General features: G+C 43.7%; 1 protein-coding gene, 1 long non-coding RNA gene and 1 pseudogene across 2 annotated transcripts; all 3 read left to right on the top strand.

The window, feature by feature from the left end:
- Window positions 1–51119: 51119 nt before the first annotated feature.
- On the top strand, window positions 51120–56565 carry LOC116660911. The gene is made up of 3 exons (XR_004316556.1): window positions 51120–51144; window positions 51356–51357; window positions 56481–56565. It is a non-coding gene; the product is annotated as an uncharacterized LOC116660911 (long non-coding RNA).
- A 4821-nt stretch (window positions 56566–61386) lies between these two features.
- Window positions 61387–136826, top strand: LOC116660861. Its single transcript, XM_032471205.1, has 5 exons — window positions 61387–61438; window positions 61691–62090; window positions 71022–71194; window positions 72507–72578; window positions 132537–136826. Exons 1-5 carry the CDS (start codon window positions 61387–61389, stop codon window positions 132587–132589), a joined length of 750 nt encoding a protein of 249 aa, XP_032327096.1. The 3' UTR covers window positions 132590–136826.
- LOC116660908 lies at window positions 121572–126817 on the top strand (annotated as a pseudogene).
- Window positions 136827–144179: the final 7353 nt, after the last annotated feature.

Genomic DNA, 144179 nt, shown 5'->3' with positions numbered 1-144179 from the left:
CCAGATCTTTCAGGGATCACAGTTTAGATCGTGTCCCTTGGAGCCAGGCCTCCTTTATATTTGCCCGGTTACCCATGTTGGGGGAAAATTAATCAGGTGTCGTAAACAGGCTCAGAGGTATGTTAACGGGGAAACACTTTTTAACAGGCTATACATTTTATTGCTTATGTTCAATTGTTACACAAGAATCATACATGTGCTTTTAGACCTAAATCAAGCATTGTTACACACCATGTGTCATTATATTTGGTGACAACTCCATTACAGAATTACCTTTCTTTCTTAAACACTGGGGGCAATATTGATAGGGAGACAAACATTTGGTAAACATTTCAATTAGGAAACATAGATTAAAAGTCACCAATACTTCAGACAGCCAAAAATTATAACCAAATTCTTCACTTCACTCAATCTTAGGCAATCAATCCTCTTTACCAGCAGTTTCATGAAATCGGCTTTCACTAGACTTCTTAAATATCCTACCCAGCTCAGCAGTGTGATTTAAAGGAAACCTATGCTTGTCAAACAGTTCTTTTTACGAATATCCTTAAAGATAAAGCAATTCCACAAAGCATCGGCTTAACTGCCTATGACTGACAAAGGACCCAAAAGGCAAGGTAAAAGATGTGATTGAAATGTCCTTGAAAAGAAGCTTCATCAAGTTGCTGGGACCTACAACACTGTAAGGTAACAACCACGGTTATGACTAATGGCCTCACAGCAGGACATATCCAAATTTCAGAGACCTTACATAAGCTCCAGAATGTCCATTTTAACAACGTCTATCTATACCATGTAATCCAAGGAGGCTTCTCACTCATTTGACAATGCTTCTGTGCAATTCAACATACCAACCAGTCCGAGTTAGTTTAATAATTTTCCCTGAGATGCTTTACATATATATAACTGAATCACATTGCTGTGCACCTGAAATTAATGCAACATTGTAAATGAACTATATTTCAATTAAAAAAAAAAAGAAACTAAACCAAACCTCAAATTATTTATAGGTTAGGTTTGAGCTGTTGTTATCTTGAAGTTTACTTGTTTGTGAAATGAAATTCTGTTGACTGTGTGTTTTCAAAACAGCAACATCCCTAAATAAAGCTTAGACCAGTGCATCTCAAGCCGTCTGGGATGAAGGGCCAGCTTTGTTTTTTTTTCCCCCAGTACATGCATCATGAACTGACTGTAGTCATACGTGGAGCTGCTGCTAGTCACGTGATCCTACTGTGCATGAGTAATTCCAGCTCACACCACAGGCAGCTCACCACTGAATTCCAACAGCACTCAAACTGGTCTAGGCTCGGTTCAACAAGGCAAGTACGCTTGGCCGCTGTGCAGGGATGAATCGCTATAAAAGTTTCCACATGCCAGTTCTCAAGTGTCTGATTGATCTTGTCCTGGACTGTTGGCAAAGCTCACAGACACGCAGGCTACACTTTGAGTGGCACTGGCTTGGAGCCAAGGGGGACCCTGACCCCTCCTAGTCCCAGTTCTAGGTGGAGCTCAAACTTGACATTGACATGCCGAATGCCCCTAAATCAGCCACATCATGGTTCTTTCCATTCTCAGATCCCTGAAATGCCAACTGATGCAGGGAAAGGCCTTTGACTGCTGGAGATTTAGCATCCAAGACAGGATCCCACAGGAGCCTGGGGACCAGAGTGGACTGACCGTGACGTTCGTGAAGTATAAGCTTCAGGACCCTTATCTGAATACACCTGCCAAATAAATATGTATGCGCATACCTACGTTTTATTACTAATTTTCTTAAGAGGATCATTCACATTGTATCAGCTTCAGTCCCTCAAATCCGATCTGACCCTATTGGAGACTTAGGCCAAAGTTCACGGAGCCACTAGGTCCCCCAGGTGAAGCTGCACATGTCCTGCAACTCGGCAGGCAGTGATGGCTTACCTGCTCTCTACCTGCCTTCCCAAGGGGGGAGTTTTAGGTGTGTGGCCAGAGAACCCTGGAGTGGAATTTCAGCAATGCCTCCTACTTGCTGGACTTGGATGAGCGGTTGTATATGTCTCAGAGCCTGTTTCTTCATCTGTACAATGGGACAAGAACAGCATGAATAAAAGTTTAGCAAGGGTACAAGCTAATGGGCTCAGTGCAGAGCTGGATGTTTAACAGAGGCAGTGAGTAGGGATGTAGCACTTGGTCTCTGGAGGCAGAACACCCAAGTTCAAATCCTGGCTCTGCCACTGACCAGTTGGGTGACTTTCCATGTTTCGCCACACCTCTGAGCCTCAGTTTCCTCAGCTGTGTAATAGGGCTCACGTTATAATGCCATCCTGGGGTTACTCTGAAGAGCAGCATGAAAAGGATTAGCAGAGTGAGTGCTTATAAATGGCAATTATTATTATTTTGCAAATGCAGGTAATGGCTTTGGTCTGAAGCATATAGGTAAAATATCAGAAGGCTGAGATTAGGGTTGAAGGATCCCGTGACCCTGGAGCTGAGTTATGCCAACAGGCCACTCAGGGCTCAAACCCACAGCCTCGAGCTGTGGTGCAGATGGAGCCCGCCCCCTACAAAGCCAGCCTGCCCTAGGCCACCACGCCTGTCACCCTGTGTAGGGAGCTGGCAGCCACACGCACCTGTTCTCAATTCATTCCCATATCATTCCCCCGATACCTCCCTGGGGGCTGACTGATGGTGACAGGTGACAATCTATAGCTATGTGACAGAATGTTTACTACCAGCCCTCTAGGAAATGATTACTTCGAGGTAATTTTGAACCTCCAGACTATGATGCAGTGTCTCATATATTAAACTGCAGTGAGCAGTGTATAAAAGTGTTACAGGGAGACCTTGTATTTCACACTTTACTGGGGAAGGAGCACGCAGGGGCAAATTGGTTCCAGAGGAAAGTGTGCACAGAGGTTTCAAATTCTTTGCATCCAGCCTTACAGAAAGGACAGAGAATTAACTCTACAAGATCAAGTGCAATGCCCATTTCATACCCCCAGACTACTCCAGAGGAAATCCTACAGCCAGTGCCACTGAGGGATCACACATCATAATCCATACCACCAAGGATCAAGGACCCTGCCACAGTTGCTTCCAGAAGCTGGACAGATTTCTTCCTGCCTCTCACACAACCATTACCAAACGTGGATTCCTTGGGGGTACCTCCTTCTTCACAAACCTGTCTTCCATATTGGAGCTTTCCTAAAGGTTTGACATATAGACCAATGGAACAAAACAGAGTCCAGAAATAGACTCACTCATAAATAGTCACCTGACTTGTAACAATATTCACTAGAAACAGAGAGGAAAGGATGTGGTTTTCAAATACTGGTGCTGGGTCACTCCATGTTGGAAAAAAAAAAAATTCAGCTTGAATCCTACCTCACACCATACACAGAAATCAATGCCAGATGTCTTGTACAGCTAAAACGTGAAAGGAAAAAGAATAGAACGTTTAGGCAAAAACATGGGAGAGTGTCTTCATGACCTTGGGGTAGGCAAAGATTTCTTAAACAGGTCGCAAAAGTGCTACCTGAAGGGAAATACTGATAAACTAGGCTACAACCGCTGATAGTAATCAAGAGATATCACGGAGAAAATGAACACACACCCAAGTGGAGTGGGAATGGATATTTGCAAATTCAAAAAGGTCTTTTATCCAAAGCATTAAAAAGAACCCCTACAAATTAGTAAGAAAAAGACAGACAACCCAAGGGGAAAACCTGGGCAAAAGACATGGACAGGAAGTTCACAAAGGATGATATTCAACTGGCCAATGAGTACTTAGGCATTAGAGAAACGCAAATTAAAACTACAATGTAATAGCTCTCTTACCAGAATAGGCTAACATATTAAAAGACATAGATACCAAACGTTGGAGCAATTGCAAACTCTCAGACATTTTCAGTGGCAGTGTAAATTGGTGCAAGCAGTTTATAAAATGATTCTACATTATCTGCTAAAGCCAACTATGCATATCATGTATAACTCGGCAGCTCTACTCAAGGGAAATGCATGCATGTGTTCACCAATCCACGTGTACATGAATATTCGTAACAGCCCTACTTGCATTAGCTGAAAACTAGAGACAACCCAAATGTCCATCAGCAGCTGAATTAATCAATTAACTATGGTATGATCCCACAGTGGAATACTGCCCTGAAATGAGAATGAAGCACAGCCACATGCACAATGTAATTTACATTTCCATGTATGTATATAAATTCCATTCACACCATTGTCTCTCCTGTCCCAAAGTGGCTTTGCACTCCAGATGCTCTTCTTGGCCAAGAACAGCAATGGTGACACCTGCTTTGAAACAAAAGTGCGGGGGAGGTTCTAGCTCTGTGCCGGGACAGAGACCGGCACCTCACCTCACCCGGGACCTCCATTCAAATCGCTCCAGCCCGAGCTTCTGGGATGGCATTGTGAGATCAAAACACAGGTCACATCTGGAAGAGATTGCCGTGGAAAAGGAGGGACTTAAAAGTCAGACACAGTTTGGGACCCAACCTTGCCTTGGCCAAGTACCAAAGCTTGCTAGCTGTGTGACCTTGGGTAACTCAGGTAATTTCTCTGCACTGAAGTTAAGGTCTTTACAACACCTGGGTCAGTTTCCCAGAGCCGAACCCGGGACAGCGAGCCGCGAGCAGAGTCCTGATAACCGACAGCAGTCACTGAGCACTTGCTATGTGCCCAGGACTGTGCCAAATGAGATGTGTGTATCTCTATGTATATGCACATGTGAATGTGGACATATATATCCTAATTTAATAATCCCAAAAGCCTCGTTAGCTGGGCAGATTGACCGTATGTTATGGCTGCAGGGTCTGAGTAACTCATCACTGTTGGCAAGTGGTGGAGCTGGGAATTGAACCAGGGCAGCTTACCTGCCCACCCCACTGTCCCCTTCGCTGCTTCAGTGTCCTCCCTTTGCTAAGCTTTTAGCACCTCGCGTGCAGACTTCAAACCCTTCTGAGATAGCGAAGGCCTTTGGAAATCATGACTAGAAAGCAGAAGTCATCTTTATTAAAATTCCACGTGGTAGCCAGTTGGGTGTAGAAACGGCGCACGTCCATTGGTTTGAACGTCTTCTTCATCCCAGTTGGTGCCTACCCTAAATTAAAACCCCCTGAAGGTACCGCTGTCTTAATTAACAGTTTGCCTTGTTAACACTGTAAACGTTTCTCTCTCGCTGCAAAGCAAGTCATGCCAGTCAAAGGCAGAGACGCGGCTGAGCAGGAGGGCTGGGCGTGCAAGCCTGCTGTGAAGCCCAGACTCCTCTCACCTGCCTGGTACCCACGTTCCTCCTGGGAGGCCCCGGAGACGCAGGGCCCTGGGGTGACAGCTGCTCCCACACACCCACCCATCTGCAGGCTACCCTGGGAGGTTGAGAGCTTGGGGTCGGAGCCGTTGAGACCTGGGTGTGTGTTCTGGCCCCTGTCTGTGCCTCAGTTTCCTCAGCAGGACTTAGCTCATGAGATGAGGCAGTAGTACCTCCTGAGCGGAGGTGAGGCTTGAATGAAAAAGTGTTCACAGAGGGACTCAGCACAGCACTTGGCACTTAAGAATGGAGGCTCTTCTCCCCTCCCCCTCCACCTGCTGTAGGGGACATTTTTCATATCTTTTGGCCAGTGGGCATCAGTATAATGTTCTTCCTGGGTGGGGGTACTTTCCCTTGTCAAGAGTCTCTCCTCCCCAGTGAAAAAGCCAAAAACTCACTTTCCCATCTCCCTTGTAAGCTGGTGATCCAAACTTCGGGTCCAATCCTAGAAGACTTGGATCTTTTTTGTGGGGGAGGGAGGTAAACTTTTTATGAAAGGGTACCACAAATTACACAGATCATAATTATGTTGCTTGTTCAATATTTATAAACTGAACATAGTCCTGAACCCAGTGCCTACAACACTGAAACAGAGCGCCACCATTCTGTCCCCTGTCCCAAAGGTGCTTTCTGTCCTGGCTGCTGTTCTTGGCCAAGGAGGAGACAGGTTGTGGATTTCACGGCATCTGGAGGATCCACGAAGGGCTGAGGCATAGGAAGAGGTGGGAGGAGGTCAGAATTGTCAGACCCCCTACAAACAGCGGCAAGGGCTCCCCGTGGTGCAATCATCCCCTTCCCACGCTCCCAACGAGGGGACCAGAAGAGGCTGGGTCCAAGTGTTCTGAAGCTGGGTTCCAAAATAAACGAGCCTGGACCCCTCTCATGTCTCGATGTCAGCTGCCTTGAGATACACCCCCTGCCCAGCCCAGCCCAGCCCTGGCTTCTATACGTGATTTGATTCCAGCCATGTGCTTGGGGACTCCGATATGGGTTCAAGTTCAACTATATCCCCCAGGGAGTCAAAAAGACATCAGCTTTTGTCCTAATCCCCTGCAACAGTGATGTATTTGCTGCTAAATTACAGACATAGTCCTATTCTAACACACCATGTGTGATGTGGTGATGTGTCTATTCCAAAACATGGAGGAAATACACAAAATGTGAAAGGATGAAATGGAAAATATAGACAGTCTAGTACTCCCTTCCCACACCCCTGTATATGTAGTTGACACGCTTGGTGCCTGCTCTCCTTCCCACGCAGTATATTCATTCATAAAAGAGCTGCCCTCTCATCTGAGCAACTGCCCTTGGCCAAAAGGAGATGCTTCACTTGGAAGTTGACACCCCACCACCCTAGGGTCAGCTGGCTGACAGAGGTACTCAAAAGGTCAACCCCCTATGGTGCAATTCACCTTCCAGAGCCCCCAGATGGATCAGGCTGAAGCTAGACCCCAGCTGAGGTCACAGCCTTGCTTAGCTTTTTCCCTCCCTTCCATCCTGCTTCCCTTAGTCTCCCATAGGTTTCTCCTGAAATCACCCCCTTAGTAAGTCACATGGATCTGAATCCCTGCCTCAGGCTCTGCTTCCAGGGATCTTGAGCTAAGACAGGGCATCCTAAAACATAACCAGAAATAGGACTTCCAAAATGGAGACAATAGAAAATACACAGACACAGAAGTTCTGATACCTTCTTCCCACACCTGGGAGGATCACCCTACACCGCCCCCGGTTTGTGGATGTCCCACTTCAGAGACCACTGCTGTGCGTATGCTGAGCCTTGGCACAGGTTTGAAGGAGAGGAGAGGCTGGGCCAGATCACTGGTTTGAAAAGAGGTTCTGGTTGGCCGGTAGAGAATGGAATGGGGTGGAGGCCACGTTGGAAGCAGGCAGAGCAGCAAAGAGGTGGGTTAGTGGCATCCAAGCAGGAGATGATGGCAGCCTGGACGAGGGTGGTGGGAGGATGCAGAGAAATGGCTGATGGAGAAAAAAGAACTTAGGAGGTGGGCTCTCCTGTACATGGAGGGTGAGGGGTTGTCAGGGGCCAGGGAAGGAGGAGAGGGAAAGGGGTCCACGGGTGTCTTGTATGAGCCGTCGTTGGACTGTGCTAGGTTCACTGAAATAGGAGCCTTGAGGAGGAACAGGTGCATGGGGGAGAAAGAAGAGTCTTATTCTGCACTCACCTCTACCGCCCCAGCCAGCTTCTCTATCCTTGAAGGAAACTTAGGAGTCCCGAGAAGAACCACATTCATCCTCCATCATGGGAGTAAATACCAGGGCACACACCACAAAGCATGCGCGAGAACACTGCCAGACCAGATGCAGTTTATTTTGGCCATTTGTTGAGCACCTACTGTATACAAAGCTTCTTGCTACGCCTGAGGCAGACACGAGGGTGAAGACACCATGGGTTCTGCCCACTGGAAGCTCGTCATCAGATGCACTCAGGAAAGTCTCCCATAGCTTTCACTGAGAACCCTGCAGACTTGGGAGCCACAGCTACAGGCGCCTTATCCTACCTTCTCAATTTAGTTGTTGGCGTACCTTGGGTGTGTTACTTAACCCCTCTAAGCCTCAGTTTCCTCACCTGTGAAATGAAGATGAAAATAGTGGTACCTACCTTGTGGGATGCTGTGAGGACTGAAGAATAGTAATAGAATTTTTTTGAGCCCCCGAATCTCCAGCACTATGTACCTGGCACACAGTAGATGCTTCACAACTATTAACTGAATGAATTAATTGAGCACCTACTGTGCACTAAATGCTGGGGAAACTGGTGCTCAGTGAATATTATCTTTACTATTCTTGTTTTTTTCTTATTGGATTTTCTCAGGAACCCTATGAGACCAGCATGACTGTCCCCTGCCCTCTTCCAGGGGAGAAAACTCAGACCCTCAGACTTCAAGGGCTTCATTCAATATCACACCGCTAGTAAATGATGAAACAAGATCCAAACCCAGGACCCAGTCTTAAGTCCGGAGGCTGTGCCCTTAGCGCAAAGATTATTCATCGTTTGATGTATGTAAACCACAGCTCGGCTCAAGGCATGCTGTCTGTGCCCCCTCGATTCTGGAAGCCCCTCTGAACCAAGCTTGGGCATCTGGGCTCTTCTCTGTAGGTAATAGGGAGCCCCCGGAGGGATTTAGTCAGGGGCGTGACATGATCGCATGTGTGATTTAGGGAGAGAAATCTGGCTCCCACGAGGGGGCACGAATGAGGGTGAGATGAGTGAGGCATCCACTTCAGGCACAAAATTTAAGTAGAAGCCGAAAAGACTCATTCACAAGATGAATAAAGACAGAATCAGTATTACAGCTATTGCCTTTTGCCTGAGACTTCAATAGGGCTCAGCAAAGCACTGATATTAATCCTGTCTTAATTTAAACTGTTGATATTTTGTTCATCACAGATTTTTTGCAATAATTAAAAATAAGGCATTTGAATATCATTGTTCTTGATGACTGAGTTTTTGGGTGCCCCCTTAACTTTGTGCCTGAGTCTTTGTGCCTCCTCCCATGACTCGTTTATTCATGTTTCCTCAAAGCAAAATTTTCCAAGCCTCAGTTTCTACATCTGTGAAATGGGTATCTTAATACCTACTTCTCAGAGTTGCCATGAGTATTAGATGAGATTGTACAGGTTCAAGCCTGGCTTCATGAATGATGGATTGTGTGGATCAGGGAGGTCACTCTCTGTCCTCATGAAACAAGGTGACCCCGGCAATGCCTCTGGCAGAGCTGGGAGTCCTTCAGGCTTTTCCTTTGAAATCTCAATCTTGGTCACACTGTTCCCCATCCTGGTCCCGCTGTTCCCCATCCTGGTCCCTCCTCTTCACCTTCCAACCCCACCGCCTACCCTCCCCAACAAAGACAATCACACAGAATGGCTTTTTCTCAAAGAGGTTCTAGGACCAGAAAAAAATCCTCCAAGATTTCACTGCAAAATGCAGTCTTGTTCTTCAGTAAAATCCGTTCTGAAGCAGGCAGCTGAAAACAAACATTGCTTCTTCCCCTGATGTCAGAAAACCATCCATTGTGTTTTCAGGCCTCCTGGAGAGGGTTGAAATATTCTTTTTCTCAAGGGAAATGAGACTCAGCCTCGTGCACTGCGGCTGGGACTGTTTCCAAGCCCACGTTCGGGACATTTGCTGTTCTGATTGTATAAAGCCCAAGTCAGGTACACACACTGGGGTTTCTGAATATATTTACAGGGAAATCAGCATAATGCCCAGTTAATATTCAGAATATGATTAATCCAAGAGCCCCGCTCCGTGTTCCAATTACAGCCACCGCTCCCCTACGTGGGCCGGGCTTTGCTTAAATGCATATGGAGTCAATTGGAGCGCCAGATTTATGGAGGCTGCCGAAAGGCTGGCACCCCGATGGTAATAAGTTATATTCCTATTATGTGGTGGGCAATAAAGAATCTGATATTTATTCTGCTGAATTTTTGAGAAACTCTTGGAAAGAATCTAGGCTGCTGGAACACAGCGACATATTTCACAAACAAATGTCCCCACTGCGGCTTGACTGTTTAGAGGAACTGGGGCCGCCTTAGAATCCCGGTACCCAAGTACCTGAGAAGGTCAACCGGCACCTCCATCACGGCCGGGAGTCTCTCACTGCTCTGTAATGGACACCTGGTTCTGTCTTCCTGGAAATCACAGGCTGTGTGGCCTTGGGCAAGACTCTCGGGCCTCTCTGAGCCTCTTTTTCTCCACCTGTAAAATGGGAATAGTAAATGCACCCTCAGAGTTTTGCTGCCGGGATTAAATGAAACACTGAGGGTGCACCTGCCCCCCGCCAGTGTCTGGTATGTAATAAGCATCCAGTGTATGGTTTTAAAAGAAGAACTGGAATTTACAAACGAATAAATGCATCACAGTTCATTTCTTCAACTCACAAAGGCACTTACTAGAACAATGTGTCCTCAAATTGCGGTAAATGTACCGCGGGGGCGTAGGGAGTGATCCTGATGGAACATGGATGGTGAGCTGTATTTTTAAAGCTGTGCACTTATTTTATTGGGTCTTGAGGGGAAATCAAAAACACCACAGCCCTATGATTTCATGAATTTGTTTGGGCCAAGGCTATTGAGGGCTGACTACTAGAACAAATCTTTTTTAAAAATAATAATGATGTATAACTTAAGATAGGGTAAAAAATTCTTCAGGGAGATATTAAAATAACTGGGGTTTGGGAAGCATTGTTCTAGAAGGCGAACAATGGTGACATAAAAAGTCTTGGGGTTAGCAAAGCAAATCTTGTGCTTAGCATAAACATAGGTTTATGTTTTAAACGTTAAAAAAAATCAGGAACCATGAAGGTAAGACTGAGTCATGCGGGGATCCCAGGGTTGTTCAGAATTCCCCAGATGGTACCCACTGCCCTTTCCCACCCATCCCCCACCTGCAGGGAAGCACATTTGAAAGCAAAGCCCTGAAAACAGCATCATTAGAGAGAGAAACATGAATGTTCTCAAATTCATTTTTTAAGCAAATAATTTGCCAATTTGGGGTATCTCACCAACGGATTCAGATTATTTTCCGACATCCCTGATAAGTGATGGCCACCCAGCAGGGATGCCTGCCGTGCAGTGGTTGAGAAAGCCTGGTCTACGGGACCATGACTTGTGGTTGAATTAAAACCACCTTGGGTATCAAGAACCTGAACTCAGGCTGGAAAATGAGAGAATTGGCCCCACTCCTCCTGCCGGGGTGCCAACAGCTAGAAAGCTGCTAAGGCCTTTGTCGTCTGTCCTGCCAACGACTGAGCTCCCCGCTCCCTGGAAGAGAAAGCCATTTCAGGCTGCAAACTGCAGAACGACAAGCTGCTGAAGCAGCAAGCCTGGGGTTTGGTTGGTTGGAGTTGTACCTATTCTGACATAAATTTCTGAAGTTCTCTCACACGCATGTTAAGAGGAGAAGCTCTTTTCCTTTGGCAAATGCTAAGGAGCTGAAGGGTTTTTGGATTACCAATGGCAGGAGTTCTCACTCAGAAACTGTGGGTAGGATTCAGGACTTCCTGTAGACTCCCTGAAATGGCTGGCAAACCAGTGAAACCAGTGTGTGTGTGTGTGTGTGTGTGTGTGTGTGTGTGTGTGTGTGTCTGCTTGCACACACATGCATTTGAGTATTTCCTTCGGAGAAAGTCCATGGCTTTTTATCGAGTTGTCAAAGGGGCTGGCTTGGGTGTCATCAGCTGTGTGGAGCTTCAGTGACGTGGAATCTTAACACAAAAGACAAGAAGAGGGAGCAGACGCATCAGCTAAGAGTGGAGAAGGTGGTGGTGTGGCTGGGATAGAAAAAGAGATTTAAGAAATGCTCCGTCAATGTTCAGCACCCTCCCCACCCCCCATAGTGTTGCAGAATTACAGTAAGTGCACGTGAGTTCTTTCGAAATTACTCCTGAGGTCATTAGACTGTGTTCCGTTGACCTCAACAGCTCTGGGGACCGGGCCATGTGAATCCCTGCTCTGTAAGCATTATATGGACACTTCTCTCCAGCCATCATCTCTTCTTCCAGGGCCTTATCGCCTGGAAGGCAGGAACTCTGGCTAATTACACAACCCATCCTCTTCCACCTCCAAAGCTGATACTGGCTAAATCCTTCTGAATTTAGGACTGATTGTGCCGATCATTGGGAGTCACTGGTCAAAAGAGCATGAGCTTTGCATCCAGACGAATGTGGACTCAAATTGCGATCTCCATGATGTGGGCATAAGGTGTTCATGGGCAAGTTACGGAACCACCTTCATCCGCAGTTTCCCATCCAAAAGGTGGAGGTAAAATTTCCTAATTTGCTTGGCTATTGAGATGATTAAAGAAGGGAGTGGATTTCATGAGCTTAACACTGTTCCTGGTACAGCCAAGGCATGCAGCCAGTCATGGTTCTTGCTCTAAAAACACATTTGTTGGAAAGACTGACCGTACTTAATTGTTTAAAAGTCATTTAGGGTCAGCGGCATAAATCTCAGACTGCCACTAACTGCAACAGCGTTTTATTTCACCAGAGAGAGACTTCCCGAGAGCCTTCCATGTGCTTTCTGTGTGGGGGCTGCAGTGATGCTGTTCTTGCACTGACAGGAGGGAAGCGAGGGGTAGGTGGATGTGGCAAGCTCAGCGAGTGCTCGTAAGACGAAGAGCTAGATGCTGCGAACACCCACCTGGACTTGGGTTCAATAAAGGATTCCTGATGAAAAGACATGAGAGCAGAAGGTCTACGAAAAGAGCTGGAGAGATCGCTAGAGAAAGACGCTGAAAGAGGATTGCAGGCGAGGGACCTCCATGTGAGGAAACCTGAGCCAAGAAAGGGCTTGGTGAGTTAGAGGGTCTGTCAAGAATCCCAGTGAGGTGAAACAAGCAGCGCCTGAGAATGCTGGGGGCTAGGACCACTACAAGTCTCCTGCCTGTCCTTATTACTGTTCTTGGGGCTGCCTTTTCCTTTCTCCCCACGGCAGCAAGAAAGATCATTGGAAAATATACCAGCTGCTCCTTTTCCACGGCTCCCTGCTTTCGGCAGGATCAAGTCCAAGTTCCTTTTCTTGCCCTCACTGACCCCTGCTGACCTCACCTCTGGCCTCACGCCACACCAGGCTCGCCTGTGTTTCACCACACGCACTGTGCTTCAGTCTCCTGACTGCATCCTTCCTCCTCCTTGTCTGGGACACATTCACTCCCGCCCCAGGGCCTTTGCACCTGCTCTGCCTGGAAGGCTCTTCTTCCTCCAGTCCTAGCTTTGCTCCCTCCCTCTCTCCATTCATGTCCCAGCTCTGCTGTCATCTCAGACAGGCCCTCTGTTTTCTCCAAGGAGATCCCTCTCCTGTTCTCTGCCACGTCACCTGTGCCCCCTCCACATTCCTTACCATCGTCTAAAATCGTATTTGTTGGTTCTCATGCTTATTTCTTACATCTTCATAGTAGAACCCAAGCTCTGGGAAAGCAGGGACTTTGTCTAATTCACAACTCAGTGCTTGAAGCAATGTTGGTCAATAAATCTCAAATGAATGGATGGATTGAATGAGAAGTATGCAGATAGGTGGGTATCGACCAGATCTGAGCTGTGCTAAAGCCAAGGTTTGCCCACCTCACACTGAGTCTGTCGCCTGTGGCAGAGGCTCAGGGGAGTGGCTCCCCCAGTGGCTTTTCCCTGCATTGCTTCTCCCAACAAACAGCTCACTTCTCTTTTCACCCGGGCTGCCCTGGGGGCTCACCCTGGATATAGCGCCCCCACCCAACAATAATGAATGTGCACCTATGAAATGCTGCATTCTGCTTTTGAACATCCAGCATAATGAATAAGACCTGAGCCTTCAGTGACTGTCTGGGCTTGGGCAAATCTGTTGGCCTCGCTAAGCCTCGGTTTCTTCACCAAGAACATAGGGCCCATGATGGCACCTGCGTCACAAAGAGACGAGGGGGAAAAGATGAGATGATTTAATCAAAGCCGTCAGCAGGGACTGAGCAGGTTAAGGGGGCAGCGGGTCAGGCAGCGGGGCACTCCAGCACCCCCGGACTAGGGTGGGAATGTGGGCTCAGTTAACTCAGGTTTACAGTCACTCGGAGCTGGCAAAATGCAAACCCGTCCCCTTACTCTGAGCAGACAAGACACACACACACATGAAAATGTTTAGAACCCTGGTCACCCGCGTCAGCTCCCGGTCTGGCTGAGGATTTCTGCGCGGCACTGGCGCAGGGCACGGGGCTCGTTCCTGGGGATGAGATTTATTTCTTGACCCAAAGGCTGATCCCTTTACTTGTCTCCTAAGAAGCCGCAGATAAAAGTGAAGTGAAGAAAGGGAGCAGGGGAGGGGTGGCGGGATATTTTGCCCAATCTTTTCAGATCATTGGTTCCATGCTGGCCCCAGGGTGTGAATGAATAAACGAGACTCCTTCTCCACTCCTGGTGTGTTTGGGTGAAGTATCTAGTCCACGTTCTGAGCTTGAAAACAAAGGATGCCGTGCTATTCATGAAGCCTTGGTTTTCCTGGCCCCCCAGTAAAAAGACGGTAAATAAACACTAAGGCTCGGCAATATAAAGCGCCCCAGGCACGAGCCGAGCCAGGTCTCGGGCGGCCTCTGGGTCGGGCTCAGGGAAGGGCTGGGTGATCGTGAGCGGCTCCTGCCATTTTGATAGTGGTGATGGCCATGTGATTGGCAGACCACCCCCTCCCCCAAGGAGCCGTTCTCTGTCTTGAAAAGGAAGAAGTCTTCTAGCCAGAGATAGAACTCTTTTCAGCCCTTGGGGTCCAATGGGGAAAAACAGCAGAGGGATAATAAAGTCACGTGGCTATTACTCAAGAAGCAACCCCTGTCACATTTTCAAAATGGAAACACTTCGCTGCTCTGAATCAGACCTTTGCATGAAAAGAAGAACCTTCTTCTCGCAACTCTGCAGTGGCTGCATTTCTCCAGCATCATCAGGGCATCTATGGTATTTGCCCCAACTGCCGTGGAAAATTGATGTCAAATCCAGGAAATTCCTGACTAACCATAAGGTCCAGGAATTCGAGGTTCCGATTCATTGAATTTTCTAGTCGACTGAAGAGTAAGCAGAACACCCCTTGCACTTTAACCTCTCTGGCTGGTTACCTTCCAGGAAGTGTGTGGTGCTTCGCTCTTGCTCTGCATCCTGCCCCTATCACTGAGGAGCTATGTAGCCTTGGGCAAGTTACTGAATGTCTTAGTTATCTGTTGCCACGTTGCAAGTTACCTTAAGCTTAGCAGCTTAAAACCACGCACATTCAATATCTCACGGTTTCCATGAGCCGGTAGGTCAGACATGGTTTAGCTGGGTCTTCTTAGGATCCCGCGATGCTTCAATCCAGGTGTCAGTGGGCTCCTTTCCAGAGCTTGGGGTCCCCTTCCAAGCTCACAAGGTTGTTGGCAGAATTCAGTTCCTTGTGGTTGTAGGACTGAGGTTCCCATTGTCTTCCTAGTTGTCAGCTGGGTTTGCTCTCAGCTCCCAGAGGATGTCTGCAACTCTTTGCTATGTGACCGTCTGCCAATGTGTTAACTTCCTTATCATTAAGTTGTTTAGTGTTTATCAGCATCCTCTGAGGTAGATGCACTTATCATTCTTACTCAGTAGATGAGGGAACTGGGGTTTACTAAAGTGCTTTGATTGGTACAAGGATATTCATCTAGTAAGTGGCAAAGCACAAAACCAAGACAGGTTGGTCTGGCTGCAAAGCGTGTGCATAACGACTACAAGATGCTGCCGCCTGTGTGCTGCATTTTATTTTGTCTTTTTTTATGTTAGAATATAGCTCTTGGACACAGAATAGAGAGGCTCTTGGGAGAAGGAGCCAGGTCTTAAGTTATATGTGTCCTAAGTCCATAACACAAGTTGTGGCACATACTGAATAATTAATAAATATTTGCTAAATGGCTGGATAGTGTGGGTGAATGGTGGACATCTGGATGGATACATGGATAGATGGATGGATGGGATGGGTTCTGGGTGAAGGAAAGCCTATATATGGTGAATAGATGGATGAGGGCTAGGGTGAGTGGTTAGTGGATGGATGGATGGACGGATGGATACATGAATGGGATGGATGGGTGGGTTTGAAGGGAGATGGGGTGGGTAGAGGAATGGATGGATGAAGAATGGGGAGGTAGGTATTTGGTTGGATATGGAGTGGGTGGTCGGTGGAGGGATGAGTGTGTGGCTGAGTTGGTCTTGGATGGGGGTGGCTATAAGATAAGTGGGTGGAAACAGACAGTCGCTTCTCTCCTATCTGAATAGCTTCCTAGACATTCTACACTCCCCCCCCTGCAATTATCTTATACTGTACCTATCATTTATCTACAAGATTCAGGCTGCCCTACGTTCATCATTGACCTGATACCCATAAATGTATATTCAGATTTAAGAACTCACAAATCCTAGGATGTTCCAAGGGCTGGCAGATCCCTATTTCTCTAGGATGGACTGAGCTGAATGGCTGCTTAATGAATGGATGACACCAGGCCACCGACCGGCTCATCCAAGGAGAAGTCCCCTGCCCAGTTCCAGAGCCCTGGAGGACAAAGGGATGCCTCAGCTCTTACCTGCCTGGAAAGGAGAGGAATTTTGCTTTTCCAAGAGGTGATGGGATCTCACTGACAGAAGAACTGTGCATAGCCCTCCCTGTACCAGGGGTGGGGTACCAAATGCTATAACATCAGATAGAGCATTCTGTGGCTCTCCAGCCCCATTCCAGACACACAGCCTTTACAATAACCTCTTTTAAGACATGCGTAGCAATAGCAGTTCAACAAACGTTAACACAGTACCGTGCCAAGGGCACCAATGTGTAAATCCCACCAAGTCCTCAAAGGGGCCCTAGAGCGTGCTGCTAAAATTCTCCCCACTGTTTCAGGAATCAGGTGAGGCCACCTGCCCAAGGCCACCCAGCTGCTAAGAGGGCAGGTCGAGCTTCACAACCACTTCGATCTGACGTCAAAGCTCTTGCTCTGCGCTGTGTTCCCAACTGCTCCTGCCCAAGAAAAGGAGCGCCTGGTCTCCTGACTAGCAAGAAACTTGGAGGGGACAGGACAGAGCTGGGACTCTTGTGAACAATATCTTGGAACACATGGTTTTGATAAAGATGTTGGGAGGCAACAGATTCCAAAAAATATTCTCTAAATCTCCATCTCAACCATACTAATCCCGGGAACGCCTCTTGCTTGGCTGATGGCCTGGGGAAGGGGGAAAATTCCTGAAATCATCGTAGGATTTTTCAGGGAGGCCCTGCTAACTGAGTCCATGGAGAGATCCCAAGGAACCTTCCCGATCGTGGGCAGAGTGAGAGAAGAGCAGGGAGGCGGAGGAGGGAGTTGGGAAGGTGCCCAAAGAGCTGTATGCAGACGGGGCTCCTCGTGCAAAGCCCTCAGCACAGTGTTTTGAGAATTCAAGAGCCACACGCACCCTCATTCCTTCTTAATCGTGTTGGGCCATTCCTATCCGCCCGCCCACACCCACGCCCCACCCTCTACCGTGCACTGAGCCCCAGGGGCCTGACCTTCCGTGTCTCCCTTTCTGTCTGTTTCTGGTTGAGTTCAGCCGGTTCGGTTCAGTTGAGGCACCAGCAGGGGACAGGAGGGAGGGAAGAAAGTGTAGGTAACCAATCCACTCTCCTCTACGGAGGTCACAGCTCCTTCCGGGCAGCCCAGTGCAGTGACCGCACCTCCCCGTGCCCCCTCCTAGTCTAGACGTGGGCATTAGTCAGTTCTTACCACATGACAGACAACCTCAAAATCTCTGTGGCTGCAGAAGCACATGCTTGGTTTTCTGCTCGTGGGTCTGGGGGTCAGCCTCGGTGCTTCTGGGCTCAGCTGACCTTGGTCCAGGCTGCCAGCTGGGCTCAGATCTGCTCCAAAGGTGGCTGTCCTCCTTCCGAGGCCCACAGCTACCTGGAGCGTGTATCTTCTCATGGCAGATGAGAGAAGCACAGGTGGGCGAGCCAAGGTGTGCAGGCACACCTCCAGCCTCCGCTCACACCACTGCCTAGTTCCTAGTCTGCCGACCCTGAGCAAGTCACGTGGCCAAGCCCGAACCAGATGGACCGGGGATGTTCATTCTTATTCTGCAGGGAGGTACTACAGGATCACATGGCTCAGGAAGAGAAGTGCTGGAACCTTCATCCTGGCTACTCCAGGATGGTAACGGCTCCCCACCAGCTTAACCCTGGCTTACAGCACTATCCCACATTGGTTTTCCAGTGCCCCCTCCACACATTTGGAAATGGTGTGTGTATGTGTCATTTTCATGGCTATTTATTATTTAAATAATGTTTTTAGTGTCATTAATTTTTTTTATTAAATCCCTCACATTATCCAGTTTCCTGAAGAACACATTTATCCATTGTGCAAGGAAGCCAGTGTTTGCTGAGAGCCCCCTCTGTGCCCAGTGTGGGGTGGTGAAGAATCAGATGGACAAAAGTAATGCCACCTTCTTGCTGAGCTCACTCTGTGATCTGTGCACGGTGCTAATTTATCTTTCTGTGCATTATCTCATTTAATGATCACAGCTGCCCTGGGCAGGGGCTCCTATTATCTCTACATATGAAACCCGAGGCTCAGAGTGGTGGAGTGACTTCCCAAGGTTGCTCAGCTTGGAGGTGAAAGACGCAGGATTCCACCCCAGGTCTGCCTGACCCCACAGCCACTTAGGGACTGCACTTGACAGTTTGCACTGTACTAAAACAAAAACACTAGTGCTTTGCAAACACAGACTCATTTCATCGTGATCTGTGAAAGAGATTCGGTTAACTGCCCATTTTACTGATGAGAATACCAAGTATCAGGGAACGGAGCCCAGATACCCCAGGAGTATCGCAGGCAGAAAATCACACGGCTGAAATACAAATCCAGTTCCATCCAACTCCAAAATTTGTTCTCTTTCTGCCACGCCTCGCTGCCAATCAAATCTACTCTCTCAGTAAGACTATGTCCTGCACAGGTCCCGTTGGGAACTCTGGCCACAGCCTCCTGGACAGAGGTCAGCCTCTGTCCGCTGCCTTCCACCGCCCACCTCGTCTCTCCTCTGATAGCCTGGCCCCTCTCCAGGCCCCACAAGCTCCTCACTCCCATGTCAGCTGCTTTTCAGGGCTGCCTTTCACCCGTGTTTTACAGCCCACTCGATGAAGAGCAAATTCGTATTGATCTCAGAACAACTCAAGCTGTAAATAACTGGTCACGATGGGCTTGGTTACCCCGAGATGAGGATCCCGCCACTGCACCAGGGGTCTAAATCTCATTATCATTCCAGAAAACCCATTGGCAGTGTGACCCAACGTCTACCTGAATAGAGCTATGAAGATGACCGAGAGCTACCTGCAAAAATATATGCCACGTGATTCGGAGCTGGCCGTGGTCCTGACGGATCAAAGGCGTAGCAGTTAATTTTGGCCACTGAATTAAGTGTGAGAACTGACCGTGAGACATGTCTGTTAGCCATAATAGTGCTCATCGCGACCGTGGCACTCACTGACTATTTTCACTTCTTTCTCTTTGGAGGAGGTACTCGGGACTGAATCTGGGGCCTCGTGAAAGTTAAGCATCTGCTCCACCACTTGAGCTATGCCCTCCCCGCCACTGACCATGTTCCATGCATTATATTATTCTAAGCCTCACCATAACCTGTCCCCTTACTAACTGTGGGGTTCTGGGCAAGCTACTCAGCTTCTCTGTGCCTGTTTCCTCGTCTATGACATGAGGGATATTAGCTAACAGAGCCCTCATCACACGGAGGGAAAGCTTAAGTGAAGCGGGCTATTTAACTGCTAAGATCAGGTGCTAGGTGTGTTCTTACCCTTGTTGTTGATAAAGAAACAGAAGCCCCGGGATATTAAGAGACTTGCCCAAGGGCTGTGGGCTAACACAGGGTTTTGATACAGACCACAGTGCATTGCTTTTTAAATGTTGTTCAATTGCCAGCACTGAAAAATGGAGATGATTTCCTGTGAATGCTGGGGGGAAAAAAAACTGTCAGCACTGGGCTCTCATTTCTTTCTGTCATACTTTACTGCAACCAAATCTGTTCTCTCCGTTCTGCTAAGCCCGGCAGTGCCAGAGTCCACCCACAGATGCTTGAGAAGAAAAAAAAATTCTGGGATTTTGAGGTTTTCTAGAATCCCTGGAACAAATGCCTGAGTGCCCTGGATGAGATGACGCTGACCAGCAGCTGCCACCATTGCACAGGGTTAGAGCTCCTGGTTTGCCCCAGTCCCCACTACTCCCTGCTGCCCTGCACCTGGCCCACTTGTCTCATCCACGATGCCCGCCTGGCCTCTGTGGGCACCTGAGGCTGTGGGATACGTTCGCACACGCAGATCCCTGAGGGATGTGCTGTAATCATCCCCAGTTTACAGATGAGAAACAAGGTGGAGGAGACAGTGCCTTGCCCAAGATCATGCGGTCAGGAAGTATCAGAACCGTGATTCCAAGGCAAGCCTGCCTTCTCCCAGAGCCAGCTTCCTTCCCAGGCTCACCGGCTATGTGGAAGTCTGCAGGCAGAGACAGGAAAGAAAAATCAGTATTAATCTCCCACACTGGGGAAGGAATGGAAAAAAGAGAGCGTGCTCCAGTCTCCTTTCAGATCCCACAGCATCTCCTGCAGCTACTCTTCTGGGGACAAAGGGCTGTTTCCAATGGTTAACGGCTCTGTCTATGTAAGAACCTTATCGGGGAGAACACAGGGCTTACCCGTGTCCCTGTTTTGTGACAGTCACAAAAGGTTCCCACGTTCAGTCTGCTGTCCCCTTTACCCATCTTCAGACCTGGCAGGAACGCACAAGGTAAGGAGGTGGGACTGACAGTGACCCCACACCCGGCCCCAGCCCCAGCCCCGGCCCCAGTAGGTGACAGCACCAAGGCCCCATTGCCCTGTCAGCCACCGTGAAGAGACAGCCCCCCACCCCTAAATAAAGCAGAATCCGCCCCCCCAATAAAGCAGACCTCCCCCGACCCTGGAGAGGGGGGAGGCCAGGAAGAGAGATTTCATTTTCTCTCCTCTTCTAGAGCTGATGGCTTGGACAGTCGCCTCGGAGGAACAAACTGTATTCGGACGGCCAGGCCTGAGCTTTACATGATGCCATGAATATTTATTGACGGCTTTCCTGTCTGGTCCTGGGCCATTGCCCGAGGCCCCCTCTCCCCGCCTGCGGTCGCCTCACTGTCGCCCCGCAGAAGCGGCTCGTCTGTCCCCGGCATGAAGGACCACCAGGTGGCGCTGTTGCCCCGTGAGCATCGGAGGCGGTAACTCTACATCAGCCGCCGCGGTTGATGGAGCGTAGTCAGGGCTTTCCGTAGGTTAAATCATTTAATCCTGACAACGACCCCAAGAAGGAAGCAGTGAGGCGCAGAGAGGCGAAGCTGCTTACGCAAGGTCACACAGCTAGGAAGTGCTGGAGACAAGATTCAAATCTATAAGCCAGCGGCCCCAGATTTCTCTAGCAAAACTGTCAGTGTGCAAACCCCAGCTGTCCCTGCCTCGGAAAGGCTATGGTTAGTTTTTTGTTTCTTTGTTTGTTTGTTTGTTTGTTTTTTGTTTTATTTTGTTTTGTTTCTGAACTTACGTCCTTCTTACCCTTTTCTTTTATGAAATCATGGAGACAGTGAATGGGTGGTGGGGTTTCACGTCCTTAATAGCCCCAATTTTAAAATGTCCTATCCCAAACCTCCGTCCTCCCAATTTTCAAGCCCCGAATATTCAAGATCAGGGACCATGTCCCTTAGTGAACACGCTATGGGGTTCAGTTTGGAGGAAGTTCATGCTGGTACAACAGAACTCTGTTGGCAATGCAGTCCTACTGGAAAACAATCAGCAATGCACCATCTTCTATGTGGGAACATAGACAGGGGACACATCCTCTCTGAGCCTCAGTCTCCCTGTTAGCAAAATGGGATCATTACAGCAACTCACAGTCTTGGGAATGAGGACTGAATGAGATGATGTGTGTAACTTGCTTATCACAATAGCTGGCAAACAGGAGGTACCCTTTGGGGTCCGATTCCCTTCCTCTGTGAGATTGGTCTACACTGTTACATGTGGTGGTGGTTTCATTATTCTGTGTGTGTGGAGTGTCCCCCTGTGTGACTACGCCATGCTTTCATTGTTCTGCCGTTGATGGGCACCTGAACACTTTGTCTGGGGCTCTTAGGGCTCGTGGTGCTGTGAACATTCCGGCACATGTGTATTTTTGAACATAAGTACGCGTCGGTGTTGGGACTACACAGAGGGGAGTCTGCGGGGTCTGAGGTATGGATGTACTCAGCTTCAGGAGATGCTGACACCCAGTTTCCCAGAGTGTTGTGTCAGTGTATCCAACTGTCAGCCCTGAATGGGGTTCCAGTTCCTCCAGATCCTCGGCAACTCTAGATATTGACAACTTTTACTACAGACCTTCTGGCCAAAATGCGCAAGTGTCACATTGGTGTGTCAAATTGCATCTCACTGCAGACAAATGAGGTTGAGCACATTTTCATGTGAATTTTAGCAAGGGATAGCCTCTTTTGGGAAATTACTTGCATCCTTTGCCGATTTTCTCTTGTTTTTGCCACATCCTTTGTTGGAAATGTGTACTGCAGAAAGCCTTTTCCAACTCCATTTTTACCGTTTCCTTCTCTGCATGGTGTTAATTGTGTTATTAATGGTGTTATTGATGAGTGAGAGTTCTTCAGTTTAAAATAGTTTTTACCCCTTTGTGGTTGGCACCATTGTATTCTAGTTACGTAAGCTTTGCCTACCCTCAACCTCATGAAAACAGTCTCCTTTGTTTTATTCCAAAAGTTTATTGCTCTACCTTGCATAATCAGATCCACAATAAATCTGGGACTGATTTCTGGAAATGACTTTTGAGGTCAGGTTAAAGAGTTCCCTATGGAAAATTGACCCGGCATCATTTGTGGAAAAAGGATGGTCAAATAGAATTTTGTTTTCACTCCCAGGAGCAGGATCTCTTAGCTGCAATCGTCTTTAAGTGCTTGTTGTATAAGCTGCAAGAGTTTATTCATTTATTCACCCAAAATTAACAAGCTCGTACTTTGTGCCAAACTCCGTGCTGGGCGCTGTGGACACGAGGGCACTGCCCTCAGGGCGCCCTGGGGAGACGACATGGGACAAGCTGTCCATAGAATGCATCTGTCTTCTTCATCTGTATTTCCCAAGCCCCACACAGTGCCCAGCACATAGCAGGAGCCTAATAGATAGTGACTGACTTGGGCAACAGGACAGCACTATGTCTCTGGCATCTGGACTGTGAGAAAAACTTTGTCAAATCCCAGCCTGTCCGCTTCTATGCTGTGTGATTCTGGGCAGGTCACATCATCTCTCTGAGACTCAATTTCCTGGGATGTAGGGCGGGAAATTACATCGCAGAGTCTCGTGGGGGGGTTAAGGAACTAATTCGAGAAGAGAGCCTGGCACACAGTGAGTGTGTGACCAGTTACAGCTATTGCATAGCTACGTCCAGTAGCCATGCTAAACACTCTGGTGCCCACTCCCTGTCTGGAAAATGAGGAAGATGGACCCCATCAACTCTCTGTCCCCTCCGCACCAGGACCCTAAGGGGTTAGAAATGGTTGTCTTCGGTGGGTGTACACCACCATCTAGTGGAGGAGAAGAAACAGTGACAGAGTATCACGAGGACATTCTGAAGACAGTTTTCAAGGCTGGCAGAGAACCCACGAAGGTAACCGGCACGTGCTGGTGTCCCCAGCAGAGGAGGGCACACAAGGCCCCCTTGTCGGCGCCCGGGACGCCCTCCCCTGTGCCTGAGCCCCACGTGCTGACGGAGGCCCCTCCTCCCTCTGCCCGGGCGGCCCTGGGTACCGGGTCTCTGGATCCTGTGCGCTCAGAGATTCCTGTCTGATGTTCTCCGTCAGCCCTCGGTCCAGCTCAGGGCACTGGCTCCGCTGCCCCCAACTGCACAGCACTCAAAAATTAAGACTGTGAATTAGCAGTGCGAAACCACGTTTTTTTCTGGTTCCGCATTTTGCTACTCCAAGTGCAGAGGTTATGTGGGGCGTGACTCCAGGCGTTTGTTTTCCACGTTTGCAAACAAATCAAACAATTCCCTTTGCAGTCCTGACAACTCATGCATGAAATCATGCACTTTGAGGCAGAACATATGTCTACACTGTAGACACACTGGTTTTCCGATAGAGTCCCGACGGATGGACGTCTGCTGGTGTCGTCCATGCCGTCAGCCCCGTTCACGGCCGGGGGGAGGTGCACATGGAAAGTGAGAGTGATTCTGCAAGATTTCAATGACTAGTCCTTCTGACAAGTGACAACCTTGACATGCACAGAGTGACAGTGTCCCGACTGCTGTCACCCCCAGAACACGGCCATGAGAGGCCAGATACGAAAGCACAGATTCCCCGTCTTTGGGGACTTGAAGTTGGAAAGGGAGTCGCAAATCCTCATGGAGCCTTGAGCGGAGGTTCAAGAAGGGTCCGTGCTTACAGGGAGCTTCCCGCCTGCATGTGTTACGTGGCCGCGTCTGTGTTAAAATCGGTGGACAAGCTGTCTGTTCACCATTTCCTGGAGTAACCCAAGCAAAAGTTGAATCTATGGAAATAGGAAGTACACCCTCTCTGCAGCCTTGGGACTGAGTACCCTTCCCAGAGTTAGGGGGGGGTGTTCACTCAGAATGATTCTTACACATTGAGTCAACACTCAGACAACATTTGTGTAATGCACTAATTACTAAGTTCCTCTTACCCTCCTATGTCACAACTGCTGTTTCTAGACAGCTGACAAGTCAAATCAAAATAAAGAAAGTGGACTCACCTCTTCTGCCTTTGACTCCTCTGTCCTCCATTGGCCTCCACCAGTGGCTCGGGTCTGGTGGGAAATGGACACAGAAAAGACCTTGTATTGGCCCGGCCCCCTCCCCTCCCTAGTCCCACCTCTCTAACTTAATCAGACTTCGATTTAATTAAAACAGAGGAAGTAATCTATAAAGGAGTCATCGGGTGGGTTACCTTCTGCTGCATTCTTTGGTCATTGTAAAGACAGAGCCCAGCCCTCACGAATGATCGAATTAAGAAAAATTGAAAACCACACATCTCTAACTAAAAATTGTGGCCGATGCCCTGCGAGGTGGGTGTTCAGTTTCTCACGGAAAAGCAAATGATGGTGGAAATAATTTATAGCCCTATCAGGACACGTTTATATAGGAGGCAACCATTGAGCTGGGCTTTGAGTTTTCGTGGAGTTTTGAAAGCCAAACAGGCTCCTCTCCGGGCTCAAAGGAGGGCATGTGGTTTTCAATGAACGAGTGAAAACAACATAGGCTGTTCATTAATCGTGTGCCTTTAATTTGCAGGGAAGACGGGAACCCTCGACGACGTGAATGGGCGCGTGCACAGGACCTCCACTAGGGGGCGCAAGGACAACGTTCTGTATCTGCGGAAGGAGGGACGCGTTTGTTTGCAGCGCTCCCAGCAACGGTGCTGCTGAGCGTCTTGCGGGGCGGCGGGGATGGCTGGACGCTGAGCCCAGGAAGAAGACAGCCATGGTTTGGGGGGAAATAACAAGAGGGCAAGGAGCTGACGTCTTGGAGCAACGATGGGGTAGGCCCGGCAGTTGTGTCCCTGCAGTAAATCCAAGTATGGCCCCAGGCAGACACTGGGAGGGCCCAGTCCCCAGCGGAGGGGTGCAGCCAGGCAGCCGCGTAACCACAGGGAGGCGGACTCCGGTGATGGAAGTGGAGGGTGGAACCTTCAGAGAATCGGGTCCAGGACTCGTGGGGTCTGTGGGGGACTGTCCACGATTCTGTGGCACCTGGCGGCAGGCTGATGGGAGGCTGGGGCTGAGGCGCTGACAGATCTCAGCTGCACGGAGCCAGGGAGGACGACCCAGGCAGTGGGTGGGCTGTGAGGTCGGCACCGGGGACAGGAGCATCGGACAGCAGGGGCGCCAAGCTTTCAGATTTTGCTTGCTATTTTATCTAGTTAACTTTGTGAATGTTGAAACTATTGATGGCGTCATCACGTAAAATTCACTGTGGATAACGTCTAGATTGTTTCACCAATAGCCCAAACTGACTTGTTTTCAGTCTTTTAAATTATGTACATATTATTTTGATAATGTTATTTAAGAATAAAACTTCCAAATTGTTACATTATTAAACATTATTGAATATTTTAAAATTACATTTTTAGAAGTTTCTTTTTAAGAAAGTTTTTTGGGGGGGTAATTAGATGGGTTTTTTTCCCCCTTCATTTAATGGAGGTACTGGGGACTGAACCCAGGATCTTGTGCACGCTAGGCACACACTCTACCACTGAGCTACACCCTAACCCCTAGCAGTTTTTTCATTAAGTATATGCCAATCTTACAATGTATTGCTTTTGGCCAGTGCTCATTGTTTACTGATGTCCCTTAGACTTGAAGGAAGAGCTTTATAACATAAAACTTAAATCTAGAGATTCTACTTCATTGTTTCATGTATATATATATATATATATATATTTATACATACATATATATATTTAGTACATTATATGTAAATATAGACATACAATATAAATATAATGTTAGATACGTATCTTTGTGTGTCAATATTTCATGCTCATTTTTTTTCTCTTGAAGTTCAGTTGATTTACAATGTGTTAATTTCTGGTGTACAGCAGGTAATTCAGTTACACATATATTCTTTTTCATGCCCTTTTTCCATTATAGTTTGTTAAAAGCTATTGAATGTAGTTCCCTGTGCTATACAGTAGGACCTTGTGTATTTTATATATAGTAGTTTGTATCTGCTAGTCCCAAATTCCGAATTTGTCTGTACCCCCCTGTCTCCTTTGGTAACGATAAGTTTGTTTTCTATGTATGGGAGTCTGTTTTGTAATGAATTTCATTTGTCTATTTTTATTAGATTTCATGTATGTGATATTATATGATATTTCTCTTTCTCTGTCTGACTTACTTCACTTAGTCTGATCATCTCTGGGTCCATCTCTGTTGCTGCCAATGGCATTATTTCATCCTTTTCTGTGGCTGCGTAGTATTCCATTGTGCATATATACCACTTCTTCTCCAAGGGGCTTTTTACATTGAAGGATCTCTTCTCACTCTGTTCGCATCAGGCCTCACCTCTTGAATCCAATTATATGTTGATTTAATGTTAGCAAACATGAGATTTTTTACAAAAGACAAGGAAGTACCACAGACATGTTTTTATTGAAGTAAAGTACCACAAACATTTTTATTTAACATTGAACCACAATTTCACAATGAATGGCACTTGCATTCCTTAATTTGTTGCAATTTAGTTAATATTACTTCACATATATTTGTAAATATCCCGTGCTTCATCCATACACCACATGATGGTAGGTAAATTCTCACTTATATAGACTCATACTTTTTTAAGATGAAAACCTTCAGCCTTGCTAATTAATATTTACCCTTCACTGATACGTGATATTAATTCCCACTTCCACTAAACTCTTTAGAATATGTGGGTCCAGTCTGAAGGACACACAACACATTCCCTAAGGAAGGAGGTCGGACCCGTGGGAGGTGAGATGAGATTTGGCCATGTGTCATTCCCGTCCTGTGAAACATTCTTCACCTTGATTTTATTGACACTCAATGACTAGAGAGTAGAAATCTCAAATAGCCATCTTGTGTCACTGTGCCTTAAAATGTAAAAATGAAGATGTCTTAAAAATCATGAAGCTCCTTTTAAATACTTTTAAGATTCAACATAGGAGGCCAAAACGGTACTGCATAAATTGTACGTGTTTTAAAGACCCATGTTACTGAATTCCTGGAGAAATATGAGGGTTTGTTCTTGTTAAACACTTCCCACACATATTTTTGGCCTTTTGTCTTTAATATGAGAAACCCAGCCAGCCTTCAGTTCTTGAGCGACTATTGCAATTTAACAATGGTTGATTAGTGCAATAATTAAAACAGTGCTTCACGGCCATCTCCCAGCTACCCCGCAAGCTGGGCTAAGCTGAAGCACGTGAAAGGGCTTCTCGCTTCCCCGCTCTGACCCGAGCTCCCTGCCCCTGTTTTAACGTCTGAAATCTCCACCAGGAGACAAAGGCTCATCTGATCCAATGACTGCTCAGTTTAGTAAACATCTCTGTCTCTTGATCACGAAGATATCTGGGCTGCCCTCTCCTCACAAGACCATGTAAAATTACAGCACTTTAAATTCTGTTATGAGAATTGTGTCTCCCCACCAAATTCAAAGGTTGACCTCTTAACCCCCTTACTCTAAGGAGGAGACTGTACTTGGAGATAAGACCTTAAAGAGGTGATTCGACTCAAACAGGGCCATCAGGTGAGCCCTAAATTCAATGTGACCGATGTCCTTAGGAGAAGAGGAGGTTAGAACATACAAAGAGCCCAGAGGAAAAGGTCATGTGAAGACACAGAGGGAAGGCGGCCATCCGCAAGCCAAGGAGGGAGGCCTCAAATCTTTATTTTTTTAACTTTTCTCAGGTTCTAAAAAGGGTGGCTAGAATTTAGACACTGATAACTAAACCATTACTGAGACCCAACCCTCTGCCCGGCAATCGCATGCAGCTTTGCCCCCTGTCCAATATGGTAGCCACCAGCTCTGTGTGACCCTTGAGCCCTACAAATGTGGCCATAGGCCATGGGCCACGTGTAGACGTTCCAGCATTTTGGATATATTGTTGAAAAATTTGTGATTTAAGTTGATTTCACCATTTTTGTTTTCTTTTTTTTCTGATGTGTATTTTGTTTTGTTTTGTTTTTTTAGGAAATTCAAACTGCGTGTAACTTTCGGACCTCGAAGATGGGGGACTGTGTCCACCAGCACCACCGCCGCCACCCCCTCCCCACCTCCGCCACCCCAGCTCCTTACAATTCTCAGCCCTGCTCCTGGTTAATGGCCCAGCGAAGGGGGCTTGTTGGGGTAGCTGGAGACAAGGCTGGTCATTTCTTCCACCTCAGCCCAGTGATGGACAAACCCACGAATGGAAAAAAATATATATTCCAAATCATAGGTCTGAAAAGGGGTTGATATCCAGAATATATAAACTTTTACAACTCAACTGCAGTCTGACTGAAAAATGGGCAAAGGCTTGACTAGACATCGCTCCAAAGAAGATACACAAGTGGCCAATAAGTGCATTAAAAAAATGAGCTCAACATCGCTGATCCTGAGGGAGGTACCATCCTCACATATATTAGGATGGCTTCTATTCAAAAACATAAAACAGAATAACAAGTGTTGGCCAGGTAGTGGAGAAATTAGAACCCTTATGCACTGTCGCAGGGGAGGATGTAAAATGGTACAGCCATTAGCAGAAAACAGTATGGCCAGCCTCTCAAAAAACTAAAAATAGAATTAATGTATGACCCAACAATTCCACTTCCGGGTATCTACCCTAAAGTAGGGTCTTGAAGACATATTTGTATGCCCATGTTCACAGCAGCACAATTTTCAAAACCTAGAAGGCGGAAACCACCCAAGTGTCCATTGACAGATGAATGCATAAGCAAAATTTGGTTTACTTATACCATGAGATATTATTCAGCCTTAAAAAGGAAGGGGATTCTGATACAGGGTACAACACGGATGAACCTTGAGGACATTGTGTTCAGTGAAATTAGCCAGTCTCCAAAGGACGTGTGCCGTGTGGTTCCACTTCCATGGCACCTACTGTAGTCAGACTCAGAGACAAAGGAGAATGGTGCTGTTCAGGACAGCCCAGGATCTCCCTCCAGGCAGCCACCAGGGCTGAATACTTCAAACAAGCAAGCAGATGTCCTGTGCGCTGGCCTTCCCTGAGAAAGAAAGCCGTGTGCTGGAAACGTGGAGACACCCCCACCGCAGGAGGACCCCTGCGCGAAGGCTGCTGTGTCCTCTAAGCTCTGTGACCTCTCAGAAAGATTAACATCAGACCCAACTGGCTGTGGGAGAAGTTGATTTTCAAATAAAGGAGCTGAACAGCTGAGGGCTATTCCCCAGAGGAGCCCAAGGATGCTGCCCTTCCAAAGAGAGACCCTGACACCCCGCCTCCTTGCCACACTGAGGGACCAGAGGTGATTGACGTCTCCTTGTGCCATGGATAGACTGAGCTCGACCTGAGTTTTCTGCCATCCAGGGCAGCCCCGAAAGCAGTGAAAACAGCACATATTCTGGAAGCACTCAACTGCTAAGAAGGAAAAAAGCTAGAGGATGAGGAAGGCGAAGCTATTCTGCTGGCTTCTGTTGGTCTGGAGAGCCATCCTGAGGACAGCTCCCTGGTGGGATAGAAGGGCGGGGGTGCGGTGAAATCAACCTTCATTCCGGGCGGGCGAAGGCCTCTGGCTGTGTCATGCAGTGTCCTGCGGCGTCCTGCGGTCCCTGGCAACAGCTGAATTCCCTTTTGGAGGCGGTGGGGACAGGAGCATGAGTATGAGTGGGGGGCTGTCTGTGTGTCAGTTTAAATGGGATAATTGTGAACCCGTGTGCAGTGTATGAGCTTCCCCAGTAGGCACGACCCGCTCACACAGCACAAGGGCCAGGGCTGACTTTCTCCCGCAGGATGGAGTGGGCACGGCCATGCCCACCGCACTCTTCACCCACATTGATTCACTCAGCCCCGTACGCCCACACCTGCAGGTTGGCCCGACATACCCTCTCCTCAGGTGGAGAAATCGAGGTGCAGATATGCATGTGTCCCAGTCTCAAGCTGCTGAGTGAAAGAGACAAAGTGGGAACACTGGGGCGTGTGGCCCCACTGCTGTGTTTCAGACCATCAGGCACCTGTCACTCATCAGTGGAGCGACCACAGTCACCAGGGTCGCTGCAGGTGCTCAGAAGTGCCCAAGGCCACAGGGATCCCAGACACTGTCATCACTAGAAGGCGGCCTGAGGGTCACATGGACCAAAGGAGCCATGGGGCAGGGAGGCCCAGGACCAGTGCCCAGAGAGGGCTTCCGGCACGGGCAGGACCGCAAAGACCCTCATGATACCAACCGCAAAAGAAGCAGCCCGCAGACGTCAGCCCCACGTCAGCTGCCCCTGGGCTTGGCGCCTCCACGGACGACCCACACACACATCATGGGTTGGAGCGAGCTTCACGCACAGAAAGGAGAGGCGACGGGGCGTGACCAGCGTTGGCAGTGTGTGCTGGTCCCCGGTGGCCGGTGGGTCGCTCCCGGAGCAGCGGACCGCACGTTACCCTAGAGGGACAGGCCAGGTGCCATGGGACCACACATGTGGGCAGGAGGAGGAGCTTCAGTGCAGATGCAGGACGGGAGAGAGGACTGACCGATGAGGAAGAGGGATCTGGGGCCAAGCGACAGAGGACGGATGCTCCTGTCCCTGTGCAGCGAGCGTGCCATCCCAGAGGCCGCGGTTCTCGGGATGGCGGCCTCCCTAGCAGCCACGATGGGTGCATTTTACACAGACCTGGGCCACTGACATTAGCGTGAAAAACACACATAGAGTCCACATGCTCCTGTTCAGCCCTCAGGTTCTGAGCATCGAAGGCAACAAGCACCAGGACAACGGGGTCCCCTTCTGCCGGTTCAGGGGCACCGCTCCTGGGCAGCTGGCCCCGCGCAGGTTAAGGTCAGTGTATTTGGCAGCAACACCACCGGGAGCCCCAGGAGTCCTGACATCCTTGAGCTGCTCACCCTGAGGACTGTGACAACTAAGAACTAAATGTGTCTGGTGCCCGCCCCCTGGCTCCAACTCTCTTGTGCGGCTGCAAGGGGACAGCACTGATCCTCAGCCCCGTGTCCTCTCCATCGCGGGCTGTCCCACCCAGGGACTGCCACCTGAGCAAGGACGGCCACCGCTCTCAGGGAGTGCACACACGTGACAGAGAGAGGGAAGGCTGGAGGTGAGAGGAACATAGAGCCAATCATCGTCATTTTTCTAAATGACACCTGTTTGGTGACCTCGTATCTGCTGGGCTGGAATATCCCCACGACGCAGGATGCTCGAGCGTGCACAGGAGACCGCGCTGCCTGCAGTCACATCGCTTCTATCGAGAAAACTCTTGTTTCCCATCCAGCGTGACTTCCCACGCCGCCGCGGCACCACTGTGTCCTGGAGACTGAAATGGCCTTGGAAGAGGGCAGGGAGGCGGCGGCAGCCAGGTAAGCTTCAGGACGGGCGGGAGGAGCGGTGGGGACCGCGCCACTGGGTCACGGCCTGCGGGTGACAGCGTGTGAAGGCTGACCCGTTCACAGTGCCTTAGGTCGCCTTTAGGGACCAGGCAAGGGCTCTGTTTCTCATGGCCGTTTCTGCATTTCTCTCCTTCCCCTTCCTGCACGTCCCCAAGGAGGACGAGGAGGACGGCCCCGCAGCACCTCGGGCCCTGCTTGCTCAGCAGCCCCGCCCGCGCCCTCCCGCCCCCGCGTCCGCACCAGGCACCACTCCCTGAGCAATTCCTGAGGCTTCTCGGAGACACCCACCTCGAGATCCCCCAGGGACATGTTGGAAAACGTGGTCAGACCTGAGCAGAGGAAGAGGTCCCATCCAGTACCAAGGTGAGCTCGCCTCTCCTTCTGGGGTAGAAACGCTGCTTTCTTGGCTTCTTTTCCTTTTCAGTCAAATGCGTGGGTGAAAAGCTGGCCGAGTCCCCGGGGATGACCGTACACCATTGCCGTGGTCGGGGTGGGGGACTGTCGCGGGAGTCTCTGCCGACTGAGCCCTGACCCAAGAGGGCGTTTGCAAAGGCCAGCGTCCCCCACAGCCTGCGCATTGGAGGGCCTTTTGCAGGGCAGCAGGAATCCTCCTTGAGTGAAGGACTTGAGCATCGCCCACCAAGCTGAGCTCGGGGGCCCTCGGCCTGACCACAGCTTCCCGTCTGGTTTGCTGAAGTCAGCAAGAGACCTGAAGACCTGTGCAAAGGGGACCCATCGGGGTCTGGTCCTCACTGCGATTTCTTTGTAACCGCAGGTGGCATCAGAAAGAAGGGAAAAGTGGGGCGTATTCTGGATCCACTCACTTGCTGAGGGAAAAAGAAGTGGCTGGCTTTCGTGGGCAGAGCGGGCCCGATCCAAGATCCAGCTGGGATGGGCCAGGAGGTGAGTCCACAGGGACAGTTCAGAATACCCAGCGGGGCCGGAGACATCAGGGGTGAGGAGGGTGGGCTCCCAAAGTGCCCCTCCCTCCCCGGCCCCGACCCCGCTGCTCTGAGCACGTCCAGCACAGGTGTGCAGGGCCGTGCTCATCGCCTCTGCTTACAGGTGGGCCTCCTGCCAGGAAGCCGCTAGGACCTGCGTGCTGGCCTAACTGTCGCAACGTCCCCGGGGCCCCAGCAGAGGGGCCGAGCCCAGAAAGAACATGCAAACGCATCGTCAGATCGTGCCATCGAACTGCTCGCAGCGCGGGGCAACCAGAGGAGGGGCCCTTATGTCTTCCTCATCTTCTCATCTCTAGTCTCGCACTGGCCAGTGGGAGCCACGAGTCAGAGGTGCCTGCTCCTATTTAAATTCACTAAAGGAGATCCAATGACACATGCAGGCCCGCATCACACCGGCCCGCATTTCAGGGGCCCAGTCAACAGAGCACATTCCCGTCCTCCCAGAACATTCTCTTGGGCAGCAGCGCTGTGTCTGCTCCAGGATCTGATCCTCAGAGCTGCTTAAGCTGAAGCACGTGCATCTCAGTTGCAAGTACAGGCCAAGACGATCAGAGGCTCGAGCTCGGATGCCCCGGCGGAAACGGGCAGGTGAGGGCTTGAGCGGGTCCCTCTCTCTCACGTGAAGGTCTGCGACTGTGGTCAATGTCACGGTGAAGGGCTCTGGTTCCACGGAGCCCGGGGATGGCTGGGATCCCAGAGCAAAGAGCCGGGTGACACCGCGTGAGCCCCTCCCTCTCCTAATGTGATGGCTCGTGTTCGTGTTTCTAAAGAACAGCTTGTGGAGAGCACATGTGACCATCGAGGATGAAGACTCTCCAGGTGGGGAACGCCCCCCGGGTAGGGTCCTAGGGGAGAGGGGCCCGGGGGCAGCAGGCTTACACAGGCTGCTTTGGAGACCAGGGAACAGGGATATGAAATTTCAAAAAAGAAGAAGAAGAAGAAGGCGACGAAATGTGTACGCAGGCTTGCTCTGTGCCCTGCGTATATTACTGCCGTCACAGAGGGACCGTCTGTGCGTGGGCTGCCAGTGTGTTTTTGCTGTTTTAGGCCCCCTTTCCTTAACAACTGCCCTCTCCTGCCGGTGCCACTGCCAGAGGCAAGGCTTTGCTTCTGCGTGGTTGGCATCTCTTGGGAAGGAAGCACCAGCGTTACTGGGCCGGGTGTGGGGGTTGACCTGTGGATGCATCACTTGAACCTGGAGACACAGGTCTCTGTGTGGGATCCAGGTGCCGGGTGACAAGTAGCCCCTCCCCCGCTGCCCCTGCGGGTCTAGGGACAGCACCTCGGCGTCCTGTCCTCATGGCTACTTCTGAATAAGGGCGCTCCCAGGGTTGGGCGAGTTAGAGACAACGACCTCCCAACTTTGTGCACGTGCTCCGAGGTCCTTCTGGAGGGGGGATGGGGTAGGGGCACATCCGGAGGCACAGTTCTCGCCTCCGATCCTTCCTCAAATCCCAAATCCTCGGACCAGCAATACAGCCTGCACGTGCTTCCATCTGAGAGAGGCCACGTCCAGCTGCCCCGTGAGCCCCGCATGGCCGGCAGGGATCCTAGGGGACAGGCTGGCCTCACACGCTTGCCCTCAGCAGACAGAGCAGCCCCAGGACAGAGCCTCCCGGCGGCAGGGCCAGGGCGTCACTGCTCGTGTCAGAACACACGGCTCCAGCCAGACGGTGCTGCCTCTGCTCCCCCGCACCCCAGTCACACCCGAGCTGTCACTTTATCGCAGGGAAGCCCAAGTCCCCTCCCCGGTCCTTCCAAGGCTCAGAAGACACCCTGGCATGTACTGGGTGTGCATGTGGCCACGCCTGCTGGGGAGTCCCTGCTGCACCATTTGCAGACTAGGGACATTGGGACAAGTTACTGTCCCTCTAAGCTTGGGTTCATCCTCAGAAAAATCTGTGTTCTTCCTGTAAAGCTGGCAATGCCTAAAGAACATAAGATCGATCACCCCCAGGGACAGGACGGTCACTCACTACATGCAGTTGGTTGTCACTCTCTCCCCCAGAGCCCAGAGCGACCACAGGTGGGACTTCCCGGGGTGGGACGGGGCGGTGGAGTGATGCCCTGGAGGAGGCGGCGGCACACCCATCGTTACTCCTTCCGCGGCCCATGTTGGAGAACAGGGACGGATGGGAGTTGACAGGGAGGTAGAAAGGGGGCTTTTACTCAAGAGAGAAAACAGACAGGGAAGTAAGTAGTGAAGGGAGGCGGAGAGACAGAAAGGAATTCACGCACAGTGACTCATGGGGACCGTGGCTGCCCTCTTGGAGGCACGAGATGGCCATTCCTGGCCCCAGTTATAGAATTGAAGGGCTGAAAAGTGATGTTGGAGATCCGAGACCCACCCCCTCATTGCAGAGGTGATGCAGGCGAGGCCCTAGGGGGTGACTGCGGAGGTGGGGGCTGAGAAGGTCCAAAGCCCAGGCTTTATCCTGCCAGGAGCAGCGGGACCCTGAGTTCTCACCTCGACCCTGAGCTTCCCGTTTCCTTTTCCAAGGCCATCCCAACCCCATTTCTGTCACAGTCCGTGCGGAGGGCCACTTGGTGGGTTTTGAAAACTCCGAGAGCGAGAGCAACAATCTGCGTGTGATTTACTTCTCTGTCTTCTTTCTCTGATTCATAAGCTCCTTTTTAAAAGCACTTCCCCATCTCCCCTCGTCCCTCCTTTTATGATTGTCATCCTAAAGTACCTGGTCTCACCCAGGCACTTGAAGTCCTGGTACCCTTCCCTCAAATCTGTATGATCTCTCCGCAGGCCCCCTCCCTCACTCTCTTAGCATCGCCCTGGTTCCTGACCCACTCCCACCCCCACCCCATCGGCAGCACTGAATCGTGTTGAGCAACCCCGCGTGGTCCCCAGGCAGGAGGCGGCGCTGGGAGTTAGAAAGGTGTGCCCACCCTGCCGGAGGGGCCCCCCAGCTCCCCATGAAGTGTGACTCAGCCCTGTACCCCCACCCCCATCAGTGGGTGCCGTCCTGCCCTGGGCAGCTCGGGACATGCACAGAGTCTTCTTTTCCCTCCAGTTGTCAGGAAATTCTCTTGTCCTGGATTCATGAGAAGGGATGAAGGAAAAGGGGATGAGGAAGAACCAGAACAGGAAATGTGAGTGTGGGGAGGGCAGGAAGAAGAGCAGAAGGTGCGTAAGTGGGTCCATTCCCACTCGCAGCCCTAAGTTTTTTTTTTTTTTTTTTTTTTTTTTTTTTTGGTGCTTCAGGGAAACCAAACCACCAGAGCAGAGCATGGAAGTACCCACCGTTGCATGTCCAAAAAAGAAAACAAGACATGGAGACAAGAGGATGGTAATAACGCATGCAGGCAAGTGGAGGATGGCCTGAGTGCCTCTCGCCAGGGAAGGGGTCCCCGAGCCACAGAAGCCCCTGAGGTTGCCAGGCTGCATGGTCTGGCAGCTCCTGCATATGGGGGGGTGGGGGCATCTGCAGGGCCTCCACGTGCAGCGTGGCTCCTGCACGTGCCGTTCACACTGTGCTCTCTGTGCAGAGCACCGCTGGGGCGGTTCAGCCTCTCCCTCTGCAGGACCCAGCCGGGACCTCCCAACCCACCAGGGCCAGCAGGCAACCTCCCCAATCAATTACTAGTTGGGGTGAGACGCTGGGAGTGGCCCCGGTACCCCCCCAGCTCAGGCCCCCTGGGAAGAGGGTGAGGAGGACAGAGGCCCCAGTGGGAGGCGGGGTGGGGGGCTCCCTCTCCTGCAAGCAGGACGGCTCCCCTGGCCCCGAGCGGCCGCCTCCCTGTGGGCATGTGGCCGCCCGGGCGTTAAGTAGGGGACACTGCCGGATCCAAACTCAGCTGGGAGTCCCCAGTCCCCGGGGGCCCCTCAGCATCTGTGGAGCCCCGTGGAGGTCCTGGGTGACCTCATGGCAGCATTTCTCAACCTGAGTTTCTATAGGTTTCTCACACCTGTGTAAACATTGAATACAGCACGTGCAAAAAACCCATGAAGGCAGTTCAGAGCAGTGCTTATTGGGGATGAGTTAAAAGGCCATGATTCCAAGTTATGTTTGTGCTTCTTTGTGTTCTGATATTAGAATTAAATAACATACAAAATATTTGGCTTTATTACACCCTGAAAAGCAGTGTCCTCTGTAAGCTTTTCGTGTTGGGCTGTAGTAAAGCTATAAAATTTATGATTCTCTTGCCACAGCTTCGGGATATTTTTAACTTTAAAGGCCCAGGCAAGTTTGGCCCCGGTGTTAGAGAGAGAGAGGTGGTCATTAAGGGCAAGGGGAACGTGGCAGGTCTCTGGCCATTTGCACCGCGCAGGTCTCATGATGGGTCGTGTGGAGTGTGGGCTGGAGGGACAGGGTCCACACTCCCACCTGTGTCAGCAGACCTCCCACTCCTCACAGGGCCCGAGGGGGAGGGCCCTGGGCTTTTGGCCCTCGAGTCCCAGAGCCTCCCTCATCCTCTACATCACTTCCACTCTTCAGGGGGCAGTCACTGGAACGCTGCCCAGCCAAGTGCCCGGGTTGCCTCGCCCCTGTGGGACGTGTATAGGCACATTTGGCAAGGAGCAGCAAACAGGCCCAGTTGCCCTGTGGATCTGAGCCCTGGGGACGTCAGGGCCCAAGGTCACTTCCAGGGTCTGAGTCACCCCGCTGGGTCCCGGCACACCCACCCCAGGGAGCCCACCTCCCTACGTCTCTGTGCCTCCCACTGATTCCAGCACCTGTGTCTGGGTGGAAGGTTCTGGTCTGATACCAGTGATGGTGGTGACCTGGGGGTGTCAGCCTGAGATTCTGAGGGGATGGAGCTCATACAGTGTCTGCACATCGGGCCGAGGAAGAGGAACGGGCGCCCTGCCCCTCCGCTGCCAAGTTACCGATTCAGAGCTGGTTGTTTTCTCTCTGAACCGTATATACACTCAGCCTCAGTTTTAGGTGCGTGTCCTGCACTCAACGTTGGAGGCTTCCACATGAAGCAAAAAGGATCTCCTGGGGGTTTTATTTTTAAAACATATTTATGGAACACAGGCAAGTGTAGAAAAGCACCTTAAACAGAAGTAGGGCTCCGTGAACCAGGACGGACGCAACTCCCCGGGTAGCAGTAGCTTCTCCCTCCATAAAAGCCCAGATGCCTCTGAGCAGCGTTTCCCAGCCCCTTCACCCCGGCCCCAGACGGCCGCAGCGAAAAAACCCCAGAGGGCTTGGATTCTCCCCGCTCACTCCACTGTGTTCAGAGGGCGCGGCCACACTCGTTTTGAGCCAACAGTGTGCAAACCAGCCTGCCTGGAATCTACATGGAGCAACTGAGGTCATTCCTGTAACCTCATTAATCTCTCTCTCTCCTCCTGCAGGAGGCTGCCAGGGGTCCCGAGACGTCCTGTGTATTTAACCGGGGTGTTGGAAGCAGATGTGTTTCTACTGACAAGAAGCCGTGAAGTCCTGCACCTAAGATCTGTGCCCTGTGCAGTACGCCCAGTAAGTTTCAATTAGAAAGAAATGTAAAAAAAAAAGGCAAAGTTTTACACAAAGTAAACTTCAGGCTCTGGGGTCTTCCTCTGGTTGCCACGAAACATTTAAGACAGAAGTGACGCCAGCCTCCTACTCTCTCTTCCAGAGAACAGACACCGAGAGAACACACGCATGCTCCTGGCATCAGACCAGGGGAATATTGAAATCACTCCAGCAACAGGAATTAAAAAAAGGGGGGATTTGGGGCTAAACTGCCCTGAATGTAGATGTCCACATGCAAACCACAAAGTTGTCAGTCTAAATCTGGAGATTTACAGAAAAGAAGGAAACTGAGGTTTCGCAGAGGTGGTTCAGGGGGTTGCTGTGGACAGGATCACTGGCTGCGGGTCTGGGTGCGGCCTGGGAGAGCAGTGGGCATCTGGGAGTGGGAGAGACACTGCCATCGGCTCAGTGGAATGAACGTTTGGTGACAGAGGCTGGGAGGGCCTGCGTCATCCTCAGGGACAGTCCTGGGGTGGGGTCTCTGGGCTGTGGCTGTGGCTGTGGGGGGTGTCCCTCTAGGAGGACAGGGGACTCTCTCTTGTGCCACCGCAGGTTCTCGGGATGGACGAGGGCTTGGTGGGGCCTGGATTTTGATGGGGCAGGTGATCCGGGACGGTACACCATGGCCCTGTCTCCGTGTAGCCAAGCTCCTCAGACAGTGGCTCACATCCATAGTCAGCAGACAGTGCGGTATGCCAGCTTCACCCACAAAACCTCCAAAGCACAGCCCAGCCGGCCACCGTCCTCATTCACCAGCACTAATGGTGAACCCGGGGCTGGTCATCCGGGGCCATGCCAATGCGATAGAGAGGTGCTGTGTGGGCAGTGGGCCTGGAGAAGCCGGGGCCCTGAGCCATGCGGGAGCCGAGCCAACCCCCAGGCAGACCAGCAGGAGGCTCAGCTTGAGGTGGCTGCTGTGTGAAGGTTCTGGGCGGGGAGGGACCCAGATGCGATGCTCTCGTCCTTCAAGGGACATTCTTTCAGGGACGCTTGACAGCCTTGGGGTTGGGGATTAACACGGACGGTGGAGGCTGGGTCGGGCGTCTGCCCTCCTGTTGGTCAGACACCTCCTGCCCTTAAGGCAGCCATGGAGCTAGAGAATTTAGAGAATGAGGGGAGGGAAGCCCTTGGTTCAGGTGTCCAGGCCACCATCTAGGGGAAGTTCAGGGTCCTCTGTCCCCAGGGAGCCAACTACATCCCTGTCCCGCATCCATCTGTCATCAGCATTGTGACTCCAGGAAAGTCACTTCAAATCTCAGCATTTCAGTGCCATGAGCCCTAAGACGTGGGTCTCAGCACCTGCCCAGTGTATCCCAAGGGGCCGATGTGGGGGTGACAGGAAATGAGAGCAGGTTGTGTCCTTTAAAGTTCAGAAGTTCTTAATTTTTATTAAGTTCAGTATTTTCTTTAGTTTCTATGCTTTTAGTGCCACATTTAAGAAACTGCTGCGGACACTGAATTCACACTGCCCCGGGCAGCAGCGACTAATACACTTCCATGTGAATGTCTCAGAAGTGCTCCCAGGAGCCACCTCAGCCCTGGGAGACACCACTTAGGTGAGAAGAGGGCCAGCCCTTTGAGCTGGTCCCCAGGAAGGCACAGGCAGGCAAGATGATCAGCAACCATTCTTCATGCCTGGGTCCAGTCTGCCCTTTCTTGTCCTGGTCCCGGTGCAAGGCTGTGGGTGGTCATCCTCAGAGCCTCTGCCATGCTGGGGGGCAGGGACTCGGACCCAGGGAGGCAAACCCTCTGTTCTTAGAGTTTCAGGCAGCTTTTCTTAAGTACTTCTTTGGTTGCTGAATGCTTTGGGTTAGTTTCCAGAACTCAAAAAAAGTTTATTGTGATAGTTTTGATAGTTTAGTCATGATTTCCTCGAGGCATAAACATCTGGATTTCCTCACTCTGCCATTTTGCTCCTCTTTCTTTTTTGAAGGACAGTTCGCTGCATATAGAATTCTTGGTTGACTGCTTTTTAGCACTTTGACTATGTCATCCTCTTGCCTTCTGGCCTCTGGTCTCTGATGAAAAACCAGCTGTTAATATCATTGCGGGTGCGTCTTACGTGATGAGTCCCTTCTGTCTTGCTGCTTTCAAGGCTCTCTCTTTGCCTTTCAGTAGTTTCATTTTTCTAGGTGTAAATCTTCTTGACCTTATCTTTCTGGGAATTCATTTGAGTTCCTTAGAAAAAGAGAGATAAAATAAGCCCCCAGAGAGTCACAGCTCCCTTCGGTCTCCCCAGGACTGTCCTGGGCTGTGCTGGCAGAAGAGCTCTGCAGACAGAGGAGCGGAGTCTCCATGGAAGACGAAGAGCTGCAGGGACCCTCATCCCCGAGGCCCAGGCTGCCTCCTCGTGATGCTCCTTTGTGAATCTCCTGTTGCATTTGATGTGCTTGTTTGCAGGACCAAATGATCTCCAGTCCTCTCCAAGGTCAGATTTATGAATAAAACTATTCAATGCTTGTAAGATGAACCTAGGTGTGAACTTGATTTTTGTAGAATTTAGATCAGTGGCTAGGGGATTTCTTTCCCCATCATGTCCCTCCACTCTGCACAGCCCCAGCCTACTCCTCCACACACAGGCTGTCTCTCTAGCTGCACTGGGTCCCTGGCTTTCGTCCTGCCCCTCCTCCTCCAGACTGGACTGCGGGACCTGGGGCCATGCACTGTCCTGCTACCACTCTTCCCAGACAGGCCCCTCTTGCCAATACTGGCAGAGGCTGTGCTGTCCTGGTGAGGCACCTAGCTGCTGGCCGGTCCATACATGCAACTGAAAGGGTGAGACAGTGAAAGTAAGGTCCTCTCTGCTCCCGGGGAGTTGAGTCAACAGAGCACTCGACTCCCAGTGGTTCTCTCTCCCTCCCGGTGATGGGACCACTGATGGCAGCCCCCTCTCACACCAGGGAGCCTCCAGGACTGGGGTCTTCCTTCCTTCCTATGGGTAGTGTCCTTCCCCTCCAACCCTGTGGCTGCTGTCATCTGCAGGGACTGGGATCTTCCAACTGACATCTCATCCTCGTCTGGCTCCCCCTCCCCCACGTACAGCCCAGCCCTAGCCCTAGCCCTAGTCCTAACACTAACCCCTAACACCGAACCCTAACCCCTACCCCAAGTCCTAACCCTAACCCAGCCCCTAACCCTAACCCTAGCCTGAACCAGAGCCCCAAACCCGAACGAGAACCCAAACCCTAATCCTATACCAAACCTTAACTTGACCCGACCCCTAACCCTAACCTTATCCTCCTCCTGCTCCTCCTCCCCTCTAACCCCTAACCCTTCTCCTCCTTCTCCCTTACCCTAACCCTAGCCCTAACCCCAACCCCAACCCCTAACCCCAAACCTATCCCTAAACTCTGGCTCTGGTCCTGACCCCTAACCCCTAAACCTAACCCTAAACCTAACCTTATCCCTACCCCTAGCCTTAACCCTAACTCCTACTCATCCTCCCAAACCGTAACCTTAGCAATAAGCCTAACCATAAAACCCTAACCCTAAAACTACCCCCACCCATCCTCCTAACCTCTCAACCCTCACCTGAAATCCTAACCCTAACCCCAAATCCCTAAACCTGATCGCGACCCCAACCCCAACACTAACACTAACCTTGGACACCAACCCCAACCCCAACCCTAACCCAGAGCCTGCTCCGGCAGAAGGTCCAGGACTGGGTCCAGTTCCACCAGCCCTGCAGGGAGACCCTGTGCTTGCTTATTGGTGTGAGGAGAGGGAGCCCCATCTTGGAGGTTCAGTCGGAGACTGGGCCTGGCCAGGGTTTGGGGGGCAGTAACGGGGAGAGGGAGGAGAGCAGAAGTGGGGCCGAGGGGAGTGGGGCCGAGGGGAGTGGGGCCGACGGGTGTGGCCCCGCCCGGGGCAAGTGGTGGTTGTGGTTGAGTGTGGACCCGATTGGTGGTGGGGTGGGGGCATTGGGGATGGAGATCTGGAGGGATGGGCAGGGGGACGGGCAGGGGGGGCATCCCGCCCCCCCGCCCGGCCCCGCCCCCCGCCCAGCCCCACTGTCCAAGAGCTGTACAGCAGGAGACCCCGCCCCAGCGTCCGCGTAGCTGGCGGGAGGAGGAGGGGCGTGCGCACGCGCACGCGCAGACGCGCAGACGCGCAGACGCGCAGACGCCGGAATCCGCCCAGAGCGTGAAGCAGCTAGGCGAGAGCCGGGCGCTCCTGGACCAGCTCCCGGAGGAGGAACGCGGCATGGAGTTTGGGCCGCCGCTTGCTGTCGCTTCTGCTGCCGTCGCCGAGCAGGTAAGGGGGCGCTGGTGGGGGCGCGCAGGTCGAGGAGCCGGCCGGTGAGGCCTGGGCTGTGCAGCTGGGGAGGCGCACAGGGAGGGAAGGGTGCGTGGGTGAGGTCCCGGCCGCGCGTCCCGTTAGGGGTTCGCCGCCCTGGTTCGTAGTGTACCCCGCCTCCCCACATTAGTAGCCCCTGAACGCCGCGTCTTCGTTGCCTCTTATACCCGGGGGTGGAAAAGCAGGTGCAGCTCCGGGAGGTGAGAGGGCTCTGGACGGCCAGGGAGCACCTCCGACTGGCCCTCAGGCGGGTGCGTTGCTGTCGCGGGTCCCGGCGGTGGCCGCGGTGGGATGGGGGCTTCCCCGTGGGAGCCCCTGGATGTGTTCGCTATTCCTCCGCGGCCTGGACTGGGAAGGCCTCTGCTTCCCCATGTTCGCAGGGTGCACGTCTGGTGGTCAGCCTGTCCCTGGGAGGCAGACGCTTGCTGTCTGGGTGCGGGGGCGGTGGCGGTGGCGTCGGCGGTGGCATCATCATCAGCGGAAGCGGGGAGAGGGGGCTGCCGCTCGGGAGCCAGTCATTTGCTCCCATCTGCCCCGTGGCCTGACCAGGGGGTGGTCTCTGCCGCTCCAGGTTCACCGCACCCACGTCTTTAGGTCGATGTGCTCCCAGGAGGCTGGCATGGTGCGGTCAGGGGGCAGGGGCAGCGGTGGCGGGAGTGGGGCTGCCCTGTGCAAGCCCTTATGTGTACTCCCATCTCCCCAGTGGCCTGGCTTGGGGGCGGCCTCTGCCGCCCCAGGTTTGCAGGCCTGACACGTGTAGGTCAGCCTCCTTCCTGGAAGCCTGCGCGGTTCGGTCAGGGAGCGGGGAAGACGGCAGAGGTGGCAGCTGAGGCGGCGGGAGAAGGGGGGCTGCCCTGTGCCAGCCTGTGGGTTTGCTCCCGTCTCCCCCGCGGCCTGGCCCGGGGGCGGCCTCTGCTGCCCCAGGTTCGCAGGAGGCTTGTCCTCAGTCAGCCTGCTCCTGAGAGGCGGGCAGCGGTGCAGTGAGTGTGCTGGATAGGGGCAGCGACAGCGGGAAATGGGAGGGAATCCCTGCTCTAGCAGGGGCAGCCCAGGTCTGCCCACTCGCCACCGCAGCCGTGGCCCGGCCCGCGCCCCGCGGATCGCACCCCGCCGATTGCACCCCGCCTGCCTGTCAGGAGCAGACTGACAGGGAGAAGCGCCTTCCAGGAAGCCAGGGCAGCAAGGCTGCCCCCAGGCCAGGCCATGGGATAGATGGGAGCAAGGCTCTCCCAGGGCAGCCCCCCTCCCCCACGGCGTCTGTGGCTGCCTGCTGTCCTTCCCGGGGCTCGGCTGCACCCTCCCCTCTGGCAGCGCCATCGACCATCCAAAGCCCACTGGCGAGCGAGCGAGCAGTGTGCAGCCCGGGACCACCCTGACCCGTCCCCTCAGACAGAGGCCCTGGGCACAGCGGGGCAGGGCACCCTGGGGGGAAGTAGAACTGCCTCCAGCCCTGCCCGCCTGCACTCTGCCCTGGATCCCTGTCTGGTGGCTGTCACCATGGTGATGGGAGTCTGGAGCGCCCCACCCCCGCGGGGTGAGGGGTGAGGGAAGGTTCAGCTGAGGTAGCCAGTGCACTCTGGGTATGGGGGGATCGCGCGGTGAAGGGGGACAGGCTGAGGAGTGAGGGGGCCAGCCTTGGTGAGGGCCCCTTGGAGTTGAAGTACCAGGTGAGGGGTGGGGCGTAATCCCGGGATAAGGGGGGAAGGGTCCATCTCTGGATGGTGGGGGGACGTGGGGTGAGGCATGAGGAGTCATGCTTAGGGGTCTGTAGCTTAGGACCTAGTGGGGCCGAGTCTGGGATAGGTACTTAAATGTGAGGAGAAGGAGCCTTGTCTTGGGGGTCAGGTAGGGGACCGGGCATGGCCTGGCGGGGAGGTTAGTGTGGGGGGATGGGAGGGAGAGGAGGCAGTGACTGGGTGGCGGGCGGCGAGCAGGGGGAGTGGGGCTGGGGTGTGTGGCCTGCACCTGGTCGGTGGCGGGGTGGGGACCCGGCCGGCCCACGCCTTGGGGTGGGCCCGCTGCCCGGCCGCCCCGCAGCCTGGCCCCAGTCGCAGCGACCCTAGTGCAGGAGCCCAAGGCGAGGGTCCGCGCTGCAGGCGGGAGGGGGAGGAGGAGAGGCGCGGACGCGGGAGCGCGCCCAGAGCGCGCGGACGCTGGGCGGGAGCCGGGTGCTCCTGGACCAGCTCCCGGAGGAGGAACGCGGCCTGGGGTCTGGGCCGCCGCTTGCTGTTGCTTCTGCTGCCGTCGCCGAGCAGGTAAGGGGGCGCTGGTGGGGGCGCGCAGGTCGGGGAGCCGGCCGGTGAGGCCTGGGCTGTGCAGCTGGGGAGGCGCACAGGGAGGGAAGGGTGCGTGGGTGAGGTCCCGGCCGCGCGTCCCGTTAGGGCCCTGAGGCGGGTCCGGGTTCGCCGCCCTGGTTCGTAGTGTACCCCGCCTCCCCACATTAGTAGCCCCTGAACGCCGCGTCTTCGTTGCCTCTTATACCCGGGGGTGGAAAAGCAGGTGCAGCTCCGGGAGGTGAGAGGGCTCTGGACGGCCAGGGAGCACCTCCGACTGGCCCTCAGGCGGGTGCGTTGCTGTCGCGGGTCCCGGCGGTGGCCGCGGTGGGATGGGGGCTTCCCCGTGGGAGCCCCTGGATGTGTTCGCTATTCCTCCGCGGCCTGGACTGGGAAGGCCTCTGCTTCCCCATGTTCGCAGGGTGCACGTCTGGTGGTCAGCCTGTCCCTGGGAGGCAGACGCTTGCTGTCTGGGAGCGGTGGCGGTGGCGTGGGCGGTGGCATCATCATCAGCGGAATTGGGGTGGAGGGGGGTCTGTCCCTGGGACCCTGTGGATTTGCTCCCATCTCCCCCACGGCCTGAGGGCGGCCTCTGCTGCCCCAGGTTCGCGAGTCGCTGGTGACAGGTCAGTCTGCTCCTGGGAGGCGAGCGCGGTGCGGTCAGTGTGCGGGGGCCGCGGCAGCGACAGCGGGAAATGGGAGCTAATCCCCGCGCTCGCACGGGGCAGCCCCAATACCGCCATCGCTTCAGTAGCCCTCTGATGGCAAGGCGCCCGCCTTCCAGGAGCAGGCTGACCTGTAACCTGAGTCCCGAGAACCTGAGTCAGCAGAGCCTGAGCCCAGGGCGGGCCGCGGGGTAGTTTGAAGCAAATCCACAGGCTCGCAGGGGCAGACCCCTAACCCGCCATAGCCACCGCTGCCTCTGACCACACCGCGCCCCCCTTCAGGGAGCAGGCTGACCTGGGGATGTGCCTGGGGCAGCAGAGACCGCCCCCAGGCCACGCCACAGGGGAGATGGGGGCAAATCGACCAGCTCACCAGGGGAAGCGCCGTTCTCCTCGCCGCTGCCCCGGGTTCTCGGGACACTGGTTTCTAGGACAGTGGGCTCCCAGGAAGCAGGAGCGGTGCAAGTTAGGGGGCGGCGGCCGGGAGGGGGGCTGCCCCCCCCCCCCGAGCAGGTGGACTGGCTCCCATCTCCCTCGGGGCCTGTCCTGGGGGCGGCCTGCGCTGCTCCAGGTTCGCAGGACGCATGTCTTCACGTCAGTCTGCTCCTGGGAGTAGGGCGCAGTGTGGTCAGGGGGCAGCGTCAGCAGTGGGCAGACTTAGGAGGACTGGGCTCTAGCCTAGGATAACTAACTCTCCTCTCTTCTCTTGCTTCCTCAGTTGGTGGCTGTAGCGGCTTTTCCATTAGAGGTTATTGAACCAGATACTGAACATAGGTTTCTGTGCTACACAAAAGAAAAACTTTTTAAGTCTATTTTTATGTATAGTGACTAACATTTGTAAATCTCAAACTTCCACATTTATCCTTTCCCACTCCCTTTCCCTGGTAACCGTAAGATTGTTTACTAAGTCTGCAAGTCTGCTTCTGTTTTGTAGGTGAGTTCATAGTGTCTTTTTTTTTAGATGGCACACAGGACTGATACCATATGGTATTTTTTCTTTCTGTTCCTAGCTCACTTCACTTAGAATGATGATCTCTAGGTCAAACCATGTTGCTGCAAATGGCATAATTTTGTCCTTTTTATGGCAGAGTAGTATTCCATCGTATAAATACACCACGTCTTTATCCAGTCGTCTGTTGCTGAAAATTCAGTTAGGTTGCTTCCATGTCTTGGCTATTGTATGTAGTTGTGCTATGAATACTGGGGTGCATGTATCTTTTGTATTTGAATTCCCTCTGGATGTATACCCAGAAATGGAATTGCTGAATCATAGGGTAAGTCTATTTTTAGTTCTTTGAGGAATTTTCATACTGTTCCATAATGGCTACACCAAACTACATACCCACCAGCAGTGTAAGAGGGTTCCCTTTTCTCCACACCCTCTCCAGCATTTATCATTTATGAACTTTGGAGTGGTGGACATTCTGACTGATGTGAGGAGATAGCTCATTGTAGTTTTGATTTGTTTGCATTTCTGTTTGATAATTAGCGATATTGAACATTTTTTCATGTGCCTATTGGTCATTTGTATGTCTTCATTGGAGAAATGCTTGTTTAGATCTTCTGCCCATTTTTGGATTGGGTTCTTGGTTTTTTGTTATCAAGCTTTATGAGCTGATTATATAATCTGGAAATTAAGCATTTGACAGTTGAATCATTTACAAATATTTCCTCCCCTTCTGTAGTTTGTCATTTTGTTTTGCTTATGGTTTCCTTTGCTGTGCAAATGCTTGTAAATAAGCTCAGTTAGGTCCTATTTGTTTGTTTATTTGTACTTTTATTTCTATTGCTTTAGTAGACTGCCCTAGGGGAACCTTGCTAAGATCTATGTCCCATAATGTTTTGCCTTTGTTTTCTTCTAAGAGGTTTATAGTGTCTTGTCTACATATTCAAGTCTTTAAGCCATTTTGAATTTATTTTTGTGTATGGGATGAGGGAGTAGTCTAACTTCACTGATTTACATGCAGCTGTCCAGTTTTCCCTACACCATTTGCTGAAGAGACTGTCTTTACTCCATTGTATATTCTTGCCTCCTCCTTCAAAGATTAAATGACCAAAAGTTTGTGGGTTTACTTCTGGGCTCTCTATTCTGTTCCATTGATCCCGTATGTCTGTTTTTGTATCAGTACATGCTGTTTTGATTGTAGCTCTGTAGTGTTGTTTGAAGTCTGGGAGGGTTATTCCTCCAGCTTCATTCTTTTTCTTCAGTAATACTTTGGTAATTCCGGGTCTTTTGTGATTCCATATAAATTTTGGGACGATTTGTTCTAATTCTGTGAAAAATGTCCTGGGTAATTTGATAGAGATCGCATTAAATCTGTAGATTGCTTTGGGTGATATGGCCGTTTTAACCATATTAATTCTTCCAATGCAAAAACATGGGGTATCTTTCCATTTCTTTGGGTCTTCTTTAATTTCCTTTGTGTTTCCTTAGCATATGTCTTTCATTTGCTGGGTCAGGTTTATTCCTAAGTATTTTGTTTTTTTGGATGCAGCTTTAAAAGGAATTATTCCTTTCGTGTAAGAAATGTCACTGGTTTCTGTATGTTGATGTTGTATCCTGCTACCTTGCTGAATTGTTTTATTAGCTCTAGTCGTGTTTGTTTGGAGCCTTTAGGGCTGTCTATATATAGTATCATGTCATGCACATATAATGACAGTTTTACCTTTCCTCTTCCAATTTAGATCCCTTTTATTTCTTTCTGTTGTCTAATTGCTCTGGCTAGGACTTCCAATACTATATTGAATATAAGTGGTGAGAGTGGGCATCTTTGTCTTGTTCCAGATTTTAGTGGAAAGGTTTTCAGCTTTTCTTGGTAGAGTATTATGCTGGCTGTGGGTTTATTATAAATAGCTTTTATTATGTTGAGGTATGTTTCCTGTACACCCACTTTGGTAAGACCATGGGCTCAGTGCATTCATGGGGCTGGGATAACAGTAGCAGAGGTAACGGTGGCAGTGGGAGGAGAGGGGCTGCCCCTCAGGAGCCAGTCATTTGCTCCCATCTCCCCTGTGGCCGGGGCTGGGAGCGGCCTCTGCTGCGCCAGGTTCACTGTACCCTCGTCTTTAGGTCAGTCACCTTAGGAGGCTGGGATGGTGTGGTCAGGGGGCGCGGGTGGCAGGAGGGTGGCTTCTGCCTGCAAGCCCTTGGATTTAGTGCCATGTCCGCTGTGGCCTGGCCTGGGGGCAGCCTCTCCTGCCCCAGGTTTGCAGGACTCACATGTGTAGGTCAGCCTGCTCTCTGGAGGCCTGCCAGGTTTGGTCAGGGAGTGAGGAAGACGGCAGAGGTGGCAGCTTTGGTGGCAGGAAAAGGGGGCTGCCCTGTGCCTCCCTGTGGATTTGCTCCCATCTTCCCAGGGGCCTGGCCTGGTGGTGGCCTCTGCTGCCCCAGGTTCCCTGGAGGCTTGTCCTCAGGTCATGCTGCTCCTGAGAGGCGGGCACTGTGCATTCAGTGTTTGGGGACTGCAGCAGTGACAGCGAGAAATGGGAGCAAATACCTGCTCTAGCACGTGGCAGCCCCAATCCTGCTGTTGCCACTGCCGAGTCCCCTAGACCGCCCCCCCCCCGCCTGCCTCCCAGGAGCAGGCTGACAGGGAGAAATGCTTTGCAAGCTGAGGAACTGCAGCTGCCTCCAGCCCCGCCTGCCCGCGCCCTGAGCCTGGGACGGCTGACTGCGTGCCCGCACACGCTCAGGATCCTTGTCTGGTGGCTGTCGCCATGGTGATTGAAGCCTGGACTGCCCCGCCCGCACGGGGTGAGGGGTGAGGGGGTCAGCTCAGGTTAGGGGTGCACTCGGGGTGAGGGGGGAAAGGCTAAGGGGTGAAGGGCTGCTGGGAGTGAGGGGACCCCGCTGAGGGGTGGGCGGTCATCCCAGGGTGAGGGGTGAGGGGGATCATCTTGAGATGGTGGGGGGGGACCCTGGGTGGGGCATGAGGGGTCAGCTTGGTTTGCGGGGAGTGTGAGGGTGGGGACCTCAGTGTAAGGAGAAGGAGCTTTGTCTTGGGGGTCCAGGTTGGGTACCAGGCCTGGCCAGAGGTGGGGAGGCAGTGACTGGGTGGGGGTCTGTAAGCAGGGGGGTGGGGTTGGGGAGTGTGGCCTGGTCCAGGGCCTGTGGTGGTACTGGTTGAGTATCAGGACCCAGTCGGTGGCGGGGTGGAGGCGTTGGGGCTGGGGACCTGGAGGGGCGGGCCACAGGGTAGGCCCTCCCCAGCCCGCCCAGAGCAGTGGAAGCTGGGCGGGAGCCCGGTTCTCCTGGACCAGCTACCCAAGGAGGAACACGGCCTGGGGTCTGGGCTGCCGCTTTCTGTAGCCTCTTCTGCCTTCACCAGTCAGGTTAGGGGGCGCTGGTGGGGGCGCGCAGGCCTGGGAGCTGAGTGAGGCCTGGGCTGCACTGTTGGGGAGGTGCACAGGGAGGGGTGTGTGGGTGAGATCCAGGCCGCATGTCCTGTTAGGACCCTGAAGTGGGTCCGGTCCCCCGCCCTGGTTTGTGGTGCCCCACCCCCCACATTAGTAGTCTTTGCTGCCGCTTATACCTGGGTTTGGGAAAGGGGGTGCAACTCCTGGAGGTGGGAAGCAGCTGGACAGCCAGGCAGCACCTCCCACTGGCCCTAGGTCGTGGCCTTCCCGTGTAGGTGGACCAGCCTGGCAAGTGGAGGCCACCCCGGACATTCTGCTTCACAGTTGACCTGGGGCAGAATAAGGGGTGAGGCCTGGGCCTTTGGGAGCTGGTCGCCCTGCCACCGAGATCAAAAGCATTTGGCAAGTCTATTTTTAGTCTTTTGAGGAATCTCCCTACTGTTTCCCACAATGGCTGCACCAAACTGCATTCCCACCACCAGTGTAGGAGGGTTCCCTTTTCTCTGCAGCCTCTCCAGCATTTCTCCTTTGTGGACTTTTGAATGACAGCCTTTCTGACTGGTGTGAGGTGATATACTTCGTTGTAGTTTTGATTTGCATAATGATACTGAGGATTTTTTCATATGCCTAATGGTCATTTGTATGTCTTCACTGGAGAAAAGGTGTGTTGTATGAGCTGTTAATATATTCTGGAGATTAACCCCTTGTCAGTCTCATCTTTTGTGAATATTTTCTCCCATCTCGTAGGTTGTCCCTTTGTGTTGCTTATGGTTTCATTTCCTGTGCAAAACCTGATAAATTCAGTTAGACCCATTTGTTTGTGTATTTGTGCCTTCATGTCTGTTTGCTGGGATAGACTGCCCTAGGAGGACGTCGTTGACGTGTGTGTCCGATGTTTTGCCCATGTGTTCTTCTAAGCGGCGTGTAGTGTCTTGTCTTGGGTTTAAGTCCTTAAGCGAGTTTAAATTTATTTTTGTGTACTGTGTGAGGGAGTATCCCAGTTTCATTGATTTCCGTGCAGCTGTCCAGTTTCCCCTGCATCATTTGCTGAAGAGACTGTCTATCCTCCACTGTATGTTGTTCCTGCCTCCTTTGTTGAAGACTAATTGACCAGAAGTTTGTGGGTTTTCTCTCTCGACTCTATTCTGCTCCCTTGATCCGCATGTCTGTTTTTTTTTCCCCTCCTTTTCCAGTTTTATTACGTAGAGTCACTACAGTTCGACCGCACATACACGTTCTACTGCACATAGATGCGTATATACAGTTTACTGCTCTTTTTTTTAGTTTCCATAAATGTACTCCTTACCGTTTCTAAGAAGAGATTAGGTTTTTAAACTTACATAGTTATCAATGGAATAAAGCCAACTACAAAATAAGAATCAACAGAATGCGGTAGTACGACCATAAAGGACAGTCAGATGTGCTTACACACATTGAAGAAATCAAAATGAAAATTAGTGCATTTGCGGCCTTATTATTACTGTTACTATTTTTTGGATTCCTCGTATAAATGATGTCATATGGCATTTTTCTTTCTCTTTCTGGCCCACTTCACTTAGAATGACAATCTTCAGGTCCATGCATATTGCTGCAAGTGGCGTGATTTTATTCTTGTTTTGTGGCTGAGTGCTGTTCCATTGTATATACACGTACCACAGTTTCTTTATCTAGGGAACTGTTGATGGACATCTGGGTTGTTTCCGTGTCTTGGCTGTCGTAAAGAGTGCTGCTGTGAACACTGGGGTGCACGTGTCTCTTTGCATTTTCTGTTTCTCCGGATGTTCCCCGGAGTGGGATTGCTGGATCACATGGTAGGTTTATTTTCATGTTTTTGAGGAACCTCCATACTGTCCTCCATCGTGGCTGCACCAGTCTACCCTCCCACCCACACTGCTGGAGGGTTCCCTTTTCTCCACACCCTCTTCAGCATCTGTCACTTGTAGACGTCTCAGTGATGGCCATCCTGGCTGGTGTAAGGCGATATCGCATTGTGGTTTTGATCTGCATTTCTCTGACAATGAGCGATGCTGAGCATTTTTTTTCATGTGCCCTACTGGCCATTTGAATGTCTTCTGTGGAGAATGGTTTGTTTAGGTCTTCTGCCCATTTTTGGATTGGGTTGCTTGTTTCTTTGACATTAAGGTGGATGAGCTGTTTGTATGTTTTGGAAATTAGTCTCCTGTCAGTCACATCATTTGCAAAGGTTTTCTCCCATTCCGTAGGTTGTCTTTGCATTTTGTGGACAGTATCCGTAGTTGTGCAAAAAAGCCTTTGAGTTCAATTAGATCCCACTTGTTTATTTTTGGTTATATTTCCAATAGTCCAGGAGGTGGTTCAAAAATACATTGCATTAGTGTTATGTCCGTGAGTGTTGGGCCTGTGTTTTCCCCTAGGAGTTTTACAGTATCTGGTCTTCCATTGAGGTCTTTAATCCATTTGGGGTTTATTTTTGTACATTGTTGGAGAATGTTCTGATTTCAGTCTTTTACAGGTTGCTTCCCAGTTTTCCCAGCACCACTTATTGAAGAGACTGTCTTTCCTCCACTGTGTATTCTTGGCCTCCTTCGTCATGGGTTAATTGACTATACGTACGTGGGTTTATGTCCGGACTTTCTGTCCTGTTCCATTGATCCTGTGTGTCTGTTTCTGTACCAACGCCATGCTGTTTTGATTGTAGCTCCGTAGTACTGTCTGAAGCCTGGGAGGGTTATTCCTCCAGCTTCGTTCTTTTTCTTCAGGAATGCTTTGGTAATTCCGGGTCTTCTGTGATTCCGTATAAATTTTAGGATGGTTTGTTGTAGTTCGGTGAAAAAATGTCCTGGGTAATGTGATAGAGGTCGCATCAAATCTGTAGATCACTTTGGGCAGCGTGGCCATTTTGACATTATTAATTCTTGCAATGCAAGAACACGGGATGTCTTTCCATTTCTTTAAGTCCTCTTTCATTTCCTTAGTCAGGGTCTTCACACAGCGGTCTTTCACTTCCTGGGCCAGGTTAATTCCTGTGTTTTAATTTATGGATGCGGGCTTAAAAGGGACCATTACTTTCGTGTAAAGAAGTGCCAGTTATTTCTGTGTGTTGGTGCCGTCTCCTGCTACCTGGCTGAGTTGTTGATTAGCGCTCATTGTTTTTCTGTGGAGGCTTTAGGGTTTTTTATCTGTAGTTTTAGCATTATATAGCATCCGCATATAATGACAGTTTTACCTCTTCTCTTCCAATGTAGGTCCCTTTTCTTTCCTTCTGTTGTCTAATGCTATGGCTAGGACTTCCACTGCTTACTATGTTGAGTAGAAGTGGTGAGAGAGGCCATCCTTGTCTTGTTCCAGATTTTAGCGGAAAGGCTTTCAGCTTTTCACTGAAGAGTATCATGCTGGCTGTAGGTTTGTGATAAATAGCTTGTATTATGTTGAGATATGTTCTGTCTCTACCCACTTGGGGAAGACCGCGGGCTCAGTGTGGTCAGGGGGCTTGGGAGGAAGGTAGAAGTAGCAGTGGTGGGAGGAGGGGGGCTGCCCCTTGGGAGCCAGTCATTTGCTCCCATCTGCCCCGTGGCCTGACCTGGGGGGGTGGCCTCTGCCGCCCCAGGTTCACCGCACCCACGTCTTTAGGTCGATGTGCTCCCAGGAGGCTGGCATGGTGCGGTCAGGGGGCAGGGGCAGCGGTGGCGGGAGTGGGGCTGCCCTGTGCAAGCCCTTGTGTGTACTCCCATCTCCCCAGTGGCCTGGCTTGGGGGCGGCCTCTGCCGCCCCAGGTTTGCAGGCCTGACACGTGTAGGTCAGCCTCCTTCCTGGAAGCCTGCGCGGTTCGGTCAGGGAGCGGGGAAGACGGCAGAGGTGGCAGCTGAGGCGGCGGGAGAAGGGGGGCTGCCCTGTGCCAGCCTGTGGGTTTGCTCCCGTCTCCCCCGCGGCCTGGCCCGGGGGCGGCCTCTGCTGCCCCAGGTTCGCAGGAGGCTTGTCCTCAGTCAGCCTGCTCCTGAGAGGCGGGCAGCGGTGCAGTGAGTGTGCTGGATAGGGGCAGCGACAGCGGGAAATGGGAGGGAATCCCTGCTCTAGCAGGGGCAGCCCCAATCCTGCCCTCTCGACACAGCAGCCGCCTGCTGAGGTGATTGCACCCCGCCTGCCTGTCAGGAGCAGACTGACAGGGAAAAGCGCTTTCCAGGAAGCTGGGACAGCAAGGCTGCCCCCAGGCCAGGCCGTGGGATAGATGGGAGCAAGACTCTGCCAGGGCACCCCCCCCCACGGCGTCTGTGGCTGCCTGCTGTCCATCCCGGGGCTTGGCTGCACCCTCCCCTCTGGCAGCGCCATCGACCATCCAAAGCCCTATTGGCAAGCGAGCGAGCAGTGTGCAGCCCGGGACCACCCTGACCCGTCGCCTCAGATGGAGGCCCTGGGCACAGCGGGGCAGGGCACCCAGGCGGGAAGTGGAAGTGCCTCCAACCATGCCCGCCTGCACTCTGCCCTGGATCCCTGTCTGGTGGCTGTCACCATGGTGATGGGAGCCTGGACCGCCCCGCCCCCCCGCAAGGTGAGGCATGGTGAGGGGTGAGGGTTCAGCTGAGGTAGCCGTGCACTCTGGGTATGGGCGGATTGTGCGGTGAAGGGGGACAGGCTGAGGGATGAGGGGGCCAGCCTTGGCTAGGGCTCCTTGGAGTTGGAGTACCCTGCTGAGGGGTAGGGGGGTAACCCCGGGATGAGGGGGGAGGGGTCCATCTCTGGATGGTGGGGGGACGTGGGGTGAGGCATGAGGGGTCAGCTTGGTTTTTGAGGGCTGTAGCTTAGGACCTAGTGGGGCCGAGTCTGGGGGCAGGTACTTAAACGTGAGGAGAAGGAGCCTTGTCTTGGGGGTCAGGTAGGGCACTGGGCCTGGCGGGTGGGGGTGGGGGGTGTAGGGTGGAGAGGCAGTGACTGGGTGGCGGGCGGCGAGCAGGGGGAGTGGGGCTGGGGTGTGTGGCCTGGACCTGGTCGGTGGCTGGGTGGGGACCCGGCCGGCCCACGCCTTGGGGTGGGCCCGCTGCCCGGCCGCCCCGCAGCCCGGCCCCAGTCGCAGCGACCCTAGTGCAGGAGCCCCAAGCCGAGGGTCCTTGCTGCAGGCGGGAGGGGGAGGAGGAGGGGCGCGGACGCGGGAGCGCGCCCAGAGCGCGCGGACGCTGGGCGGGAGCCGGGTGCTCCTGGACCAGCTCCCGGAGGAGGAACGCGGCCTGGGGTCTGGGCCGCTGCTTGCTGTGGCTTCTGCTGCCATCGCCGAGCAGGTAAGGGGGCGCTGGTGGGCGCGCGCGGGTCGAGGAGTCGGTGGGAGAGGCCTGGGCTGTGCAGCTGGGGAGGCGCACAGGGAGGGAGGGGTGCGGAGGTGAGATCCCGGCCGCGCGGCCCGTCAGGACCATGAGGCGGGTCCCGGGCCCGCCGCCCTGGTTGCGGTGCCCCCTCCCTGCCACCTTAGTATTCCCTGAACCCCGCGTCTTCGCCGCCGCTCGTATGCGGGTTTGGGGAAGTGGGAGCAGCTCCAGGAGCTGGGAGGGCGCCGGGCTGGCCCTCAGGCCGTGGCCTTCCCGCAGTAGGTGGACCTGCCCTGGGAGCGGAGGCCGCCCGGGACCGTCCTGGGCACAGGCGGCCTGGGGTAGAATAACGGGCGAGGCCTGGGCCTTTGGGAGCTTGTTGGCCTGTCCCCCGGAGATCAAAAGCTTTTGACTAGTGTCTTTTTAGTCTTTTGAGGAATGTCCCTACTGTTTGCCACAGTGGCTGCACCAAACTCCTTTCCCACCAGCGGTGTAGGCGGCTTCCTTTTCTCCGCAGCCTCTCCAGCATTTCTCCCTTGTGGACTTTTGAATGAAGGCCTTTCTGACTGGTGTGAGGTGATACCTCATTGTAGTTTGGACTTGCATGTCTCTGATAATGAGTGATACTGAGGATTTTTTTCATATGCCTGTTGATCATTTGTATGTCTTCTTTGGAGGAAGGCGTGTTTAGTTCTGACCATTTCTGGATTGGGTTGGTTTTTGGTTATTCAGTTGTATGAGTTGTTAATATATTCTTGAGATTAACCCCTTGTCAGTCTCATCTTTTGCGAATATTTTCTCCCCTCTCATACGTTGTCCTTTTGTGTTGCTTATGGTTTCCTTTGCTGTGCAGAAAGCTGATAAATTCAGTTTGGTCCCATTTGTTTGTGTATTTGTGCCTTCATGTCTGTTTGCTGGGGTACACTGCCCGAGGAGAGCGTTGCTGACGTGTGTGTCAGATGTTTTGCCTTTGTGTTCTTCTGAGAGGCGTGTAGTGTCTCGTCTTATGTTTAAGTCCTTAAGCGATTTTGAATGTATTTTTATGCACGGTGTGAGGGAGTCTCCTAACTTCATTGATTTCCATGCAGCTGTCCAGTTTCCCCTGCGTCATTTGCTAAAGAGACTGTCTTTCCTCCACTGTATGTTGTTCCTGCCTCCTTTGTCGAAGATTAATTGACCAGAAGTTTGTGGGGTTTCTCTCTGGACTCTATTCTGTTTCCTTGATCCGTGCGTCTGTTTTTATTTTCCCCTCCTTTTCCAGTTTTGCTAGGTAAAATTATTACAGTTCGACCGCACATACACGTTATATTGCACGTAGATACGTATATACAGTGTACTGCACTTTTTTTTAGTTTCCGTAAATGTACTACTTACCATTTCTAGGAAGAGATTAGGTTTTTAAACTTAGATAGTTATCGAGGGACTAAAGCCAACTACAAAATGAGAATCAACAGAACGCGGTAATACGACCATAAAGGACAGTCAGATGTGCTTACACACATTGAAGAAATCAAAATGAAAATTAGTCCATTTGTGACCTTATTATTACTGTTACTATTTTTTTGATTCCTCATAGAAATGATACCATGTGGCATTTTTCTTCCTCTCTCCGGCCCACTTCACTTAGAATGACAATCTTCAGGTCCATCCGTGTTGCTGTAAGTGGCATTATTTTATTCTTGTTTTATGGCTGAGTGCTGTTCCATTGTATAGATGTACTACATCTTCTTTATCTAGGCATCTGTTGATGGACATCTGTGTTGTTTCCATGTCTTGGCTGTCGTAAAGAGTGCTGGTGTGAACACTGGGGTGCACTGTCTTTTTGCATTTTCTGTTTCTCCGGATGTTCCCCGGAGTGGGATTGCTGGATCACATGGTAGGTTTATTTTCATGTTTTTGAGGAACCTGCATACTGTCCTCCATCGTGGCTGCACCAGTCTACCCTCCCACCCACACTGCTGGAGGGTTCCCTTTTCTCCACACCCTCTTCAGCATCTGTCACTTGTAGACGTCTCAGTGATGGCCATCCTGGCTGGTGTAAGGCGATATCGCATTGTGGTTTTGATCTGCATTTCTCTGACAATGAGTGATGCTGAGCATTTTCTTCATGTGCCCTATTGGCCATTTGAATGTCTTCTGTGGAGAATGGTTTGTTTAGGTCTTCTGCCCATTTTTGGATTGGGTTGTTTGTTTTTTTCTTATTAAGTCGTATGAGCTGCTTATGTATTCTGGAGATCAAGCCTTTGTCAGTTTCATCTTTGGCAAAAATTTTCTCCCATTCCGTAGGTGGTTGTTGTGTTTTGATTATGGTTTCCTTTGCTGTGCAAAAGCATGTAAGTTTAATTAGGTCCCATTTGCTTATTCTTGCTTTTCTTTCTATTGCTTGGGTAGACTGCCCTAGGTGTCCTGAGTATTCTGATGGAAACTGCCCAGGTAGTGGCTCAGAGGAAAGGACGACAGGTGGAGGAGGGGGCGATGACCTCAGCTAGAGCCCTGGCAGCTTATTGACAGTAGCTCTTCTTAGTGAAGGAGAGTGTGGCTCCCCTGCAAGGGTCTCAAGGGGAGGGGGGATGTGTTGTGGAGACGCCTGGCTCTCCCAGAGCCCCAGCTGCTAGCGGGGCCTGTGGCTGGATTCACGGGGCTGGGTGCTGCCGGGCAGTTGTGCTGTTTCTGTCTGGGAACACAGGGCTTTGCCTGTATGTCATCCCCCAGTCTGACTAAATTGCCAGGCTCTTAGTTTAACTTTCCTGTGACTTTGGCTGGTCCTGGCTCTACCTGGCTGAGAGGTCTGAGGCCCACCCCACTTGACCATTCAGTCCCTGGGTTGTAGGAACGTTCTCGATGTGGATAATCCAGTGGTTTAGCCCGGGCCAGGTGGGCCCCCTCAGTTCATTCCAAGGCTGGGATGGAGGTGGGGAGGGGTACCACAGGCAGGGAGGCAGCTGCTCTCAGAGCTCCTGTGATCTTCAGTCAGTGAAGCTGGTCACCCTGACTGACCCCACCCTCCTGCAGGCCCTGCCAGTGCCCGGGTTCTGACCGTGTTTTCGTTGTCAGCATTGTGCGGGCTCCATCCACTCAGTCTCCAGCTCCACCCTGGCCTTCGAGGTTCCCATCACCATGACCATTGCAGCAGCTGCTACATTCACTCTATATCTGGTCTTCCCTTCCCATTTCATCTTGTCTCCTCTTAAGTATTAACTTTTTTTAAAAAAACTTACTGGCTTCCTACTGCCAAGCCTTCAACAGGTGTTCTCTAATTCGTCATACTGTGGTCGGCTCACAAGGCCATCCAGCCTGGGACTGTTCACTGCCTCGATTCCCCACCATCAGGCCAGGGTAACCCTCCTCTGTCACCACCTTCCAGGATGCACGCAGTGCAGGCACTTCCGTCTACGCTCCCGCTCCTTCCCCCACACCTGGCGGCTCACCAGGCCCTGAGGAAGGCTGACTTCAGACCCTGTCGGCCCCTCTCTTCCAGACAACTCCGTTAGTGTTGGTTCTCCAGTTAGACTGTTGGACTGTTGGAAGCACCCCTCTGTCAGGCTGTCTCCAACCTGTATGCAACCAAACACATACCACAATTTGGGAAATTTAATATTCAGTGATTAATGGCTGATTTATGATCCTTTGGCTTTGGATTTTTTTTTCTTTCAAACTTTTAATTGCATTTTTTAAAGAACATTCCATAGAAGCCCTCGGACTGTGATGCTTGAATATGTGTTAGAGGCAAAGCCAAGTGAGAGGTTTCAGTCCTGATCCCGTTAAAGACGTGCCCATTCTCTCTCTGCTTTTGTTTTGGCCTCTTTTTTAAGCACCATCTTACTTACTGTTGTTTCCCCCCGAAGTACCTTCCATGGAGAAGTGCTGGAGTCAATGATGGGGTAAATCTCCCTTCTGGGTGGAGTGTGTCACAAGTGGTCATCTCACCCCTGTTTGCCCTCTAGCTACACGTTTATATTGGTGCCTATTTTGAAGTGACTTTTATTACTTGCTGACGATTAAGGTTATTAGCCTAGAACCCTAGAAAATCTTTGGTTGGACAAAAATGTTTTGCCTGCTCAGTTTCTTTCTACTCTTCCAAGTGTCTGCCACCCCCTCCAGTGGTGCGTTTCTTTCAGGGTCCTGCCTACCCACCTGTCTGTTCTTTCAGACTTCCCTGCAGACACAGCGCCCCCAAACACAGCGAAGAGGAAGGGCCTTGGGGTGAGCTAGCAGCTGTCCCTTGTTTTCGGGGCGTATAGGAGATCTGTGTTGCTTTGGCTTTCTCCAAAGAAGTTGAAATAGACCCAGAAAAGCTTTGCCAACTGCTGTAGGAGCAAAACCAAATCAACTTTGGTTTTTCCTTCTCAGTACAAATATTTTTCTACCAGTCGTGACTGGCTTTCATTCACAGACGGTTTACACAATTATTATTGTAATAATTCAGTAATTCCTCAGACAGGTACTCTTGGGGGAAAAAGAGGAAAACTGCTTAGAAATAAGATGTGGTAGAAGACATAATGTGGTACATAAAAATGAGAAATTTTACCATCCACAGCTCTGTGTCCCCCACAGTAGACCAAAGGGAAATGGCTGGATGGTGGGATGGCATCATTTTATTTTTTTAATGGAAATATATGGACTCAATGTTTTAGAAATGGAAAGATAATTATCAGGGAAACATATGTGGGATAAAAACTTAATTATTAGAAAAAATAGAATTTTAAACTTTATCAATCTAGCAAAGAAGCAATGAATAAAAATAAATGCAGTGACAATTAGTGTAATTAAGAGAAAACAGATATGATGGAAGTAAACCAAATATAGTCTTATCACAATAGAAGTGAATTTATTGAGATCACTTTTCAAATGACAGACTTAGATTGGTTAAAAAACCAAAAATCCAATTTTAAGCTATTTGTTGGGAACACAGCTAAAACCAAATGAAAACAACTAAAAACATTGAAGGTGAAGAAATGGACAAGGACATGCCAAGCATGAGCAAATAACAGGAAAGCAGAAGTGGGGATATTAACATTAGCTTAAATGGAACCCGAGACCAAAATTATTAAATAAGAAAAAAAGATACTTTTATAGATAAAGAGTACAATTCACAAGGACACTATTACACACATATCCTTTGTACACTGGCCACCATAGCTATGGAAATTTTAAGGCAAAAAATAAAAAGAACTACAGGAAAATATGATTAATCTATAACCATATTAGGGGATTTTAATTTTTTTTCATAATTTGACAAAGTAAACAATGATATACGGTGGTAATAATATAGTGCTTTTCTACTCTGTAAACAGAAAATGCACATTTTTCTCTTGTGTCTACAGAACGTTTATTAAAAAGTTATTTCTGTAGTCATAGGCAAAAACTTGATACATTTGGGAGTGGAGGAAAGATATTTTACTCATCCCATATTTTGATCCTAGTGTGATAAAGTAATGTGCAATGAATAATACATTAATAATTAAAATATAAATACTTAAACTTAAGAAACCCTCTTTTAGATGATTCCTGGGTCAAATTGAAAATCAAATCCAAAATGACAAATTATTTGGAAATTAACAGAATACTTACATCTAAATTTATGGGGAAATAATATATTCAGAAATACTTTATAGCCTGTTACTTCAATACTGTATTTTAAAATAATGAAAATAAACTAAGTATTGCATCTAAGAAAAAAATAAAATTTCTATCAGCAGGCATTAAGGAGATCAACACACAACTGCATGTCTTGTCTTCTATATTCTAATCTTACGGTTACCAGGGAAAGGAGGTGGGAAGGGATAAATTTGGGATTTGCAAATATTAACCATTATGTGTAAAAACATTGAAAAAATTTCATATGTATAGCACAGGCAACTACGTTCAATCTTACAATAACCTTTAAAGAAAATGAATACAAAAATGCATATATGTATGTATAAGTATGACTAGGACATTGTGCTGTACACCAGAAGTTGACACGTTGTAACTGACTACTTCAATTAAAAAAAGTCTGAGAATAGCTTCTTTAAAACACTGCAGCTCAGAAATAATTTGTTCGAATAGTTTTAAATACAAAAAGACAAGCATCTTTATGGAATCATACTGTCAAAGAAATTGTCACTTTTTTCTTATCTACATAAAAAATAAACACGTGGCAGCAAGTGTGTTAGGTCAACTGGCTGATTGTCTTTATGTGTAAAAACCAAACCGAACAAAAAACCCAACCGTCTGCTTCTACCGGAGGTGAGTGGAAACCTAACGGGCTCTGGTTCCCGCTGCAGGTGCAGCGGGGAGAGCGGACTAACCCAGGCGGGCGCTGGCTGTGGCGCGCACGCGCGCACGCGGGGCTGGGGGCGGGGCGGCGGCGGCGGGCTCGCGCCCGGGCTCTCCCGGCGCCGCGCCGGCGTTTGGGGCTTTCAGCAGATCGGGCGGCGGCGGCGGCGGCGGCTGAGGTGAGGCGCTGAGGCGCTGAGGCGCTGAGGCGCGGCGTGTGAGGTCCCAGACGCGTCTGCGGCTCCTCCGGGCTCCTGCCCGGAGCTGAGAAGGGAACGACGGCAGCCTTGAGACTGCCGAGCACACCCCCAGCTGCTTCCCACACCGCCCGCCCTTCCTTTCTAGCTGCGGGTGCGGGGGGGCCCCGAGCGGAGGCGCCCCGTCGGTGGAGCGGAGCCCCGCGCTCCAGCCTCGCTCCGCCGCAGCCCGCGGGGGCCCACAGAGCCCCGCGCCCGCCCTTCCTCTGGCCTCTGCGTCCGCCGGTCGGAGCGGCGTCGGTCCGGGAGGTCTCTGGGCGGCGGCGGCGGCGGCGGCCGCTTGTCCGGCTCCACCGTGTCCGCGGGCGGAGGATCCGGGTCTCCGCGGAGGACGTCCGAGCTGGAGCTCGTGGGGGAGCAGAGCGGTGAGTGCGGCGCCCCTCTCCTGGCCCCCGGCCGCGGCCGCCCGGCTGCGCCGCGCGTGCGGCCCCGCCGTCCGCGGAGCCTCCCTGCTGGCCTCGCGCCCGCGCTCCGCCCCACCCCCGGCCCTTGTCCGTGCTCGCCGCCCCGTCTCAGCCCCCGGGTCCTCCGGGCGCCCCGGTGCGTCGGGCTGATGTGACCCTTCCGTCCCCGACGCCGCCCGCTCCCGTCGACCTGCCCTCCCGGTCCTCACCCCGCCCGTCCATCCCTTTCCTCCCCGTCTCCGGCGTCTCCCCGACCCCGGCGCCCTTCTTGGAGCCGCACCCTTGTTCCCGCTCCGCTTCCGGTGCGTCAGCTCTGCGAGGCCACCGGGAAGCCCCACTTGGGGGACCGGCCCCCTTCAAAGTGGCGCGGGGAGGGTGGGATCCAGGCGTCGCTTTCCCCTGAGGCTGGGCCCGGACAAGTGCGGGCCTTACGGAAGGCGGGAAGTGGGGTCCTGGGACATTCTCGGATGGTTTTCCCCTGGGTAGGGGCTTGCTCTGGGTTCCAGGGGATATATTTTCAGAGGTGACTGGAGGACGGAGCGGTCGGGGAGTGAGGGAGTGGCGGCGGCAGTGGCGATTTGTGGCCCTTGGGTTAGGCTGCGGCTTGTTGGAAAACCTGGTTTTCTTGTCTTGACTTTCATCCCCGACAGTTCGTTTGGCAGTGTTGAAGGTTTTCCAGTCTCTGCCAGATACTGTATCGTGATGCTTTGACTTGGAATTTTTCACATGTCACCTCATTTTTCTCTTTCCAACATGAAGCTGTGTCTATGATTCTCCTCGCGGTGCAGACGGCAGGGATTACTGGGGAAATGGGAATTACTCCGTTTCTTGACTTTTCCAGTGATACAGTTAGGATTCCTGAGAGAAAAGGCAGAACGAACATCTTTGTTTTGTAGGATTTCCTTTGGAATTAGGGAGTATTAGAGGAGGAATTGATTTATCATTTATTTATCTAAATTAGATTTAAATGTTGTGCCATTTTGGCTAAATGATTCTTTTTGGTTAATATTTCATAGTATCTGATGAGTGAAGTTTTTATGCCATTTCTCTCTCAGGCTTCTGCTGTTGCTGTATTCTATATGAGGTCTAACATTCTAATTTTGTGATGGCTGTCTCTAAATATTTCTTGTGATAGTTGTGCTTTTATGCTGTATTAAGCAAACTTCACACTGTATAATTTAGAGATGATCATCCTCTGTTGTTTTTCTCACACTTTTCCTGTCCTTAAAGTTGAGACATTGAGGTATTAGTTCTTCCAGAGTCATCAGACACTGAGTTGCCTGCTAGGTGTTTTAGGTTAGGTTGTAAGACATTTATTTCTTTTGACTGGAAAGAAGGTAGCTAATAGAAATCCAGAGCTTTTATTACCACCTTGAACTAATTTATATGGCTTTAAAAGTAGGTTAATAGTAGTTGCAAAATCGCTTCCAGTTAGACCTGAGAAATCATTTTTCTCCATTCATACATAATTTTTCCTCCCTGCCTTTTAACCAAGTCTCCTCTTTGCCTATTTTTCCAGAAGTAAATATGAACTTGTTTTTTCAGTAACTTAGTAAGATTTATAAAGTGGATCCTTGTTCAGATATTTTATGACAACTTCAAGACATTGCCATACATAAGATACAGCCTTTTGGTCATTATTGTTAAGTATGGTTTGAAGTGCTTGTTGTGTCGTCTAGGGATGTTACTGCCTGCCTTATGTTGTGATGCAGAGCTGTTTAGTGTGCATGAAAAATCCATTAATCTCTGTCCTAGGAAGATTTTAGTATGAATACACGATTACTTAAGTATTTGCATGTTTCCTTTGAATGTCTTCAGTATTTATGTTCTAATTCACATTGCATAGTTTTATGGCTTTTCATTTCTTTAAGTCTTTACTAACTTCCCCCGCTTCCACTGTAATTCCTGAAACCATCTTAGTGGTTTTTTTTTTTTAAGATTTGATTTTTTCAGAACGGTCTTAGATTTACAGAAAAATTAAGATCATGCAGAGGGTTCCCATGTATCTTCACCGTGTTCCCTTGTTATTACCATCTTACGTTAGTATGGTACTTTAAACTGATATTGATACATTACTAACTATAATATGGCCTATAGTTTATTCAGATTTCTTTAGTTTTTATCTTTTCTTATTTCACCATTCAGTTAGGTATACCACATTACGTTTAGTTGTTGTATCTACTTAGATGCCTCTTAGATTTTTTTTTTTTTGGTAATGCATTTATATGCTTTTGAACTCTGGAGCTGTGAGGTTAATTATCTTTTGAGGCCACTCTATTGCTAAGTGATGCCATCCAGTAGCTTTGACAATGAAAGATCGATCTGTTTTCACAATGTCTGTAGCTTTCTTGTGCATGAGCAAAGGTCTGTTGTAGGATCCATGTCATCTTGATGTAACTCTTCGTGAATTTTTTTACTTTTAGGTTTTAGAATCTTATAATTTAACTTTCAGAGACTAACCTGTGGCAGAGCCTTTCTGTCTCCTTCATAGCATTTACCATATTTATATCTTTTTTTGTGTGTGTGTGTTTGTCTGTTTCCCATTGCAGAGTGCAAGTCCCTGGAATATTAAAAACTACTATTTATTTGTTCATTGTATCCCCAGTGCCTAGAATAGTGCCAGGCTTTTAGTAGCTACCCAGGAAAGTTGGTAAAGAATGATAGTTGAATCTAATAGTAACCAAAGCTAGTAGTCCTCTTGGTTATGATGAAGTCAACATTTTTTCCTTATGTAATTAAATGTTTAACAATAATACTTAGAGGGAGGATATAACTAAGTTTGTTTGTTTTTTAACAGAGGTACTGGGGATTGGACCCAAGACCTCGTGCATGCTAGGCAGGTGCTCACTCTACCCCTGAGCTATATCCTCCCCCAACAATAACATTTTGTATTATTTGATTGTAACAGGGATACTCCAGATGCTCAGAGGACAGGGAATCCAATAATTTTTTACCCCGTCAAAAAAATAGAATACAACTGACCAGAATCTTACACTTTTTTTTTGAGTTGAACAAAATTAGTTTTGTTTTGTTAAAGCTATTGTTAAATTATTTGCTTTTAGCATAGCACCTAAAGTATGTCAAATGATTGTTGAAGCTGTGTTCATGGAACAGATTTAAAGTTATATAGACCATTATATTTCAGTGATACACATGGCTTAATAGAGGAGTGTTGAAATTCCAAAAGAAAATGAGTCAATCAATCAATCAACCCTTGGGGAACTGAATTCTATCCAAGGCAAAGTATGCTATTACACTCATTCACTAATCACTAGTAAAAAATTACAGAAGATTTCAAAATATTGAATCTGATCATTTTATTATTTTTCTGTTATTTCTGACTTTTTAAAATTGAAGTATAGCAGTTACAATGTGTCAGTTTCTGGTGTACAGCACAATGTTTTAGTTACGCATATACATACATATATTTGTTTTCATATTCTTCTTTGTTAAATGTTATTACAAGGTATTGAATATAGTTTCCTGTGCTATACAGAATTTTTTACATCTATTTTTATATATAGTGGCTAACATTTGCAAATCTCAAACTCCCAAATATATCCCTTCCCACCCCTTTTCCCCCAGTAACCATAGGTCTTTTTTTACTCTTTCTGTTTTGTAGATGAGTTCATTAGTGTACTCTTTTTTTCTTTTTATAGATTCCACATATGAGTGATATTCATAAGGCATTTTTCTTTCTCTTTCTGGGTTACTTTAATAGTCTCCAGGTACATCCATGTTGCAACAAATGGCATTTTATTTTTATGGCTGAGTAGTATTCCATTGTAAAAATGTACCACAATTTCTTCATCTAGTCATCTGTTGATGGATTATTAGGTTGTTTCTATGTCTTGGCTATTGTAAATAGTGCTGCTGTGAACATTGGAGTGCACGTATATTTTTGACTTAGAGTTCTCTCTGGATATATGTCTAGGAGTGGGATTGCTGGAGCATATGCTAAGTCTATTTTTAGTTTTTTGAGGACTCTCCATACTGTTTTCCATAATGGCTGCATCAAAATACATTCCCACCAGCAGCATAGCACGGTTCCCTTTTCTCCTCTCTAGGATTTGTTGCTCATGGACTTTTTGATGAAGGCCATCCTGACTGGTGTGAGGTATAGTTTTGATGTGCATTTCTCCGATAATTAGTGATACTGAGCATTTTTTCATGTGCCTGTTGGCCAGTTACATGTCTTCAGTGGAGAATTGCTTGTTTAGGTTTTCTGCCCATTTTTGGATTGGGTTATAATTCTGTGTCCAACTACATTATCAAGTAAGAAATGGAATGGCTCAGAAATGTTGCCTTCAACGAACTCTTTTCAGGAAGTTACTTTAAGAGAGAACATATTTAACAAACCAATAAAATAAGCCACAAAATAGGAAGATGTAAGATTCAGGAAAAACTTATAATCCCAGAGAGTAGTGAAGAGAGAAGTTCCAAAAGGAAGAACACCAGGAGCAAGGTCTCAAGGGGGAAAAAAGGATCTTAATAGAGTAGATTAATGTGATGGAAAATGGGGGGAGAAAATCAAGACTATAATAATGTAAAAGTGTGCAGTGAAGGGAAGGAAATTTAAAAACTCTAGGGAAAAGAAAAAACTGGATAAAAAAGGAAGTGTAACCACTGTAGAAGCCAGCAGTGAAGCAGAAGCCATATCTTTCACCCTCTGAAGCTCGGTGCAGGATGCTAGGCAGGTGGGCCACTCGCCTAGACTGTCACTGATGTGCTAGCTGACTTGGTGGGCGTAGGGCAGCAACGGGGCCCATAGCTCCTCCAGTCTTCAGAGGATCTCCTCCTGGAGCTCTTTTGAATCCCGGGCCCAGTGCATGTGCAGTCAGCTTCTCCTGCGTGACATCCCATGATGTCAGCATTGGAAGTGGTAACAGAAGCATGGGTTCTGCTTCACCCTCACCTCTCCGTGTTCTGGTGCACAGGCAGCTTTCTCCTCTGGCTGTCTAGAGTGACTTAGGCTTCGCACTGACACAGAGGCCGTGGCTACTCCACCAGCTCCCACAGTTGCGCAGGATCTGTCTCCTCGTGGTTCTGCTTTTCTCATTGAATCACACCCTAAAGTCATGTCAGAAAGGACGTGGGAACAGTATGGGGTTCTTATGCCAAAGGCCATTCAGTTTTCTTGGCAGGAACACATATATACTTTTTGTATCAAAATTCATGAAATTTATTCCAAAGAGTTTCTAAGATGCTCCCTTAAAGACTACTCATTAAACCTATCATTTTTGTTTGTTTTCTTCTTAAAGTATGTATATTCATTGTGGAAAACTTGGCAGAGCCAGGTAATTATCCAGATACCAATAACATTTTGGTGAGCACCCTTCAAGCCTTTCTTCAATGTATGTTGTCTATAATGTATATATACACATAAGCACACTTTATTTTTTTACAAAAATGGAATCACATTTAAATTGTTTTGTAAAAGACTCCTCCAAAGAGCAAGCACATCAAGAATATTTATGTCTAGATAATTAAATAGCCCTAATTCAAGAACATACTTTTTAATTACTTCACAGTGTTCTTTTACTTAGGTGTACCATAACTTATTTAACCCCATTTCTTATTGTTGCTCTCAGACAAATTTCAGTTTTTCTTAATTAATTAAAAAAAAACCCCAACTCTGAGAAGAACATTTTTTAATTAATCCTTTCAACCAGTTTTGTTGAGTAGCTTCTCTGTTCCTGGCAGGTCATAGTGTCGTCTCTGTGCAAATTCTAAATTCTAAACATAGCTAAACTTTTGTGTGGTTAAGTTTTCCATGTGTGTTGTGACAAGGAAAGCATAAACAAAGAGGTTGCATCAATTTAAAATCTACCTAGATTGAATTGTATAAAAGGAATAGGATTTTGTAAACCTTTCTAGAAGTCTCTTTGGAATGCAGCATTATCAGCCATCTTTGGGAGTCCCTCTTATATTTGCCTTCGTCTAGAATATGCCTGGATTTACCAATCCATCTTATGAAGTAAAACTTCAAGTCCAACTTCTGTTCTCATCAGAGTGCCCCCCAAATCGCCTCTAGACCCTCTGCGGCCCACTGTACACGGAAACAAAGCAGAACTTCAGTCCCTCCTCCAGACCTGCTGGATCCGCATCTGCATTTCACTGATTCTCATGCACACAACACAGAGCTTGAGAAGCGCTGATTTAGCCCCTGACACAGCCCACGCTGGACCTTGAACAACAGCGGTGAGGAGGCCAGGCCAGCAGTAACAGCTGTGTCAGGGACAGGGTCTGTACCAAGGTCCTGTGCCCACTCCTGCTCTTTGACTTTACCCGAGCCCTGCCTACACAGGAAGGCGGCCACTAAAATAGGTGCGTGCAGGAGACAGGAGGACACAGGGACCCCTGCAGGCTGCTCAGCAGGGTGAGGAAGGGTGGCACAGGAAAGGAAGGAAGGCAGTTCCTGGACGCCAAAACCACAGCGTGTCTAGGTGCTGCTTCCCCCCCATTTAGTCCGTAGCTCTGCCACTGAGACGACTCTTTGCTGACCTCTTTCCCTTTTGCATTTTGCCCCGTATCAAAATGTCACCTTCTAAACCTTTTCTCCATGAAAATTAGAAATGTTACGTTGTCAGGGACTGAATGTGCCTGGTTTCTGACAGTTTTTGGCAGTTCCCGGCTTTTATGGTGTAGTCCTGGTGGAACCTGAGTCATCTAAAGATGGTGACAGTGCCAAGGAGCTGAAAAGGAGCTGCACACAAGCCAGACTGCAGGAGCTGGGGCCAGCCACTGCCGGGCACCCTGGGCCACTGGCCCTCCTGGGGACAGGAGAGCCACGCTGGTCCTAACAGGGTTGATACAAATTGCTCCAAGCCTTGCAGTGCTGATGAATTCTTCCTGTAGCAGATGTGCTTAGAGACAGCTCAGAGTATGGAGTGTCTTCCCCCATAGTTGTTTCTCAGAGATCCAAGGGGCGACACCTGACTTCCACGTGTGCCAGAATTCTTTTCTCCCTTTTCTTTTTAAAGCTGAGAAACCACATTTTCTTGGATATAGACCTTACTTTTGTTTCAAGGAAAAAAGTGGTTTTTGTGCCTATTCATATACATTAAACAACTACCTGTGTGTGTGAGTGAGCGTGTACGCACACTCACCTTTTCTCTAAAATTCTTACTCATAGTCTGGAGGACAATGACTGATTTTTTTCCACCTCACATAACTGCTATGAATTTCTCCACTCAAGGATGGGCCTGTTTGTACACACTGGGCACCGCTGGTGGAGCGTTAATGTGAACAGCCCCAGAAGCTCCGTGGGCCAGGGCGCCGTGTGTTCTCCTCAGGGAGCAGGGATGCTGGGGCCAGAGCCAGGTTGGGCTGACCACACTCGGCCTGCCCCGGGTTTGAGATGTTTGCCAGGGCAGCAAGGAGCACCATTATGATGGGCTGGGAGGGATGGAGCTACCAAATTCCAGCTCAATTTAGATCCTTCCCTCTGCTGGGTTCTGGGGCGTGCCCAGTGCAGATTGCTAAACTCCAGAGTTGGGGGAAATTTCAGAGGAGGTTGGAGGCCACGTCCCTTAGTGCCTGCAAATTTCCTCGGGAGCCCACAGTCCCTGGGCACAGGCTGCCGAGATGCCGGGCCCCTGGATGGTGACCTCTGCCCCACCTCTTCTGCTTATGGAGCTCAGAGCTGGCCGCCGCCCTCGGGTAGGAGCACATGGGGTTGGGGGCACAGGAGGTGATCCCTAGCCAGACCCTGGCCAGGAGGTTTGATCGTCTGTCTCTTGATCTCGGTGTCCCATGGGACAGTTACTTTCTCCACCCAGGAGGTTGCTGAAAGGTCTCTGCCCATAACTGCTTTCTAAAGACGGTTGTTATACTTTTAGTCCATGTTGCCTCTGCATTTTTCTCAACTTCTTCCTCCCGAATAATGTGCCTTTTTCTTTGGAAGACTTTTTTCCCCCCTAAACGAGATATCCCGACTTTGGCATTGGCAAGGTGCGGCCGAGGGTTCAGGTACAGACTTTGTAGGAAGGTAACTCGCGAGACACCCAAGTAATAGAAAGCCCCTGCATCCCCCCTGGCCCCCCACCTCCGCAAAGGCTTTTGCTCTTGAGCCCTGACCCCTAGCTCTGGCAGAGAAAGTGCTGTTTTAGCAGTTCTTATGCTCCGTGCCTGGTAAAGTCACCAAGGATAGTTGAATTTCAGATGGTATACTTTAATCAGTGGTGTTGGTTAAATGGTGTTTTCTTGAGTAGATGCCAAAGCATGAAGATTTGAATAAGAAACAGGCAAAATGTGTGTGCGCGTTTAAGCCAAGAAAAAAAAAGTCACACTGGGATGAGATCTTCTGTAAAGGAGTTTAGAGGCTTAATATTTGGCAGTAACTTCTGCGTGTCCCAGGGTAAGCTGTCCTGTGCTGTTTGTAGTTTATAAAACGGAAATTATAACACAGGCCATCCTCTAGTGGTGCGTGAATTACTACATTAAAATTGATTATGAGAATGTACAGCATGATAAATACAACTAACACAGCTGTATGTCATATATAAAAGTTAAGAGTAAATCCTTAGAGTTTTGATCATAAGGAAAAACTACTTTTTCTATTTCTTTGATTTTGTATCTAAATGAGATTATGGATATTCGTTAAACTTAGGATAATCATGATATTATGTAAGTCATATCCTTCTCTGTACACTTTAAACTTACATGGTGCTGTATGTCAATTACATCAATAAAGCTGGATAAAAATTGATTATGGGTGTTACTGTCATAATAGCGTGTCAGTGCCGTTGCTAAGTGGAGCAGTGGGGCAACAGTAATTGGAATGGTTGCAGTTGGCACAGTACAGGGAGACTGTCCCACTGTCTATGAAAGCTGAGGATCTTGAAAGAACAGAGATGTGTGGCTAAGAAACTTTGTTTTCCCCTCCTTTAGGCCCAAGTTTCTGGTGACAGCTCCAGGGATCGTCAGGCCTGGAAGAAATGTGACTATTGGGGTGGAGCTTCTGGAACACAGCCCCTCACAGGTCACTGTGAAGGTGGAGCTGGTCAAGATGTCAGCCAGCCTCACCGTCTCTGTGCTGGAAGCAGAAGGAGTCTTTGAAAAAGGTAAGATAAACAGCAGTCTGGCCCTTCTGCAGTAGTAACTGGAGTATGTTGATAAAGCTGTGTGCTAGGAGAGTTAATGGAGAAGCCCTGCATTTTCAGTAGCTTACATGATACACTTTTTTTTTTCATATGAGAAGGGCTTTATTTATCTACCTCAGAATTCTTAAAAGAGAAAGTTGGTAAACAGTAACATCTTGATTAATTGCGCTCTTCATTTTTTCTAGTTTATTTTTCTTTTCCTGCATTTTTAAGAGATGGCACCTTAGAACCAAAAAACTTACTTCCTTAACTAAAAAAAAATTCTTCACACGGTAAACATCAACCACTTAAGTTACTTTGAAAGAACTTTGGACAAGCAAACAGAACCCACTTACTTCCCACTTCATAATACACTTCTAATCCTCACGCATGTGAGTCCAAAATGGTGTTCCTGAGATGCTCTTCCAGGTGGAGATGCTGAGACCCAGGTTTCTTCCATTTTGTGGCTCCATCATCATTAATACATGGTTTCCAAGTCTGCAGTGGAAGAGCATGGGATTTCTCCCCTGGGAGTTTTTAATAGGGCAGGCCTGGATGTGGTCATATCACTCCTTTTCTGATGGCCACATTTAGCTGCACAGGAGGCTGGGAACATGGACCAGTGTGTGCCCAGAAGAGGAGATGGGTGTCATTATCAGTCTGACACAAAACCATATTTATGTGTGGTTTATACAAACCATGTATAACCATATTTCTTTATTGAGTGCAGAGGATTTTACTAAGTAGTCCTGTGGGAAGGAAAAGATGAGCTGTAGTTAAAAATCTAGTTTTATGGAATTTATTTTTAGTTTTTTAAGTAGCAGGAAAAAGGACAGATAACGTAAAAGTGGGAACCATTTGTAAAAGAACCCACATCTCCTGTTTTAAGTTTTTTTCTAACCAGGCCCAGGATTAAATTGGGTCAAGGAATGCCTTCTTTTTCAATACTAAGGGAAAACTAATTTGAGGAGGGGACGATAAACAGTTAAATATGTAAACATTTTCTTGTAATTAGTCATTATAGTAGCTATAATTTTTATCTTAAAATGACAAGTTTCACTTTTCCTCTAGCTTGTGACATCTTTTCTTTTCATCAGGATTGATGTTCTCAAGATACGTGTGTTACGTATCTTATCATTATCATAAGATTCATTATCATACTGTGTATAATGTAAAATGCCATAATTTAAAGCGTATATTCTGATCTAAAATTTAAAATATGATACCCTTGTAGTTACTGTTTATCAACAGGAAAACGGTTGGAGCCAGGTTTTTAAATGTCTGTTTGCTGCAGGTTCTGATTTTTCTGAGAGTTCTTTTCCACGAGATGAGCGTGAACAGTTGGCTCATGACCAACAGGATCATGGTAGGCATCAGGAATGGGTTTAGGTGTATGGTTTTCGTGAAAGTTTAAAGCATAGCAATGTGGTTATTCCTCTAACTGCTTTACTTAGGTCAAGAAAGGAAAGCCTGTACTTGTATCATTTCTGTTGAAATGCTCATGGAGTCATAATTTCAGACATTTGAGCAATTAATGCTTCCTGTAGATTTAGGATGCAAACTGTTACATATCAGTATGCTCAAAAGAAGTTGCCCTCCAGAGATTACTCCCCAGTGATCAGCACAGCCGAAAGCGCACAGGTGCGTCGCTCTTGAGTAGTCTCCCAACCCTGTTATATTTTATAGACCTAATTGTTGCTAAGATATTATAGAAGGACTTAAATGTTGATCAAAAGAGAAGTGTAGAATGGTTTTGGTAGTGAAAAGAAAAAAAATCTGTGAAGGCAGAAATCATTGGATCCAGCAAAAATGAGATGGGTTAGAGGATGATCTTTTCTTCTTGGGACACACATGGGTGACACTGGCATATAGTCCATGCTCCCTTGCTTATACCTGGAGTTATGAAACATTTTCAGTTCCTTTGCTATAATTCTGTCTTTTTCTCTGTTTATGCCCCAAATCAAGTGAGTGATGCTTTAACTGCTGTTTGTTTGTTTAAAAAGTGAGTCACAAACTTCAGGTCCTTTTCTTTGGCTACTCTTGACAACTAATACTATGGTGGACAACTACTGAGTTAAAAGGCAGATAGAGGGCCGAAAACAAGGAAGGTCGGTCAGTGAGATGGGAAAGAGTGGATGGCAAAGTCCAGGAAAAGGAGATCTCCAGCATCAGACTCTGAATGTCAGGTATCAGAAAAACAAACATCCATCAACCAATCAACCCTTCTCCGCATGCAGAGTGGATTTAGGGTAAAGTTTAAATTCATCTGCCTTTAAGCTTGAACTCCAATATTTTTATATATGTTATTGAACACTGGGACTTACCTGATTCTCTTTTGCCTCTGCACCCTCTCGCTGCTTCGTGCCTTTTGCTAGGAATGCCTGCCTTTCTCAGAGCCTGTATATCTTGATGGTATTCCTGTGTGTGACTAGACCTAAAACTTCCGATTTTGGTTTTTACTCTGATGTTGTCTTGAGACCTCTCCAGATATAAATTTTGCCACTAAAAAGCCATGTGACCTTGGGTAAATCCCTTGGTTTCTTTGTTACCTCCCCCAAAAGTACAAAATATAGAATCAGGGAGTTTTATTAATTTTCTTTCTTGGAAGTTTTGACTTCTAAGACAATATGTATGTCCATAGTGGGTTGCCTTCTCCCCACACCTCACCCCAAATTATCAACCATTTAATTTATCATTTAGGCTTCCCTTCTAATTTTGCCTTTTAACTAACTAGTTTATCTTTTCATGTTTCATTGGTGATACGCTGTTTCATTCAGGAAGATAATTCAGCTTTTCAATAAATGTGTTTAAGACTTCCAGTTAAAGAAGTGGCATTTTGCTGGCATTTGACTCTGCTCTCTGCCACAGTATATGAAAATGAGAGTGAGTGTGAGTTTACAGTGTTTATGTTCAGACCCCCAGCTGCCTTCCTGCACCTCACTTTCAGGATGCTGGCCAGAGTTGAGGTGTCTCCTCTGAGGACTCTGACCAGCTCAAGGGAAAGGACCTAAAGATTCTGACACTGTTTGCCGGAGGGGATGTCCAAAGAGAGTGTCCCAGTCTGATCACCTGACAGTGGACTCTAGTCAGAAAGCCCTACTTGTGAGTCTAGAATCCTCTTCAGCTTATTTGTGTCCTATTTTTTTCTCTCATAATTAAAAAAAATTGTTACAGCCTTATTAAAGCATAATTGACATATAATACACTGCACGTATTTAAAGTGAAAAACTTGAGTTTTGATGTATGTATGCTGCAGTGAAACTCACCATAATCACGTTCATGAACACAGCCATCTCCCTAAAAATTTCCTTGTGCCTTTCTGTAATCCTCTTCCCTCCCTTCTCTCCCATCTCCTTCCCTCAAGCAACCACTAATCTGCTTCCTGTCATTATAAAGTAATTTGAACTTCCTAGAGTTTTAGGTACATAGAATCATAAGTTATGAGTTCTCTTTTTGTCCAGCTTTCATTCAGCATAATTATTTGAAGTTTATGCTGCATAAATTTAATAGATCAATTCTTGTTATTGCTTATCAGTGTATCATTGCATGAATATACCACAGTCTGTTTATCCATTTGCTCATTGATGGACATCTTGGTGTCCAATAGCATATAGTGTCTGCTCAGATATTTTGTTCAATTTTCATTAGGCTGTTGATTATTAAATTGTAGTTTCTTTATATACTCTACATAAAAAGTACTTTGGGAAGCGTTTGTGTTGGGGGTGAGGGGAAAGAATGAGATATATATATATATATATATATATATATATATATATATCTCAAATCTTTCAACAAAAACTTAAAGCAAGTAGGAGCACTGCAAGTAATATTGTAAAAATAGGTACTAAAATGAGAGGCCCCTGTTTCTCATTGCCTCTGAATGGAAAGTGTGGTAAGGGGACTAAAAAGACTGCTATTTTTTTTAAAGCCTTATGGATTTGTATCTGCAAACTGTTTACTTTTGTAAGTTTGACTAAACTAAAAATGAATGCATATATGGAGTAAGTTTGTGTGTATGCATAAGCCAGATACATCCCCTGTCATTCAGTTCTTGTGTCTGTGTGCAGTCTTGTCTGTGTACAACTTAGATGCAGTATTCAGTAGTACTTTGGATAAAAGAATCCATTTTTACAAAAGCAAAAGTGAGCAATGTGGACTTGATTAAAACCTTGTTTACGGAAGACAGTCCTCTTAAGTCCACTCATGGTCCTCAATTTCTCCCACACGTCTTCCTCCACTCTGCAAGTTCAAATTTTTCACTTCTTTATTACATAGAACAGTTGGTTGCCATCTTTGGTTTCTTGAGTTTCCCCTGGGATGTCCTTTGCTATCACACCACCACCACCACTACTCCACACACACACCCCAAGCAGCTCATAAGAATATATGAAGATTTTTTTTCTCCAAAGAATTGCATACAGCCCTGTCCCTCATAGGAGTCTGGTATGTGATTTCTCCATTTCTTCATCTAGATCAGTATATACTCTTAGTGTTAGATCAATCCCATCAAATGTTGACTTGTGAAAGACTCTTTAATACAATATGTTAAGGAGTATCCTTTTGTAGGTGTGTCTTGAGAATTTACTATATTTTAAAATTTCACCCCCTTCAGTAATTTCCTGTCTTCCCTTTGAAGAACTTAATATTTGACAGAACTTCTTCCTCGTGCTCTTCCTTTGAAAGAAGAATCTCAGAGGGAGATAGCAGTCATCTCTTAAGAGATGTTGGAATTCAGAAGAGAAGAACAAAAAACGTGGTTCTTTTGTCAAGGTGCCATGAAAAATAGACCAGCTCTAAAACACACTAGTTATTTTGACTAGATAAAGAGATTTAGAAATACTGAGTAAAATGAACCTTGTGTAATTACTTTCTATCTGCCAGGTACTGTTAGCAGGCAGTTTACAAATATTATCCTATTTATATTAGTGGGTTCTGTGGAATTTAGGGGAGGGAGATTCTCTACCGGAAAAGATGGAAAGAGTTATTAATGGTTTTAAAGAGGAATCCTAGAATACAGTGACTTACCTAACTTTTCTACCAATTTAAAATGTAGCAACACTGCTTGTATAAATTTTTGGAAAATACAGAACAGTGTAAAAATGAAACAGAATCACTACCTCTGAGAAATAGCTTTAACATTTTGATTTATTTTTGATCTTTAAAAAAATTTGTATACCTGTTAACATGCTTGAGATAATGTAGGTATAACTATGATTTTAAAAAGCTTTATATCATTTTCTCAAGTCATAAAATTTTTTTTCATTAGCATCATTTTAGTGGGTGTGATATTTCATCCCACGGCTCTTCCCTTGTTACTGGATGTTTGGGTTTTGAGGTTTTCTCTTGTTAAATAATCCTCCAGTGAACGTCTTTTTTTGTAGATGTTTATCTTCATTTGTGATTGTTTTCTTTGTAATTACTGAGTTTAAAGGACTTTGGTAGTTTGTCGTCTTTTGATTAAATTTTTCTGCCAGCCTCTTTGTGAGGCTGGTTAGGTATTTGGGATTCTTTGTCTTTTTCTGCTGTCTGTACATTTCATGCCACTCAGCTTCTAGCTCTCTGATTTACTTTCTCAAATTCTCATAGCCTTTTTAAAAATTCACAATTTGTTGTTGTTTACATGTTTGACACTTCCAAGAGATGTTCAGTTTGAGAGCAGGGACTGTTAATTACTCGCCTCTGGCACAGTACTTTTCACCTGTGATATTCCTAATGACTCTTGAATGAGCATCTTGTGTCCAGTCTTAAGCCTGAATCCACTGACATTGGACTCCGGTAAAATGCTTGTTTTGTGTCTCTTTAGAAACTGTAATATGCTTGTGGTGACTGTTTATCACAGGGCCCTGTTTCTTTTCTTTGTCCTTTTTTTTTGAGGGTCAAGGGAGGATTTTTTTTCCTTCTGGTTCTACGGCCCTGTTTCTTTTAACTTAAGCTGAATAATATGTTAGCTGAACCACACAACTGAAGATGAGAAATACTTTGTTACAACCATGCTATATAACTAACTCTTTTTGAGATAGTTCCACTATGCCTGCTTTTAATGGGTAAGATAGACTTTACTAAGTGGAGTAGGATACTAAGAAGCAGCCCAAGGAAGTGGATGTTACTTTTATTTCAAAATGCTGATGATATAGATGAATAGATAAATAGAAAAAGTCTTTCTAAAATACTTGTTACAGATTAATAAATCTTTTCTTTTTCCAGAGGAGAAAACTCTCCAAAAGTTTGACGTTAAGCATTTAAGTGCAAATATATGTTGAGTTAATCCAGAAAAGAGGTTCTGTGTTTGTAGATGAAGTAGAATTTTAAAGTTTTAGGAAGGTGTCCTAGCAGGCTTTTCCTGTGACATTATATGTGAACTTTTTTTTTTTAATCCTCAGACTTTGGAAAATTTAAGATTTTGCATATAAAAGTTCCTTCAAAAGTTATTTATGTGATCGCTGTGCTAGGCAGTAACAACTGTGGCCTGCCAAGAAGAGAGGCTGTTATGCAGGACTTTCAGTCCAGCTCACTTGGTGTGTCCAGTGTTCCTCCTTGGTTTCCTTCTTTGTGCGGTGATTCATCGGGTGCTGTATGCTTCCAAGGAGCCAGTGTTAAGTGTATGCACATACGCACATGTCCCCTTCCTGGTCTTTGATCTCTTGCTGTAATGAGTGGGGATATATCGTTTCCAGCTATTCTTAGACAAGGAAGAAGGGCATTTTGCAGTCAGCTGTCAAACCTTCAAATCTCCATAGTTTTGCTACCATCCTGTCCTGTTCTTAGAACTCTTGATAGTGATCTCTCTTTCTGTCACTGTTACTTTTGAAGTTTGTTTTTTTTTTTTCAAGTTGTACTGAGCTCAGCTTGTATTCCACAGACAGCCGAGGTGGAGAGCCAGACTGTCAGTTCTGAGTTGCATCATAATCTTGGACTTGTCCCTACCATGTCCTTTTTTGATGCGTGTCTGAAGATTCCAGCTGAATGTTTCCCCTAGCTGAGGCTGTGTGGGTGAAGGTCTCTGTGCTAAAATGAGGGAAAACTCCTCCTTTTGAGGAGTTTCTTTGACTGTGCCCCTCCAGTATATTCTATACTAGGTGGCCCTATAAAGCAGATGCAACTGGGAGTTGAAAGGAAAAAATTTGGAATGGTTTTGGGGGTCTAGAGAGATTCTAGTTTAAAGCTGCAGTTGTACACAAAGAGATTAGAGTCATCAAAAGTCAATAGATTGTAGTGGTGTTGAGGACCTTAAGATGGCAGCTGTAGAAGTGGGATGTGATGGGGGAGGGAGAATAGGATGGATTATGGGATTGAATGTAATTTTTTTGCATCCGGTTAGTCGATAGACATCAGCATATATGTATTTGAATATTCAGAGCAGGTGTTTTTTTTTTTTTCCTCTTTGTCAAGTACTGCCTCTTAATTGCTTAGAAAGTTAAAGATGTAAAAGCATAAAATGTGCCAAAATAACTATCATGACATTCCTCTAATGTTGAAGTCTGTGAATAATAGTCTTCTTGTCAAGGAATGCAACTTAGTGAACAGTGGCCGTCTGAAATGCCTCTGAAAGGAAAGGAATGAAAGAGGAAGGAGACCAGAAGAGTGGGGAGAGGTGTGGGATAATTTCTTTCCTAGCCTGAAGGGTATTATTTGTCTAGCTTCCTGAACCATGTAAAACATGTAGAGAACCAGGAAATTGGCAGACGGGCCCTCTTAGAAGCCAGGAGTCCAAGCATCAAATCTCTCAGTGCCTCACTCCACTTTCGGTGTTTACTTGGTTTGTTTACTAGTATTTTAAATACACTTTTATAGCATTTTGATCACTGGTTTCCCAGCTCACTGCAGATGAGAACAAATGTGGAGAAACTGGAAAGGTTGTTCAGAAGCAAGCACAAAAAGTACCAAAAAGAAAAATTGAAAATTGGTATCTTGATAGTGAAAAAGGTTTTTAAAATTAAAAAATAGGAATTCACAAAATTTAATAGTCAAGGAAAATTTGGTTCAAAAACAGTAACTCTGTGCTGCTATCCTCATCTGGACTAGCTGTCTTTTAGGACTCATGATGGAACTCCTTCATGAAGGCCTCCCAAGCTCTCCAGAAAATGAAATGCTTCTCTCTAGGCACTTACTGAATTCTCATGTGTCCATTAGGCTCTGAGCCCCCTGTATGACCCCATCTCTGCCGTCACAATGATGACCTGCAGGCACATCAGGAGTTCTTACTGTGTCACAGATATGCTGGCCTGCTTGTTAATCTGGGACATACTTTGTACATCATACTTTGCCCTAGTTCCCCATATTACAAAATACTACTTTTTCTTCAAGACACACACTCTTAAATTCCCCACCTTCCCCACGCAGGTGTTGCCATTGCTTTGTATTAAGTCAATGTTTCCTTGATTCTGAAACATCCTTTAGGAAATAAATTACTGAGTTAATAATAGTTGTGGGGAGTAGAAGGGAAAATTACATATGCATACAGAAATACTTTTACTAACAGAAGCATATTATAGTGATATTCTGCTTTCTTTAATATAGAAAACTGAGTCAAAGTGTTTTCTGAGTCTTAAGTCATCTGAAACATTTTGGCCATTGATTAAGAATCACAACATGGTAATATGTTGCTTTTTATAACCTATGTTCTGTGATCTTGACCTCCTTAACCACCTTGACCTCCTCACCTTGACAGTTGACATGTAATTTTGAAACTTAGTAAGTAGATAGGTTTTGTTTGCATTTCCTGTTGGTTTAAAACTCAAGTTTTTTTAATTCTCTTTGTATGTTTTCATTTTTTTGTCCTTAATGTAATAGTAACTCTGAGTTTTAATACAGAAAAAGGAAACACTGCCTTTCCTTCATTTGATAATTCTGTGATTTTTCTGAGAGGTAGCAAATTCTGTTCCCTTTAATTGCTTTGCTTGGTATGTGACAGACAATCTGTATAACTCGTTTTTGGTTTCACTGTTACTTCTTTAATTATAAACTTCTGAAAGCTGTTTTACGTGAAAGTTGGGGATTCAGATTCCCGTCAACTCAACAAGGGTGGAATTTCCTAATTTTATGGGCTAAAAATGCTGGGAAGTGGGAAGAATGATTTCCGAAATACATTTAATCCAGGGAAGTATGGTACTTCTAAAATACTATTTGTTATCGTATATTTATCTGTCATTTTACTGTTAAACAGAGTTCAAGAGTGGAGTCTATGTTGGGGTGGTTTATATCCCCTGGACCTAGCATAGTACCTGGCAAACTGTAGGTCTTAAAAAAAAATTCAAAAATTAAAAAAAAAAAAAGAGTAGTAATCCTTGGTGATTACTTGCTGGTTTAATTATGTTTGACTTTTTCAAATTGTCCAAGATAATTTTGCAGTATGTTTTTGGAAGATTTTTGTGTAAAATATTTAAAATAAAGTATTCTCTTTATAAGGATAAAATTCATCTCATGGCAAAGCGAATAAATAGCTCACAAGCCAATTCTGCCTTTAAATAAGTACTTTTGACATGAAGACTGAGTATTATACTAGTGAACAGTCACCGGCTTCAGAACACTGCTTTTGTAAAGAAAATGGATTTGGCTTACTAGCCTTAATATTTGAGGTCATTAGGATAAAGATCCTCTTTGGTAGTCAGAAGAGGATTGATTGTGTCAGAACATGTTGCATGTAACAGTTGGTATCATGCATTCTGTCTTGCAGCCCTCCAGAAAAGATAATGGCCTCTATCTGGAGGTAGAGAAATGAGTCAGTTCAACCTGCCCAGATGCTCAGTGGCAGAGAAGGCCTGGGGGCCCAGCCCTCTAACTCCCTTGTCTGCTGCTCTTCCTGCTGTACAGTGTTGAGCCTCTGACATGCTACCAGACGTTTAAAGTAATGTCAAGGGCCAGTTTTTTGTTTTGTTTTGTTTTGTTTTTCTGTAGGATTAAAATGCTCTTGGATGATTTTTTAAATGCTTACCTGTTTACCTAAGGCTTGATGAAAAAAAAATGTACAGGAGGCTAGAGATTTGGCTTAATCTGATTGACTCTAAATATTGATTATAGAAGTCCAAATTTAAATCTGCTTCTGCTTAGATTCTGGGAAGATTGTGCCACACATTTATAGTGACACTGAAGACTTGATATTATCTTGATCTTAAAAGGAGAATTTATACAACCAGAGATATTAGGAGGAAATAGTAATTGTTGATGAAGTGTGATATGTCTGATGATATCTGGGGGGAAAAAGTTAAGGTCTGTAGTAGAAACACAGCATTGGAGATTCAAGAAAGCATTCCTGTCAACATTAATAAGTGATAAATAATAAATGGTAAAACACATGTTTATTAATTTTAAAAAAGCATAATTCTGTTGAATCCTTTCCTCAAGATTGAACAATTCATTTGAGCTTAGGATGTTGACATTCTGAATTGAGTGAGGAGATTTTGTGTTAAGAAATACTGCCTTTCATAAACACTTGCCTCTGATATACAACAGGTTCTATGATAGTTTTTTTTTACACCAGTGTCCCTGTAACAGTGTGTGAGCCATCCACTTATTAATGAAACTTGTGTGCAAAATTATTTTTGATGTATCTTCCAAAAATTGAAGATTTGCTATCATTGAGGATACTTTCTTTCAAAAGTGCCTCACACTCTAAAGGAAATTTCAAAATAGGAGTGCTTGAAATGTTTTCAGCAATGACAGCCTTATTAGGATGAGCTGAGGTAATTTATACTTACTATAAAAATGGGCATCTTAGGCTATGTATTTCTGATACATATTTTGACATATCAGTTATTATTTTATAGTCATACTGCATAGTCATAGTCAGCAGCACCCAGGACAGAGTCTAGATTTGTTAGATGCTTAGTAAATGTTTACTAGAAATAATCCAACTATCCAGAAAGTTCCTAACTGGAATTTCTATACATTTTATGTTTAAACTATGAGTTAAGCAGTTGATAAGAATTTAATTCAAAAAGTGAGTTCCGGGTTTATGATGGGATCAGTGCAAATTCAGTGCAGACCATTATAGCTTTTGTATTTATACTATTCTAGAATGACATTCAGAATTTAGAAAACACTTGCTAAACTTTGTATGTGAACACTGTGTGTACTATGTGTGTGGTGTAAGGTAGGAGATGAAGGTGAGGATACAAAAGAAGTGTCTCCCTGATTGGTTATGATGTATTGGGTAAAAAAGATGAATATAAGTACTTATATAGCAAATTAAAGAATAGGTGTGGATTAAGAAGCTATATTGATGGTTTATATAAAATGTGTGTGTATATATACACAGTGGAATATTATTCAGCCATAAAAAAGAAGGAAATCTTGCCATTTGTTACAGCATGGTTGAACCTTGAGGGCAGTATGCTAAATGAAATGTTAGACGTAGGAAGATGGATACTGTATTATCTTACTTATATGTGGAATTTGAAAAACAAATGAACAGATACAGATTGGTGATTGTGGAGGTTTGGAGGGGGTGGTGGTGCAAATGAGTTGGGGTGGTCAAAAGGTACACACTTCTAGTAATAAAATAAGTAAGCCCTGGAAATGTAATACACAGCGTGGTGACTATAGTTAATAATACTGTATTGTATAGTTGAAAGTTGCTAAGAGAGTAAATCTTTAAAAAAGTTCTTACCACAGGAAAAAAATTGTAACTGTGTATAGTGATGAATGTTAAGCAGACTTGTGATCATTTTGCAATATAAACAAATATTGAATAATTGTATCTAGACCTGAAACTAATATAATGTTATATGTCAGTTATATCTCAATTGAAAAAACATACTGAATATGGGCCATGTGAAATAAGGCAGCCTCTGAGCTGTAGATTGGGAATTTGGTGTTTTTAAGTTTCGTCTTAGAAGCATGAAGGTTATTTATTCTATTAGTCTGCAGCCAGGAAGGCATGTCATATAGCTGGCAGAAGCTATTTGACAATTCGTTTCCAATGTTTTTTAAGTGTGGTAAGTTGGGAAACCAGAGTGAGGTGAAGCTTAGCTATTGAAAGGCCTAATTTCCTTCTGAATCAAAGAAAATTGATTACATTTAGTGTTTAAACTACTTTTTAAAATTTGTTTGGAAACCGCTAATAATTAAATCGGTATTAGAGTTGCCAGGTTTAGCAAGTAAAAATACAGGACACCCAGTTAAATTTAATTTCAGATGAGTTAATTTTTTAGTATAAATATTCTACACATTGGACGGACATACTGATACTAAAAAAGTATTTGTTGATTGTCTGAATTTAGATTTAACTGGATGTTCTATATTTCACTTGACAACCCTGTTAGGGTCTGACAAGACAGGCAGTAGCAGTGTGAATCTTTCCTCTAAGTTGGAAAACAGGAAGTTGAAATACGGACCATAGGTTTTTAAAAGGATGCCAGTATTGAAAAGAAAGTTTGAAGAGCATCTGTTTATTGCCAGTCAGTGTAGACAGGAGGTTTTTAGACTCTGGATGAAACAACTGAAGTCAATACAGTGAGCCAAGGCTCTGAACCATTAAAGTGAACTTGATACTGACTCTACATTGTAGCTCAACTTCAGGCTTCTTATGTTTTTTTGTTTTTCTTGGTTTTTTTTTTCTGGTAGACTATAAGCAAAAGGTAAGAGTAGCCCTAAATCCATGGAAGGGAGCACTGATGTTTTTGCACTTGGACTGGGAGAGCTAATAAGGGGCAGCATTTTGAGGGCAAAGAATTTTAAAGCTCAAAAAGATCTTAGAGAGCTTGGTCCAGTCCTCTTTTTTTAGATGAGAAAACAGAGCTGGGGACCCCACAGCTTGCCCAAGATTGTACAGTGAGGATGAAAACCCAGATATGACTCCCATTTTAGTGCCCATTCCACTGTTCAGTGGGTGGCTTTCCTAAACTCTGACAGAAATAGTACCCATTCAGAAAACTATTTGAGTGCCAGCTTTATGTGTGTTCATTGTAATTCAAGGTACTCTGCTAGGTGCTGGGATGATATTGGTTAAAGCACGTAGTCTCTGTCCTGTTTAAATGGAAATTTATTGTCTTTCTATTTATTTATTGTAGGCACTTGATGCTAAATGAACACTAGGGTAAAATGGTTTCATTAACGTGTGTAAACCAGTGGTAGAGCTCTGACGCCTGATCCCTGTAGCTCATCCCTCTGTTCTGCAGTTTGTAACAATTGTGCCAAAACTCTTACGAGTCTCCAAATATTTTATAATTTAAAACCTCTGCTCAACTGATCAGTGTTAACTGTTCTTTTATAGTTCAGTCAGTTACCCTTAATAATCAAGAGTAATATCGATGAGACCTCAGTGGTTATATGAAAGAAAGTGCTCTAAATCTGTGCCCTGGTACACTGAACAGACAAAAATCTTGGCTGAAAGCCTCATCATCTTCTTTGGTTAGATGCTCACTAAGGACTTTGTTCTAGAATGATGTCTGATTTGTAAGGTGGGTGCCTTTGAGTGCTTATATAGGACTTCTCAGGTGGTCAGCAATACAGTCCTGGTTTTTCTCTCCTCACTTGGAGCAGAATGTTCTTAAATGTTTTTGGGCTCTTTTTTTTTTTTAAACATCTGACTTAGTATTCTTCTGCATATGACTAAATTGATGGAAAGGATGATCTTTCATGTAAACACTGAAAAAATAAATAGTATTCTAACTTGTAAAATCTAGCAACTAAAATCACTGGGTGAGTAATTTTATTTCAATCCCTTGTTGAACTTGTCCCCCCCAAATTCATATTCTTTCTGTCTTAGCAAGTATAATATATAGGATAAAATAATATTTTATTCAGTTGCCCCAGTTTTGTAATTTTTACCATCAGTTTTTCAGCAGATGATGTATAGTAAGAGGAATAATGATCCAAATGTATACTCTTCTGTGAAATTTGGTATGTGTTTTTAAAATGGATCTCATTTATAAACTTGCCTCTTTAAATTAGAGCAAAAATGTTCTAATCAATAACCATTTGGGTTAAATTCTAGTTAATTAAGAGTTCTGTACATTCTTAAAAGGTGTTCTGTATGGTCGTATCTTTATGGGAAAATAATGCTGTCAGTATTATTTAAATGAGAAAGAGACTAGGTGGTTAGATTGGCCACTTTTTTTTTAATGAAAGTGCAGTCAGTTACATTGTGTCTATATCTGGTGTATAGCACAATATCCCAGGCATGCATATATATACATATATTCACTTTCATATTTTTTCCATTAAAGGTTATTATAAGATATTGAACATAGTTCCCTGTGCTATACAAAATAAACTTATTTTTTTAATCTATTTTTATATATAGTGGCTAACGTGTGTAAATCTCAAAATTGGCCACTTTCTTGACGTTACTCACTAGTGAGTTGAAAGAAATGAATCATTTGTATTTCTAGAAAATGTAAGTAGCCGCATAAGGGTATTATGTTTAATTATGGATATGTGGTAGAGACAGGATCATATTTTTATTTGGCTTAATACCCAGCTGTTTTCTCTTAGTATGTATGTGGCCACTGTGGTGGCACTTACTGTCAGTTTAGCTAAGTAACTTTGCTACATGTGTCTGTGCGCGCGCGCGCACACACACACACACACACACACACACACACACACACGACACTCCACTTGGAATGTGAAACTCTTCCAATCATGTAGTGTAATGTTGCTATTGAACATAAATAGGCTGTGCACTGATGTAGGCATAGTGATGCCTGGGGAAATGGCCTGTGCCTGGAGGGTGCTCTTGGGCTGGTTAGGTTGTTTATGAATATGTTTGGTTGATTTAATATTCATTTGTTACTTGTTAGTATTTCTTAATGAAGAGTGTACTCAATGTAACATATTTTTGCTGAAGTTTCCTTTTGGATTTTTTAGGAGGTTTTGTGGTATGCTCCGTATCACATTCTATGTAAACTGGATAAAGGAGGAAATACAGTTGTGATTTAAAAACACTTAGCTATGAACTGAAATAAAAGTGAGTGTGCTCAAAAGCCTTTCAGGGAACTATATTCAATATTTGGTAATGACCTTTAATGAAAAAGAATATGAAAATGAATATATGTATGTGCATGACTGGGACATTGTGCTGTACATCAGAAATTGACACATTGTAACCAACTGTACTTCAATACAAAATTAATTAATTAATTAAAACTCTTAAAAAAAAAGCCTATTAGTTATCTGGCATTCTTGTAGTAAGGGAGAGTAGGGGACAAGAACTTGAGAAAGGGGTCCAGTCTTTGCTTAGACAGGGTAAAGAGTAGACCAAAGTCAAAGTAGGCTGGAAGCAGCACCATTTTGTGCTTGAAAATAGACTTCTGACAGGTTAAGCTGCATATGCTTCTGGTTTATCTTCTTAGGGATGTAGGGTATAAGATAACCCTTCCTTTATCATCTAAAAAGAGTGAAAGAGTGACTTGAAGAACGAGTTTTACAAATGCCCAAGGGAATTTCAGACAGTTTTCTTTTAACAATGACCAGTATTTTCAGGTCACACCTAAAGAAAAAAAAAAAGCATCAAAATTAAGTATTGCTTGAGGTAAAAGGGAAGGTCTTAGTCTCCGAGGGCCACCATAACAAGATAACCACAGACTGGGTGGTTTCAATAAGAGAAATTAATTTTCTCATAGTTCTGGATGCTGACGTGTCACAGATCAAGATTGGCAAAATGAATTTTCTCCTTAGGCTTCTCTTCTTGGCTTGTAGATGGCTACCTTGTGTCCTTATCTGGCCTTTTCTCTTTGTGCACCTGCCTGACGTGTCTCTTCCTCTTATGAGGACACTGATTCTATTGGATTGGAGCCCCCACCTTCCTGACCTCTTTTAACCCCAGTTACCTCTTTAAAAAGCCCTATCTCCAATAACAGTCACCTTTCAAGTTAGAATTTACACAAAGAATTTTGAGGAGACACAATTCAGTCCCTAACAGGGAAAGCAAAGAAATTCACTCTGAAGTGTAATTTTAGTCAACTAGAACATGGTTCTGAAATTTTAGCATACGTGAGAATCACGTAGAGGCTTGATAAAACTCCTTGCTGGGTCCCTCTGCAGAGTTTCTGATTCAGTAGGTCCGGAGTGGATGTGAGGATTTGCATTTCTAGCAAGTTCCAGAATATGCTGATGTTGCTGCTCTGTGGACCATGCTTTGAGAATCACTGTTATAGTTCCCATTTGGATTGAGGGAAGTCGCTGAAGAATGCCTCTAAAGTACAGGAATTTTCTCCTTGGGGATGGGAGTGATGAGATGGACTGCAGTGGGACATAGAAGACATAGTAGAAATGTTGAGAAATGTTGGCTCTGCTCACTGGCTATCATGTTTACTCTCAGTAAGTTAGAGACATTTGGATGTTGAAAAAGCAGGCACTTCTGTTGTCTGTTATGGGTGGGAAATTGACTCTAAGACTTGGTTATTAAGGAATTTAATTCCCAGAATCTTCATCACATCCTTCAAATCTTTGCTGAAATGTCCCCCTCTTGGTGAAGCATTCCCTGACCATCCTATTAAATTGCATCTGTGACTTTAAAGACTTTATCCCAAGAACAGAGGGCCAAGGCAGGTGCTCTAGTGAAAAATACGAATTAGATAGAGTAGTGCCTGAAGCTAAGAATTTAATGTTTGCTTAGTTTAAACAGACTTTTTGGTTAAAGTGTAGGCAGTGAGTAAAATTGGTTTGTACTCCAAAAGTTCATTTTTGAAACAAATTTTCTCATAGAAATAGAACTATAACAGTTGGTCAACAAAATCCAAAAATGAAGGTAAGTTGCTAGTACTGTACTAGCCTGAGATTTGGGAGTCCCCAGTATGTTAATACGAGGTAGCAGGCAGGAGGGAGGGCAGCCAAACCAAGTTCCCTTTCCCCACCCAATCTCAGATGGACCGAGAGAGATTAGGTTTTACGGGGTGAACATAAAGCTCTGTATTAGATGCTCCAAAGTAACCCAACTTGTCTTTTCAAAGACTGAGGAGTTTCATATACTACATGAAATTGTGAATTCATACTGATTGCTCCCATTCCAGTCCAGCCCACAGAGCTCTTCTTGCCTCCCCCATTCCACTTTTTTTTTCCTCTCTCTATCTCCGCAGTGAGGACTGTAGCTCCCAACATGAACACTTTTCTTTGAGAACTTCTACGTCTGTGCCACTATGACAAACAGAGGTACTAAGAGAAATTTAAGACTTGTTTACACTCTCTTTTCCCCTAGACTAAGACTGTGTAGTAAAAATAATACTGTATCTGAAAGTTAACTTGCATTGGATTCTCCACTCCCTCCCCGACCCTTGAGTTGTTTTATTCATTTGAAATATGGTTGAGTTCGTTTACTTAGTTGTATTCCCTTTTAACTCCCCCCAACCTATTTTGTTTCAGTTTTGTATTTTGAATATGTAGACTACTAATGTGCTTTCAAAAGTCAGAACTGGGGGAAAGGTATAGCTCAAGTGGCAGAGTGCATGCTCAGCACCCAAGAGGTCAGGGGTTCAATCCCCAGTACCTCCTCCAACCGGAAATCAGTGAAGAAACCTAATTACCTCCCCCTCATAAAACAAACAATACAAGCCAGAAGTCAAAACTGCACATAAAAAATGTATACTGAAAATAGTCCTTTTCCTTTTTCCTTCTACCCACTCCCCTGCTTTTTCTTGCCAGGTAACCAATTTTCTTGTTTTCTGGCTTTTTTTTTTTCTGTGTTTCTTCTTTCAGAAATAAACAGACTGTGTATGGTTTCTTCTTTTTTCTTACACAAAGAGTGGTGTATGCTTTGCGTTCAGCTTTTCCCCCTACTCGATACTTCCTGCACATCCCTCCATTTGGCTTGTAGACGTCTTCCTCTTTTTTTTATAACTTCATGGTATTCTGCCGCATGTGCTCTGCAACCACTCTCCTATGTTTGGATGTTTTAGGTAGTTTCTAGCATTTTGAAGTTATAAATAATGCCACAATGAATAACTGCATATGTATTTTCATATTCTAAAGATATATTTTCACAGTAGATTCTTGTGAGATTGCTGAGTTGAAGGGTCAATTAATAGTCGTTCTGTCGAGCTATTTTCAGATTAGGGATATGCCACGCTCTAGTTATGTATGGCTGCTTAACATACCACCCCAAACTTAATTGTGTACAATTTCTTTTATTGTGCTTCTAGATTCTAGGTCAGAAATTAAGGTAGGGGATATGGAAGTGGCTTGTCTCTGCAGAGCTTCCATCGGGAAGTCTCAGATGGCAATGAGGTGACTAGAACAGTTAGGGACTGGAATTATATGACAGCTTCTTTGTTTATATCTGGTGCCTGTACGGAGATGACTGAAGTTGGGGTCAGTTCAGACTCAGCCAGAATATGTGCACGTGGACTCTTAGTGAGCATGGACTTATCCACAGAATTGGCCTCCTGGGTTCTAGGAAGGCATGCATTTCAGGAGAGTGAGCATTCACCCCAAGACAACCAGACAGAAGCTACACCACCTTGTATGACCTAGTTTCAAGTCACATAATATTGCTTCTGTGGTACTCTGTTGGAGGAAGTAGTCACAAAACTACCCAGATTCAGGGGTGGGGATTCAGACCTCACCGCTCTATGGGAGTAGTGTCAAAAATTTTGCAACTTTGTTTTAAAACTGCCACGTGACGTTTTGCATACATTGCTGGTGCATCAGTTGTTTCTCCAAAGCCTCACTAACCAGTACATTTTCCAGCTTTTGAATTTTTGTTAATATGTTTGGCAAGAGATGGTGTTTCACCACAGATTTAACTTGCATTTTTCTTATAAGTAACAGTGAACATCTTTCCCTATTTTTAAGGGCTATTTTTATATTTTTGTGACTTGTCTGGGACTTTTACTCATTTTTCTGTAAGATATTTGGTCTTTTCCCCCTTAACTTAAAAAATGTCTTCAAAGATAACAAGTTCCTCCTATATAGCACAGGAAACCATATTTGATATCTTGTGATAGCCTATAATGAAAAAGAATTTGAAAAGGAGTATATCTATAGCTGAATCACTAGGCTGTACACCAGAAATTGACACATTTTAAACCAACTATGCCTTAATTTAAAAAGCATTTTTTATGTCTTCAATATATTAGGGAAATTAGCCCTTTTTCTGTGATGTTGCTAATACTTTATCCATATTTGTTACTTATGTCTTAACTTTGCTTACATTGTGTTTTACCATGTAGAAGTTTAATTTTGTGGTCAGATTTATCAATCTTATTTAATGCCTTTGAATTGTAATTGATAATTAGAAAACCTTTCCTTATATTCCAGTTTCAGAGGGATTCAACTGTTTTTTCTTCTAGTTTTTGCATAGTTCCATTTCTTTGATCCATTTGGAATTTATTCTTACATGGTCTAAGGAATGTATAGATCTGATTTTATCTTTGTCTAAATAACTGATCATATGTCCCAATACAATTTATGAAAAAGCTTATCTTTGCTTTTCCTTACTCTCAGGTAATTTGAGTTACCACTATTATCATATACTACATTCAGTATATAGTTAAGTTTATTTCTAGTCTTTGTATTCTAGTCCGTTGGTGTGTTCATGTATCAGTACCACACTCTTTGTATTCATAGGGACTTTCCAGTATGTTTTATTGTCTGATAGGGCTAGTCTCCCCATCATATCTCTTCTGTTGCTGTGGTTTCCTGTCTATTCTTGTGTGTTTATTTTTCCATATAAACTTCAGCATTGACTTGTCTAGTTCTAGAAAAAAAATTTTTTATTTGCATTGCATTACATTTACAAATTGACTTAGGGAACACCAACAGCTTGATGATGTTGAGATGTCCTAATCATGAACAAAGAATGTCTGCATTTGGTCAAGTCTGCATGTGTCTTTCAAGAGTGTCAGGGGTTTTTAATATAGATTTTGAACATTTGTTAAGTTTATTCCAAAATATTTTTAATCTTTTTGGTTGTTATTGTGATGGGGTTTTCCATTATATCTTCTAATTGATTATTGGCTGTGTGTAGAATGGCCATTGATTTTTGCATGTTAATTTTAACTCTTGAGCCTTACTCAGTTGTTCAATATTGAGTTAGTTTTCATTGATTCTCTTAGTTCTAGAGTTTAGGGTCTTCCAGATATATTATCATGGGATCTAAAGAGATTGCTTTATTTTTCTTTTCCAGTTCTTATCACTCTAGTAGCTTTCTTTTTTCTGATCCATTGGCTGATACTTTCAGAATGATGTTAAATAGTAGTGGACATGGTGGGCATTCTTTCCTTGTTTTTGACCTTATATTGCATGCTAGTGTTTCCCCATTAATTAACTGACTTTAGAATTGATATATAGACAGATAAAATTTAATATGTTAAGCATTTATTTATGTTAACTAATAGATTTTCTGATATTGGAGTATCCTTGCACTTCTGGTATAAATATCACTTTATTTTTTCTTTAATGTGGTATTGAAGTCTACAGAAATCCTAAATAAAATATTAGCACCAGTTTTCATAAGTGATACTAGTCTGCAGTTTTATTCTATCTTTATTAGGTTTAGATATCAATGTTATACTTGCTTCATAAGAAACTTGCGAGTTTTCTTTATTTCCTGTTCCCTGAAACAATTTATGTAGCATTGAGACTCTGGTCTCCAAAGTTTTGGTATAATCCTCCATGGAACCCTCTAGAGCTGGTGCTCTTTTGTGAAGGTTTTTCTTTGGTAATGTTTTCTGTTTATCTCTACTGTGGTCAGTTTTGGTAAGCTGTATTTTTTAAGAAATTAACCATTTCCTCTAGCTTTAATATTTATTTACATAGAAGTTATCAATCTATTTTTTGAAATTTCCTCTGCATAGTTATTTCCTCTCTGTCATTTCATTTTAGTATATTTGTGCATTCTTTCTACTTTGTCAGCATGTATAACACATACATTCTATTCTTTTAATCATGTTCCCACCTTTGTCTTAGTTCTGTAGTTAAATATATTAAATGCTCACCCTTAGTCTTTTTGCTGAAGATTCCCCAAGGATCCCTTGGTTGCATGAAGTTCATCTTGTAGCAAATTGTTCAGGAAGGGCACATGTATATTGTATTTCTGAGTTCTTGTGTTCACAACTGTTTTCTTTCTGTAGACTTAATATTTTAAGGGGAGCTTGGCTTCCATGTTCTTAAATTTCTTGAAAATACTGCTCTGCTCCACTGTTGTCTTTTTTTTTTTCTTTTTTGGTTTTTGATTTTATTACTTTTAAAAGTGATTTGATTTTTTTACTCTGAGAATTTTTCCCTTTGTTTTTAAATTCCAGTGTTTTTACTGAGATGTGTCTTGAAGTAGATTGTTGTAGATTAGCTTTCCCGGGTATACAGTGGACCCTTTCAGGGTGTTGGTTTAAATTTTCCCATGTTTCTGGAAAGATTGTATCTTGAACAATAGTTTCCAGTATTCTGTTCCATTGTTTTTCTTTTCTTAAAGGACTCCAGTTACATAGTGTTGGATCTTTTGTGTGCCTTAAATTTCATACTCTCTTCTGACCCTTTTTACTCCTTTATCTCATTTTCATTCTGTTATTTTTCTGCCTTTTCTTCAGTGTCCTTTATTAGATTTTCATTCAGATCCATTCTCTCTTGAGCATTTTGTAATTTACTCTTGATTTCAGAAATGCTTTTATCTTTTTTTCTTTCATTCCTTCTCTGAGATTGATCAATTCCCATTGCATTTCTTCCTGGAATTTTGTTCATTTCCGTGTTTAGTTTTTGAGTATTTGGTTCTAGGTGATTTTTGGTTTTGTTTTTAATGTTTTCGAATACTTGAGGATATTTAATTGAATTTGAAATATTGCTTTCCAGTTTCCTAGTGTTTCATGGTTTTTGGTGTGTGTTGTCTTTGTTGTTTTGTGGGGAGTGTTCATTAGGTGGAATGTGATGTGCATTTTTTTCTTCCTCCAGTAGCTCTCTGTGGAATTGGTTTGATTTCCATCCCTATTCCTAAGCATTTGGTAGACAAGTTTCTTCATTCCTAAATGCCTTCTGTCAAAATAGTGAAGGACATTTTTTTTTTAATGAATGATGGCAGTATGAAGGGAATTAGGGAGGAATTTGTATGTCTTTTTCTCTTTGGTTTCTTCGGGATCCTTAAGTTTTCTTTCTTTATCATTGCTGTCTCTCCAAGGGGTACCACCCTTCTCTGCTGATCTTCTTCTTCCCCAGAAGTACTACTTGCTTGAGCCTGCGTTTTTGTTACTGTTGTCTTTCAGTCCCTTTCTGTGTAGCTGATGATGTGAACTACCAAATTCCAGTGTTGAGTATTTTGACATTTGGTGTTGGACTGTCTTCTTCTGTGGGTGATTTTGTCCGTGCTTTGTTTGGGTCCCCTGGTCTCTTCTCTTTTTCAGAGTCTCTCAAGCGTGCCCTTTTGGGAGCAGGTTTGCAAAGCCAGTGGAAGCACTGTTGGATTTTTGTGCTGATTTCTCTTCTTGTGGGTAATTTGAAATTTGTGGTATTCTGTCTCTTAGTAATACTGGAGGTCATGTGTGGTTTTATTTGCACTCTTTGTGATTTTATATATTTTGGAGAAAAGAGATTGGGATTCAGGCTACTACCATTATCCCCTTGACCCAGAAGTTCCAGAGGAGCTTTTTTAAAATTAAGATTCTTAGATCCTCCTGGTCCTAGAGACTCTGACTCTGTTGGTGTGGAGTGAGGTATAAGACTCTGTGTGTTTTTTTTTTTTTTAAACCCTTAGATTATTTGGATACAGAGCTAGTTTTGGGAAATGTTGCCTTAGACCAGGGATCAGCAAACTTTTTCTGTGAAGGGCCGGACAGTAAGTATTTTAGGCTTTCAAGAACATGTGCAGTCTTTGCTGCATATAGGGTTTTGTTTTTTTTAACCCTTTAAAACGATTTTCAAAATCATTCTTAGCTTTAGACCTTTCAAAAGCAAGCTATAGGCGATTTTCACAAACCCCTGCTGTAGAACGTCTTCAGTACCTTTTTCTGAACTTGACTTAAAAGTCAATGTAATGTTCACATTTTTCTGAGAGCCTGAAACAAGGACTATTTTCAGTGCCTTAAGCAGCTTTAGGTCTCAGGAATATAAACCAAGAGATGGTTTGAGGTACAAGCCAAAAAGCATGGAAGTGACAATATGAAATGGAAAACGGAGATGTTGGTAGTACTGGTTAGCTGCTTTAAGAATAGAAGAACTTTACATGATTCCTGTAAAATACCTGATTTCAAGGAGTATTGCGGGATGCCTGGCATGTTGACCAGCACAGTGTCTATGAATATGTGAATGAGGAGCCCATAGAGTTGCAAATATGACTCTAAAGTTACTTGTTTAAATTTTAAGAATTTATGCCAAATTTATTTTGACTTTTTGCACAGCTGATATTGAGCTTTCCTGGCAGTATATGGGTTCAGTTGCTTCTTAAGGCAACTGTTGATTTGTGTTAGTAAGACAGATGCAAAATAGCTTCCTATTCCCTGTGGCCAGAGGGCATGCTCTTCGTCTTAAGGCTGTTATTATTTTGTCTAAATGTATTGGAGAAACGCATGATACCCTTACTGTGTGTGAATGAGCATTCTTACCACTTCTGATTCCCTAGCAGTAGTTTTAAGCTGGCTTTATAGCAAAAGTCTCAGGTGAGGAGGAAAAGACCATTTTGGAAAGCTAAGTAGTATGAACAGCAGCACTGTGGAATGAGAAGGAACAAGGCTTGAATAGCCGGCTCATTATTAGTCTTTTTAGCCATCTCTGAATTCCATTCAGGTTCTTCTCTGTCCACCTACTGGAAGAAAACATAAATGAAGGACAAATGGCCACTGAAAAAAACCAAAAAATGGCCCTTTGAAACTTCTAGAGTCACATAGTGTAATCCTTTTGTAATCCATGAAGAGAGAGATTGATTTCCATTGTGGAATCACTGTGGTTTGAAGCGTGGGGTTAAAAAAAAAGGCACTATGTTAGCATTATTTTTGGTGACTGATCATCCTGTTTATCATTATTCACTGCTAGACTCAGTGTTTAAAAGTCTTTCACGCAGACTTTTACTTTGTGCAAGATGAAGGGGCAGTCAGAAGGTTAGGGATTTTGCTTGATGCAGTATCCTTGACATCTCCAGTGTTCTGGAGTTGTTTGATTTTCATTTCCTTACCTAAACAAGAAGAATGGACAGAAGTAGTTACAGTTTCATTCCCTTTCCTGGCATCATGGTCCGTTTCTCATGGAAGCCAGAATAAGCTGAAAACACCAATCAGACGATATCACCCTGTAATTAATGTTCATACTCCACCATGGCCTACCTTCCAGCTCTGCCAGCTCACCCCCCAGTGGCCTCTGCCCCATCATGCACTGTGCGCTGTCCGCATTGGCCTTCTTTCTGCCTCTTGGGACGTTTCAACCTTGTTCCTGCCTTAGGACCTTCGTGTTCCCTCCAGCAGGAATGCTCTTCCCCCACATCTTGAGGCTTCTTCCTTGTCAGTGTTGAGGACACTCTCAAGAACTCCTTTTCATCCTCACCAAAGTAGCGCTCCTCCCTTGCACACTGTCCTTTCGTGTATTTATCATTCTTATAAAACAGAAGGAGGAGGCACATAATTAGTAGAATTCAAAGTTCATTAGGGCAGGAACACAGTCATGTTCACCACTGAGTTCTGGGTCCCTAAAGTACAGCCTAGCACACAAAGGACACATTTTGAGGAATAAATGGAAGTTTTTGCCCATGTGTATGATTTTTATTTCAATTATAATCTCTTTCATTACTGATAAAATATAAACAATGGTGTAACTCCCCCACACCACTCCACTCCTCTTGAGGAAGTTATGGGCGAATTCAGCTGATCTTGGAAATGCACCTGGGGGTACCTCTTACGTGCTCTATCTCTGATCCGTGTGCTGTGAGAGTAAAGTTTTTATAAGGAAGGACCATTTCAGCATTAAGGGTAAGCGCATAATAGTGTCTCTGTAACCATAATTGGGAAAACCATAAACAGTTTTTAAAATAAAGTTGCAGTGTTCAGTTCTGTGAATTAGGTTGTGGAGAGTTGTGTTTACCTGTACTTTTGTTTGATTGCCAAAATAACAGGAGGATGGTTTTCTTGTTTGTCTTTCTTTTTTAAATAGGAGGGTGGTTTTATGCTTTCCCATAAAGGCACGTGAATTTAGATTTCTGTGAAAGTGACTTCATCCTGAAGTTTTCTTAGCCATTGACCCACACAAGAAGGGAGCTCTTCTCAGTGCTTTCAAGTCTTGCACTCAGCGCCTCCCCCCCCACCAAATATATAACCAAGTACTTCTAAAACTGGCCAAGTTTCCTCAGTATCAAAGACCTACTCAGGGAAATAATGTTTTTTCTGAATTAGTTTCTTCCGGCAACTTTGAAGATCACTGCTGCCTTCCCTCCTTATTTCATGTAATGTTAATGTGGGCAGGCTCGGGTTGAATATGTAGTGAACTAAAAACTGCTAGATTTTTTTTTTTTTTTGGAAATTTCTCTGTACTTATGGCTCCCCCCCACCTTAGAAATTCTAAATGCAGGGTTTACTATTTATATTTCATCTTGTTCCTTTTTTGTCCCACTGAGCGAACATGTAACGTGCCATCTGGCATATGAGATGTCCCCTAGTTGTGGCATTTGAAAATTGTGTGTCTGTTAAATGTACATCGAGGTTTTTGATGAAAAACAATGGACAGGATGAAAGTATAGTTTAACTGGTAGTTTGCCACTGGTGAACTTAGGATTTGCTGGTACTACAGAGAAGGAGAAATGAGCACTGGTGTGGTTTGGTACCAGAAATAGAGCAGAAAGAGGTGAAGGAATGTGTTGATATATTTTCAAGGAAGTGTAAGTAGTGTTACTTCCTGGACAGTTTCCCTGTGAAGATAATAGGGGAGGACGCAGAGAGAGTACACTTGTTCTCTGTCATTTTCAGTCTTCAGATGAATAAAGCACAAGTTTTATTATAACTTGGTCCTGTATTCTTCCATTTAAAGTATGTTGATTCAGATATTGCTGTTAGTGAGTTAGGAGGAGAATATTTGAAGGGCAAATTAATCTCAGTTGGAAACTGTTCCTTAAAATGTTCATTAGTGTGCTAGAAAGATTTGGGGAGGGTATAATCGCTGCCTCCCACTTACCGGCACACAATTGAAATTAAACTCCTGTGGATAAATCACTCAAAACAGCTGGGCTCTGCATAGGAATACCTCAAAAGCTGAGCCCTGGATCCATGAAAAATACAAGGTGTTTAATATCCTGCAGGGTCTGTATTCAGTATCATTTGGCAGTGATATCTTGGCTCTGTTGGATATATGAACTATTTTTAATAGTCAAAATTGTGAAATACTTTTCAACAAGTTCTATGATTTTTTTGTTTGTTTGTTTGTTTTGTTTTGTTTTGTTTTGTTTTGTTTTTTTCCGGTGGGGGAGTTGTTTTTTTTGTCTTTGAGAGAGACTTATGAAAAAATTTTTGATCCATGGTGGATTCTTGTTCCTACAGAGATTTCTTCTAAGGGGAGAACATGATTTGAAACTTTTTTTTTTTAAGCATAGTTTTTCTTTTGTTTGTGTTCTATAGTAATAATAATAAGTGGCTGCCTTGTAAATTTGGGAATTCTAATTGTTTTTAAAATGTGAATTTAGAAGGGTAACTATTTTATAGGCGTGTGGGAGCCAGAAATTTTGTTTTATACAAAATGTGGCAACAGCTGTAAAACGAATAAGCTGCGACTATTTGCAGTTTTTCTACCTTTAGATAAGTACACATGATGTCTTCACTTAGAGAAGACTTGGTATTCCCCCGACTTTGCATACCACTTTGTTATCCTCTTAATGTAAGTAATATATGCAAAAACAGCAATGGTAGAAACACTTTTCTTATTTAAAAATTGAAGTATAGTAAATGCTTACTTTTCAGGTCTTTTCTAGGAGAATGTTAAAATTTTTAAGAGAGTGTTCTGAGTCACACGCAGTTGTATCTGATGCTGCCACAAAAGTCAGTAAAATACATCACCCGTAGTTCTGCCAACCATCAGCTGTATAAACCATGTCTGTAATTCTTTTGCAATGCCTTATATGGTTCTGTACACCCAAGGTGAAATCAGGAAGTACTGCTGAGAGTAAATCAAAAACCTTTGGGTTTTGCCCTTTAATGTGTACGTCCTAGAAAGTCCCAAGAGCTGCTGCAGTGGGAGAGGAGATCGGGGAGTCCTCCATCCCTGCAGTTCTTTCCCTGCCCCACTGCCCACCCTCAACTTGGAGTCTGTGGTTTACATTCTGGACACCCACAAGCAACAGGTTTAGCTGCCTTCAAAGCTAACACCTCTCTATTAATTACCCTCTCCCTCCAGTGAGGAAACATTCTGATGACAATAAATCTCTGAGGTTGTAAAAACAATTCTTCTGGCTGAAATAGATTTGTTAAGTATTCTTGAAATAGCACTGTTTTCCTGGAACCTTTTACTATTTGTTTTTTAAATAATTATACCTAAAAATAAGTTCTGGCTAGTTAGGGCTTTAAGGTTAAAAAACAAACAAACAAACAGTATCTCCCCCAGAAAGGTAACAGCACATTTACCGCTAGAACTGAAATAGATTCTGGGGCAGCCTGGGAAGGACCCTTTTCTTACTTGTTTTATCATAGTGGTAACTAATGGTTGAATCATGTGAAATATTTTCATGATTATGAACTTGAATACAGGGGAGCTACTTTTCTGGAATGTAGTAAAAGCACTTCATTGCTTCAGTTGTAGGTTATATGATAGCAGTATTGGGGAGGGTACAAATTTTATATTTGCATGGCTTTTCTAGCATTATGGTTAAATAGAACCTTTTGTTCATTTACCAAACGTTTAGGTGCTTACCTTGTGCCATACCATATACTCCACTATGTGGGTAAAAGTTGCTCTCCTTAGGCTCATTGTTAATATAACAAGAACAGAAATATTCTCAAAGTCAGCATAGTATCTTTTAAAAAAAGAATAGTAATGCTGCCTTCAGATACAAGTATGTCATCCTTCATAATAGACCAGTATTTTGACCCTGAAAGAGATACACTGACATTTATGTGATACGACTCCCTGTATACTGTTACATGTATGTCTAATTGTGAAAAGCGTGAGCTTAATTGCTAGAACAAATTGAGATTTTCTTACTATTTTGAATGAAGAATTCTCCTCTTAGTTTGTAAACTGGATAGCACCTTTTCCTTTTTATAGCCTCTTTGTATTTTTATAATTGTGGTATAATGCTTTTTACATAATGAGCTGCAGTAAATATTGATAATAGTGAAAATTCCTGATCTCTTCAATATATGATCCTTCAGAATTAAAATTCCCAGAGAATTTTAGTGACAGCTTAGTTATATATGCTGAATTTCCAAATAGATGAACATCTCAGAAAAGTCTGGTACCATGCCTCAGTATATATGTGAATATATATATGCAAAGGCAGTTAGGGAGGAGTGGTGGGGAGCAAACCGCACTGCCTGAGTGTGAACCCCAGCCCTGCCCTTAACAGTGTCATGACCTTGGACAAATTGCTTACCCTACCTCCCTTCAGTTTCCTCAGCTATGAAGTGGAAAGTAACAGTACCAATCTCGTAGGGCCATGGTGTTCCATGAAACACTGGAATGTCAGTTATCAGTATCGTTACCATCATCATCGTTCAACTTCATGTAAAGCTGATAGCACAGTGCTGTCTGTGTAGGAGACATTCAAAATTGGGTGGTTTTTCTTTTACATTTGGCAACAAGCCACAGAGATAGTACTCTGAGGTATTTTTGCTGTCATAGGTGCAATGTCAAAGAATCTGCTTTTAATGCTACATTTTGGCCAATGGTTTCCCCACTTAGCCATCCCTGTCTTCCCCTAAATACCCTGTGTTCATTTTTAATTTTCTAGCTAATCCAAAAGGCTCTAATGAAACATACCCCCTTATGAGCTTAAATGCCCACTTCTCTTCTTCTTCCAAATTTTGAATAACCAAAGGTTCAAAAGAAATCAACCACCGTATACCTAACACAATCATAATGAAATAATTGTGTAATTAGTAAGTAGTTTGATATATATTCTAGAAAAGAACGTAAGTTGTGTGGAGACAAGGAGGATTCTGTCATGTTTCCCACTGTGTCTCCAACACCAAGCACCCAAATACACCTTGAATGAGGTAAAATGTTTACATGCCTATTCTTTTCATACTAATGTCAGTAAAGGAGTCCATGAATGACAGTCTTCACCTCTTCTGAAACTTACAGGCTAGCTGAGGAGGTACACAGTTTACAGATACAGAGTTAGAGAAACCCAGCTTAAATTGCTTGAATAAATGAGAAAACTAGCTGTAAGTTGTTACCTGTTCTATAACTGCTGATTGTATTTTGAAGGGGAAGTGACCCAGTGCTAGGAGTGACGCCCACCCTGCCACTGTTGTTACTCACACCATATTCGTATTACCCGTATTTCTCATTTACCTCATTTAAAAGTCCCCAGTCAGAACTGATACGCATAAGATCAGTGCTGCCTTTATTAAGAAGATAAGGCTATCCTTAAGCTTCGAGGTAAAATTTGCCATAATAGAGAACAGATTCCAGCTATCAGGGAGAAATGTTGATTGGTTTTTGAAAGACACATTATGCAAGATACCATATTCATTCTCTTTTAATCCTCATGACAGCCTTGAGGGGTTGATAGTAACATATCTAATACTTATTTTATAGACATGGTCTGTCACTCTTAGGACAGGGTCTGAAATTCAGTGTTTTAAAGGGACTGCAAAAGATGGAAATGATTCGGTTAGGGAGGAATAGGAATTTATCTACTTACTGGATATTGGGGAGAGAATGAGAAATCAGAGGTGCTTTTGAGTTTAAGTGGTCAATACTTTGACTGATGTATGAAACAACAGAACAGTGTTTCCTAAAATATTCTGTGAAATAGTGGTTCCAGGAGATATTAATAGGTGCTCATGGAGGGAAAAAACAGTAGTTAAAAATAAGTTCAGGAAATGCTACATATAATATTTCCCTTTTGTAGATTCTGCAAAGTCTGACCAAAGAAACCTACTTGCCCTGCTGACCTTTTCACATCACAGCTCTTAACATATGGTAAATTAGCCTTCTCTAGGGCACCAGTTTGGAAAAGTCTGTTCTAGAGGAATTTGGGGATTGGTAATAGGAATGGAGTTTTGAGGTTTGAGCTTGAGGTTATAACTGAAAATTAAATTGCCGTCAGGGTTTTGGAGATGAGTGAGAAATGAGGCTTGAAAGTATAGTTTGGTGGGTAAACTAAATGGAAGCGAGACAGAACCTGGAAAAGAAAATACTAATACCCAGTTATAATTCTGAACCCAAGACTATTGAATTGCATGTGGGTCCTTCAGATAAAGGCATAGCTTTTCAATACCTTAAGTATGTATAACTGATCATGCTAGACTCTATGGAATCCACGGTAGTCAGGTAATGGGAAGTACAGGTAGTGTTTGTAAGGACAAATCTAGAGTCATGACTGTTGAGTGCTGGTGACATAAGAGTGGAGGACCCCAGACTTTACCTGGATGGGTGTAAAGGCAGGAAGTGCATGGGGGAGCCTGTCAGGGAAACTGGAAGGAACATTAAGAGAAATAGATAAAAAAAAAACTAGAAAAGTGTGCATGGTTGGCAAGGCAGGACTCTTTCATGGGGCAGGCAGCCATTAGTACTAGATAAGAAAGGGCTCAGCTCCTCCATTTACCCGTGAAAAAAGTGAGAGCAAGGATTAAATATTAGCACAGCAGAGTCAGGATTGGAATCCGGTCACTTCATTGTTACCTGTTTGTACTCCAGAGATTTCAAAAGGGAAGAGACTGTTGAGGTATCTCCTCTCTTGGGAGAATGAGGATTGGCTGTCCCCCAAGGGGCCCTCAAGGGAGAGGGATTGCATCCCTTAGTAGATTTGCCGTGGTAAAGGGTCTGAGACTCTGATAATTGATTTTTTTTTTTTTTTTTGGAATCAGGCTCATATTATCAAAGCCTCATGAGATTGACATAAAAATCAAAATGTCAATATATTAATTTACAGTGGAAAAAAATTACTGCCATGAGAAACAGATTCTCAAGTCCTAGCTGACACATTCTCTTCCCCATAGGTTTTGCCACATGGGAAGCCACATTATAATTAGAAGGTTGCTTAGTGGGTATGTAGGCAGAACAAGTGGCATAATATGTGTGGAATGTGTAATGGAGTCAGGCTTTTCTTAACCTCTCAGAGACCAGTTACCTCTCTGGCAATATGGGTAATAACAGAGCCTTGCTGGTAGGGTGTTGGAAGCATTAGGTAGAGTGTAGTGTGCAGTGTTTAGCACAGTCCCTGCCACAGGGATTCTGTCAGTGTTCTAGTTCTTCCCAGTTAGAATACAGATGCTCCAGAACCTCCTTGTGGCTTAGAATCCTCTCCTAAACACTGCTGGAATGAGAAAGGCCAGGTTTCCTTTTGCTGTTCTAACAATTATCCTTTGCCTGTGCTTTCATGATTGACCAGCCCATTTCTGACTGTTAAATGTTTTTTTTCCTCAGTAAGTTAAATTGATTCATTCAGTCTACCTAATGCCCGATCTTGGGTCCTGGGATCCATTTTGATCTTTTTAGGATGCTCAGTGTGGATTCTCTGCTCAATTATGTTAGTTTGAACCATATGAAATTGCTGCTATTTTACTGATTTTCACATGCAAAAATGGCAGTGTCATATGGCTTAACCTAATACACTGATTTTAAAATTCAGTTCTTTCCAAGTGGTCCCAGTAGTTCCTATTATGAGAAGCTAAGTCTATTGATGCGTCCTGAAGCCTCCTCTTTAAATGCAGAGGGCTGTACCATTATCCCTCTCTTCCTGTGATCAGGTTCTGAGAAGGTTCTTCTGCTGTATGTCTGCTTGTGTCCTTTGTGTAATATACCATTTTTCCTCTTCTCTTTACATGTACTTTCTTATTTGCTCAGATCAGCACTGAACATATGAATGACTATTTGTAATTCCTTGATTGATAGTTTACATGGTGCATTTTTTATTTAAGTTATTAAACCAGTGTTTGCTGCTCAGTGTACATTCTGTGCATGATATCCTAGATCGTAGCCATTAACTTTAAAATGTTCACAGTTTTAGAAAGGATATTGTGCATCAGTACCAGAGTTGGCAGATTCTTTCGTTGCACTAGAATTTCAGTGTAATTCTCATAGATCAAAGTCGGAATGCCTAATAATTGAAGGCAAATAAATTGCTCTCATAATGCTCAACTAACACCTACAGCATTTAGGGAAGAAAATAATCTGTAGGCTACTCTGACAAATGAGCTGTTTCACCTACACGTTTTCTGGTTCTTGTTCACTTACAGTATGTGAATTCTAAATGATTATAATCACTGGATGTATAGATACAGGTCTGTGTTTTCCCCTTGAATATTCTGTAATTAAGAGTTTTCCATGTTGGTGTTTAGTTTTCTTAATTATTAAAGTTTTGAAGAATCTTTTTAAATTAATCATTTGATTTTAATTGCTGGAAGAAAACCTTTTTCTCCCAATGAGGTGTCACTTTACTGATCTTTCTAAAATAGATGATTGAATAGTAGATCAGCTCTTATAAAATTCTGGATATGATACAGCCCTCTTGCTTTTTAATTCTTAAATGCTGGTAGATATCATTATATGTAAGGATATCACATTCCGATATTGCATCTAATGTCTTTGTTTATTTAACAAATATGTATTATCTGCCTTTATATCCACAGGCTAACTTAAGTATTATACAGTGTACTCTGGATAGGACAGTTTATTGGAAACTAACTAAAATTGTGTTAACTGCTAATTATAATAATTAAATAGCTGTGGTTTTTTTTTTTTTGAATACTTTTAAATACCACACACTAAGATATTGGGATGATTTTAAGATATTTCATGTATTAATTCAGTTAAACCTCTTCAAAATTACAAGGTAACCCATTTTATAAGTGAGAAAGCTAAAACACTGGGTAAATTGCCCAAGGTCACCCAGCAAGTACAGGAAAGTGCTGGAATAAAATCTAAAATGTTAGGCACCTGCCATCATCATAGTCCTGATTCTGTGCTGGGCCAGGTATCCTCTTGAGTGCTGAAAGAATCTACCTCTCTGGCATTGACCGTCTCATTTGCCGGCACCTGAGGTGGGTCTTAATGAAGGACCACTGTCTTCAGTACATTGCCATGTGTTTTCCAGTTTAGTTCCATTACCCTGTATTGGGTCATTTCTGTGGGCAAGGTGTTGTAGCTGTAGCTGGTCACTGGGAGATTCAGAAATGAGCAAGACCAGCCTGCTCTCAGACTTTACAGTAGTTAATCAAGAAGAAAGCCATGTACATAAGTAATTATAGTATGTATTGAATGTTATAGTGGCTCAAAAACTACAGAAGCAGAGAGAAATAAACTAGTATAATTCCATGTCATGTCATGGGGTCAGAGAAGAGGGGCCATGTTAACTGTTTGTTGAAGAAGTTAGAAGGGCAAAGGGAATAGGCCAGCTTTCATTCAGGAAAATGACAACAAGCTTGTCCAAAGAAAAAGGAAGTAAGGATTCTGAGAGCAATACTGAAACGAAAGGAAGAGAGGAGGGATGCTGATTTGGTACATGACACCCATGCTGAAGCTGTCGATATCCACATCTCTTTTATTGAAGACCTACAGAAGAGAGATGCTCACGGACTAGATGTTGCCCAGTGTCTATTACCAACTTAAATGTACTCACTCCTTCCAGCCTTCTTCATGATTCCTTTATTTTACTTTTTGCAGATGCTACAAAAGGAAATCAAACATGTTCTGACCTTATCAAAATGTGATTCAAGTCTCTCTTAAGATGATTTAAATCATTTATAATGAATATTAAGAAATTATCATAAAGAAACAGGAAGTCAGGAGCTTTTGAAATCTGCTTTTTTCCTTCCCTCAGTACTGTATTCACCTGAAGTTTTGGTTATTTTTTGCATGTGTGCCTGTTCGATTAAATATTCTGTTAGGGGAGCTTGAGGATTCTAATTGCGTTGATCTTCCACAGTTTAGTTATTCATTTTTGTTCTAGTGAACAGTTAAGCAATTTATCGTGAGAGTTATAAGACAAACACAAGTTGTGGCTACTCCCTCAGGAAGCTTAAGTTGTATCTGAGGAGAGAAGATAAACTTTTAAGAAACCTTCCAGAGGTACAAGGAGGTATTGTTTTTATCATGATACCAGCTCTTTTCTGTGCTGCCCACTTACTCTCCTGTGCTATCAATCACACCTCTGTGTTTTGGGTCCTTCATCCCCCCGCTCCACCCTGCCTCAGTCCAGGTGTCTACTAGACAGTGAAGCCTTTCTCAAAGACACATCCCCACCAACAGTTTATGCTTTGTGTGCTCACCAAATCTTCTGCAATGCTCTCTGCAACACTTAATGTGTCTGCTGGTATCCTTGTGTTTTCCCCTCATTTAGGCCGTGCACTCCTTGAAGAAAGAGCCTTGGACATAGGGCTTACGCACACGCGTTTGGAACTGATAGGAACTTCAGAGGAAACAACAGGTTTGGGAGGATAAGCGTAATGCTGGTGATTGAGTTTGATTTGCTGCAAGATACTCAAATGAAAGTGTCTGTTAACAGTTGAAAACATTGGCCTGGAGCTTGGTCCAGGCCTTAGACGTGTATAGGTCATGATGGTGATGTGGTATTAATTAGTAGCTCTCAGAGGCCTGTGGATAGTTCCCTGAGTGTCTGTTCAAGTTATTTGCCAAAAAGGATTTTGCTTTTCCTATTGAGTTTAGAGAGTTCTTTCTATATTCTAGATACCAGTGCTCTGTCAGATATGTGATCTGCAAATATTTTCTCCTCATCTTGGGCTTGTTTTGTCATCTCATCTAACAGAGTCTTTCACAGAGCAATTTATTTGATTTTGATTTTGTTTTATTAATGAATTATGCCCTTGATGTCATATCTAAGAACTCATGTCAAATAACTCTTCGCCTAATCCTGTGTCTTGATGATTTTGTCTATTTTCTTCTAAAAGTTTTGTATCTTACACTTAGATTCATGATCCATGTAAGTGAATTTTGGTTAAGATGTGAGGTTTAGATCAGGGTCTATGTTTTTGCCCCTCGAATTGTTCCAATGCCATTTGTTGAAAAGACTGTTCTTCCTTCGTTGAGGTGCTTGTGTACCTTTGCCAACAATCAGTTGGTTGTACTTTTCTGAACTATTTGTGGAGCCTTTTCTGTGCCATTGGCCACGTGTCTATCCCTCCACCAGTACTGAACTGTCCTGAACACTTCAGGAATACAGCTTACATTCTCCGCAGGGTGATGTTGCCCCCAAAGGAGCAAAAATGTGTTCTTGTAGTTGGGGGAGAATCTTAGACCTCACAATGGTTGTGGCTCTGCAAAGGGCCCCAGGGTATAACAGAAATACAGTATATTTGTGGCATTAAAATGTCACGAGTGGGGAGCAATTGGGGGAAAACATGTCTAAAAGTGTTCCTTATAGGAGTGATAATGAAAAAAAAGTTTGAGAAACACTGCTAGATACTAAGTTATAAATCAGGTAGTGTGATTTCTCCCTTTATCCTTCCTTCATCCTTCTTTTATCCTTTGCCTCTCCATATAAATTGTAGAACAAGGTTTTCTGTATCCTTAAATAATCATGCTGGAATTGTATTAGAAACTATGATTCACATTTTCATTGGATCATTCTGGTCTTGTGTGAATAATGTGGAGGCAGGAATAGAAACAGGGAGGTCAGTTAGGAGATGATGCTCTACTCGGGAGAGGGGTGACGGTGGCTTTGCATTGCAGTGGTGGCAGTGGACATGAAGAGAAGTACATAGGGACGTATCTTTGAAATGAGCAGAGAACACTACTTGCTGGTGAATTGATGGCAGGTTTGCGAGTGTAAAAGAGGAATCCAGAAAGATTCCTAGGTTTCTGCCTCGGGTAACTGACTAGATAGGTGATGCTCTACTGAAATGTTGGAAACTGGGGGAAAATTTAATTTGGAGAGAATGGGAGTGGGGAGACAAAATCAAGATTTTTTTTTACATTCTTTTCCAGATGTTCATGGAGCAGACAGGTATGGGAGTCAAAAATTCTGGCAATACAGAGTCTTGAGGTCTGGATTTGGGACATGTCAGCACTTGGATGCTACTGAATTTGAGAACATGTAAATAGTGGGGGCAAGGAGCGCCAAGACACTCTAACCTTTTAGAGTTGGTAAATAAGTGTTTGATATCCTTAGTGTTTGAGAATTCAGAAAAATTAGTAATAAAAAAGAGAGATGAACATAATAGAAAAATGGCCAAAGAACATATATCAATTCTCACAAAGTGTTTAGTGTTTTAGATGTTTAATAATTATATAGAAGATTACCTCATTTTCTGTCTAAAGAATGATATTAAGGCAAGACAATTTTTTTAGACAAATTGTCAAAAGATTCAAAACATAATAAAACTGGACTCTGGCTGAGGTCCAGAGAGATGTACATTATCATTTGCTTTTAGTGGGAATATAAATTGGCATAATCCTTCCAGCACTCAGTTTGGCAGCATTTATCAAAAGTCTTAATTTGTCCTTGTCTATTAACTTTCCAGTTTAATTTTTGTCCTTCTGAAATCCTGTGGGGTCCCCCCCCCTTTTTTTTTTTACTGTTTTTTTTTACTTTTACTGTCAGTGAGGCACAAAAGGGATTAAAATATGGGTAACTGGTTGAATGTGAAGTCCTTATTCATCTGGAACTTTGTCTAAACATGTCTTCTGAAGATTGGACTAGTTCTTTAAATTTCTGTGTTTGCGTTACTCTTTATTTCTTTTAGTTTCACATACCTCCCAGCTTTTCTCCCCTAACGGATAATGAATTTATTCCACCTTTCACATATTGCTAATTGTGTCCTTACCTAGCACAGAGGACCTTATTTAAAATAAATTTTGTAATGTTCACTGTTACGGAATGAGTATCGATGTTCTTACAAATTTTATATATTGAAATCTGAACCCCCAAAGTGATGGTGTTAGGAGGTGGGGCCTCTGGGGGGTGATGAGGTTAGGAGGGAAGGGCCCTTTTAAATGGGATTAGTGCCCTCATGAAACAGGCCCCTGAGAGCGCTCCCCCTCCTCCCGCCCTGTGAGGACAGTCTGTGCTGTTTAAGCCACGTAGTCTGTGGTATTTTTGTTGTAGCAGCCTGAATGGACTAAGACATTCACTTTTTAATTGAATTAAGTAGAAAGTAGTATATGGTAGTGTATGGTTTTCCCATTTTGCCCAGAAAAAAAACAAAGGTACGATGAAAGCTCTCCTACAGCAAACATAAATAAACTCAGATTGTGATCAGGCTTGTTATCTCAGTAAGGCTTGCAACTCAGAGATCTGTTTGGACGAATAAGTAGTTAATATTCCAGGAAAATAATTTGCCAGCATAACTCTTACCAAATGATTACTGAGTTTGGCCATGTGCACCTTTAGTAGATTATAAGATGGTTCCCATTTTAAAGTCTCTCTTCTTATCTTTAAATTTTATGTCTCTTCACCATTGCTAGGTAAATTCCTTAAGGGGAAAACGTCATATTTGAAAATTACGTCTCATGTCAAGGTGAGGTTCATGCGTCCTTCCCTTCGTGGGGCAGATGCCTGCTTGTTCCAGCATGTGCTATAAACAGGTGAAGAGCCACACCTTTTTAAGAGAGTGAAATAAAATTTAATTGTAAGACAGGATTTGGCCAGTATATGCATTTGTCTTATTTATAAAACCTGTACTTTTGTTTACTTTCTAAATAAAAACTAGGTTCTATTAAATTAAAAAAGCCACAAATTTGTCCAGCAGTAGACATTTCCACCTTAAAGCCAACTAAATTCTCACCAAATCTGATTTAGTGACTCATGGCCAGAACAGGTGTAAATGGAAGAAAGAAGAAGAAAATTAAGTATGTTGAGCTACAGAACCACCTACAAAATTTATTTTTTTTGTAAAAGTTCAAAACCCTCTTTCCGACCATGTGCAAGTACTCTACCAGAACTGAGTGTTTTATACTCTATGTGCTTATCTGAGCTTTTTAAAGTACAGTTAAATACATAAAGAATTAATCTTGGAATATTCAGTGAACTTTTATTGTTGTGAACTTGTGTATGAATTCATATGTGTACATTAATATGCAAGTTATTTAATCCTCTATCAAAGTCACATATTTTTAATAGTGTGTTACGGATATTAAATTGTTTAACATCAATAATTGTTCTTTTATTTAATCTCTAATAATTCCAACATACTTTCAGGGAATTGACAGTCATTTTCCATACGTTTTAATTGAAATCATTATTTGGGGGGTAAGGTCTAAGTTGTAGCTTTTTATAGGATTAGTGGTTGGTGATATATTTTCTCTTAATTCTAATTCAGAGGTTGAGTAGCTCAACTAAGATGAGGGGGCAGGTTAAGGTGCTCCAGTAACTTGGCCACACATATTCTGATGACTTAGGATTTATTAGGGGTATCAGACATTCAGCACCAGCCTTCTTAAGTGTTCTGGTTTGGTTATCAATGTAAAAAAAGTTTGCTACCTCTGTTGTCCTCGGATGTTCCTTGTAAGGTTCACTTATCTTGTAAGGATGACCGCGTGCGGTGGCTATTCGTTGAGTGCCTGCTCTGTGTCGTGCTCTGCTGTCGATACTGGAGAGACTGCAGTGAACAAAACACACAGTCATCTCTGCTCTCAGGAAGTTTGCGGGTTTAGTGAAAGACTGACTGTGGACAAGATTAATCTGTAAAATAAGGATCACTCCAGCAGTGTTGAGGGCCAAGGAGGAAAATGAAGCAAGGAGACAGGGTGGGAAGTGAATGGTGTGTTGTGGTTTTTATTGAGCAGCAGGAAACCTCCTTTACTGGGTCAAAGACCTGAAGAAAGTGTCCAATTAAAAACATCTCCTTCATGAAACCCAGTGTATTTAAAGAACATACTAGATTAGTGTTAAATTGTACTAGTCTTCTAATTACATAACAGTGATAAGAATATTGGAAAACTCATAATATCCTGGAACTGGCATCGCCATTGCTTTAGTGTGTCCTGTTAGTATAGTTTCTTATGTATTTATAGTATTTTAAAGGGTAAATATTCTTGTTTTATGTGGTAACGCTACTAACGTTCCGACCTCCTACTGCAGCAAATATATAATTTGGTTGGTTTCATCTCTGTGGCACAAAGGAAATCAATCAAGTTCTATTAACCTGTAGTTCTAATGCACTAAAGTACATTTCAAATCCCCTGGTACTGTGAGTACCTGTTCTGGATATCAATTTACTTAGTCTGAGTTTTGAAAAATGCTCTTTGTATAGTGCTATTATTTGTCAACTTCTCCTGGATCTTTTACAAATGCTAAGAAATGGGGAAAGCTAAGTAATTTCTGTTACAGCTTTTTTTGTACTTATGATTTTTCCTCTGAAATGTGTTTTTCTTAGCTTATTGATTAGCCAAACTTTTAAAAAATTATTTGAGCATACAAAAATTAATACTAATAATATTTTATTGCATTCTAACATTTTAATCCTGCTATTAAAACATTTCCCAATACTCTTCAAGAATAGAAAGCTCTGAAATTTTTATTCTTCACATGTAGGTTGAGAGAAGAGAGAAAGTCTACTGGGCTTCATTTATCTACGTGCCAAGTGTGCCTCTCTTCTAACACTTAATGTTCGGGGCTTCAGTTCAGTCTAGCTGTGGCTCCGGTGGTGGGACCCCCTGGGGGAGGGGGGAGCGGAGGTGAGCTTCATGCTCTCTTACTCGAGTCACAGTGCCATTGAACCCAGTGTGGTGACCCTTTGCTAGATATTTCAGTAGTACGATGTATTTACACCCCAAAGGTGCTGGGTATGGAAAAACATACTATTTTCTTTACAGGAGTCTGTGTCCCAAAGATTGGTTTTAAAGTTAGATTTCTCATGGTGGGTAGAAGCTGTTATTTCAAGACCCTTGTGACATTGTTACAAATGTTTTATAGTCATCAGTCTAGTCTGTTTCATTATTGAAAAGCACCTGATTGCAGTACCAACTGGTAACTGTAGAAATAAAGGTCCACTGCAGTAGATTCCATTTATCTTTCACAATAACAAACATTCTTAGTGTGCGCCATCCCTGAATGTCTCCACTAAACTATGTTCTGCTTTTTCTGCTTTTTGTTGCATAGAGTGTTCTTACTTTTTTAAAATTAGTGATATTGTGAAGTAACCAGTGGAGACTTAGTATTTTCTAAGGGTTTGAATGAATGTAGGAATAGTTACTCGTTACCCAATGTACCTATTTCAGGAAGACTTCCTGCCTGAAGTAACATTTTAAGTGAGTTGAAGAAAATAGTGTGGCTAGTGGAGTTTTGTAGGACAGACCAAAAAGGTCACTGAATCTTGATTGAGAAGAAAAACAAAATGATAGTACAGGAATATGACAAAAGAGTCGGTGGATGAAAACAGGTTTTAGTGTGAACTGGAGGAGGGTCCTGAACATTAAGACGGCAGACTAGGAAGTGAAGGCTCAATACAAGAGTGAAGTAAGTGACTAAGGGAGTGACCTGATTTTTACGGCTACATTTCATGTTGAACATAAGAGGTCAGGTGGATCAAAAATGAGATGATTAAATTCTTTACATGAAACATTTATTCTCTTATTTTAGCATACTTCTTTTCCTGTGCAATAAGTTATGTCCTAATAAAAACTGAAGAGCAAGTTGCATTTGGAAGATTGGGTCCTCATAACTCATTGACATAAGACCACATAACTGAATAATACCTTCCTTCAGTGAAATACGTCAGATGAGATCAGCAATTAGGACTCATAAACATACCTCGTAGGTATAAAACAGCAGGGAATTAGCATGTGAGCGTGATAAATATGCATGTAAGTAAGTTCCCAAAGGAATAACATGGGTTTGATTGATAGGTTTAGAACTGGAACATATGTAAACCCCTTTATTCCTCATTGTGGTGTAGCTAAGTAAAGGTTTTTTTTTTTTAAAGATGCATTTTACTTGTTTAAAAGTTTCAGTTAACTTTGTAAGTCTTAATGCCACATCTGTTTTTTTTGTTGTTGTTGTTGGGTTTTTTGGTATGTCACTTTTAAGATTAATTGAATCATCTGCAGGCTGGTTGGCCCGCACATGCAGTAAACAGTGGGACATGTGAGTTGCTGTGCATCTGGGGTTGGATGTAAGGTAGGAATCTTTGGGAAGTTCTGTCTTTACATTGTAAAATGATCAATGCTTATGGGAAATTTCTCTTGGAAATAAACATGTGACATAGCAATTAACTTTAAATATATTTCATGTCCTCTCTTCCTGTATTTATTTAGTTCCTAAGAATGAAATTTGTTTCTTCATTTCATACTACTCTTTTCAGAGTCTAACTAAAATGTATCTTTAAAATTTTTTTTCCAGTTGTTGATACCTGTGCTCTTTCTGACCCTTCTAAATCAGTATTCATAAACTATTGTGGAACTGAATTAGAAAGGCCATAGTTAAACGCTTAATTGGGTGTCAGTGGGTCTCTGCTTTGAGGCCCCTGCCTTGGCTGCTAGATGACTTTGGGAGCTATGAATTTCCTCCTTTTGAGGCAGTAAGCCCCATTAAAATACAGGCAGGACCCCTAGGCAGGGCCGCTGCTCTCCTCCCAGCACCGTCCGGTTCCGTGGCCCAGAGGCTCTACCTCACTTTTTGCCTCTAAAAGCGGTTAACTTACATCTAGAATTGTATTGGTTCCCTGAGCTCACTTCTGATTGGTTATTTCCTTCACTCCTGATTGGTTATTACTTTCACTCCTGATTGGTTGTTACTCTCACTTCTGATTGGTCCACTTCCCTAACTTATGATTGGTCCATTTGTAGTACTTCATTTGCATGGAGCTCACTCCTGATTGGTCTGTTTCTACAACACTTGTTCCTGGTTGGTCATCTTCTGTTGTACTTTATTTGCATATGATGTTGCAAAGTGTAAATCTGGCAGCCTATAAAAGGCCTGTGTAACCCTACAGACGGGGTCCTGAGCTTGAGGTGTTAACTCCTGTGAGCCTGCTGGTGTAAATACGCGAGTTCTCCAGCTCTCCGAGTGCTGCTTGGTGTTTCGCCTGGATCCAGGTTCGCAACTGAGCTGTAACACATTTTTCCACAACTTTTCAGACTCCAGTCATTTCAGGTAAGTGGAAGGAGAAACATGGCTTTGGATTTTTCCTGGTGCAGAGTCTGAAGCATTATTGCAGTGGAGGATTCAGAGATTTGCTTAACTAGAGGCCTTACGGGCTCAGATAGTGCCCGGGTCTGTAAGGGAAGGGGTTTGCTGTCTTCCTCTAGTGATAAACTAGTGAATAAGAAAAAGTGTTCGTTTCACACCATGCAAGAGCCTCGGGGTTCAAGGGAGTCATGTTTTTGGTTTGGGGAGACAGGGCTGGATTCTCTACAGCCTACATCCATCATTCTGCAAGTCAAGGTCATCAGTGTGAACATTAGGCCTTTTGGGTTCCGCAGCTGTGTTCTAGGTGCTTGGGGTGCGTCAGCGAACAAAGCAAAGATCCTTGTCCTCGTGGAGCTTACGTTCTAGCAGAGGGAGACAGTAAATAACAAGCATAATAGAGAATTAAGATAGCGTCTTAGAAAGTGAGAATTGCTTTGGGAAAAAGAAACATTGCAGTTTAAAGGGGATTGATAGTGTACACAGAGTCAGGAGGTTGCAGAATTAAATATGAGGGTAGTCTTATTGGGAAAAAAATTGAGCTAAGACTTAAGGAAATGGAGGCATGAGCCATGTGAATGCTGGGGGCAAGGCCCTTCCAGGCTGAGGAAGTAGCAAGCACAGAGGTCCTGGGCAGGAGCTGCCAATCATGTTCTGCGAGTCAGGTAAGCATAGAGGGATGTAAGTTACTGTAAGACTTCTCCTCCCCTACCCCCAGTGGATGTTAGACTCCTCAGGTTTGCCTAAATGACAGTACACTTGACCCAGGTTGGCTGAATCATCTGACCTCTTGGTCATTGTTCCCTTTAGACATTCATCTTCAGGCACTTCACTTACTCTGTACTGTGTATTCAGAGTGTATACTTCCCTTCTGACATTATCTTTTTCTTGATTTAGTCTCTGTATTCATCTTAACAGAGATTGAGTTAAGCAGAGGCAAGGGCAGGATTTTCTCTAGTATGTAAGAAGGAGCTTTAGGAGGTAGGAGATTCAGTTAGGGGATACAGAGTTCAGATTCTAAAAGTAAGGAAAACCAAGCAAATTAGCTGTCGCAAAATAAGGAATTCAGGTCCACGGTCCACACACTGAATGTTAGTCGTCGGTTGGGAGTGGTACTCCTACCCCTCTCCCCTCCCACCCGCACGCCCAAGCCTATGGAGACACGTAGGGCAGGGTTTTTTAGGGAGGAGTTGGGGTGGGTAGAGGGGTAGTCAGGGTAACTAGGAAACTCCGGTGGCATTTAGTGAGTAAGTGCTAAAGGTTTGCAGTGCAAACAGTTCCGCATGAGGAAGAACCACCTTGCTCCAAATGCCCACAGCTGCGCCACCGGGAAATACCTGGGGAAAGATACTAAGAACCAGGGTAGTCCAGGCCAGCAAGGGAGAACTACAGAACTTGGGAGGGGAGTTTTCTGGAAGAGTAAAGACTGGTCAACTGGGAAAGCAGAGGGATTTCCTAGCCTAATGAGCTGGAAACTCTGGGCGGAGTTTATGCTATTGCTGTTGTGGGAAAGGAAAGGCTTCTAGATAAACATGTGTTTGTGTAGACGGTCAGGTAAAGGCAGAGCCTTGCAGTTACTCAGAAGACACTATTAGCCTCGATAGAAACACCTGCTTACATGAGACTTTCATATTGTGGTGATCTGGTACTAGTTATTGGAGCCATCTTAAGGAATTCGTGTGTTTTAAACACATGATTGGCTGGGATAGGAATTCTTATAATTACAAATTGGTTGTGTTGTTTTTAAAAGTTGTTAATTTGTTTTTAAAGACCTCATAGTACGTGTTCCTACACATTCTCTTAGAAATGGGAGTTCTAATTTCTAAGACAACTCGCAGATGTGAAAGGAAGTGAATATTGGCTATAAGTACCTTTGCTGGGTTAGTTTAGGAGAAAAACAGTCTTACATACTGAAATGTGTCGTCACTGAGACCCAAGATTGTATAGAAAGGGGAAAAAATAATATTTTGAAAAACTTTAAAAAGGGAATTTTAAGAGGATTTTAGACAAGCAGCTGGTCCCTTGTCTGTTCTGTTCACTTGTGGATTCCCAACACCAGGGCCCAATAATTATTTGCCATGAAATGAATGAAATCCCCCAGAGACGCCAAGCCTTAGGTTCCCGGCCAGGACAGAAGTTTTAACACTATGGTTTGCACAGTTCTCAGCCTTTAATGAAAGAAAAAGTATCTCATTACTAAGAAAGTATTTCTTGGCATTAACTTCAAAAGGAAGCAATCAAATTGGCTCTTATCTAATCATTGATCTTTGAAAGTTATTGATAAGTATATTTTAAAGAAAATGGATAAATATTCATAAAGATTTGCTCATGATTCATCATCCTGTTCTCTGGAATAACTGTAGCTTTTTGTATCTGTACCCCTTTGACCTTGAAACTAACTGTTCCCTCAGTGTCAGGGGGGAGAGAACTGAGGGTCGGCTAGGAGGAGTGGCAGGAACTGGACCCTGTCTTGCTTAATTTTGAGTCAGCATCCTACCTGATAAAGTCAGAAAGGCACTGAACAGTTGGATGAAGGGTAAGACCCAGAATAAGAACAACTGGAAATACTTCTCAGTGTCTATTTTATCTGTAGCAAAGCAAAGTGTTTGTAATCATCTCATTAAAATTTGAGGGGAAGAGAGAGCCTGATAGGGTTTTTAAAAACAAGAGTGGCTACGTGGAAATGGATTGTCGTACCCACTATTCTTACACAGGAATCACACAGCATATCTTCTTTTTAGTATTATTGCTTTATTTTAGAAAACAAAATATGTACTGGGGCTTTCCAGAATTTACCTTCAAAATTCAGTCTTCCTCATCCTGTTTTTTATGATAAACTTTAAAATTTCTTGGTGATAAATTTTCCAATCCTGATATTTTTCAGTAACTTAACTGTTCCTATGGAAGATGGACTACTTTAGCCACCTTTGATAACAGTAAAAAACAAAATTAAGGGTGTAATTCCTAAAAAAAAAAAGTATATATATATATATGTATATATAAAATTCTCAGGGAAGGGCCTAAGCCAGTCAGATCTAGGCCCTTTTATTCTTATAGGGATCTCTTGTCTAACGGTCTCACTTGGTCCAAAGAGAAGGGGGAAAAAAGAATCCTTTAAGGAAATGCTGGCTAGACTCTGTATTAGATCACTGTCTGCCAACCCAAATTATATTCCTAGCCAATAAACTATCTAAAATCCCCATCACTGTTTCCTGGAGTTAGGGAAAAGAGAAAGTAAGCAAATAGAGAAGAGAAAAGGAAATGAGGTAATTTTTTAAAAGTTTCCCTGCATGTTGCCTTAGATGATTTTTATGACACGTTGGCTGTCTCTGCTGCTTAATTGGAACTATGGAGTTAACAGTTCAGGAGCATCTTGAACAGATAATTTTGTGTATTTGGTTTATTCATCTGTTTTCCCAGCTAAACTATTTGTTCTCTGAAAGCAGAGGCTGTTGTGTTTCATCCCTGAATTCCCCTAGGCACACAGCAGACGCTCGGTAAGGTTTTGCTAAATAAACTGACTCGGATGTTGTAGCTACCAAAATGCTTACGGCAGGGCAGCCCCGTATCGTCGTGATGTGAGAATGCCAATGTATATTCTCGCTGTGGTCTGCTCTTCTGTTGATGTGGACTGCAGGGATGCTTACAGACAGAGCCAAAATATTTTTCAAGAGGCAATCCATGTGAGAAAGTACTGTGTTGATACCTCAGAGTCGTGTGCCACAAAAGATGGCAAGGAACTGGAAAGTATGAAGAGAACATGTAATCAGTTGTCATTAGGCAACTCAGGTCTGCACAACATCTGAGTCGAAGTTACATCTCCTCTTACTGAACCCGAAGGAACTGGCTAAAAATATGATTCTTCCAGGAATTGCCCTGCTTAATGGACTTTGTTTGGCATTTACCACTTGTTCACTAGAAAGTGGCCACCAAAAACAAAGATTTGAATTTGGCTATATTTGATACTGAGTTTTCTTACTGTCAGTGGTTACATCGTAGGATTCATTGCTTCTTGAAATACTTCTCAGTTTATGATAATGTAACCTTATAATCTATTTGTAGGTATATTCCTGTTTGCCACAGCCAGGAAGTTGGGTGTCAGTTTATCCATGTTTATAAAGTGTATAAATAAATTTAAAGTAAGTTTTGGGGTGGGAGGGCTAATTTGGAGAGTGGAGGGAGGCAGTTTCTTTTTCTGAGGATGAGGAATGATAGAAAAGTGAACAGTCAAGTTTTATTCCTTACCTGGTTGCTTTCTGTCAACCACTAGGACTTTCCTCTCAAGCCTTTCCCCCTCACAGAAAACTCCCCGTTGGACATTAGAGAAGAAGTGTTCTTTGCTGTGGCCCCCAGGGCCTTTCTTTATCTCACGTAACACCCTTGCCTCTTGCTGGGGATGTTTCTCAGGGTATTACTTTGCTGATCCTGAGCAGGAGTGGACAGATTTTTTTTCTGTAAATAGCCAGATAGTAAATATTTTAGGCCTTGCAGGCCATATGGTCTGCAGCAACACTCAGCTGTGTCCTTGTAATGTGAAAGCAGCCGCAGGAATCATGTAAATGAATGAGTGTGGCTGTGCTCCAATAAGACTGTACTGATGATGACTCAACTTTTAATGTCATATAATTTTCATGGGTCACAAAATAGCCTTCGTTTGATTTAAAAATATTTTAAAATATAGAAACCATTCTTAGCTCATTAGGCCATATATAAAGCAGTGGTAATTTGAGGACCCCCAATCTCAATTTTTGTTCAGGAAGAATCACAGTTGGGCCTTGCTTGCTTGAAAATTCCTTTTCTTCTCAATAGATTATGATTTTGATGGTATCTGTCATTATCTTAAAGAAAACCAAATTACTTACCAGATAGTTCAAGTTTTCCAAAGAAGATAGCTGTACAGTATGGGACTGGCCCATCTGTTCCTTTTTGTTAAGGTGGGCACATTCTTTTGTTTGGTGCTGGGAACATCGGAATGAATGAGGAAACCCCTGGGTTCAAGGAATTTATAATCTGGTGAGAAAATAAAGATCTCACTTAAAATGTACCTTGTACATGGCTAGCTTTTACTAGGGAGGAATGGGAGGAGCATTCAAAATATAGGGGGTGAAAAATTAAAGATGGCAGAAAGAGGCATACAACATGTTGAAAAGGGTGATTATCTAGGTTTGAGCAGAGCAGAGATTTCTTGTTGGTGTTGGCAGAGAGAGAAGGGAATGAGAGTGGCCAAGTATAGAGTGGATTACAAAATGGAGAGAGAGAACCAAGCTACTAGTTAGAAGGACAGGTCACCAGTTAGCAGGCTGTTTCATTTGGCTGTGAGATGTTAAGAAGGCACTGTTAAGAAGGGACATAGTGCTGATAATGGAAGAAGGATATAGATGAAAAAGTGATTGTGGATGAGAAAGGTTAGAGATACAAAACTGGACAAGGTGATTCTTGTATAGTTTTAATCAGGTGGTGGGGACAGAAGCCACGAATTACACGTGTGTGGGCACGCAGACGAGGGGGAAGGAGTGTCTGTGCAGCACTGTTGGAAGCAGTGGTGAAGTCAGTGAAATAAGGTGAAGTCAGAGAAAGAATGCTCTAGCTCTAGAAAGGACTTCTCAGCCTGTGGGACCCAGTTTCCCTTGAAAGAGGAAGGATTTGAAGTTGATGTAGAAATGAGTGCTTGAAGGAAAAGGTCCCAGTAGAGGAGAAAAGAGAGAATAAAAGATCAGCAATCAAGAGAAAACCCTTTTCCTCTGAGGTAGGAGAGAAGCAGAAGAAAGTAGGTGAAAATTCAGACAAGTGTTGAGTATGAGAAGAATGCGGTGATTCAGTTGAAAAACCAGTAACTTTTATTCAATGATCTTGATTTTAGTTTACTTAGTAAGAGTAAGGAGGGCAAGTACAGATGAGGAATTTGAGAAATAATCTGTAAATAAAATTAATAAAATCACCAACATGAGAAAAGGATAGAGCTGAGATAGGATCACAGAGTTGGGTGGATCCTGTCAGTAGGCCGCCTGGTCTTCCTTCTGCAGTGACCAGAGCACAGATCAGTGGCTGAGAAGCAGAGTCGCTCAAATCATATTTCAAGACTAAGATGACTCAGATTAGGATGAGGCAGGTGAAAGCATCAGTATTAGTGATTTTTTTCCTTTGTCTTAGGCTTCAGTGTGGCTTGGAATAGCAGTGTTACTAACCTTCATTTAAATTTTTCTTTTGTTAATCATTGATTTTTTTTAGCATTCATGTGATTTTTAAAATATATTACATTAAAAGTGTTTTTATCTTAACTGAGTTTTTGGCATCCCCTTAAATTTTATGAGCCACATAAGTGCCTAACTTTCCTCGCTCACTTCACCCTAATCCCAGCCCAAATTTGTTGAACAAACAGTGAGGTCTTCCAGAGTTGATGGTTGACTCGGAGAACATAGCTGGTTATCAAAGAAGCCAGAACACAGGATCTTAGAGAACATGAGCTTGGGAAGATGGACCTCAGTATCCGATGCGGTAGAACCTAGAAGCAGGCAAAATGAGACCAGCAAGTTAAGTTACGGGTTGAGTCAGTCCGTAATTTCTCATGCCACCTTCAGCATGCTGGTAGAAATAGGTTCAAAATTAAGCACTGCTGCAATCTGGAAAAATTTCCAGTAATCTGCCAAACACCATGAAGAATTTATCCAAAGCAAAATGTAAATGGATGTGGAGGCAGAATGGCAGTAGGTTTTAAATTTTTTTTGTTTTAGTTTGTTTTTAATTCCATTGCTTTTAACAGAAGTGAAGTTCCGGATAACGTGTTGTGGCCAAGGTAAAAGAAGCTAGGTAAATGGCACATTTCATCCTGAAGCAGGAAAATTAATGCCAGGAAGGTGTGTTGAACTGTGGAATCTATACTGTCTGGCTTCGCATTTTTATTGCTGTACCTCTAAAGAGAAGGTAATGCTTCAGTTTATCCAGGATTTTTTTTTTTCCTGTAGACTGATGCAGTGGAGCCCAGGAGAGCTCATTTCTTCAGAGCCATAGCAAGCAAATGACAACTAATATTAGAAATTTGGCAAAAGTCCTTAAGGCCTAAAAGATTTAAACAGAAGTATGTGGGTAATGAAGGAAACCAAGAAAATTAATTTACTGCCACCATCCTCTTCTGTCCCACTTACTAGTGAAGGACAGGGTTGATTTTTTCAGGAATGAGTAAACAGCCCCACAAAGACCCAAGGATACAGTAGTGCAAAATCAGGAGAACACTGTTCTTAGGGGACAGAGAAAAGACGTATTTGTGCAAAAGACTTAAATCTAGGAAAAAGAAGTAACTCTTGTTAAAATATTTTCAATAAGCATACACGTTCTTTTGAAACGAAGCATGAAAGATGCTAAAATACTGAGGTGAAAGAAATCTGGCTGGAATATAGGAAAAGATGAGGGAGCTGGAAAGAAATTAAAATATAATAGCTGAAATGAAATACCCATTAAAGGCAGTAAAGAACAGAATCAATAAAGCAGAAATTCAAAGCATAGACAGGACAAATTGAAAGGACTGTATAAAATGAAGCAGTAAGTGTGATGAAAAACAAAGTTCCTTCTAGAACATTGGGATTCTAGAACTGGGAGTGAAGCAAGATAGGAAACCACTTCCCAGGACCTTTGATTCTTTGGTTGGGAGTTTAGACTTGAATAGTCATCAGGTAAAACCACATACACACGCACACACAGAGCATTGTAAGCCCTTGACTTACGTCTTACCTTGATAAACATGGTTATTTATGTGAAGATTATTCTGATAGTTATTTTTAGAACTATTAAGGGAGAAAACGAAAGCAGACAACGCATCCTTTGAGCGGCAGCAGTCCGCAGGTTAGGCTGTGAAGGCAGAGTGTGGTGGCTTTGCAGATGGAGAACCAGCCGTGTGAGCAGCTTGAAAGCACTGTGGGCAGTGAGTAAACCGGCACAGCTCAGGAACTACCCAGCAGAGGTGGAAGAGTGGGAACTTGCAAGTCTGGGATTTGAGAGAAACCTACTGTAAATACATGAAACCCAGTTATACAGAAACCGCTGGAAATGTGAGGAAAGGTCTGTGTGGGTGTGTGCTCCCGCTGCCTGTGTGCGTATGTGCAGAGAAGTCATGGACACTTACCCTAACTGAAACTAGAAGTCAGACTGTGCTTGCATTACTGCTTTGGTACTAACATGCCTCGGAGAAATAACATCTCATAAAGTACGTCTACTTCTAATCATACAGTCTTGTCCTGTACTGTGCTTGAATCAGCCTACTGTAGAATGTTACTTTCTGTGCTTTATTTGCAAGTTAACATTTTAATAATTATCGTAGTTACCTGATTTGCATATTCTGGTTCATAATCCAACTGTTCTGTGGGTCGACCACAGTTCTCTCCTTATTCATGCCAAGGCTTCTATATTAGTCTGAATAATCTATCCTAGACTGCATTTCTGTTTCCAGTTCTCAGAGCTTTTTATAACTCAAAGTTACAGTGCTTTTTTAAATCAAAGATTGAATCATACATGTGCTGGTGTAGTAATCTCTTTGACCCACTATTATACTGAAGCAAATTTTTGTTATTGTATGATTACCAACCTTGCTGTGTAGTATCTTTTCTTTTACTTAACTTTTGTAGCCCCATGAGTTGATATTTAAGTGGTATTTAAACAATTCATAATCTTCTGTTCTTTCATAATATATACTGAAATGAAATAGTGGGGAATATATACTTAGAACTGGAAAAATTTTAAAACATTACCTCTTGAGATTCAAATGATAAGATCTATGTAAAATACATGGCATAGTAGGAATGGCCATATTAGAGAGGCAAAATGACAGAGACCAGATCCAGCCTTGGGTGTGATGTGACTCACGATGCTGGCATCCCTAGGGAATAACTTAATCTGTGACAGGGAAATGGAAAGCAGTAAATATTAGTAATAACCGTTTGAGGATTAGCTACAGAAGGAGCAGTTGTTTTAGAAAACCATAATGTTCCCAATAGTTATCTCCAGAGGTGTGGAAGGATGAATGTATCAAGTTAAAAGACTTTGAAGCCATTTAAAGCAGCATCTTCCTAGTTTCCTTTCATAAAACTATGGCATTTTCCTTGTCAACTTCTGTTCTGAAACCTTGACTTCCCAGGTACTTTTTCTTACGTGTAGAGACTGTAGTTTTTAGTCTCTCACAAATATCTGATCTTCTCACAGATTCTGGGGTTTTTTTTGGCTCCACATAAAACACATTCATTAATTGGTACATATACTTTAATTTCTTATATGAACAGAATTGGCTTGAAATATCTGCCTTCAGGAAAATCAGATGTACTGAAAAACTCAGCCTTCAGGATTTAAGGCTGAGTACTTGCCATTAGAGCCCTAGAGGTACAGAGACAAACAGACCACATTCCATGAAGGCTGCCCTCAATTCCATGCAGTAAATTCCTATAATATGATATGATATGATATGATATGATATGATATGATATGATATGATATGATATGATGTAATATAACATAATATAATATAAAATAAATGATATATCCTCCTGGGTTATTTTCTTTAATCCTGACCTTGACTGCTGTTTGCTGTAAACTTACAGGATTAATTTTGCAAAGAAAACTCCATTATTTTTCTAAGGCATTTTTGCCTTCAATTCATCAACCTGCTACCTGTGAATAGTGAGTCTTAATCACTTAGCCACGCCTTAAAATGCTCCTAAGCACATAAAACTGAGGAGTAAAGTTGCTCCACAGTCTTTTTTAAATGTTTGAGCTATTCTCTATATGCAAGTCATACAGAGACAGGAGATAAAGTATTTTATCTTACTCATATCTATACTCTCTGTAGCACCACACAGAAGTGTTTTAAGTTGTTTGAATTAAAGTACAATATTTGTCTAAACCTAACTGCATGTAAATATAATCATGGAATCTTTTTCCGTGACCCATGCATACTTACCCTTAAGGTTAGAGGTTGGGGCAGCTGGTCTTGGTGGGGCATTTCTATGACAGATAGTAGTTAGCTGCTTAACTTTGGCAGAATGAAGTCATCAGCTTCTGCTCCCATGCCTGCCACATAGTAAGCTTTAGGTGGACATTTGATGAGTGAGTGAGCTTAAGTCAAAACTTACGAGGGTAAGCTTTGAAAATCATAACATGCGGAGTTAAATAGAAATAGTTGCAATGGCTTCTGTTTTCTGATCAAGGTGGAGGAAGGTGGAAAAAATCATTTACAACCTTACAACAGTAAAAAGCTGGACAAACAGCAAGTTCACTACTTTTCTTGACCCCACTGAGTGCTGAAGGTACAAGGCAAAGACCTGGTCCAGAGTCTAGGGAGACACAGATTTTTCTCTTGCAGAGGGAGGCAGGGTGCAAGTATTAACTTACCAGGGCCAGACTCAGCCAGACACCTGTATAAAGAGTTCAACTAAAATGGCTGTTGAATGATGGAAGCAGGTGTGTACCAGTGAGAAGTGAAGCCACTGAAAGGCACAAAAATAGGAAGACTCCACAACCTCTTGTGTGCATTTTTCTTCATGAACCCCATCAGCCAAAGAAAATCTCCCATGTGGTGAAGAACTAGGGTAGGGGCACAGCAGCCATAACAAGAGGAGCAATAAACTCCATCTGGACTCTTCTCCCTCTTCTATGGAACAAAACTAAACTCTGTTGAGAAGCTGAAATAACTACTGTTGCCCTAGGGCACCAGTGGAGTTTCTCTGAAGCTAAGGATTAGGAACAGGGGAAAAAAATAATAAGCCTCAACCCTCAGGGCAGAGGCAAGAATATCTACAGAAGCCAGAACTATACCAGGCAAGGGGAAGGATCACTGAGGAGAGGCATACACATGAGACCTAGGGACACAGTGCTCAACCAAGACTAAGACTTAATTGGAGGATCAAAGAACACTCTCCTCCATTTTTCGCTCCCTGTTGCCAGGATAACAAGTGTCAAATAATAAGTAACTTGCTAGAGACAGGCCTTTTTGGAACACAGAGTCTTAAGACTGAGTATGGAACAGTTATGAGAATAATAATAATAATAAAAAAAACCTTTGGCAAACTAAATCCCGCATCCCTAAAACGGTACAGAGGAATTTATAGCCTATGGTTCCCAAGTGTAACCATAGCAACAGTAAACTTCAAACCTAGCTCAACTCCTTATTGGGTTAACTCAAACCCCTGTGCTAGAGTTCTGGAAGGTCTAGAAGTTTGTACTCATTTCTAAGCATAAAAACTACCTTAGTGTCTACTACCGTATACCTGATGACAGTAATTCATAAGAACTTCAACAAAAAATTAAAAAGCATATGAAAGGGAAAAGGACCCAAAACACACATACACACACACACACACACACAAAGGAGACAAAGTACTCATCGGAGTCAGGCACAGTTATGTTAGCTCTATCTCACAAGGAAATTTAAATAATGATGTTAGATGCTCTAGTAGAAAAGCTGGTCAACATGCAAGATTAGATGGTTAATTTCAGCAGAGAGATGAAAATTATACCGACAAACTGAATTGAAATCCTAGAAATAAAAAACACAGTAACAGAAATAGAGAATGTCTATGACAAGGGTCACCAGTAGAGTTGACAAAGCAAAAAAAAAAAAAAAAAAAAAGAATCAACAAACGGAAATATATCAATAGAAATGACCAAATTGAAACAAAGAGAAATAATTAAGCAGACAGCCCGCGGAGCACGGCTGGCCCAGCAGCAGCGGCGGCCACTGAGACCCACCCGAGGCGCGTCCCCGCCAGCGTCCCGGCGCCCCCAGGCCTCAGCGCCCGCGCCCCTTCAGCTCGCTCGCTCGCTTGCTCGCCCTCCTTCCCTGGGACCGGCTGCGCCATGGCGTTGGCGGCGCTGGAGGCGGTCTAGCCGGCCTCCGGCAGCCGCAGCCGGTACCAGCAGCTGCAGAATGAAGAGGAGTCTGGAGAGCCGCAGCAGGCTGCGGGGGACGCTCCTCCACCTTACAGCAGCATCTCCGCAGAGAGTGCAGCATATTTTGACTACAAAGGTGAGTCTGGGTTTCCAAAGCCTCCCTCTTACAATGTGGCTACCACACTGCCCAGTTATGATGAAGCCGAGAGAACCCTTTGGTACCTGGAAGAGATGAGGATTTTGTGGGTCGGGGTGATTTTGATGATCCTGACCAGATGAGGATAGGAAACGATGGGATTTTCATGTTAACTTTTTTCATGGCATTCCTCTTTAACTGGATTGGGTTTTTCCTGTCTTTTTGCCTGACCACTTCAGCCGCAGGAAGGTATGGGGCCATTTCAGGATTTGGTCTCTCTCTGATCAAGTGGATCCTGATTGTCAGGTCTTCCACCTATTTCCCTGGATATTTTGATGGTCAGTATTGGCTCTGGTGGGTGTTCCTGGTTTTAGGCTTTCTCCTGTTTCTCAGAGAATTTATCAATTATGCAAAAGTTCGGAAGATGCCAGATACCTTCTCAAATCTCCCCAGGACCAGAGTTCTCTTTATTTGTTAAAGATGTTTTCTGGCAGAGGCCTTCCTGCATTTATGAATTCTCTCTCAAGAAGCAAGAGAACACCTGCAGGAAGTGAATCAAGATGCAGAACACAGAGGAATAATTACCTGCTTTAAAAAAATAATGTACTGTCGAAAAAGATCATTTCTATTTGTTCTAGGTGTAAAATTTTAATAGCTAATGCAAAATTCTGTAATCATTGAATCATTAGTGGTTAATGTTTGAAAAAGCTCTCACAATCAAGTCTGTGATGTATTAATAATGCCTTATCTATTGTTTGTAGTCATTTTAAATAGCATGAGCCTTGTCCCTGTAGTCAGTAGGGGGCAATCTTGCTTTATTCATCCTCCATCTCAAAAATGAATTTGGAATTAAATATTTTAGAGTAAGATATGTATAATGCTGGCCATTTAAAAGTGGTTTTCTCAAAAGTTAAAACTTTTGTTACGACTGCATTTCTGCACATAATCCATTTTGCTGTTAAAATTAATGTAGAAATTTATTTAATTGTACTGTGAACACTTGGAAGCAAAGTCATAGTGCAAAATACATTTATGGTGTGGTCAAGAATATATTCTTAATTGGTAAATAATAAGCATTAATTTTTCATAGTCTGTATTCTAATTTTGCAGTACCTTATTCTGTGTTGTGTGCCTAAGGGATTGTAAAGGTGTTGTCACTGCATAAAATAGAAAGGACAAGGACAAATGCAGCCTAATTACTAAAATGCAATTCTTGACACTTTCTGTATGATTATAGACCCTGCCCTTTTTTTTCTTTTGTCTCCTGATGATTAGAACAGGGGCTGGGAGTAGGGAGGGGATTAGGTACTAGGAGCAAAGAAAGAATTAGCTTGGAACTTTTGAGATGATCCCTAACATACTGTATTCCTTGCTTTTACAAGGTGTTAGCAGAGACCAATGTGTTACAAATGTAGAGTGATGTGCTTTCTGCCAAGTGGTAATTCTCCTTGGTTTGCTATGTTAAAACTGTAAATAAACAAAACATTAATAAATGTCTCTTGTGTAGCCAAAAAAAAAAAAAAAAGAATTAAACAGAACACCTAAAAAGTATGAAACAATATCAAATGGTACATGTAATTGGAATCTCAGAAGAAACAGTTGAAGAAATAATGGTTGATAATTGCCGCAAATTAATGACAGATACCGAACTAGAGCGAAGCAGCTCAGAGAACACAAAGCATAAAAAACACAGAGAACAAACATAAATAAAAGTAATTTCAAAACATGATCACATTATATTCAAACTGATAAAGTCAAAAGATAAATAATTAAAGGCAACCATAAAAAAATTTTACAGTAATAATAGAAAACTAATAAAAAAATCACATGTAGATATAAGAACTAGGTAAGAATTAGAGCAAATTTCTCTTCAGAAATCATGCTAGCTGAAGACGACAGAGTAACATCTTTAATATGCTGAAAGGGAAACAAAAAACAACAACAAAAATTGCCTTCTCAAACCAGATTTCTATACTTGATGAAAAAATATTTTTAAGAAAATGGGAAAGACATATCTACTTTCTAGATATACAAAAAGCACTGGAATTTATTAGCAAACCACCCCTATAAGAGGTGTTACAGGAGGATTGTCAGAACGAACATAATAGGACAAAGAAACTTGAATTTGTACAAGGAAAAGAAAGGACATACGAAGTGGAGTGAATGAAAGTAAAATAAAACCATTTTTCTTTTTAATTAAAAATATGGCTGTCTAAAACAAAAATAGGAGCAATATATTGTGTGTTTACAGCATATGTAATAGTGAAATATAAGATGACAGTGACGCAGAGGATGAGAGGGAAGAATTGGGAATATACTCCTTTAAGGCCCTGGCATTACTTACGGCTGTATAGTATTGTTTGAGGACAGCTCTGATGTATTAAATATATATATTGTAGACCAAGAGTCAGAAAATACTTTCTTACAGGACAGTATAATATATATTTAAGGCTTGTTTGCTTTATGACCTCTGTTTCGGCTACCCAGCTCTTCCATTGTAGTACAAAAGCAGCCTCAGTACATAAACATATGGGCATGATTCTGTTTCAGTAAAATTTAATACACCATGTGGCTGGCCCACACCATGGTTTGTCAAACCCTGCTCTAGAACATCCATTAAAGGGTCTGGAATTGATTGTAATCAATGGTGGAAATGAGAGTTGCTCAAAGGAATCTGTGTTACAGAAAAAGATACGTCCTTTATATATTGAAGAAAGAATAATTAATACACATTCTATGAGTTATTTTGTGAAAAGTTTATAGAAGGTGAAGTAGGACTTCAGTAGCAGGTATACTCTTATTTCATTTAGTAAATAATATGTTCATTATTTCTGCTATATTATTTGGTCACTGAAGAGGTAATTTAATGTCAGGTTTAGAGTTCCATTGGGTATCAGTTAGATTCTCTTTGTAAAGCTACTGTGTATTTCTGTTTGTCTGTTCGTATGTAGATGTGAGATATTTCATTAAAACTTGCATAAAAATAGCAGAAAATCTAAAAATATTAGTCAAAATTTAAACCAAATTATTATTTGTATTTTTGTTAAGAGAAAAAGTGTGTCAAAGGGCAAATCATGTAATAATCATCCTTGGCCGTGATACTCTTTCTTCAAGTTTTAAAGCAATATTTTCAGATGTTCTTTGTCCACATTTACTTCTGAGGAAGCTCTTTGTAAAATCTATTTTGCTGTTTATCTGCTTCCTATAACTGTGCCATTGTCTGAGTTATATAGCCTTGGCATTGTGTAGCTCTTTTGTAGGAAGGCGCTTTTGAGACGCAAGGGGTCCCCAGGAGGACCACACAGGCCAGTAGCAGTGTTCTGCTTGGCATCTCCCTTCTGCACCCTCTCCCAATAACCATTGATGCGACTGATCATGTTAGGGTCATGTTCAGAACTGGCGTAGCTCACAGCAAGCAGTCCATTACCACCGCTGGTAAATGTGATCAAAGATTATGCTACATTGATTGTTCATTGTAAATGATGGCACAAACGACATTCTTTTTGGGGCAAATTAAATGGCCTTCAACAAGAGATTGTCACTTTTAGCACCATAACAGTTTATTATTTTGTACTGGGAAAGACTTCTGGGTTGTCACAGTAATCTAGGAAACCTTCTAAAAAGCAGAACACCAAGAATAGTTGCAATTTTCAGTTGTTTAAATTATGAATAAGTTTATTCTCTTTACATAGAACTAATAGACTTCTACTTGTATTCCTTCACTGGAGCCAGTATTTTGAACACATTCATTGATTAAAATGTTCATAAAAATGATACTAACATTTATTGAGGACTTATATTGTACCATGTGCTGTACTAAGCTCTTTATTTGCACTTATCTAATCCTCCTAACCACGCTTTGTGATAGAGACTGTTAGCATCCTCATTTTATAGATGAGGAAACAGCTATTGAACAATTAAGTAACAGGGTAAGTAAAGGGTGGAGCATGTACTCAGGTGCATCCTGCCTGAGCCGTAGCCTTTAATCCCAATGCTGTAATGCCTCTACTTCGCAATTTCATTACACTAAATGTGACAGCTTAATTTTACCAATTGTTTAAGTTTTTTTCCTGGAAATTACTTCAAAGTTTAATCAGAGATCATTGTCGGCTTTTTTTTTCGCTTAAAATTTACAACCAGTGTGTGGTCATACAGACCGTACCCACTTATTTATATATCTGTCTATATTTCCACCTATAGATACATGTCTTATACTTGAGAATTTTCCAGTTTTCCTTCAGTAATTGACTTCTCGCTTTATTCTGTTGTAGTCAGAGGAGATATTTTGTATGATTTGTCTTTTTAAATATATTGAGACTTGTTGTATGGCTTAACATATGGTATGTCCTAGAGAATGTTCCATGTGCATCTGAGAAGATTGCATATTCTCTTGTTGTCAGCTGGAGTGTTTTATGTATGTCTGTTAGGTCTAGTTGGTTTACAACCTTGTTCAAGTCCTTGGTTTTCTCGCTGATCTGTCTAGATGTTCTGGCAACTTTTATGGTAGAACCTTCTATTTCTCCCTTCAGTTCTGTTGATATTTGCTTTATATATTTTCATGTTCTGTTGTTTGCTGCATATATGTTTGAAATCATTGTATCTTCTTCATGGATTGACTTTTATCAATATATAAAGGTCCTTGTTTGTCAAAAAAAAAAGAAACAGTTTTTGACTTCGTCTGTTTTGTCTAATATTGGTACCACAGTATCTCTGTATTGGGTTATTTTTACATGAAATATCTTTTCCATACTTTTACTTTGTGTCTTAAGTGAGCCTCTTGCAGACAGCATACAGTTGCATCATGCTGTTTTTAAATTAAGTTTTGCTCATCTCTGCCTTTTAATTGGAAACTTTAATCCAGTTACATTTAAAGTAACTGCTGATAAGAAAGAACTTACTTCTGCCATTTTGCTATTGTTTTCTGTATCTTTTAGACCCTATTTCCTCTCATTTCCCCCATTAGTGTTTTTTTGTTGGCTTGTCTGTTTATTTTTGTAGTGACCATTTGAGTTCCCTTCTCATTCCTACTGGGTAATGTTTTTAGGTATGTTCTTTGTGGTTATCATAGAGATTACATGTAAATTCTAAATTGCTAACAATCTACTTCAAGTTGATAACCAAACTTAATTCTGCAGAAAGATCTGCTTCCATATTGCTCTGTCCTTTTCCCTTTTTATGTTGTATCACAAATTACATTTTTATACATTGTTGCTCAGTAGCATCAACTTACAGTTTTTTTCTGTTTACTTTTTATATCCTGTAGGAATCAAAGTGTGACATTCCAAAGCTTAAATACAATAATAGTGGCTTTACACGTGCTCACGTTATTTGCCTTTACCAGAGAGCTTTACTTCTTCCCACAGCTTGGAGTTACTGTCTACTGTTCTTTCCTTTTGATCTGAAAGATTGCCATTAGCTTTCCTTTAAAGCATGTCTTGTCTCAGCTTTCGTGTTTCTAGGAATATCCTAACTTCTCACTAATTTTCAAAGGAGTATTTTGTTAGAGATAAGATTGTTGGTTGATTGCCTTTTTTTAAAAAGCACTTTAATATGTGTGTATCACCCTGCTCTTTTGGCTGCATGTTGTCTGATGAGGAATCTGCTATTAATCTTACTGATTACTAGTTACTTATTGTGACTGTTGTGACAAAGTACTTCTTTATTGTTCCTTTTAGGACTGTTTCTTTGTTTTTGTTTTTGAACAGTTTGCTTATAATGGATGTAAGTTGCTGAGTTAATCCTACCTAGAGTTAACTTCACTTCTTGGGTTTGTAAATTTTTTTTCTTTCATCAAATTTGGGAAGTTTTTGGCCATTATTTCTTCAAATTTTCTTTCTATTTCTTTCCTTCTTTTCAGACTCTCATAATGCATGTTAATGTGCTTGATGGCGCCACACAGGTCTCCTAGGCTCTCTTCACTTTTCTTCATTTTTCCCCCTCTTTTTGCTTCTCAGACTTTATCATTTCAATTGTCCTATGTTCAAGTTTGTTATTTGTCTTCTGCCTTCTCCCACCTGTTGTTGAACCCTCTAGTGAATTTTTCAATTCAGTGATTGAATTTTTCAGCTCCAGAAATTCTATTTCCTCTTTAATTTCTACCTCTTTATTGATTGTCTCATTTTGTTAATTTATTCTCTGCATCATGTTTCCTTTTTTGGTCCATGTTTTTGTTTTGCTCTTTGAACATCCTTAAGACAACTGTTTAAACATCTTTGTCCAGTAAATCAAGTTTTTAGATTTCTCAAGGATAGTTTGTCAATTTACTTTTGTTCCTTTGATGAGCTGCTGAGCCATGCTTCCTGTTTCTCTGTATGCTTCGTGATACTGTTTTTCTTGACGACTTGATATTGGAAATCAGATTATCCCCTTCTCCAGGGTTTGCTGGCTTTTTTATATTCTTGAAGATTGTTTCAGTCAATTTGTTTAGTTATTTTCCTGAGTTTTTTTTTTTTTTTTTGCAAATACTTACTCTTTGACATACGTAGTCACTGAAGTCTTTATTTCTAAAGTTGTATTCAGCTAGAATTTTGACAGATTTTTGAATGCCAGTTGCTAAAAGACCAACAAAACCCAGAACCTCTCCTTGCCTTTGCAGATCGGCTCTGTGCTGCAGCAGCCTTCATCATGTCGCCAGGCTTGCACTCACCCTAGTGGTCAGCTTCAGGTGGAAACTTTTGGTCTTCTCCATTTCTGTATCACCGTGCATCTTGTCCTGGCATGTGCAAGGCCTTTTACGTTCCCGTGTATATGTGGGTGCTTTTGAATGTGCTGGTTTCTCAGAGAAACTCTCACTAGCTTTTTTTCCCAGGCCTTAGGTGGTCTGTTTTATGTTCATTTGTAACCTTTTGCCACAGGCATCTGCTGGCTCTCAATTTGACTTGCAGCGTTTTCAAGAGCAATGTCCATCTACTTATTTTTCTTCTTCTTTTTTTTTTTTTAGTTAGATGAAAAAGAAACATTTGTCTTGTATGAGTTCTTCAGGTAGCTCCTAACAAGTGAGAATTGATTTACACAGTACTGTGCACATATAGTCTGCTCTGCCCCCTCCGGAACCAGGTACTGTTCTCCCACTCTGGGAACTAGCTTCCTTCTTCAGGACGGCTGACACTCTGGCTAGGGAGAGGGCAGAGCAAGCAAGTCAAAGCCCCACAGAGCTTTCAGGTTGCCTTTTTCTTGGTGCATTGTTCATTTGTTTTCCAGAGCTATTAGATAGATGGTCCTGATAGTGACTTCCTGTTTTTCAGTGTTTCTGCGGGAGGATGAGAACTTGGAGCTGTATTTTCTTCCACTCGGCTGATGTCACTCTGCTTTCTTTTTAAGAAGAATTCTGTTGATAATTGAACAGAAGTAACCAGTATTATCTTCCTAAATTAAAATTGTCCACTTGAAATTTTACTTATTTAAAATTGATCTTACGTATTTGTTTTACATCTGAGTTTCATTATCTTAGTTAATAACTTGAAAATATTAGAGAACTAAATATGGCCTTTACATAATTAGAATGTAGACATATTAACAATAATTAAGAGGACAGGAAGACTTATTAAGTAAACAAATCTCTTGTGTGTACTTGAGCCCTGGCTCTTACACCTAATAGGTGGTCCTAGATTTTTAGCATAAATAATTAGCCCAGAGAGACTGCTGTTTACCTGATTTCTAAAATAAGGTAATAAGTATCCTTTGTGGCTACTGTCTTCATAGACAATGCTGAGTTACTTACTATGCTTTGCTTTAACTGTATCAACACATGAATATACTTAATTGATAGATTTTTTTGCATCATTCACTTTGAATGGGATTTTAAATTTATCTAAAACATTTCAGTAGTAATCCTCATTCAAAGACAAAAGGTTTTAGGTGTTCACACTATTCATTTATGCCTTATTACCCTGTCACAGCTAAAATATGGCTACCTATAGCTTTGTTTTCAACTTAGTTTGAATAAAATATTTCTTCCTCTTACTATTAAATATTTATCACACACACTTGATGACATTTCTCTAAATTCAGAGATCAACCTTTTTTTATTATGTAGTACTTCTCAGAACTCATATCTAGTGTGACATACTTTTAAACTTGGTTTTTTTTATGTGTAAAGTGAAGGTACAGTTAAGTAGATGTGTTTAATTATATATATATATGTTATATATATAATTATAGCATTATTCTAGCTGTTTTTAACCTCACCTAGTCTAAAATCTTGTTCTCCCTTCAGGAAGCAGATGTTTGTGTATGAAAAGCACTATAGAAATCTATTGTAAACCTTCATTTAACGTGATTTCAACATGCACAGATAGATACTGTAAATGCCCTTAGCTAGACATGACTGCAGTAAACACTGCAAAGGAGTCCAAATTTAATTTATCCTATTTTTGAAGTTTAAGTCACCATTATACATATTAGAGGCTTAGCAAGTTAGATACATGTATTTTGGGAATTACTAATGGAAAATACTATGCTCTTTGTGGCTTCATTAAAAATAATATAACTACAAGCATTTTTTTTTTCAAATCAGCCAGCTTACTTTCATTGTGAATGTTATGAACTCATTTTACAAAGTTACGAACTAATGAGAAATGAATGTGTTATGTAAAATTCAAACTGTAGTTGTCACAAGTAATTGATGAACTGTTCCTATAAATGTATATGTTGTACAATGTTATGCATATACATAGTGACATATAAAACTTGTATTATATATTGTATATAATTTGTTTATTTATTTTAAATTACTCAATAAATATATCCAGTTTATTTTATTGGTTAGTTTAAGTTAAATATCAACTACCTTTAAAATCACAATTGTCTTTTTAAAGTTTAGTCTATGGTTAAATTATTTTTCAAGCAAGTGAAAGACTGTTGTCTTAAAACATTTTTAAGTATTTGTGCTGTTTGATCATTTAAAGGTCTTTGTGCGAGATTACTAATGTGTGTGTGTGTGGGGGGGTTGTGAGCAAGAGAGAGATTTGAAAACAACCTATGCATCCTTGTTACAGTTACAGTTGACAACTTGGTTCAGTAATCGGAACAGCAACTAAACACATCATATTAAACTCTCTTGCACCCTCTGTTGTTATTTTGGGGGATTACCACACACGCCTTTCTATGACTATATTGGCATTAGACTAACTAAAATCTCTGATAAAATTAATACTTGGTGTATTATACTTACCTCCAGATAGTAAAGGAGCATTTGTTTTTAATTCTTAGTTATTTTTTCTCATGATACAGATATCTTTTTATTGCATAACAGCTTAAATGAAAAATGAGACCTTGTGTTTGTCTTTGATTTTTCCTAGATATCAATTTTAAGCCCCTCTGAGTATTTCACACACAAAAATGAAAATCTGTACAGGACATAGCACCCTGTGTATACAGTTTTCCAGGATTACAAATTCTGACTGTTCTTTTGTAAACCTTTCAATTGTCAGATAGTTTCCGTCCAAAATAAGAGTCTGTAATCATCCATATTAAAATTAAGAATTTATAAGAATTTATAACATGTTTTCATAAACATTTGCTATAATTAATTTCAACTAGAGGATTGAAGGAACAAAGCAGTTTTTCCCACTTAAACTTTATTACCTTTTCCCCGTATAGCAAACTCTGAAATCTTGTAATATTGTTCAGAGTAACAATTGCATTCCTTATTCAATATGTTTTTGAGAAAGTAAAACTGCTTTTTTCCCTTATTATCATCTTTGCAGTTTACATTCAATGTGATATATTCATTTCCAAACAGGTATAAAATGAAGAAAACCTTTGTAATATATTTTGATGGCAAAACCTAGTTGTTTAAAAACTGGAAGTCTCCTAATTTTGAAATATTTTATAGTTGATATGATAAATATCAGCAGAGGGCAAGAGATACTGTGTTGGTGAGATTTTTGTGTATTTAAGTAATCATACTCTTTAGTTTTAAGGAGAATGAAAGCTCATATTTTAAACGTATGATATAGTACTTACTCTGTGCTGATTATGGAAAGTTTCACAGGAAATGTCTGCAAGCTGTTAAGTAACATGTGTTGTAGGAAATTTTCACTTAGCAAGACAGAGACTATTTTTCCTTAAATCTGTTTCATTTCTTTATGATAACACCATTAATTTTTTAAAAAGGAAAATGAAATATGTTATGTTGTTTGAGTTATCTTATGGTACCCATATTTTCCAAGAATTAAGAAAATACATTCAGTGAGGTTGTTCTTAAACATTTAAGTGTTTTGGATTCTTTTCTTCTATAGAATTTGGCAACATTTTCCAATACTGTAATCAATTTCAGGATTTTTGTTTAATAAAAAAAAAAACCTCAAAGTACATTTTGAAGAAAGAGTAGACTTAAAAGTTAATCAAATGGGTTCAGACCAGTTCTCTTTCTTCTAAACACTTTGGGTGCAGCTGCAAAGATTTTGAAGAGAACCAACATTCTTGATTAATCTGTCGACTATAAAATGTGCAAAGAAAAATAGGCAACTGTCATTAAAATTACATTTTAGCTTTCAATAACCATTTAATGAGCAGCATAATCATATAAGTATGGTACCTTAAGTGCTGTATTCAGTAATTAAAAATAATCTCATCTCTAAACTGAAAACTGTGTAATTGCTGTTTGACTTAACAAGACCACTGTGATGACCTCCAGTGGTATCTTAGAATGTTCAGAATGGATTAAAAGTATAAGTTAAAATTAAAGAAATCATTAAGTTATTAGGCTTTAAATATCATAAAAGTGAATATAACCTGATGTTTGAAAGTTACATAACAGGAATTAGTATAAAATGTAATCAGAATCTGGTCTTTTTAATCTGTTTCTAAGAATAAATGGTATGTTTAGTAGTAGCACACTATGGTTTCATAAAAAGTACACTTTGAAGTACATATTTTAAAATTTAAGCTAAAGTTATATTTCTTTCAATAAGAATATTTTATGTCATTGGTAAGCATGTTTTTAACTTCTTTAGAAAATGTATTTTTACTCTGTGATCTTTGAACTGATAGGTAGAATTTGTTCTCAGTCTAATTTTTTGAATAAGCTCGAGTGCAAATGTTTTTTCCCAGAAGTTTGATACTACTGCATGAGGCAGAAATAACCTTTTGATGCTGAGTTGCTGTTTGATTTCTGGGGTTTTTTTTTTTTTTTTTTCATTTTTTTAAACTGCTGAACTTTTGCCCACAGTTAAGACATAAAAGTTTGGGGAAGATTATGAAGGTGTATTAAAAACTCACTGGAAGGCACTGTTGATCACCATCTCTCCAGGCAGCTCTTTGTTCTCCCTGTCTGCTGGCCACGTTCCTAGAGCGTGGAGGGCCGGGCCAGGGAAACATTCCAGGTCTGCTCTTTGCCTGCTCACTTTCGACCCCAGCAGTGGACAGGATGGGTGACTTGGTCACTGATAAAAGTTGTGCTCTGTGACCCAATCCAAAACTGGGCAGAAGACCTAAACAAGCAATTCTCCAAGGAAGACATACAAATGATCAATAGGCACATGAAAAAATGCTCAATATCACTAATTATCAGAGAAATGCAAATCAAAACTACGATGAGGTATCACCTCACATCAGTCAGAATGTCCATCATTCAAAAATCTGCAAATGACAAATGCTAGAGAGGCTGTGGAGAAAAGGGAACCCTCCTACACTGCTGGTGGGAATGCAGTTTGGTGCAGCCACTGTGGAAAACAGTATGGAGATTCCTCAAAAGACTAGGAATAGACTTACCGTATGACTCAGGAATCCTGCTCCTGGGCTTATATCCAGAAGGAACCCTACTTCAGGATGACACCTGCACCCCAATGTTCATAGCAGCACTATTTACAATAGCCAAGACATGGAAACAGCCTATATGTCCATCAACAGGTGACTGGATAAAGAAGATGTGGTATATTTATACAATGGAATACTACTCAGCCATAAAAACTGACAACATACCACCATTTGCAGCAACATGGATGCTCCTGGAGAATGTCATTCTAAGTGAAGTAAGCCAGAAAGAGAAAGAAAAATATCATATGAGATCACTCATATGTGGAATCTAAAAAAAACAAAGCATAAATACAAAACAGAAACAGATTCATAGACATAGAATACAAATTTGTGGTTCCCAAGGGGGTGGGGGGGTGGGAAGGGATACACTGGGATTTCAAAACTGTGGAATAGATAAACAAGATTATACTGTATAGCACAGGGAAATATATACAAGATCTTATGGTAGCTCACAGAGAAAAAAATGTGACAGTGACTATATATATGTTTATGTGTAACTGAAAAATTGTGCTCTACACTGGAATTTGACACAACATTGTAAAATGATTATACATCAATAAAAATGTCTTTTAAAAAAGCTGTGCTTTGTTTGTAAACATTAGTGTGTGATTAAATGGTTTATAAATTCTGGTTTTGTCTGCTATTCAGAAGAAAATGGCTATACTATATACTTCATTCGTTCCTGTTAGCAGTGACCGTGGTGTAGTGCTCCTGTCCAAGTTGGACTTGTGGTGATAGCCTATATTTTAGCATCAAAATGAATTTTTTCCTTAAAGCTTTCTGATTACAAAAGATATTTGGGGGAGGGTAAAGGGTATATGTTTCTGGACTCGGCGTACTGCGTAGACCTATCATAGTAACTTTTCAGCTGAAATACGCAGTTTCATAATCTCCATTATTTCAGTGTTTCAGAATTTTTTTCCCAGGAGATTTCAAACAAAAATGGAAGAAGAGCAAGTTCTACGTTAGATTCTGATGGGACTTCTAATTCCTACAGGTAGGTAATGAATACACAGATACATAATATTATAAGATAATGTACAAGATGCCTAATCTTACAGGATTCTAATCTCAGAGTTGTGAGGACCTGTAATCTGTGCTTTTAATATGACAAATGCAAACAATATTGTGATACACAGTTGTTCTGCAAGCTGATTGAGTAGAGGAAAATATAACCATTCTTAGTTCTTGAGTAAATGGACTCACTGTAAATATCTTGTTATCCTATAGCAAGATAATTGGAATGAATGCACGTGTAGTATTAAGCTTCATCATAATTCATTTTTATTTTTGCTTTTCCAGTATATCTCTTATGATACTAAAGGCTTCCTTTGATTGCCTACGTTTCCCAGTAATTCAGAGTACCTGCTTATGAGCATCTGAGAGAGTCTGAAATGTAATCCATGCTTATGTTAAGGGCTGTTTGTTAATACCCCGTTTCACTCAACAAACAGGGCAGTTATATCTCAATTAGCAATTTTTAAAAAGGATACACTAATTAAGAAAACATGCATCTTATCTAGTCATTTGTTAATATTCTCTATGTAACTTGAATTTGCTTGAGTAAATGTTTTTGGATTTTGTATCTTCTTAATAGGGAAACCTAGGAAGTGGAAAGATTAAAGTATTTCCAGTAGTATTAGAAATCCATCTACTGAACCAGAGTGATATAAGAACTGGGCAGTGTTTTTTTAGGGAGAATAAAGTACAGATCAAATAATAATACCTTTTGGCATTGTAGGTAGCAGTGCAGATTCTTGAAGAAATCCTTTGATTGGAGTGCGTTGTCCTTAGGGTTAATAAGTTCTGATTCTTGTGCACTGACGCTCTAAAATCTATGCAGGAACCACTCTTCACTTGGAAACATTCAAATACTAAGCTGTAATCCCTTCTTTTGTATCATAAAGATGGAATTTGTGGTTAGGTTCTTTATATTCTTGACTACATATTCTGTATCCCTGATTGGAAGTGTATCATTTGTTTCTTCAGCTCCCAGGCAAGCTTTTAACATCCACAGTAGGGCCTTATACACAGGAAGCACCTAACAAGAATGCAGTGATTGTGAAGGTTTTTACAATTTGTTTATGAATTCCAGAAATGAGATGGTAATTGAGATGCTTGACATCTTTATTTTATGCCAGTTGGGGTCTTTCGAAATAATCAGTGATTCAAGTGTCACGGGAGTTACAAAAAGCCTATGTTCCCGTGGTATTGTAGAAGGGTATTGTGGCAGTAAAGCTCGTATGTTGTCATTACGTTTTCTGCACCCGTCCCACCTGGTAAGGGTTAGAGTGCTCCAGATCCCTCTCTTAGTACTGAAGTGCAGTAGAAAGCTTGGAATTTGACATATTAAATAATAGGTGGAATCCTCTATCTCAGCATGTTGATCCCAACAGCAACAAAATGTGAATTTAAGAGGTATTTAAATAAATACTCATGTTTGGTATGTAACTGAGGAATGCGAATGTGATAATATGTGAAATACATGGTGGAAATAGCATTAGATATAAATACAATTTAAAAAAGCCCAAGACAAAAGGAAAATAAAGATGTATTGCAAAGGAAGGAAAATCCTCATGTATATATAAATTTTGTTGGTAAATTATATTTCACAAATACATTTGTAGTTTAGCTAATTATAATAAATAATGGACATAATATAAAGTGAAGAGAAATATGTCAATGTGAAGGCACAGTATTGTCTTGTAGTTCGTTTTCTTGAGTAGTTTGAAGATTATAGTAGCGTAGTATTACTGAATGATAATTGTACTTTGAAACAAACTCCTAATACAACTTTGCACAATGAATACTAATGTTGTTAACTAATAGTTTTAATCAATGCCTCTCAGTGTTGTAATGTTAAGATACTAATTTATTGTGGTAATTAAAATGGCAAGATAAAAAGCTCAAGTCGTACAGTATATAAAAATGAGCTTTTAATCGTTGGCAGGCCAGTGCTGTTATTAAGTAGTAGTACAGCATTTAAGGTGTGAAATGAATATTTTTCTACTCAGTGGGCAAAAGCTCTTACAACATACTGAGCTTACTTGTGACTCTGACACTTGGCTTAAATGCAGAATTCATGGCAGCACAGCTCTGGGGCATATTTTCATATAAGGTCAACCAGTGAAAGCCAGGAACTGTTGCAGAATCACACTAACATGGCCATAAGAAGTGTCAGTGAAATTCAGTTTTGAAAATGAAAATTTTTTGTTACTATCATAGCTCTTTTAAATCAACCAGAAATAGGTTATTAGAAAAATACGAATGTTCCAGCCCCCAACGTCCTTCAGCCTGACAGATCTACGTTTGTACTATTCAAACCGCCTCAGAAATCCGGACCTTCCTTCACAGACAGCTCTGGCTGTGGGCTGGGCCCCGACACCCTCGAGCTGCCTCTGCTTGTGTCTGCGCTAGTGACTGGCTTTGCTCTGTCATCTGTAAAGTGGACATCATAGTGTCCAGCCTGCTTCCTTGTCACAGCTGTTTTAAAGACTGCGGTAGAATTGTGTAAGATGAAGCCTTTTGAAAATCTGAATGCAAAACCATGCGTTACTATTTGTAGTTCTTTGTGTTCCCCTCATGGAAAGTGGCAACTTTTTGCCGTCATCTCTGTGTGCACCCTGGTATAGGCTGAGGCTTTATTAGCTTTTGAATCCAGTCTTGAATTCGTCCCCTAAATCTGTGTTCTTTCCATTATTTGCTTACATTATTGTGGTCTCACATGGTCAGTTTTAAAACGGCACAGTCTGCTTTTTGTTGTTTCAGTTTTCGTTTGGTAATAATATGTAGACATAGTGAGTTGGTGCATGTCTGACCCCAGAGACTTTGGACAAGTCTTAGTTTCCTCACTTCGGGCGTGAGGGTGAGAAATCACACTTGCTTCAAGGAGTTAATGCTGGATAATGCCGTGTGGCAAATGCCGAGTGAGTATGAGCTGGTTTTGTCTCCCGGTCGATGCCATCATCACCGTCACCACCGCTTGTCTTCAGGCACTGTAGAATTAGACACCAAAAGGAAGATTGAAGCCCAGAACGTCTTACAGGAAAATAACAGCTGTCTGTTAGCAGAGAGGGGGCTGAGACGAGTGCCACGTGAGGCTTGGCGCTCTCAGCCTCTGCCCTGTGTTCCAGGCTCCCCGTGTGACAGACGCACACGCGCAGCAGGGAGAGAGGGCAGTTGTGTTAGGACCGGTGTAAGTTCAGAGGAGGGTTTTTGGAATTTTGGCAAATTTTGAAATCTACAATCGATGGACCCTAACCATAGCTTTATGTGCCTCACGCTCACAGACGTGTTGTTCATAGGCTAGGAGGTTTTACTTCGGGTTTGTGGTTTTGCTTCATTGATTCAGATAGAGCCCAGCTGCATTTAACTCCTAAGGCACCAGTGTGGTCATTCCGTGATGCCCGGGTAATAATAGCCTAGATTTTGTCGTGGAAGTTTTTGTTAAAATTTGATTATTTATCACCCAGCTCATTTGCAGATGTTGCATTAAAGTGGAAAGATCATAAAAACTGAGAAAACTTGGTTTATGCAACCTGTCTTGTGCTTTTTAAAGACCCATTTAATGTTTTCTGTTAGATGAAATGAGCTTTCTCCGGGTCTTATTTAACCATGAAAACTTAAAGACCATTGCTGGGTGTGAAAGGAGTTTGCCGATGCACAGCTGGCAGTGGACATTTAACTTAGGGACTGCAGCTCCTGGCCCTTTGGTGGAGGGACTGCTCCCTCTCCCCCACTCCCCTCCCCAAGGGTAGCTGACCTCCTCCTCTCCAAAGAGGCAAGCCCCTTGCCAGCACATATGACCACAGACTATTACGTTCATCTGTTTAGCTGTAGTACCAGCTGCTTGCATGTTTTTAATTATTTTATTAGCTGGGATAACAGTGACGTATGAAATAAATTGAAGATGAACATTTTTAAACTTTCCGTTTCCCTTTTTTACCCTCTGTTTCCAAATATCTTTATTGATCTAACTATGATATTCTGCAAAAGTTCACTGGAAGTCTATATGGTTTTTGAGTCAATGTACTTCTTTTTAAAGTAAAATGTTATAATTACCAGTATAGAAAATAACTTCATTTTTGATAAGATGTAGGTTGTGTTTATGTAGCCACAAATTCATGTTAAAATCTGTTGGTTTAATAGTTTAGTTAGAGAAAACTCTGACCAGTTATTGGCATTCACTGGGAAGCTCACAATAGTGCTTAAATTTCAGACATCTTAGCACTGTATAAATGGCATAGGATAGAATATAAATCATTGTAGATTATTTTTAAATAAATTTGTATATTTAACTCCAATTTTCTAGATTCTTTCCATACAGTGGTAGGTCACCTAGCTGACCCTAATTATTTTTACAATTTAATTTCACACAGTACCATTTCTGAGTGTATTTTCTCAAGCTATGCCATTAGGAAAAGTGTACTGTCTTCTGGATTTTTGACAACTGCATAATTTTCAAGTAGTACTTGAAATTAAACGTTGACTTCAAGAGACAGTTCAAAATAATAATGATCAGTGGTTGTTGAAAGTCTTAACCCTTAAACCAAAATTGTGATGATTTAGTCAGAAACCCTGATGTCGAATTTAAAAACATAGGTAGTTGGATGCAAAAAAGGATTGTAAAATACTTACGTGTGTCGTTTGATTTAGGAAGTCCTATAAGTGGCATAGTGGGGTTTTGAGCCTTGAAAATGGTATACTCCTAAATGCTTATAAACTATACATTTTTTTTTTAATTAGGTTATGGTCATACTTTTTGGCTTCTTAGGTTTTTTCCTCTAAAGACCAAATTGCATAATTCAAAAGAACTTTTGTTGAAGTATATGTATTTTATTTTCTCTTTAAGGAAAGAAAATAAAAAGCCACTTGGCTCCAAAGTACTGGTGATAAAGTTTCTTGATGTTGATCAGAGCTCCCAAAGTTGCCTCCCTTTTTCAATATGGTATGTTCTATAGCCCACAGGGTCAAAGGATGTTGAAGTTATTAAAGTTTTTAGGAAGTCTTAGGAGCGAAGGTATAGCTCAAGTGGTAGAATGCAGACTTAGCATGCATGAGGTCCTGGGTTCAATCCCCAGTACCTCCATTAAAGAAGAAATAATAATATTAATAAATAAACCTAATTACCTCCCCCTGCAATCAATCAATCAGTGTTGTTGGTTTAGCTTTTTGAATTTAAAAGCTGTCATTCCCTGAATAAGAAAAAATACATTAATTTGAACTTTAGTCATTGAGGAAATTTTAAAAATTAGGCTTCAGGTTTTATCACAAAGTTGTTATATATCCTATTTACATGTAATGAATAATTTGGGAGAATGTGGGAAATAACTTTACATCATTTACATTTATTTTTGGTATAATACCTTTTCCCCCCATTTGCATGTAAGAGGGTCCTATGTCTCTTGAAATAACAATGAAGCAGTGGCTCAGAATATTAGAGACAATAGGGCAAAGCATATTTTGGATTTAAAATTTAGAAATCTGGGTTCTGGTTATACTTTTAGAATGATACAAGTTTGTTACTCTGTTATTTTTAAGACTATGGAATCAGAATCAATTCAATTGCTGGAAGTTATACTGTGTTAATTTGTTCCAGCTGCTATAACAAAATACCAGAGACTGGGGAGCTCATAAATGACAGAAATTTACTTCTTACAGTTCTAGAGGCTGGGAGGTTCCAGGTGAAGATGCTGGCAGGTTTGGTATATGATGGAGCCCACTTCCTGGTTCATAGATGGAGCCCACTTCCTGGTTCATAGATGGGTCTTTTAACCATGGTCTCCTGTGGCTGAGGGGCACGCAAGCTCTCTGGGGTCCTCTTCCATAAGAGTATCGATCCCATTCATTAGGGCTTGGCGCTGGTGACCTGATCACCTCCCAAAGGCTACACCCCCAATCCCTATCACACTGGATGTCAGGATTCAGAATATGAATTTGGGGGCCACATTCAGTCCATAGCATTTACTTACAGGTAAGAGAGACCAACCTGAGTTCCATGTCCTGCTCCTTCTCCACCCACTCATCTTAGGTTCCTACGGCCTGGTTGTTTTAATTTTTCCGGGACATAGCTTAGTAAATAGATAAAAAAGGAGGACCTAGAATTAGGGTTTCTTTCCTGATTCTTA

This window comes from Camelus ferus, chromosome 32, assembly GCF_009834535.1.
Source record: "Camelus ferus isolate YT-003-E chromosome 32, BCGSAC_Cfer_1.0, whole genome shotgun sequence".
Lineage (NCBI taxonomy): Eukaryota > Metazoa > Chordata > Mammalia > Artiodactyla > Camelidae > Camelus > Camelus ferus.
The sequence above is the reverse complement of the archived record's forward strand: the minus strand, read 5'-3'. Positions and strand labels throughout refer to the sequence as shown.

Coding starts and splice junctions, on each gene's coding strand:
- LOC116660861 (XM_032471205.1), top strand. CDS start 61,387: ATGTGTAAAAACCAAACCGAACAAAAAACCCAACCGTCTGCTTCTACC. Junction 62,091..71,021: donor GCTCGTGGGGGAGCAGAGCG/GTGAGTGCGGCG, acceptor CCCCTCCTTTAG/GCCCAAGTTTCTGGTGACAG. Junction 72,579..132,536: donor TCATGACCAACAGGATCATG/GTAGGCATCAGG, acceptor CCTGTTTTTCAG/TGTTTCTGCGGGAGGATGAG.